The 136,252-nt window shown below is 37.3% G+C and overlaps 6 protein-coding genes and 1 long non-coding RNA gene across 8 annotated transcripts; 3 read left to right on the top strand and 4 right to left on the bottom strand.

The window, feature by feature from the left end:
* Positions 1-19,767: 19,767 nt before the first annotated feature.
* Positions 19,768-41,003, bottom strand: LOC131689809 (armadillo repeat-containing protein 2). The gene is made up of 9 exons (XM_058975120.1): positions 40,717-41,003; positions 40,332-40,655; positions 29,212-29,486; positions 29,004-29,144; positions 28,796-28,930; positions 22,058-22,160; positions 21,035-21,945; positions 20,420-20,969; positions 19,768-20,265 (listed from the first exon to the last, which is right to left on the bottom strand). The coding sequence occupies exons 1-9, from the start codon at positions 40,853-40,855 to the stop codon at positions 20,060-20,062; spliced, it is 2,784 nt and encodes a 927-aa protein (XP_058831103.1). The 5' UTR covers positions 40,856-41,003; the 3' UTR covers positions 19,768-20,059.
* Positions 25,836-58,338, top strand: LOC131689811 (uncharacterized). Its single transcript, XR_009305476.1, has 3 exons — positions 25,836-26,603; positions 58,064-58,135; positions 58,207-58,338. It is a non-coding gene; the product is annotated as an uncharacterized LOC131689811 (long non-coding RNA).
* A 72-nt stretch (positions 58,339-58,410) lies between these two features.
* On the bottom strand, positions 58,411-71,798 carry LOC131689810 (zinc finger and SCAN domain-containing protein 2). Its single transcript, XM_058975121.1, has 9 exons — positions 71,481-71,798; positions 71,208-71,429; positions 70,795-71,152; positions 70,333-70,737; positions 70,130-70,257; positions 59,343-59,432; positions 59,190-59,279; positions 58,992-59,132; positions 58,411-58,934 (listed from the first exon to the last, which is right to left on the bottom strand). The coding sequence occupies exons 1-9, from the start codon at positions 71,610-71,612 to the stop codon at positions 58,869-58,871; spliced, it is 1,632 nt and encodes a 543-aa protein (XP_058831104.1). The 5' UTR covers positions 71,613-71,798; the 3' UTR covers positions 58,411-58,868.
* Positions 71,799-81,720: 9,922 nt separating this feature from the next.
* LOC131691054 (DNA replication ATP-dependent helicase/nuclease DNA2) lies at positions 81,721-85,937 on the top strand. Of its 2 annotated transcripts, none has more exons than XM_058977211.1 (10): positions 81,721-82,175; positions 82,312-82,659; positions 82,716-82,937; positions 82,990-83,620; positions 83,673-83,846; positions 83,898-84,571; positions 84,626-84,819; positions 84,892-85,327; positions 85,386-85,562; positions 85,620-85,937. In XM_058977211.1, exons 1-10 carry the CDS (start codon positions 81,909-81,911, stop codon positions 85,917-85,919), a joined length of 3,423 nt encoding a protein of 1,140 aa, XP_058833194.1. In that variant the 5' UTR covers positions 81,721-81,908; the 3' UTR covers positions 85,920-85,937. The 2 variants fall into 2 exon arrangements, with proteins under 2 accessions (XP_058833194.1, XP_058833193.1); XM_058977210.1 differs by having other exon boundaries at positions 82,258-82,659.
* A 1-nt stretch (position 85,938) lies between these two features.
* LOC131691055 (coiled-coil domain-containing protein 86) lies at positions 85,939-86,586 on the bottom strand. The gene is made up of 2 exons (XM_058977212.1): positions 86,293-86,586; positions 85,939-86,237 (listed from the first exon to the last, which is right to left on the bottom strand). The coding sequence occupies exons 1-2, from the start codon at positions 86,535-86,537 to the stop codon at positions 85,946-85,948; spliced, it is 537 nt and encodes a 178-aa protein (XP_058833195.1). The 5' UTR covers positions 86,538-86,586; the 3' UTR covers positions 85,939-85,945.
* A 3,028-nt stretch (positions 86,587-89,614) lies between these two features.
* On the top strand, positions 89,615-110,811 carry LOC131691651 (ubiquitin-conjugating enzyme E2 L3). The gene is made up of 4 exons (XM_058978214.1): positions 89,615-89,751; positions 89,962-90,057; positions 110,222-110,408; positions 110,473-110,811. Exons 1-4 carry the CDS (start codon positions 89,656-89,658, stop codon positions 110,622-110,624), a joined length of 531 nt encoding a protein of 176 aa, XP_058834197.1. The 5' UTR covers positions 89,615-89,655; the 3' UTR covers positions 110,625-110,811.
* Positions 110,812-116,585: 5,774 nt separating this feature from the next.
* LOC131691655 (turripeptide Pal9.2-like) lies at positions 116,586-117,199 on the bottom strand. Its single transcript, XM_058978217.1, has 3 exons — positions 117,061-117,199; positions 116,804-116,989; positions 116,586-116,740 (listed from the first exon to the last, which is right to left on the bottom strand). The coding sequence occupies exons 1-3, from the start codon at positions 117,086-117,088 to the stop codon at positions 116,682-116,684; spliced, it is 273 nt and encodes a 90-aa protein (XP_058834200.1). The 5' UTR covers positions 117,089-117,199; the 3' UTR covers positions 116,586-116,681.
* Between the last annotated feature and the right edge of the window lie 19,053 nt (positions 117,200-136,252).

Below are 136,252 nucleotides of genomic sequence, written 5' to 3'. Positions count from 1 at the left end.
AGAATGGATTTTTTCAAAAAGTTTCTAGATATAAATAGGCGCATCTTTTGATATAATGAATTGAGTGATTAATCTCCCTAAAAGTGAGATAGAAGATTTATGTCCCCAAATAATTTAGCTAGAAGTTCGCGGTCTTCAGTAAAGTTCTAGAAAATATTATTGTGAAAAACTTTACTGAGGATACTGAAGCTCTATATAGTAACAGTAGCGAGATATGCAGGTTTGCTTGAGATAAACCCCGCAAAAACAATTTTTCTAATATAACTTTTACTTTCTTTTTTTTGTGAATTGACCTACGAAGGTGACTATAAGAATCATTCAATAAAAGAATGCACATATAGTGGAAAGTTTTGTTTTCGAAACATATTTCCAATGATACGAAGACATAACGGAGTGTTGACGGACATGGATAAAAGTAATTAAAAAAAAATGGCAGATTTAAAAAAAATATTTTGGCGGCTAATTCGGACCCCCTCGATTTCTCAGAAAATAGCTGCGATTTCTAACTATCGTATATATTCGTGGAACCGCTATTTTGAAACATTAATTTTGAGAGCTGAAGTTGATTCTTTGCTCTTTGTAGAAAGGAGATACAACGCGTTTCGTTGTTTTGCCATTCTCAAAACTAAAATGATTATAATGAAAAACCCATGATTAAAGCAACAAATAAAAATGAAAAAAGCAACAAATAAAAATGAATGGAAAACCCATGATTAAAGCAACAAATAAAAATGGAAAGCTTGAGGCTCCTTATTTATGGGATGATTTTCGTTTGGGTGAAAACAGAGATATTTTCGAGACGGTCACCACTTTTGAGCGATATGAGTGTACGGGGCTATTCGGACCCCCTATTCCGTCAACAACCGTTTAGCGGCTTGCGGCTGCGCTCACCATAGCACACGCCATAGAAAAGCAAATACATGGGCCGCCAAACGACAAACTATGGCATATCAGATTAAGTTTTTGTAAAGCAATTTTTTTTTGCTTTTAAAGGAGTGTCTCTTGTAATTAATTCATAGGTAAACATAATTCCATTGTAAAAAAATTAAAGAAAAATGACGGTCTGAATTGCCCCGTAGGGAGGTCCGAATTACCCCTACATTGTAAAAGGATGGAACAACGTAGAGGTTTGCAAAGCGTTGCCTAGCGCTGCCATTGTGTGGTGCAAATAATCTTTTTATGGCGCCAAAATGTAGCTGAGATTTTAAACTGACAATTAGGACTTTTGACCGGTAACTTTTTTCACATCTATCCACCTGAAAGGGCGATTTGCTTAAGTAGGTCCGAATAGCCCCGGGTTCCCCTATATTCATTCACTGTCCATATAATCAATGCACAATTCAACAATAATTCTTCAAATATCATAGCAGAATACTGAAAATTGAGCCAGTGACAGAGAATCTCTGGGGGTATCTTGTTGAAAACTTGCTTTGTAGTGTACATCATAAATCAAAATATATTCGACCAATCGTTTTCAAGGTTTGCACAGTTCTTTTACATATCCCCAGGTATTGATCTAAGCTTCTATTTTTTATTGATATTAGAATTTTTCGTAGCATTCTGCAGCTAAAAATGCAATTTTCGTTAAAAAAAATCATGAAACTTATTTTTGTGAACAAAGTTATGATCTTTAATGATGTTATGATATGAAGGAGAACTGTGTAAAATTTCAAACAATTTGATTCAGTAGATTTTGAGTCATGCTGTACATCGCATTTATTCGAGGTGTCTCCTGAAGATTCAGTGTTACACACCCAATTTTCAATATTTTGCTGTGAACATTTAGGAAAATATTGTTTAAATGTTGCATTATTGACTAAATAGACTAACACTCTCGGTATCGTAAATTTTTTTGGAGCGATATTTTTTTCAACAATAATCTTACCCCCTTAAGCAAGAACTGATTTCATCAGTAGGTGTCGACTAACGGATAAAATTTGACGAAGATCGTGGACCACGCCACCAAATATTCGATTAGTTCCTTTTATGGTCCTCGTGAATTCGTCCTATATAACAGTGTTGCATTCTTTCAGCATTTTGTTTACATCCGAATTTGGATTGATATTGTAAGTAACGTTTTCAGCAAGCGCAAGATTTAGTGGCTGTTTTAGGGCAGAGCTGTTCGTCCATAATCCAGCAATGTTGATTTAACTTCGCGATAGCAATTGCAATTTTCAACTTAATTTTCAATTTTCGATAAATTCATGCAATTAATCAGTATTATATTGTCATTCACGTAATAGATCTATATCACATAAATTCTTGCCATTCCATTTATGTGCTGGCAACAAAATTTTAGATTTTTGAAGTAGTTGATAGATATTGCACCAGAAACCCTCCCTTTCCTTCAGATTCCGAAATCAACAATCATGTCCACCTTCTTGGTGGAAGAAATACTTATGCCAGATCATATATAATATATATATATATATATATATATATATATATATATATATATATATATATATATATATATATATATATATATATATATATATATATATATATATATATATATATATATATATATATATATATATATATATATATATATATATATATATATATATATATATATATATATATATATATATATATATATATATATATATATATATATATATATAGCTAAAAAAGTTCTTCAGTACACTCCCCCCCCCCTCTCCCTTTCCTCGACTCACCCTCCCCGTCGTGCACAAAAACCACCCCATGACCATCTCCTTAGTGGAAGGAATACTTATGTCAAAATTGAACTCATCGGTAATAATCACATTGAATGAATAGATAAGGATTACTTCAGAACCCACATCCCCTCCTCCCCCCTCTCCCCCTGGTCCAATCCCATCATCCTTTGGCTCAGTAGGAGAAATACATATGTCAAATATTAATAAATATGGAGATATAAATAATTCTTTGCCTAAAAAACAACCCCCCCCCCTTAAGCTCAGTGTACCCCCCACCAAAAAAAACCATACCATGAACATCTTCTTGGGGGAAAGAATACGTAAGCCAAATTTCATCAAGATCACACTTGTAATTTAGAAGTAGTTAGCGGACATACATACAAACATACACTGCTTTTTATATATATATATATATATATATAGATACATTATGTGAGAAATCGTAACTAAATAAACTTTTCTTACTGTGTACTGCAAAAATGATTAATGTATGGTCCAGCGCGCAGTTTTCTTGATCGTTTGCTGCTGTAGTTCATGTTCTGTATGGCATCACAAAAAATTGAAATCTCAACCCTCCTTTAATAATGTGACAAATCTCAGATAGCCAAATTTCATATCATTATGACAATTTTAGATCCCCGCCCACTTCGCTTGATGTTTTTAACAGTACCAATGTTTTTCGCAGAAAAAAATATGTTGTGATTTTAAATTTAAATCCTTGCACATATTCGGAGCATGAATATAAAAGTTAAATTAAGTTCCACCACAAATACACGCAACTTGTCGTGCTTTCTTCAACAAATTTTATTATAATTTTACCCGTCGATTGAATATTACAGTTTCATAAAACGTGATACCAATGAAATTTAATGTATTTTTTATCTAACATTGCTGTAAAATAAATAACATGTAATATTACTCGAACGAAAGTGTAAATTCATATGCTTTTTGATGCTCCCATTGAGTGCATCGAATTCAATCAATTCAATAATTTTCAATCAAATCATTGATTCAAGCTTTGTATAATTACATTCCTATTGATTTACAAGTCGTTTAAATTTCATTATTTTTTGGTGTGTATGGGATAATATGAGAAAAAATATATAAAAATTTGAATTTTGAAATTATGCTGAGATATAGCGAAACACGATTATGACAAGCGCCAGTTTCTGGAGTGATCGAGTTGCGCTTACAGACAACTTTTACCTGGCAACGACGACCAGCCACAGACAATGTTTTCTGCGTTGAAATTATAACAAATTAAGAGAAATCAGCAAAACAAAAGTTTGTTTACAAATCTTATTAGCCCTATTCAAAAGTTGATATGGAATTTTGTCTGTGTTGCGCTGTCGTATGACAAAGAAAAATCAGACAACATTTCTAGTTTGTTGGCTTGTTATAAGCCAAAAAGCTTATAGCAAGTCAACAGAAGCCTCTGATGACATAATTAAAACTTTTCCTACCATAGTTTTTTTTCTGGGAATGGTTGGCTTATATTTTAAAGATTATTGAACAAATTTCCTTTTGAGATTTCCACTAGTTTTGGGAAAGTATACCGAAATGTAATGAGCAAGAAGAATAAATGTTTCGTCTAGTCGCCTGTCAACAATAAAATTGTTTGATATATATTCTCTCTAAATTGTTAATGGACCCAACTTTTGTTTGTTTTTTTTTCGAATAAAGGAGAACAATTGGGAAAACTTTGTGTTCCAATACCATCATTTTGTAACCTGATATTGCTGTTATCGCATGGAAAAGTATGATATTGGACATATTGATATATAACGTATAATTTTACGAATCAGCTATGATTCATTTTATATGAGATCTTCTGTGCACATTTGTGATACGTCATACATATTTTATCATCAATACACACTTATGGCACGTATGCGAGCGACTTTGGTTTACATTTTAAGCAAAACCTGTTAATATAGTCATCCGATCTTCGCACAAATCAAGAGATTACTTCAGAAAAGATAGAAGCATCGAAATCCTTCTCCGAAAAGCTTCTAACATTTGTAAATTTTAAGACATTCAATCTCAAACTTTAAAAATCGTTTTTCTTGAAAGGTGCTAAATGGCGCTTGTCATAAGATAGCACAACAGCGACGAAGTAGATCTGAATAATCTCAGCAGTGAATCTGCTCCTTACGATGTCCTTAGCTATCACATTTTCAGAGCAAGAATCAGTTCAACCCTGACCTCGAATAGTTCGCTTTCATTTTATCTACTGAATGGTGAAAGTGGTGGTGAAGGTTCAATTTGTTCTCCTTTCAATTTCACGTGTTTTAACTTTCGTGTCATCTGAGTTCGAGAAGACATTCAGAAAAATGGCATTCGGCTGTTTTATATATAAAAAAGTAGTAATTTCTCTAATTGTATGTTGAAGCTTTAGAAATTACATAAGCAAGTGACAAAAAATATTATAAAGTAAATTATAAATAAGCATATAAGGTGCTTACGGAATCAGGAATCAGAATATATTGGCTCAAATGGCACGTTCCCCGTACATAGTCGGGGATTTGTGCCTTGCCGTGTGTTTTCATCATTTCCTGAGCGGAAGGAAAGGACAAGGACGTGTGAGGAAGTAGAATTGGAAGGGTGGGAAAAAACAGCACAAAACAAAAATAAACAACAGGTAAGTTAAACTCACAAGTAGTTCAACTTGCATGCGAATAAGCCTAAAGCTCTTTACCACATTGGACAAGAAACTTCAGTATGTCTCTGAGTTTCAGTCGACCAAACATGGTTTCGTCTATATAAGGACGGCTGAAGACCCGAAATCGCAATTGCGCTACCGCTGGACAGTTGCATATCAGATGATATGAGGTTCCGTAGTCGGATTCACAAAGATCACATGAAAAAGACTCAGCGCGCTGAATAGTGATAATTGAGTTTGCAGTGGCCGGTTAAAGCCCTGGTCAGCATGCCGCAGTGGAGCTTCGAAAAATGTAAGAGATTTTTCGAAACCACTGGGCATGGTTGTTCTAGAAACACCTTTGTTTGGCGACACGTTAGTAGATTTCTCCAATAATTGCGGTGCTCGGACGAAGCCCAGGACCTTATTTTTTCCCGTATCCAACTTGTCGAAATTGGCAGCGCGGGCTCAGGACCAACGAAGTCAATCGCTGAACCTGCCCTGGCCAATTCGTCAGCCCATTCATTTCCAGTAATACCGCAATATCCGGGCACCCAGACAAGGTAGATAGTGTTGACAATGCTTAGTTCTTCGATTTGGGTTCGGCACGCGATCACTAGCTTGGACCGGGATTTGTCTGAGCTAAGGGCCTTGATTGCAGCCTGACTATCGGAGCAGAAGTTTATAACTCTGCCGGACAAACTCAGTTGAAGGGCCGATTGCACCCCGCACATAATCGCAAAGATTTCTGCTTGGAATACAGTACAGTATCTACCTAGTGAGTGAGATTGTTCCAATCTCATTTCACGACAGTAGACACCAGCACCAGCACGTCCCTCCATCAGAGAACCGTCAATGTAACAAACCACTTGCGTTTGTTGTTGTCTTTCCGTAAAGCCAGACAACCACTCCTCTCGAGAGGGAATCATCACATGGAATGTCCTGTAAGGAAAACTACAAGTGAGTGTAATATCGCTGGGAGCAAGAATATCTTCACCCCATGTAACCATTTGTGACCACAATCGTGTATGACTGGTAGCAAGATCAACATGATTACTGTTCCAAAGCCCAGTAACCTGCAGTCTGTATGCACATGATAGTGCTTCTTGTTTTAAGTGTATGTGTAATGGTTTGATATTTAAAAGTGCCTCAAGAGCAGCAGTCGGAGTCGTGGTGAAAGCACCAGTCAACGCCATGAGCGCCATTCTTTGCAGATGGTTTAGCTTTGACTGGACTGTCACCACCTCTCCCCTCTGCCACCACACAAGGCATCCGTATGACAGTATTGGACGTACAATTGTCGTGAAAATCCAATAGATGTATTTAGGTTTGAGACCCCAGGTCTTTCAAAAGTTCGTCTGCACTGCCCGAAAGCCATGCACGCTTTCTTGACTCTGAACTCAATGTGAGCAGACCAATTCAGTTTGGAATCCAATATGACTCCAACGTATTTGACTTGATCTGCACACAGTAGCTCAGAATCAAAGAACTGCAAGGGACGAACTCCGGTTGTTATTCGCTTCTTCGTGAAAAGAACCATTGAAGTTTTGCTTGGGTTAACTGATAGTTTAACCTGTCGACACCACTGTTCGACGGCTCTTAATGCCTGTTGCATTAAGTCAAAGATTGTTCCGATGCAAAATCCAGTAATTAGTATTTGGTAATCGTCAGCAAACCCGTAGGTTGGAAATCCAAGCTCATTGAGTTTCTTCAACAAGCCGTCAGCTACTAAGTTCCATAACAAAGGTGACAGAACGCCACCCTGAGGACAACCGCAAATACTCAACTTCCGTATCTCAGCCTGTCGCAGTGACGAGCAAAGTATGCGGTTACTAAGCATTGCGTTTATCCAACCTGAGATACATGCAGGTATCCCATGACCGCGCGTCGCTTCCAGAATAGACTGGAAGGACACATTGTCAAAAGCACCCTCAATATCTAGGAATACACCCAAGCTAGATTGCTTAAGTGAGAAGGCTTTCTCAATGTTGTAAACAACATCGTGAAGCAGAGTGATCGTGGATTTCCCACACTGATATGCATGTTGCATTTTGTGCAGTGGATATTCAACTAAACTAACGTTCCTGATGTGATGATCGATTATCCGTTCCAAAGTTTTCAGAAGAAAAGAACTTAAGCTGATAGGCCTAAAACTCTTGGCTTCTTCATAGCTTGAGCGCCCCCCTTTGGGAATAAATCTAACAGTTATTTCTCGCCATGCTTTCGGGATATACCCGGTAGCAAGACTGGAAAGCAAAATCTTTTTCAAGACATGTTTAAGAATATCAAATCCCTTTTGCAGTAGCACGGGAAGTATTCCATCTTTTCCGGGTGATTTGTATGGAGCAAAGCTGTCAACTGCCCACTTGACCGATTCAGTGGAGACCAATGTGCGTGCTAACGCCCACGAGTCCGAATCACCAGAATGAGATCTGTGAGCATTGTTCAACTCCGGATCGATACAACCTGGAAAGTGTGTGTCGAAGAGACAATTAAGAACATCTTTTTCGTCCGTCACATAAACACCATCTCTGGTTTTTAAGGAGTTCATCTGAAAATCATTCGATTTGGAGAGAATTTTATTTAATCTGCTAGCCTCGTTCAGACTAGAGACATTAGTGCATAGGCTTTGCCAGCCAGCCCGTTCTGCAGATCTAAGACATTTCTTATATGCACTACGAGCTGACCTGAAAGCCCTGGAGTCATCACGCTGACGCCGGTTCCAAGCTCTTCTCATAACTTTCTTCATTCTTTCAAGCTCAGCCCTCCACCAAGGGGTTCCCCTAGTCGATTTAACAGTACGAAGTGGACAAGCTTCTTCGTAGGATGCTAATATGAATGAGTTTGTCGTATCCACGACGTCATCTAAGTCGTCTAGTTGACTAGTTGTTGGAAAATATCCATGAAATTTAGTCGCCAAGTTTTCCAAAAAGAGGTCCCAGTTTGTAGATTTAGGATTACGATATGTCACCACATTGAAGGTGACATCAAAATGATCGAAAAATATATATTTATGATCGGATAGAGACGGTTCAGTTTCATTTGGAACCTGCCAATTTCCCAGTTCATGCAAAATTCTATCAGTGCAAAGTGTTATGTCTAACACCTCCTCCCTCCCAGACCTTGCAAAAGTTGGTCGGTTTCCCACATTCAGAATATGGAGATTTGTACTACTTATGTACTCCATCAGTTCAGAGCCTCTCAGATTGATGTCTGAGCTGCCCCAAATGATGTGATGAGCATTCGCATCACTGCCGATAATGAGCGGAAGCCCATTTCTGCTACAATATGATACAACGCTTTTGAAATCATCAGAAGGAGATGATTCGTTATGCGGTAGGTATGTTGAACAATATATATATTTTTTGTCTACGTTTCCGACAGTCAGTGTAACTGTGACAACACAGATATCGCGAGTTGTGAGCTCCGATATGAGACACGCGTCAATAGCCTTATTTGCAAGAATGCAAGCACGAGGCATTTCACGTGGGTTAGTCATGCCTGTCTTGTTGTAAGCAATGAAGGCAGTGTTAAGTAACTTTCCAAAATAGAAGTTTCCTTTATGAAAATACGGTTCTTGAACCAATGCTATGGAAGCTTTACCTTCCTGCATGAGTCGAGATAAATTCATAGTTGCTGTACGTTTATGTTGGAGATTGACTTGTGCTATTCTAACCATTGTTGATTAGAGAACTGTACATTTCATCTCCAACACAAATTGCACAACAGCTAGAGGACACCAAGCGAGTTGGGATGTTAACGCATTTAGCGAGCCATATCAGGTTTAAATGGGACATGATCACTTGATTACCACGATTTGCGAAGAAAATAATGGTCCACTGTGTCAGAGATTCGCATAACACAGTAAGGGCAAAACCCAAAATGCTCCGTGCACGACTGGCATATTTTAGACCCTCCAGTCATTAAGTCCTCGGCACGGAACTACACCTTGACTTAGGGTCTCCTATTTTCAGTCGCCTCCTGCGACATGGGAGCAGGACTCCAGTGGCTCAATTCTAGGCCGGATACCACACTGCCTCTGGGCAGGTTCATCTGTACACATCGAAATTTGATAATCGAAACTCAACAAAACTTCACCGAACTACCATCAGCCGAGAGTCTCAGCAAACCCCCAGCCAACAAAAATTCGGCAAAATTAAGTGGATCATCGGTGAAAAAAAATAGGTGTGTAGAGTGAACGTTCCGCTGCGTAATGTAGCATACTGGGGAGTTCGCCCGACTCTTCCCAGGCTCCGTTCGCCATTGAGAATGTTTTAAACCCCCTCAACAATTTTACCCATAGCACGGGTCGCATGACACTATGGAATTGGGGTTCCCTGTTTCCCACTGAAACAGGTAGTCCGTAGTGTAATTCTTAGCCGGTTGAAACAACCACTACCGACACTACACGGCTTATCTAGGCTGTTCGGTGAAAGAAGCTGACATTGAAGAACAGCTTCCATATTTCGATGGGCGAACAGCCGCAGAAGGAAGGAGGGAAGGAAGGATAACGGGATGAGAGGGATTTGGGCTAAGCGCTTATTTAAAGGCGGCGCTGGCTCGCCTTGTCAGGGCTGCTTTAGGGCATGTGGTATTTAGGCCTAGAACGTATAGGGCCCACTACCTCGTCCTACCACACCCGCAGTCAGCCCCCGCTGCTGGTTCGGGTCGCGAATCACAACTAGTTGCTATCGCGATTAAGCATTATCCACCACCTATGACCCGCCCGGTTGCTTGCAGCTCAGCTTCCCACGTAGCGTTCCTCCACCACCACGGGGCCCGGGTCATCTGAGTTCGAGAAGACATTCAGAAAAATGGCATTCGGCTGTTTTATATATAAAAAAGTAGTAATTTCTCTAATTGTATGTTGAAGCTTTAGAAATTACATAAGCAAGTGACAAAAAATATTATAAAGTAAATTATAAATAAGCATATAAGGTGCTTACGGGAGAGATACGGCACTTTTTTTTCAAAATCGATTCTTCATAAATAAACATATAAATAAATAAATAAATATATTATTAAATAGATATACCCAAGCCCAACCTAGTATGAATCACTTACTTTAATGTGAGAATTTCTTGCAAAAACGACAATTTCTCTGGTCACATATATTTTTTGGGCCTGTTTTGACTAGAAAAACTCTAGAGAGAGAACTGCGGAGAGAAAAACAGCATTTTGGCAACGTATGCCCCGGTATTGAATGGCAACACGTCCAATGTTATAAGGATAAGCAGTGTTCGATTGGATTCGTTTTTTGACAGATAAACCCGAATCCAATCGATTCAAAATGGAGTCTCCGCAGTTCTCTTTCTAGAGTTTTTCTAGTTCTGACGTGCTAATTTACTATACACTCAACAAAAAAAACTATGCGAGACAATACATAACGGGAAAATGTACTTTTGCACATAAAATATTTAAAATAATCCATAAAGAATTGTAAAACGATCCATAAAAAAGTTGTCAATGTTCCATAAAACAAAACTGAAAATCCATAAAACTGTGTGAATGATCCATAAAAAAGGGTGATTTGATCCATAGATTATGTAAAATTGAACCATAAAATGGTCTCAAAAGAGCACTAAAATAGTAATAAAAGAGCAATTAAAATCAACCAATGCCCCATAAAAATATTGGAAATGTTCCATAAAATGTTACATTTTGCGCCATAAATTAACTGACATTGATCCATAGAATATTAACAATGTACATTAAAACACGTCGATATGTTCCATAATATCGACAAAAATGTTCCACGGTATTACAAAATGGAGCAATAAAATGTCAGAAAAAGTTCCATAAATTTGATGAAAATGTTTGCTAAATAATTTTTCTTGGTCCATAGAAGATGTAAAAATGAACATTAGAAATGATTCATATATCGAACGTTAAATTATGGTTCATGAATATTTACAAAGCGATCCATAAGAAAATAAAATGTTAAACGATCCATTAATATGTGCTTATGCATTAGAAAAAATAAATTTAATGAATTCATGCGAAATTTTATGGTAAACTTAAAAAATAAGTTGTGCATAATAATTCTCATAACAGTGACAGTGTTTTAACAAGTGAGCTTATACTGGGAGCTAGTGTGATGCGGCTTGGCCGCATATCCGAGGCCAAGGATCCGAAGCGGCGCAAAGCCGCTGAGGATCCGTTGGACGAGGCATTGATTAACTCGTAGCGTGAATTGCAGGCAAACCTGTGGTCCTCTCGTTTGCCCGGTTTACTTAAACATAGGGGCTATAGCTAGTTAAAAGCCGACTGAGCGGCAGCGAAGTCGGACAGTGCACAAGAAAGCGATGTGGCGTAGCCACATTAGTCAGTGTTCGTGTATAAAGTGTCCGTTTTCGCTTCAGATAGTTATTCAGATAGTATTTGCGACTCATGCCAGCCTGTATAGGTGGTCTAATAACACTCAGCGCTCTAATATCATAAATACCCTGACGTTTAAAGAGTTGCCATAATGATTTCAGGTTAGCTAAGGTCAGTTAGCTGACTAGTTGGGTACGGAAGCTGAAGTTTAACTATAATGTATGCATTGTTTGTTGTAGTTTGACATTACAACCAAATGTAATAAACTTTATTATTAGTTCGAATAGCAAAAATTTCGCATGAATTCATTAAATTTAATTTTTCTGGTGCATAAGCACATATTAATGGATCGTTTAACATTTTATTTTCTTATGGATCGCTTTGTAAATATTCATGAACCATAATTTAACGTTCGATATATGAATCATTTCTAATGTTCATTTTTACATCTTCTATGGACCAAGAAAAATTATTTAGCAAACATTTTCATCAAATTTATGGAACTTTTTCTGACATTTTATTGCTCCATTTTGTAATACCGTGGAACATTTTTGTCGATATTATGGAACATATCGACGTGTTTTAATGTACATTGTTAATATTCTATGGATCAATGTCAGTTAATTTATGGCGCAAAATGTAACATTTTATGGAACATTTCCAATATTTTTATGGGGCATTGGTTGATTTTAATTGCTCTTTTATTACTATTTTAGTGCTCTTTTGAGACCATTTTATGGTTCAATTTTACATAATCTATGGATCAAATCACCCTTTTTATGGATCGTTCACACAGTTTTATGGATTTTCAGTTTTGTTTTATGGAACATTGACAACTTTTTTATGGATCGTTTTTCAATTTTTTATGGATCATTTTTGTTGTTTTAGCGGCGCAAACTTAGGGCTGCCCATAACGGGAAAATGTACTTTTGCACATAAACCCCCTTAATTTAAAATTTATCTCAAGAACTTAGCGTAGGGGTTAGGCATATTTAACATAGAATGTGTTTGCAAAGTTTGAAAGAAATCGGTTAAGTAGTTTTTGAATGGCAGGTAACACCGCAAATCATGTTTGTTCCAGAGACGTTCTACAAAAAGCTTCGTCACCAAGTCGTTTGTAGATATTTTTGCATAAAAAAATTACATGTTATTGATAATGCACAAAATCGCTTCACGCAAAGTTCTAAAAAAATCGCAAAAAAGTGTTTTTTTTCACGGTTGAACCCTTACCCTCCCCTTAATAACGTTTAAAAGGATTAAAAATTATCCATTTCCGTCGGTTGGTTTCGGGCACGATCTTGTTCATCTACGTAACTTGCACACATTCATACTGCCAGTACGCTCTGCTTACATAAAATGCAAGAAAGGCATGAAATGCAAAAAGATTACATCAAGCATATATTTTTGGTGGATGGAAATCTCGAATGGAAGTCGGTCGGAATTATGAATTACATCAGATCGGTGTCTGATCAATGTCGGATTAATGATGAACCAACTTGAGACCAATGTCGGACCAACGTTGGACGGAATGTAAGACAGATTTGTTACATCGTACAGTGGCCGGAGGCTGGATAGAATCTATGTTTTACATCATGATATTTTTTCATTTTTCCAAGGTTTCTTTTATATTGAATGACATATTCTCTAAATTTTGTGACCACCGAATTAGAATTAGATTTATAATAACAATTTAAACATCGCTGTGTCAGATAATTCTTATGAACTTCATTTTCGAAATCACAGTATCTTTCTTTACTTCAAAAAAACCTATTTTAATCCACCTAGCGGTGCAATTGTGCCTTTCTCAATCATGAATCATGAGAATGTGTGCGTTGTTTATATCCATTAAAAGCTTTTAAATGCATATATTACATTTTATTATTGTACATCACATGACAACTATATACAGGAAAATAAATCATTATTCGAGTTCTAAAATTTTGAAGAAGAAAAAACAGCCACGGTAATATTGAACTGAAAAAAGGTACGAAATCGGCAAAGTCCCAAAAAGTCGATTTCTACAAAAAAAAAAATTTTCGAGATAACATAAAATCTCGACGTTTCATGCATTTTAAAGATGTTTGGCATCAAAAATACGAATTCGATTTCTGAAATTTCAAATGAAAAAAAAAATTGAGTTCCGGCTTATATGGGAATTTTATATGTGACCGGACGATTTAGTCTATATTTCCGGCTCCATATAAGCGATCCGTACGAAATTTTATAAACATCTGTGGGGATATTATAGCTATCATTTGGGACTAAGTTTGTGAAAATCGGCCTAACCATTTCCGGGAAACTGATGTGAGTTCGTAAATTTTGAAAGATGGCCGCTTTTCCCGGGCACTTCCGGAACCGTCTATGGTGGTCAATGTAGTCAACGAAAGTTTGGTTGGCCGTCGGTGACCTAGAACAGCAAATTTAAGTTGTTTGGCGAAATTTTTACCTTTTTTGCTTTCATCGGAGTATCGGTTTGAATCACAATTTGCTATGTGATCGCACGCAACAACCTATAACTCCGGAACCGGAAGTCGGATCGGGATGAAATTAAATAGCCATTTACGGGGACGCAATACTTTTCATTTGAGGCCAAGTTTAGTCGAATCGGTCTAGCCATCTCCGAGAAACCGATGTGACTGTTATTCTGAATTTAGATACTTCCGCCGGGACTTCCGGAACCGATGATGGTGGCCAATGTGGCCAAATAGACTTTGAATGGATGTTAGTGACCTAATACTACAAAATCGAAGCAGTTGTGGTCATATTTTCGAAAAAATTTCACCTTTATGCATTCATTGCAGAATTTATTAAAATCGACATTTTCTGCGTGTTCGTACTCATCACCCTGTAATTCCGGAACCGGAAGTCGGATCCATTAGAAATTCAATAGCAGCCTATGGGAACGTTGCACCTTTCATTTGAGACTAAGTTTGTCGAAATCGGTTCAGCCATCTCTGAGAAAAATGAGTGACATTTTTGGTAACATACACACACACATACGCGGATACACACACATACATACACACACAGACATTTGCCGAACTCGACGAACTGAATCGAATGGTATATGTCACTCGGCCCTCCGGGCCTCCGTTAAAAAGTCAGTTTTCAGAGCAATTGCAATACCTTTCTATTGAGAAAGGCAAAAATTTCACCTTTTTACATTCATCGCAGAATTCGTTAGAATCGAGATTTGCTGCGTGATCGTACGTATCACCCTGTAATTCAGGAACCAGAACTCGGATCCACACAAAATTCAACAGCAGCTGATGGACCTTCCATTTAAAACCAAGTTTGTCAAAATCGGTTCAGAAAATTCCGAGAAACCGATGTGGACAAATCAACAAATTTTGTTTTGTAACCATACTCTTCAACTCGTAATCCGGGACAAGATGTCGGTTGAAAATCAAATTCAATAGCAACCTATGGAGATAGTATACCTTTCATTTGAATCTTAGTTTGTAAAAATCGGTTCAGCCATCTCCAAAAAACCGATGTGGACATTTTGTTAACAAATCCGCACATACACACATACATACATACATACATACATACATACATACATACATTCATACATACATACATACATACATACATACATACATACATACATACATACATACATACATACATACATTAGGGTGGGACAAAAATTAGATTCCAGCTCCGAGCAACTTTTTAGTTACCATTTGGGTCCTAGAATAACTGTGCAAATTCTTAGCTCGATTGGTGAAACTATATTTTTGCGCCCACTGTTTAAAGTTTACATGGGATTTTGTATGGGAAAATTAACTTTTACAAAATAATTCGTACAGGAGTCACCCATTACTTCCTAAAAATAAATGGTTATGTGGATTTTATAGGAAATTTTATAAAGAAACAACTGCTCGAAAACCACGAAACGATCTGACGCTTGAGAAAAAAGTTATTAAGCAGAAACCGATTGATGCTCGGACGATTGATAAAATATTAATTTTTTCTAGCACCGCTGCTGTTGGTTGTCCAATTATACGCAATTTTGTTTTGATCCTCTCCTAATATGTCTAAATCGTTTATCTATACTAATTGGCCACTTCGTAAGGTTTTAAGGGATAAATTGAGGCTTCTTTTGTACATAATAAGAGAAAGTTAAAAATTTTGTATGCAAATAGACTATCAGAAGCAGTGATGCTGTGAAAAGTGAAATTTTCATCAATCTTCAGGGCATCAATCGGTTTTTGCTTAATAACTTTTCCCACAAGGATCAGATCGTTTTGCAGTCTTCTAGACTTTGTTTCCTTGACAAATTTCCTATATAAAACAGACACCTACTTATTTTTAGGAGATAACGGGCGGCTCTTGGAAGAATTAATTTGCAAAAGACAATTTTCCCATGCGAAATCCCATGTAAACTTTAAACCGTGGGCGCAAAAATATAGTTTCACCGATCGAGCTAAAAATTTACAGAGTTGTTCTGGGAGCTAAATGGGTTACAAAAAGTTACTCGGAGCCAAATTTTATTTTTTTCATATAACCATGTCCCACTCTAACATACATACATACACACATACATACACACAGATATTTTGCGATCTCGGCGAACTGAGTCGAATGTTATATGAGACTCGGCCCTCCGGGCCTCGGTTAGAAAGTCGGTTTTTAGAGCAATTGCGTAACCTTTCTATATGAGAAAGGCAAAAGAATAGTATTTTATTAGCTTAATCAGCATGAGTTCAATGTTATCTTCATGTGATTATATTTTGAAATGTTGGTGGAATGGGTTTAAAAGTGGAGGGAATGGGGGGTTAGTAGAGTGGGAGTGGAGGATGCGTCAGAAATCCTTCATCTTATTTTGGTATACGGGGTGGATGAAGGGAATGCGGGCGTGAGGGTGGTCCTAGGGGACGGTAGTGATGAAGGAGGGAGATGTAAGGGCAAGGCGGGGGGGGGGGGGGCGGAGGGGCTCTGATGCAATACTCAGCTGCATATTTTGCCTTCCATTTGAGACTTGGTTTGAGAAAATCGGTTCAGTCATCACCGAAGAACCGATGTGACTTTATTTGTGGAATATGCCCGGAATTCCGGACTTCCGGAATCGTCGATAGTGGACAATATATTCAAAGAATGTTTGATTGGCAATCAGTGATCTAGATCTGCGATTAGAAGTAATTTGGTGACCATTTCAATAGTTTTTAGCCTCTGAGGTATTACGATTGTACCGATTTATATGGGAAATTCCAGTGTATCCTTACTAACACCCCTGTAACTCCGGAAGCAAGAGTCAGAACAGAATGAAATTCAGCAGCAGTCAATGGTATTACTGTATCTTTCATTTGAAATCAAGTTTGTAAAAATCGGTAGAGAATTCGTTGGGGAATGGGTGTGACATTAGCTTAGGAACTTGGCGAGTTCCCCGGGGGCGTCATGAACCGTCATAGGTGGCCAATGTGGTCAAAGCTGCTTTGATTGATCATTAGTGATCTGGACCCGCAAACTAGAGTAATGTTGAACCCATTTTAATATGTTTTACGTCATTTGAACATCATGGTGGTACTCGTTTATATGGGAATTTGCTGTGTGACCGCACTCTTCAACCCGTAACTCCGGAACCGGAAGTCCGATCAACTAAAAATTCAATAGCAGTTTATGGGAGCGTTATACCTTTCATATGAAACTAAGTTTGCAAAAATCGGTTCAGCCATCTCTGAGAAAATTGTGTGAGTTTAAATGACACACACACATACACACACACACACACACACACACACATACATACACACACACAGACATTTGCCGATCTCGACGAACTGAATCGAATGGTGTATGACACTCGGCCCTCCGGGCCTCCGTTAAAAAGTCGATTTTTACAGTGATTGCATAGCCTTTCTTTATATGAGAAAGGCAACATGTTGCTCTTTCAATTTAAATCGGATATGAGCACTCAAACAATCAAACTCAAACAATAAATTTGACAGCTGAATCTAATTCTTAGGTTTTTTAGAAACGTGATTCATTTTTTGCATTCCTCAAAACAAAAATCATTATAATAGCAAAACCGTTATTAAAGTAAAAAGAAAAGTAAAAAAATAACCGGTAAGTGTTTTGGAAAGCTTGAGGCTTCTATTTTATTGAATAAATTTTTGATTGGATGAGCGTAAGGGGCTTTAAGACCGCCAATTACATCAACCATTATTCCAACCATTGCCAAAGATAAACTCAAGATAGAGTGGTCAGGTATTTTTCATATTCCATTGATATACGACCCCTCGCTGAACGCTGTTCACCGTCAGAATGACAAGGCACCGACGAATTGAAGCGAAACTTTGCGCAACAACAAGCAGCGTCAAGCTACGCATCGTATCCAAGGGAATGTTTGTTGTTATAAATAAAACCAATATTTCTGCTAAAAATAGGTCATTAATATAACAAACCTGTTGGTTTTCTGGATCGGAAATAAATGCCCCTAAGCCAGAATTACTTTTAGGAAATGATATTTTCTCTCCCATATCGGATGTATTCGAAGACAAACCAGGTGCCTGAAAATTTCAGACGAATCAAGAAACGAACTTACTTTTTTACGTCGTTAATGCATGATTCCACAAATATTCTGCTCTACACTCTACCTGTATGAACAAACAACCTTCTGTAATTTATTGAGTGTATATCAGTTAAATATTGCTATTTTGAAGCGATCGAACTTACAAATGTGATGCTTTAAATATATTTATTTCAAGCGGTGAATTTTCATTATTGTTTATCACATATCCATGGCTTTTTTACGACACACTTGAATATTCAGACACGCGATCGACGCCTATCAACGAGGGGTCAGCAGAAGCATACTGTTATTGGGTTCATCGGTTCACGGTTGCTGAACCATAGTTTTTTAATCGTTTGTATGGGACCTACTAATCTTGAGTTTATCTTTGCCATTGCCACGAACAGCAAAGAAAATACATGATGCGCCAATCGACAGCTGTGACTACTCTGATTATTTTTTTAACGCAATTTATTTTTTTACTTCTTAATCAGTTTCTCCAATAAAGTTTTCATAGGTAAACATAATGCAAACGGATGGAAACGAGTGCTACCATGGGGTGCTGCAAATGAATTTGTATGGCTCCAAAATGTAGCTGAGGTTTCAATTTAACAATAAGGACCGTTAACCGATAAATTCTTCCATATTCACATACATAAAAAGCGATTTGTTTAGAAATGTCCGAATAGCCTCAGGTCCCTCTAAATAAATGAATAAAAAATATATAAACAAATAAATAAGCAAATAAATTAATAAATGAATTAATAAGGAAATAAATAAATGAATAAATAAACAAACACATTAACAAACAAAAAGAGACGGTGAGTTCTTCTAGTTAGAAAGCTTTAGCCTAGCTTAATATATTACACTTGATATTATTGCCCACATTTTAGGTTATACTCCAGGGCGGATATAGCGTAGTTGGTAAATCGATTGCATGGTACGCAACTCCCAACCGCGTACATAGGGTTAATCGAAATAAAAAAAAATAAATAAGTCATATTTAATAATGTTATGCTATTTCACTACGCAATCTAAACAGTCGAGTGCTTGGACAGCATTTATACCGACTATCCAAAGAGCTTCTGAAGAGCGAAATTATCCAGTGAACATATCAACCACGGTATATGTGATACTTTCTAGAACGATTGAACTGATCAACTAATATTTTAACGAACAGTCAAATAATAAAAATAATTAATATGTTACTATGTTTTAATTGCCGCAAGGTTCTACTGTATCGATTTTGTTGGCTATTTTCGGCAAATTTGAGACTAAGAAAAACGAAAGCAATGAAATTGAAAGACGGATAGGTATTCTAGAGTGAAACTTAGATAAATTTAGAACGGAAAACTAGGACTAGGCAGGCTCATATGAACATGATCGAAAGGAAATGTGAAGAATTCTTTGCCTTCTGCTAAGTAGGAGTTGGGCGTTGCACCCAAGTCTACCGCATGGTCTATGGTAAAACATAACTCATCATCATGTTTTACCGCCGATTAATATTATTCGTCGTAATATTGGTCCAAATCCCCTCCCCTCTATGTAACAATCCGAAATCCCCTCCCCCCTATGTAACAAATTGTCACAAATTTCTTTATCCCCTCCTGCCCTAGTACGTACAAATGCACGTGCAAAAAAAATTCTTCAGTAAAAACATGTTACGTAAAGATGTAGCTTATTTTTCCCTCCCACATCTGTCACAACATGTAACATTTTGTCGAATCCCCTTCCTCCTACTTCATAAAGTTTTATGTATGGTCCGTTACCCGCATGTTGACTCCTCGAAAGAAAAACTCATCCTGAACAAATGACAATAAAAGAAATTATGAGATGCGCGATATCTCTCCCGGAACTATTCTAAAATTATTGGGATTAGGGTCGTTTCAAGCTACATTATCATTGCTTCAACCACTGTTGGTAGTGCTCTCCCCAAGTATTTCCGGCTTGACCAATAGTCATTTCGGAATCATCATCAGAAGACAGACAAGGTGAGTTCCCGATTGACATACACGATTGCAATCTCTCCAGTAAATCAGTGGCTACCGGTGCAAACTCTTCCCACAGAACATCGGGATCTTCTTCATTGAACAACTTATCTTCATCTGAAAAAAGTGCGATTTTGATTAGCTCCCATAATATTCCAATAACAGTTGAAAACTGAAAAATCCAACCAGTGACAATCGTATTTTATCTTGTCCTAAACGATTGTCGCTGGTTGGATTTCCCAGTTCTCAACTGTTAGTAGATATCACTCACCCAAACATTCAGCTAGATCACCACAGATATAATCTACCTCAGATTCCCCTAACGCATTAATGACGTTTCCACTGTCAATAAGATAATTCCAAAGTGCTTGACAAGCTATTCCTGCCAAGATCCAATCTTGGGTCGATGTTCCACGCTGTAGAAGTTTTCGAAGAATAATTGGCCCCTTGATTTCCCGGAAAGGTGCTCTTCGCTCCCAATCACCCAAAATATTAACAAGTACACCACATGACGTGACCGTCAATTCTACGTCATCAGATTGCAAGCATCGAATCAAGATTTGTAAGCCATTCTCACTGCAAAATGTTTGACGTACCGCTGAATTTCGTGTCATATTGCCCAGCACGCGAGCCACTTCGGACCGAGCAGGATTAGTTTCAGTATTAAGGATGTTGCAAAGCACCCCGCAAATATCCTTCAAACGTTCGGCCAGGCTTCCCGGGTGATTGTATTGTAGTGGGTTGTCCGATTGTTCGTAGTAATATGATAAATTATGTAAGGCACCTAAAGTAGCAAACAAAAGCTCAACCACTTCTGAGTCCTGGAATAATTATACAATTGTTAGCACTGAAAATGGAACCATTAGCCCCAAATACCCAAAATTACCTTTGTATCCTTCACTTTTAGCAGAATATTCAAAAGTATCTCCCCAAGTGGTGGCTTGTTGCTTAATCCGTATCCCACATCTGCATTAACACAAATGTTTGCAATTACGCGAACCAGCTTGGTTAGAACGTTTACCACCGAGTCTCCCATTTGGTTTTTGATTGAAAGCCGTTTATTGGAGTAGTATTCCAAAGACTTGAGGATGACCTCCATGGATACGTCATTGGAATAGAAATGCAATCGAGCTGTATCCCATCGGGCCATGATATTTCCCAATATGTATCCGAGGCGATTCACAGCCGCCAACCCTTTCTCAACTGTTATACTAGTTTCACTAATGGACCCCAATAGTATTCCGAATCGGGCTGCACTATCAGCTAACTGCTCGCAGCATTCAGGTCGTTCAGAGAGCACACTTAAAGTTCGAATAACATTAGCCTGCACTTCTGGTTCTTCAATGCACATCTCAGCAGCACGCACCAGTAATGGTCCAGCCAACTCCAACTGAATCATTTCACTTTCCTGAGTTTCTTTTATCTGTGGATTTGTGCTATTTAATAGAGATCTTGTAGTAGAGAGACAATTACCAATTGAAGGAACACCCGCTAAAGTTCTTAAAGCTCCAGAAAGCTGAAACAAGGCATGTAATGGCGGGCCAGATAATTTCTTTGTAGAACCCATTTCATTCAACATCTTCAGATGCAGGATCATCAACTGTACCAAACCATGCCGGGCCAAACGAAATGCTAATGATTTTTGTCGGGTTGAGTGTTCCCGTGTTGCTTCAAGTTTGTTTTTCTGCGTAACAGAAGCTGCAGATCCAGCCAAAAATCGAATAGCTCCATATCCGTAGATGCACGCCTCTGGTTCATCGGCTGGCGAGGCACGTCCCAAACCGTCAACCAGCAATTCTGCGAATATTAAGTTTGAATGGAACAAGACGAACGACGATATTAGTTATTAAAAATCAATATATCCTAAACTGATGGCTAAATATATTTGTGTATGGGTTTATTCTCTCACCTGGCACATCACTGTCAGCAAATAGACTGTCATTGTTCTCGTTGCGAGCAATTTTAAATATGAGTTTGCACGCGCCCGTCAAATTACTTCCAGTCACATTTAGCTGTTGGGATGGCAAATGGGCTTTTTTTTAAATCATTCACAAATTATAATTGAAGATGGAGTAAAATTGATACCTAACAAAATGTTATCATATCATAGCACAAGAACGCTTTTAGTGGTATAATATTATGAATGATATTCATAAAACAATCGAAATATTTTGCAAAATATGCAAAAACTTAAAAAATGTAAAAAAATTCAAATTTATGAAAAATTATTTCTTTGAAATTTAGGCTAGGCAAAACGAACCATCATGGTGGTAAAATGTACTCCAACAACAGAGTAAAATTCACCACTATAACGATACAAAATGAACTCTAAAACGAACGTAATTAGGTTGCAAAGCTTAGTTATCATGGGGTGAATTATACTACCGTAGGGGTTGAATTATAAGTGGTGAAGTTTAACCTGTTACCCAAATATTTTCGTTGGATAGTCTTTCTATATTGTTCAAGTGTGTCAAAAATTAAGGTACTATCTGAGAAAGCGACCTCAAGGTCCGTGTTCCTGTTCGAACGCGAAGTTATTTTTTCAGTGTTAGGTATTTAATTGCAAAATCATAGTGTACATCCAATTGAAAATCATTTTGTCTTTTCTGACAGGGTAGTAGTAATAAATAATTTACAGAAAGGGCACATGATGGAGATCACTTTTCAGATAAAGGTATATGGAACGAAAAAGGTTGAAAACCACTGGTTTACAACATTCATAATTCTGTTTTGTTTACAACACACATCTTGCTAGTTAATGTTGCTATTTTGTGATATTGAAACGTTTAACAATTGCAAACAATCTCTTTAAGAGATTTTAAAAGTAACTGTTTTTAAAACCATTATTGCCCAACTTATTTTTCACGCGCAGCATAAATTGAGCTTTCCGGTCGTAAAAAAATAAATTATCATTCAAATAAAAATAATGAGACAGTTGAAAATCAATGACATTGGAATAATGATTAAATAGACAACACAGGTGCTTTTCAGACTATAGCGCCCAAAAGAGCGTTGATCGTTTAGTGTTTCTACGTAACATCCGCATATATTTATGGAAAACTGGGAGAAATGCACATGAGATAGCCTGTTGGATGTAAAGCAAAGAGAGTGGAGGAGATGGTGAGCTGGGTCAGACTTTACAAGTAGGTATGGTTTGCAGCTCTCAGCATCGGAAATTGATCGTGATTTAGGCGAAATATTGATTCAAAGCAGCTGAGTTCGATCCAGATAATCACAACTGCTTTTTTCATTTTGGTCTACGTAGATCATCAGAAGAAGCATTAATCACGAAGTTGGAAATTTACTCACAACATGATGAAGAAGTACACAGCAAAAAAAAACACTTGTAACTTTACGTCTTGCCAGATGCACATAAAAGGAGCATCCCAATTCACATAAATTTACATTTAATTACATGTAAAACTGTGAGTTGTTTGGCTTTTCCTAGGTCATTCAGTCTGAGTTATACATCAAAAGATAACATGTAAAATCCTATTACCAGACAGGAGAAATACGTCCCTACGTTGTTTACGTCAAATGTAATTTTCATTTTTTCTAAGAGTGTATGGTATGGCGGAAGCGAAACCGGCGAACCGAATGACCGTGGGTTCCTTGAAGTTTACGGATACAACCCAGTCTTTGGACAACATAACTCGGTGTTCGTGTTCCTGTTCGCACACGAAGTTCTTTCTTTAGCCAGCAGAAGAAAATCGAGGGTCGAACTCTCGATAATGGACGTCGAATAAGTGGCGTTTAGCGAAGCCTAGCAAGAGGGCGCCTGATTAGGGCAGCTATTTCAAAGTTTCTCGCGTATTTAATTGTTCCTCGAGTAATAATTCTTTCTTGCATAATTTCTGTGACAACACACCTCTTCAGCCGTCATATACTTTCTATTTTAGAGACGACTTAATTCAATAGTTCTCTCTTACCGATAAATAAAAAAATGAGAAGAAGAGCGCAATATGGCATGTCACGGTTGGATAAATTTCTAAGAATACATACGTGATTGTAAACTACGGGCCTGCCAATGCAATAGTAAACATATATGAAGGGATTTCTATTTTTTCGGATGGAAAACGAGCTAGTTTTTAAAAAAGTCTCCGCTGGTCGTATTCTCTGATTTTTATAAAAAATTTCAGCGCTTATTTGTGCATTGGGATGGACTTCGGTCAAATAAGGAATCGGGCATTGAAATTGGTCCAAATAAATAGGTCGCAATTTAAAACTATCTAACTGTGGTTTAATTTGAAAACTTATTCTGTTTAGTTTTTCTGAAAAGGCTTTGGAAGATATAGGTACCTTTTTGATTTGCAATCGATAGATTGAGAAGCATTCATATTTTACCTTAAAAACACAATTTTAAAAATGTTATAGATCTTTGCTGCAACATGGGATATGGATGAATTTTAGAGCAGACTTAGAATTATATAACTTTTTGAAGTGTCTTAAGATTCGCAAAATATTGCATTTTTTCATATATTTTGTGGACAAATCTAGGGCTTAGCACGATCGGAGGACTACCCTTTGAAAAACGCATCAGAGCACGCGGTCCAGAGCGACTTTATCAATACGACCTCTCGAACAAAGGGCTGCCCACTTAAAAAAAAACTGGCTCTTAATTGTCGCACCATTAAAAACCTTTTTTGAGAAAAACTATCACCATTCGCTTAAAATAAATGTTTTTATACAACACGTAGAAAAAAATAGTAAAGATAAACAAATTTTGGTTTCAAATAACAATTTTCCCGTTTGATATAATAACAAACAAGATTCAGGTTTGATTCAATGAATGCTGTTGCTTGAAATTACGAACAAATTCATTTGTTGGCTTTTCAATAGTTTCAACAAATATTTCGTTGGAATCAACAAAATCATGATAAGTTTAACCCAACAAACAAGTTCGAAGAAACAAAAACAAATCTTTTGTATTGACCAAAGGAGAGAACAACTCAAATTTAGTTGAAAACAAACAAACAAGCTGTTGGTTTTTAACAAAGGGATCAGTTAGATCCAACAAATTTTATTTTGATTCAACAATATTTCTATTCAAAATGCAAACAGAAGTTTTTGTTTAACTAAACCAAATGCATGCTTTCGAGAAACGCCCATTTTAGTTTGAAACAGTCATTCGTCACGTTTTAGATTCAACTACACGCAGAAGAATCAGGCCATTTTGAATCAACAAAACGTTTTGTTGAATCTAAAACGTGGCGAATGACTGTTTCAAACTGAAATGGGCGTTTTTCAAAAGCATGTATTTGGTTCAGTTCAACAAATACTTCTGTTTACATTTTAAATAGAAACATTGTTGAATCAAAATAAAATTTGTTAGATCTAACTGATCCCCTTGTTAAAAACCAACAGAATCTTTGTTTAATTTCAACTAAATTTGAGTTGTTCTCTCCTTTGGTTGATACAAAAGATTTGTTTTTGTTCCTTCAAACTTGTTTGTTCGGTTAAACTTAGCATGATTTTGTTGTTTCAAACGAAATATTTGTTGAAACTACTGAAAAGCCAACAAATGAATTAGTTGGTAATTTCAACCAACAGTATCGATTAAATCAAACCTGAATCTTGTTTGTCACTATATCAAACGGGAAAATTGTTATTTAAAATCAATATTTGTTTATTTTTACTAATTTTTTTCTGCGTGTAGAAAACGAGATCGAAGTAGGCTATGGACAAAAGTGGATGTAAATTTTCATGTGTCACATTTTTTACCAATGAAAAAATTCAAAACTTTAGAATCAAATTCAGGATAAAATATTGTTTGAAGCTATAGGTATTCAGCGTTCGATCGAGAATTCCAAATCCTGTGACAAACAGCATAGATAATCGAAAGTGAAGCTCTCGCAGTAATGACCGAACTAAGCAGAACCTATGGATGCTGATTACTGTGAAAAATCGATCACCATCAGTTAGAACAAAGACTCCACCGTTTAACGCTTGTAATAAAGTGGTGAAATTCAATACAACGAGCAGATCGTTTGATCCAAGATAAACTTGAAGAGGTGTTTGCCTAGCTAAAAGCAAGTCTTTCGCAGAATCCACATGCACGTGACCACCGTGACCGTTATCCGCACTTCCGGGCGCCCCGCATCGCAATGCTAAAACCTCAGGACGCAGCAAAACTGTACCAGGATCACACGGCAGCGGTAGCAATTCCGAGGTCTCTGAACGAATGGTTTGGTCTGACTGTGGAGGTCGACAATCACAATCAACTGGTGGGTGCTCGAATCGTTTCCGGTGGAATAATTGACCGGCAGGGGCTTCCGCATGCGGATGATGTTACATTGAAGGTGAACGAAGTTCTATGTCAGAAGAGCTACAGACTAAAATCCCCCGGGCGAAAGAATCCGTAACGTTGAAGATGAGGAGATGAAATCCGCCCATATCACCATGGCCGATGGACCGGTAAAGAATGAGAAAAATTTAGAGCCGGGGAAAAACTAACGGTAAGTTGAGTGTTTGTTTCTTGTTTTTGTTCTTGTGTAGATCGATCGTTAGGGAATTCTCGCGGTGGAGTGTCGTTATGTGTTCATTTTTAAACCGGAACAGTTTTGCATTGGAAAATCTGGATTACTTTTGTATATTTGGACTAATTTTCCAACTGGGATTGTTCTAGAATCCATGGGAGCAGCGGGCAATATGTCTGGTATGGTCAGGGGCGGCGAAACACTTTACGCCCGAGTGGGTAGTAAGCATAAGGTGAGGTGTCCATTAGTAAAGATTTTTCCCTTTTCGCAATGTACACGCTTTCATTACATTCACATTAAATCACGTTCGTTTATGCAAATGGAATTGTGGTACATCGATGTTTTCAAATGTGTGTAGTGCGAGATACATGCGTTGCGCATCTAAATTTTTTGAAATGGTTCAAAATTTCGAGTGGGTAATTACCCACTCGGTTATTTTCGAGTGGGTAGTACTACCCATACTACCCACGTTTTCCGCCGGCCCTGGGTATGTTACGGGAAAAAAGTGGATTAGTAAAACTTGTCTTATTGCGCATTTGTGATTTTCTCAAAATGCTAATGGAATGAGCTGAATTCTTTTAAATTACAATTTTAGATTATTGTTTGGCATATAATGAATAATTCGCCTATTGGGTCATCTGACATTGTTTCAGAAACCTTAGAAAAGGCTAAAGTTTAATATGAGGTAAATGTTACCTACTAAAATTGGTAATAATTTTTCTGGAATAACGGATCCACTAATGTAATACATATTTGGTCACATTGGAGAGAGGGGCAAAATTTACTATTAATAAAAGGTCAGCTAGCTAATCGTTACAGAAGAGGTAAACACTGTTTTATGTTTTTTAGAGAGCAAATAAAAGTGCTATAACCAAGGCTCATTAGGCAGGACAGGTCTCCCAGGAAGTTTGGACCAAAGGAGTGACATAAACCTTCTTAGCCAAGTCACTCCCAACGATTTATCAAACCCCCTATGAACTGAAACAGTCGGTACGATTGTCCACATTCCTTCTTTATTCAAGGTTTAAAATGATTCGTTGATTGAATGTTTCATTCAATAAATATTTTGATTGTCGTATAATTTTGAATCATCTTCTACATTGTACGCTGCGCAGTTGGCCTGGCCGCTTTAATGGTTGTGTTACATATGTGCCACAAACATTAATATTAACAAGAAAAATTATCGACAAACATAATTACGGCGTAAAAGCCAACTGTCAAAATTCACTTTGAATGAAAATACCGGACAAACGGACACTCGCCAATCACAAATGTTAGTAATTGCATAGTTCACACCAAACCGAACTGCACAGTTTGAAAGTGTGATGAATCAAAAGTGTGATCAGAATTGCAACTACTTTGACCTGATAGATTTTTGACATTGAAAAGTGCCAAAAACAGAATTCTTACTTGTATTATCTGATAGGTTAACATGGCTGGCAGTCTCGCGGTTTTTATAATATATTTTATCGAAAAAGTTAATTTTTTGTCGATTTCATATCATTTCATTTGGCAACCGTGAAAAAGTGTAATAGCGAAGTGCATAAAAAATCCAACTTTCATATCAATAAACAGTAAATAAAGGAGAAAAATTTTCTCTTGCATTTAGTGCTCATATGTATGTCGAGAATTGTATGCGAAAGTCTGCTATTTTCCAGGATCCCTACATGTATTGACTTTGCATGTGTAGACTAGGCTAGATGACTCGTACCTTGTAGAAAAACATTTTTTCAATTGAGTGGTGATCTGCCCATACAAGCATAAGAGTCCCATATTGAAAAATAGCAAGCCGAGAAAAACGCTGTTCAAGATTTACATTTTCATTGAGCCTTATGGATGGGACAAACATGTTTTGGAATTTTTTTCTTCGATATTTTCTAAACAAACCTGGCAATTTTATGAATTGTGATTCAGTGGTGATACAGAATACAATCCAACAGATAACTCATTTTCGACAAAAATCCATATGGGACTCTTATGCTTTTATGGGCAGTGATGCTGTTTTACAAAAGTTTTGTTTTGATTATAGTACTATAGTTCGTTCAAATAAAATCAAAGTACTTCGACCTACTATACTGTATTAGAAAACGCTCTACGCATCTATGTTATAAATATAAACGAATAAAATAAAACTCTAGAAACATCTACTTTAAAAGGGGAAATACGCTTACCGCCAGCACAACTCGTGCTACAGAAAGTAAAATAGTTGGCGAGTTTGCTTCAACCAATCCGTAAAGCGCCCCAAGTACAGCTCCGCGCCAGCTTCCTTTAGCTCCCTTAACTCGTGAGTACAATTCACCTAGAATCTTAACCAAAGAATAATAAATTCCAATTTGCTCCAAATATTTCTCATTGAGAAAAAGTTGCTGAATAACTCACCCCATTAATATGACTCACGGTTTCGTCGTTACAATCCCTAATCCCAACATGTGCCTTCAGCAGCTCTAACAACGATTCGGTCGTGGATTTGGTCAGCAAGTCGTTGCTTTTACTGAGCTTAACTTTTTCCTTCCTTTGATCCTACGGTAAAATAAAAATCATCATTTCAACAGCACAGCTCAACACTTCGTTTGCTAGGGCCCCTTACCATTTTCACACCCCCTGAATGGTTCACTAAAGCAGATTTCTCTGCCTCTGGCATGCTACACTCATCCAATGATTGAACCTGACGACGCTTCAGTGGATGATTCCTGACTATGCTATCTGGTGATGTTGGGTTGATAGAAGCTGCTGCACCAGAAACAGCCGCCTCGGAAGGGTGCTTCTCGTTCAGTGGTTTTGATTCGGCATGGAGTGTAAATTGCGGTGTTAACAGCGGTGCAGGAGGCTTAAAATCTTTACGCGGTGGCATGCATTCTGAAACTGCAGAACGAAAAGACAAAATCCTTAAATAAATGTCAAGAGAAGGAGAACATAGCTACAAGTTGTTTAGTTAATTATCGGTTTTTTTGTTGAAGTTTATTTTTGCTCGCATGCCGGGAAAGCAAACAAATAAAATTCACACGCAACAAGAGAGTTCCTACAATTAAAAGTTAAAAGAACAAAACAAGCTTCATGAAACATTTATTATTCTACTAGAGTGTAAAAGTTGACAAATACTGGAAATGAGATCCGTCGGCTCGATGAATCAAATAATACAACCATGAAGGTGGTGCAACTATACAACAAATTCAAGTGCCGATGAAACTTTTCAGTAAATACAACTATGTAATATGAATAATAACTTTCTCTCTATATAACTAATCACTAGTTTTTTTCACCAAAAGTGTTCAATGACCTGTAGCTTTGTTTTGCTTCGGGGTAGAATAATGTGATGTATGATTTAATTCGTTCGGAATTTTAAATACTCACTGAAAAGTAAATGAAAATTTTATATGGTTCATAGTGCAACAATTCCCAATCCAAGACAAATTATTAATAAATTAACAGGCACAAGAAATCCTCCGATTATTTTGAGTGTTATCCTTGTTATTTTTATACACCAAGTGTTCAAGGAATTTAAACGATCGTCAAACGGTGGGATAACATGCTCACATCTCACAAGTCTGCTATTAGCCTTCTGCCGATAGTAATTGATAGTAAACGAACAGATCTAGGCGTGAAAACACTACCAATGAATAGTTGATTGGAGATCAATTCCAAAACGACTTTAATCTACCTAGTGTTGACGATAATGCATTTATGAATTTAAATTCCGTTATTGCTAACAAACCCGTGCATCATGTTATCAACACTTTGTAGCACATTTCAATGGTCGTTATTATCGCTCGCATAGACGTATTTTACAAACAACCCAATATGAAGAATAGGAAATATTTCCCTTGATTCATAACATTTTGAGCTAACATAACTATGTGTTTATATCACGTGTCACTGGTGGTTGTTAACCCAATAAATATATCGTAGAGAAGAATAAAATAAATCAGTCTATATACTGTTGCAATATACAGCGATCCGGTCACCCCATCCCCCCAACCACCAATTTTATTAGATTAAAAAACAAAAGAATTGATGTTAATTTGTTTAGCATTATACAAACTAATTTTGGAAGTATATTGTCTGATCACTACATTGAGATTGTTTTAAGCATCATGAGGACTTTCGCAAATTTGTGGGATCTCATAACTGAACTCTGCCGAGATCCCATAGTTGTTAACAGGCCCGTAGCCAGGAGTTTATTTCGGGAGGGGCTTAAAAAATTATTGTATAAAGCTTTTTTATTTCGATTATACAGGTTTTAACCTTATGGTTATTCGCCTCTTTTTGGGTTAGAAAATTTCTTTAGAAAAATTTCTAACCCTACATGTGCGGGATTGATGAACGAACCGTGATGAGCTGCGTAAAAGGTAATCAATTTACCAACTACGCTTTACCCGCTCCTGCATAAAGCTTTTAGTTCTAATTACTTCATATTGTCACTAGAAACTAAACGAAATTTTGAAAAGTTCTTAATGAAAACAAAGCCAAATCTAAGACAATCCATGTTCTTTGTCACAAGAAAGGCTATAGTACATCAACGAATTATTGATGTTTAATTTGATTTTTATTATTTATTTTTATTTACAAGTTACAATTTACTCTCGTTGCAACAATGGATATTCTAGAGTTCTCAGTATTTATGCGCTAACCGAATATGACAATCCTTGACAGTGCTGGAAAACGCAAGGTGTTCTAAGCTACACGTTTAAAAGGTGTAGATGACGCTAAATCGAAATGAGTAGAAAAATATCCATAAAATGTTCGATCGAAGAGAATGTCGAAATTTGCACAAAATCTTCTGATTTAGCAAACGAATTGTAGATGGTTCAACTTCTATTTTCTTGATCTGGCGTCCTGTAACTATTACCAGTTCTAATGCATCATGCTAACATAATTTTTTGGCATACCCCAGTTAGGAAGGAGGATCTTTGGTGATCAATAGGATCAAAATATATGGGTCATTCCACGTCTGATTTACAATCAAAATTTGAATTCCTTCCATTTTTTTTTCTTGCATTCATTAGTTAAAGTAATTGACACGTATTTTTTATTTTGGCTAAATATGATTTTTTTTTCAAGTTATTAGTTTTTGAACTTTTGAAGTTTATAACATTGAACATTTTTCAATCACTTATAACTCGGAAACGATTCGATATATGGAAAAAAATATTAAATGAAAAAGTTGTGAGCTTACTGAAAAAATAGCAATTTCTTTTTGTTATATAACTTATGAAATTTGCAATTGTTTGAAACAAATTGAATTTTTTAAAGTTGGACCAATTTTTTACTTATTATTTTCTTTAAATATTAAAAATCATGTTAAAATAATTGTGCAAAAATTTGGGAGTGGATATCAAAATACTTTGCGAGATATTACAATTATAAACTTAAAACAAGGCAATTTTACACCAAACGCCTAGTGATAGGCCTATTGTAATTGAAATATCTCGTAAAATACTTCGAATTTCTTTCTGAAATTTGTACACAATCTTCTCGATATAATTATAAATTATTTGAAAAAGCTAAAAAGATTTTTTTGGCTCCACCCTGAAAAAAATTTGTTACTAATATTTGCATAATACATAAATTATTTAACAAAAACAAATATTACAAAAAAAAATCCGCCGAGATCTTCTGAAAACGCAGCTTTTATTATTTAATGCTTTTTTCCAGAAATCTAATAGTTTCTCAGTTATGAGGCAATGAAAAATGTCCAATTCTATTAAATTTATAAAACTTTAAAAAATCACTATATTATTAAAAGTCGATATTTGTATGTATGCGATTTATGGACTCCCAAACGGCTTAACCAATTGCCGTAAAAATTTATGCATAGTAGGAATTTGTTATGGAGCGTGTTTGTGTGCTATTGGTGGGGATTATCTGCCTACAAGAAGGCGCTTCGGAACAAATTATGGTTTCCTCCTATTTCGTTGAAAGTCGCATCAACGTGCGATGGGTATTAGCTAGTACTTTATAAAGTTCAAAAACTCATAACTTGAAAAAAAAAGTCAAATTCAGCCAAAGTAAAAAAATCGTGTCTATAATTTTCAGCTAAAGAGTGCAAAAAAATTGAAGGGAACTAAAATTATAGTTGTAAATCGTGGAATGACTCGCATTCTGCAAATTTAAGACTTTTTTGGGGGTATTCTCATGTCAAAAGCAAATATTTTCTAAAGTCCCCCGAAATCAAATTTATTTTGATTACATATCTATATTAAGAAGATTATGTGAAAAATTCAGAATGGAACTCGAAGTGTTACGAGACATTTCAGTTATAACAGGCCTTTCGCTGGGCGTTTAGTGTAAAATTGCCATGTTTTATGTTTATAATTGTAATATCTCGCAAAGAATTCCACTGCCAAATTTTTACACAATCTTTTTAACACGATTTTAATACTTAAATAAAATAATAAATAAAAAATTTGATCCAGCCTTAAAAAAATTCAATTTGTTGCAAATTTCATAAGTTATATAACAAAAAAATTGTGATTTTTTTGGTAAGCTTATTTGAAAACGCAACTTTTTTATTTAATATTTTTTTCCATATATCGAGTCGTTTCCGAGTTATCAGTGATTGAAAAATGTTCAATTTTATAGACTTCAAAAGTTCAAAAGCGAATAACTTGAAAAAAATATAATATTTAGCCAAACCAAAAAATACGTGTCAATTATTTTTAGCTAAAGAATGTAAGAAAACAGTTTGGAAGATGCTTGACGTTTATATTAAGCGCACATTGCTCTAATCTATTACAGAAATTCAATTTGCGTATGATTTAACTAACTTTCTTTATTCAGGCCAATATCTAGCATAAAATGAGTTTTGTTAGATACCATTACTAGCGATAAATGTTAATTTTGGGACAGTTTTTGTACTCAGTTTTCTATGAAACTTCTAATTTTTTATTATACAATTCGTTTACTTGAGTCGGTTCAATGCATTAGCTAAATGAAGCCTTGAGTCTTTAATATATTTCCACGATGTAAACAATGAAAATGATAAAACGCTAATGGTTGTCCAACAGATCTCGTGCGATTGACCTGTTTACTGATCGAGAAATATTTTTCATAACCAACCGCGTCTTGGTGGTCGTTCATATCAATCTTGTACACTTCCGTATTATTATCGTGGTAACTGCTATGGACATGGCAGTTCGCGAATATCTGATTTCATTTTTGTTTTGTCCCCTTACGGGCCACCAGTGTCGACTTCCTCAATGATGATGCTGACTGTTAATTTTGAGATACTAGACGCAGTTTTTGCCGTCAATATTATATGAACAGCAGCCACAAATTTGGCAATTGTTTGTTTTTCAGGTAATCGTATTGGAGACTATGGATGTGCAAAGATGTAACGTGTATGATGATATTATCGCATTGCGTTTTGTGCGTGCAGGGTCAGCTAGGACGAAATCCTAGCTGACCCTACCCGTCTAATTCCTAGATGAGTCCTTTATAATAAATTACATTTTTTCCAAATGTGACAGGAATCTTTTAATAGCCACGGTTCAAAGAAGTTAAGTTTGTTTATTGGGGCTTTAACCTCCTGGTCGTTCGCCCGCGGTTCAAGTAAGAAGTATCAGATCTTGTAGACGAACATTGATTTTCTCATCATCCATATATATGAGAATCAACCACGTATTACAAGTTGCAAAATGACTGGTTTCGCCTAGGCTAATTTGTTGAGTAACATAAGTACTGAATGCCTGACAAGGTAGAACTCGTTAAAGGCGATGTTCGTAAGCATAACCTCTATTTTCACCTTCAGCAAATATTCCCCATCATGAAATTCGGTTATGCAAAAATTCCAGAAGTCAATAGCCTCCACGTTTGGCTGGAGCACCACTTCTTGCTTCTACGATTCAATCATCCGACGGATCACCCCAGCAAGAATTAAAGTAACAGTTTCTTTTGTTCTTCCGACGAGTCACACAATATGAAAGGAAGTGTGTTATCAGACTCGGCATACTGAGTAGATATCGTGACCGATGTCTTCGGTGGCTCGAAATAGCAATCTTCCTCACCATTCTCCCATTAATTTGTTGAAACCAAACAAGATACAATTTTTTTACGAGTTACCGAAAAACATGTTGCTTCTTAAATTTATTTTTGAAAAGTTTCGGGGGGGGCTTTAGCCCCCTAGCCCCCCCTCTGGCTACGTGCCTGGTTGTTAAATTACTTCATATCAATTATGATGAGTTTTTTGAAGAGATATTCTGAAATATGGATTTGGGGAAATTGTTCAAATGGGAAGCTATGTTTGAATAGGTTGACTGTTTATAAAACATAAACTCGCCAATCGGAAAATTGCATACATTTCAATATTTGCTGAAAATATATTTTTTTGAGAAAGTGTATAGTTGAGACAAAAGTTCAGTATTATTAATAACATTTCGGGAAGTAGATGGAAAATAATGAAAAATGACGTTTTATGTTTATCTCTAGCAGTTGAACGGCTGGCATTCAAAAGAGATAACCCACATTTTGCATTTTGTACAAGAAATGAGAAAAACTTCCGCATTTCCAAATTAACTTTGTTTTTATTATTAAAATATACGATTTTATTTACAGGAACTACTTTTCAATTCACGAGCATTTGTGTAGTTCGAGGGGGTAACCCGGGGGTACCTAGCGTCCACAAGGGGTTAACCCACAATTAACATGTCTATGGTTTATCTTTAGTTTTAGAGTTATGGTAAAAGAGATTATAGCTACTAGAGGGAGCTAAGTGCTACTGTCTCCATGTATTCATGGACTGAAACATGGGCTCTCGCTCTAGCATATTGTATCCCATTACTTTGACATGTGTGCACCCGGGGCAATATGTGTCAAACTAATGGGCTTGGCATATGTAAGAGTGAGATAATAAACCATCAGTGTTAACAGCGGCATGCGACCTCTAGTAGTTATAATCTCTTTTGTTATGATGTCTTTGGCAAAGCTGTTACATGGCTTCTAGCGCTTTATTTGATCATTTCATATTAGTTCATAATTCAGTCGCTAGAGCGGCGCTGTAATCAACTTTTTAATGGAATGAGATAGAAAGATGGTGTCTTCGACAAAGTTGTATGTCAGGTAATTATAAGTATATCTTCTGAAGATACTACGCTTCAACAGTGTCTATCATTTGTTTGATTTTCACATTAGTAAAGAATCGTTTAAATTAAAAATAGGTTCAAGTTAGTGTTTAGTCTAAGTCTGTGCGATGTAACTTTTTTAATCGAAGACAATACAATACAATACAAATACTAACTTTGTAGGTCTTACAAGCTTTGAAATATGGCGCATTTTTGAAAAGATAATCTGTAAGTAAAATTTTTAACCAAAACATGCTCTACTTTGAAATGATAACAGCGCCGCCCTAGCGACTGAATTCCGAACTAGTATGTTTCAACCAAATAAAGCGCTAGATGCCATGCAACAACTTTTCCGAAGACACCATAGCTCTATAACGAACGATAATAATTGATTCCATGTTTTTGCCTTTCTCCTATAGAAAGGCTATACAATCACTCTGAAAATCGGCTTTTAACCGAAACCCGGAGGGCTGAGGTCTTATACCATTCGACTCAGTTCGTCGAATTAAGCAAATGTCTGTGTGTGTGTGCGTGTGTATGTATGTATGTGACTAAAAATATGCACATCGGTTACTCAGAGATGGCTTAACCGATTTTTTCAAACTTAGTCTCAAGTGAAAGGTAGAACGTTCTCATAGGCTGCTATTGAATTTCATTTAATTCCGACTTCCGGTTTCGGAGTTACAGGTTGAAGAGTGGGGTAACGCATGAAATTTCCATATAAATCGGAATCAGCATGGTATCTAAAAGCTTCAAAACTTCATAAAATGTGTTCGAAAGTGTTTGGATTTATAGTTCCAGCTCACTAATCCACATTGACCACATTGGACAATTTCGGCGGAACCGGAAGCTTCGGGAAAGTGGTTATGTTCCTGAGTTGAATTCACATCTGCTTCTCAGAAATGTCTGACTCGATTTCATTTTTTCATTAGTCTCAAATGAAAGCTAGAACATCCTTATTGAATGCTATTAAATTTCCTGTGTTACGGGTTAAAGTATGCGGCCACATGCGAAATACCCATATAAACCGTTAATCAATATATGTATAAATGATGCAAAAATAATTGAAATGGATTACAAATAGCTTGAAATTGTTGGCCGAAACTCTTATACCATTCGACTCACTTCGTTAAGTTCGGAAAACGTGTGTATTCGTATGAGTGTATGTCTGTATGTATGTGTGTGACCAACAATTGCGCCTCGGTTAGTCGGAGATGACCGAACCGAGTTTCTCAAAACAAGTCTCAAATGGAAGGTATAATATGCAGGTGGGTGTAATATCGCCCCCCCCCCCACTTACCCTAACACCTCCAGTTTTCATCAACCCCCCTTGGCCACCCGCATGAGGGCATTGCAAAAAACACTGATTTTTGAAATCTCAAAGGCCTCCTATTATGACAAATAGCAAAGTAAGCTCAGATGCCAATTTCATATCATTTGGACCATTTTAGACCTTCGACCACTCTGTTTGTAGTTTTTGACATTGGTTTCATGGGGAAAGACAGTGTATCCCACATTTATACGTTCACCCAAATTTTTCTGAATTTCTTTTTTCTATTCAAACAAACTGCACCAAATATTTAGCGTTTGTTTTGAAGCTTAATCAACGATGGTTCTCGAAATTTAGAAGCCCTGGTGCGTTTTGTTCGTTTGTTATGGTAGTTTAAGTAAAAAAGTGAAAGTCATATTTATAAGTTCACCTTATTTTTTGTATTTCTCGTATAGAAAGGTTATGCAATCACTCTGAACATCGTTAAGCTAATCCCGGTCAAAATTTTTTGACTTATATAGGTTTTCTGTATTTTAACAAAGGCGTAGTTAGGTGCCTGCGGTGAGGGGCTACCAACCCCATCCCCCCATCTCAGACCACCCTTCCCTAAACCGACTTTCCTTATCAAATCCACCAACCCTCCTCCCCCGGAGAAAATTTCCTAATTCCTCCAAAATAAACTTTCGTAGTGGGTCTGTAAAACCAGTCAAAAATTTGGTTTGAAATGATTTTGAGTTTGAAAATTACCTTAAAATTTGTTAACAAGATGAATTTTTTTGGCGGGGTCCGGACTCCCCGAATCCTCCTCCTGGATCCATTGATGGGTTCAAGTGTTTCAGCTTCTACACATAGCTTCTCAAGTTCGTGGTTATCGATCCATTGTACTGAATATGTAATGGACATTTCCACTATTATATTGAACATAACCAGCCATGGAATTGTACACGGAAAAAAATCCGTTCATAAATTTATGAACAAAAGGTCACGATTTCGTGAACACAATGATTTACGAAAACCATGACCAAGTTTCTGACCCCCATTTTAATTCACACGGCTTAAACAGTACGATTTAAATCACACGAATTAAATCGTATAATATTGGTCGCACGTTTTAAAATGCAATTTAAATATCTCCCGTACGATTTTAAATCGTGCGAATATAATTTAAAATTATACTTGCGAGTTGGGTACAATTCGATTCGGCCGCTATAAATCATACGATTTAAATCGTCAGTAACTAGCACCATCTGGGTGTCTAGTTAGACGATGTATCTAAACTAGTACCCAAATTAGCACTAGTTAGACACAAAAAATTCCAAACAGTTCACACGACATATGTGAACGCCTAAAGCCACATGTCCCGAGTGATGTCCCGGGAAGCAAATGTAGCTCTGGACTAACGAGATGAATTCGAAACACAAAAAAACAAAACTTAATTAAAATTAGGTCTTGTGCCCTTAACGCGCAAAACGGTTTAGTCCAATTTTTATTGCATAATACCAGGCGTTTGGTTTCTTGAACCAAAAGACAAGAGTTCGTCTTCGCTTTCTCGTCAGCAAACCAGAGCTACATTTGCTTCCCGGGACATCACTCGGGACATGTGGCTTTAGGCGTTCTCATATGTCGTGTGAACTGTTTGGAATTTTTTGTGTCTAACTAGTGCTAATTTGGGTACTATTTTAGATACATCGTCTAACTAGACACCCAGATGGTGCTAGTTACTGACGAGATGAATTTGAAACACAAAAAAAAAACAAAACTTAATTAAAATTAGGTCTTGTGCCCTTAACGCGCAAAACAGTTTAGTCCAATTTTTATTGCATAATACCAGGCGTTTGGTTTCTTGAACCAAAAGACAAGAGTTCGTCTTCGCTTTCTCGTCAGCAAACCAGAGCTACATTTGCTTCCCGGGACATCACTCGGGACATGTGGCTTTAGGCGTTCACATATGTCGTGTGAACTGTTTGGAATTTTTTGTGTCTAACTAGTGCTAATTTGGGTACTAGTTTAGATACATCGTCTAACTAGACACCCAGATGGTGCTAGTTACTGACGAGATGAATTCGAAACACAAAAAAAAACAAAACTTAATCACTATGGATTGTTTTCTTCTATAATATGTATAATATGATATAAGTCAAATAATGTGCACTTTTAAAGTGAAATAAATGTTCGAAAAGTTTGCCAACTGTCCAGATCATAATATAATCATCATAAAATAATTTCGAAACCATTATCTTTGAAGGTTTATCAACTTCGAAGAAGTTTTCCGACAAAAACACATCTTTTGACATAATAATTTAAGTGATTAATTCTTTTAGAAGTAACTATGAAGAATTAACTCATCAAAAATTGCAAGAGACTTGGTATCCTCAGCAAAGTTGTTCAAAATGTCACTTTCAGCATTGTTGAAAATATGAAAGCTACATGAATGCAGCATATTGAGATATTACCAATATTTAGGACAAGGACAAAAAGAATCGCGGTTTATTCATTCTTTTTGAAGAGTCGATTCTTTTGATCGATTCGTGATTCATTCGCCCATCTCTAGTGTCAATAGACACAAGGCTTAGGTAAAAACACGGGCGTGTTTTATTTAATGAGCCTTGTTTCTATTATCACCCTACCCATTTGAAACAAAAGCAGTGTCTGTCATCTTTGTTCAACTCATTGGCTCAAATGGTAGGGCGATAGCTTGGACACTGTTCGTTGCACTCAACCACGAGTATTACACCGTTTTCAAAACATTTTTGTTCTTATATTGGTTCTTATGACCGAAACAAAGCCGTCGATGCCAATTTATACCCGTTTCACTCATTTTAGATTGAATAAATTATTAAAATTGCAGCCACTAATCGTTTGGATTAGGCCAAAATAGGCTCTTTGCCTAACGATACAAAATTCAAATATACTAACGCAATAACTAATAACGAAAAACGTCGGCATTTTAATATAATGGCCTAATGGCGCATATCTCTAACATATGCCAGTGATTATGTTAATTGTCCATAAGTTATATTTTAGATGAATTGCTTATAATTAATGCTAATGCTAAAGACAAAGCGATTCATTTACCTTTCTCAAGTCTTATTTCGGAATGGTGCGATTCTAGATGATAACACGCAATTGTGATCCAATTTCAGGGGATTATTATTTTCTTGCGTGATGTCTTAACATCAACAAGGCAAAAATGAAAATTAATTCATATCGATAAAAAGCCATTCAGACATTGGTCAGCAAGGTACAAATACTTATTACTAGAATATAGGTGAGTGGACGAAAAACACAAACAGACCGAACTGATGAAATTAGAGTAAATCGATATTTGCTCATGAATATGTAATAGAGAACAGCATTCGATATCTATCTATATAAACTTACGATTATCCAGTGATCCCGCTTGTTTGTTTGGAACTTTGAGTAATGCGGGAAGTTTACTTCTGCTTGCATTATTATTAATATAATTGACGGCATCAATATCTTCCACTGAGATAGAATCGGCCGATTCCGAACGTATGAAACCATGTTTTTGAACTGAACTCTGATGAATGGGCTCTAGTGAAGGTAAAGCGCGTGATTCAAACTGCAAATATTTTAGGCTGAATGCACTAGGTGGACGTCCTGGAGGTGCGACACGACCATAAAGTTGTCTCCTTGGTTCTCTTGGTGTGATTGGTCTCCTGGCCGATACCAATCGAGTTCCTCCTGAAAATTAGTTGGCGATAAGTAGAAATTGGCAGAAAAATTTCACAGGAAAAGAAATCACCCCCTGCCAACATGCTTTTGGCTTCGCTCACAATTTCCGCACTAGTTTTGCGTATTAATTTTCTTTTCGCATCACTAATAGCGATGTCACGGTTGAAATTCGCTAATAGAGAATCACTGTTTAATTTGGAACTTTGCATATCACATATGTACTGATTAATTGATTCATTTAACCTTGAAGAATACCCTGGTACAATAAGTAAAGCGACTGTTCTCAGTCGACCAGCCAAATCGACACCAATCCAGACGAAAGCAATATTAAAAATGGCCTATTCATTTAACCCTTATGTAGACCGCATCAGTCAGGTACCTTCTCACAGCTAATTCATGCGCCGTTATTTGTTCGGTTGCTACGGGTGTTGTTGTCCACCAACAGACACAGGGAACCCAAACACAGAATGTTGGATACACCTAAAACAATTCAGTAAGAATCTCTTCACAAAAGAAAGACTCGGCTTCTTACGACGCCTCTTTCCCCCTTCGTAGCATTTGGTCACAAACTATAACACTATACTTATCAACAACGTAACGTAACGTAACGCTATATCCTTTTGGATAGTATTTGTCAGTTTAGGGAATCCTAAGTTTACACGATGGGAGCTGTGAATACTGGTTAGTACTGTGTTGGTATGTAACTATGAATATAAGTTGGGACTGTAGATACTATTCCCGAACTTGATTGCACTATAATCAAGTATTATAATTGGACTTCAACAGTTCCGATCTATGTAAACTGTAATAAATTTCTCGACCAATCCATGATTCGGGCTCAAAAGCCAAATGATGAAATTCACTTTGAGGAAAAAATCTGGAGTAACCGTTTATATCCAAGTACGGTGCACAGCAGTCAACGAAAGAGAAAACTTTTCTCTTTCATTTGCTATCAAGGGCTCCGCTGGACAATTTACGGTTCGTCCGGGGTTTCCCCCTGAAATGAATTTTGACAGTTGGTTTTTGAGCCCTAATCATATGTTTGTCGAGATGTTGATGAGAAATTATTTAAATCAAGTTGAACATCACTATGTGCCATAGTAATACACCGTACAGTTGTATTGCAGCATCACGTGCAGGACATTTAAACTGAAAAATTTCACGATACTATGCCTCGAATAACTGCAATAGATTGCCGCAAGCAATTAATGCAAGAGATAGATGTTTTGGGTGTACAAATAAGTCCGCGTTTCGAAAACAAACAAAATTGCCTAGTTTGAATATATAACATAATGCACATTGCGTCTCAAAATGTTTATTATTGAAATAGAATGCCTGAACAATGTGGGTATTTCACTTAGTGTAATAATGTTATCTAAGCGAAATAGATGATTTTAGAATGAGCAAGTTGTTTTGAGATTTAGAAGGTGTATCTGTACAATGGAGAAATTACTTTCCCGCTCACCAATCAGTTATTCAATGAGTTAGCCGGGAGAAGTTAGAATGGTTCGAAGTTTAAATTTATTTCTCTAATACATATAAGCTGTAAAGGGAGCATTCATACATTACAAAACACTTTCAAGATTTGACAAAATGTTACATTTTGTGACATATGGGGAAAGGGGAACGTGACACATATGAAGTTTTATATGAAGAAAATAAAACAACTAATTCGTAACGTATAAAATGTGAGAGAAGGGACGATTTGTGATATTGTGGGAAGAATCAATTTTGGTAATTTTTTACGTTACGCAATATTTGAATGACCCCTTATTTATTTTTTCAATACAACATGTTACAATTATTTTCGTAGGCGTTATTACTTTTTTCCTTTTTTATTTTGACTATGTTAGTCACATTTTATTTTTTACATTTTAAGGACATTCAATTAGCTAGAGATTACTGGGTAGGGAAAGTTATGAAAATTAGAGCCATAGTACTCAAGTGAGGGCAAGGATGTGAAGTATACAGATCGGAAAACTATAAGTGGCAGGGTCATTAGAAAAGGCTTAATATCTTACGGGATTTCTTCTGCTGATGAGGGTCGAGCTTAAGCAGCATAACTACGAATCCCCGAGTTCACCCGCATTTTCACCAGTCTTGGCATAGACAGACTTGTCCATCTTCTAGTTTTCCAAACTGTATACTTCACATCCTTGCTCTCACTTGAGTACTATGGCTCTAATTTTCATAACTTTCCCTACCCAGTAATCTCTAGCTAATTGAATGTCGTTAAAATGCAAAAAAGGAGATATTACTCTTGCTTCTGACAACGGAATAAGGGGCCGTTCATATACCACGTGGACATAACTACCTTGGTTTTTGACCCCTCCCTCCCCTCCGTAGACAAGCGTGGACAATCTCTGTACCCCTACCCCCTATCCACGGTTTTCCCATTTTTGACCGGTAATTTCATAAAAGTGTTTTGAATTCCAGCAATCATGGAATTTTCCAATGCACTGAACTACTTTGATGCTGAATGTTATCCGAAAAACATATAGGGTGTTGAGCCTATTTTTGCCATGTTTCTATTATCATCCTACCCATTTGAAGCCATTGGTAGTGCAGCGTCTGCCATCCTTGTTCAACGCATTGAGTCAAATGGTAGCGCAACAATAGGGGCACTCAATTCGAGTTTTCGTTGCGCTCAAACACGAGAATTTTACTGTTTTCCACGCATTTGTGTTATTATCTTGGTTCTTATTAAGCAAAGCTGTTGATGCCAATTTATACGCATTTCATTGATTGTAGTCCGAGTAATTAATGAATAAGTAAGGCACCCTCCTTAGTATGGTGAAAATAGGCACTGTACCCTATTTCGTTTAAGCTTTGTTCACAGGGTTGAAGATTAGTCAATAGTTGGATGACTTTTAATTTACCCCCCTGTATACATTTCGCAATATTAGCGCCAAGAGATGAAAAATAAGAGGCATATTGAAACGCTGAAACTTTAAGATGAGGTTTCTGCGAAGATTTTTCGTAATCATCATACTAAACAATTGCTTCTGCTGCATCGAACCCCGCATTTAATCTTATGCGGATGCACCAGTACAGTGGCACGTTAAAGCTGTCTACAGACGCGGCAACAGGACACACACCACAAAATTCATTAACTATGGATTTAGTTCTAGCTATTCTAACGCGGCAACAACAGCATGTGAATAGCTAGAACAAAATCCATAGTGAATATTTTTTGTGGTGAGTATCCTGTTACCTCGACTGCGCACAGCTTAAAACTTCTAAAGTTACTTTAAAATTGCAATAATAACGTTCTTTCGGTAGAATGTAGTTTATGAATAATGTGGTAAAGCATACCTGTCCCTGCGTTTAAGGTGAACCGTAAATGGGACGAGCCCGGACTAGAATACAAAAATGACTGTTACGCAGTATAGGGGAACATGGGGAAACTTGACCAGGTTTTCAGCTAAACTTGCATAAATCCTTAAAAAAGTACCGTACGGCCAATTTCTTCACTGGATGAAAACCGGTTTTCGCTGAAAACCAGTTTTCAAGTTGCTGGTGATCAATTAGTCGAAAACCGGTTTTCAACGAAAACCAGTTTTCATCCAAGTGAAGAAATTGGCCGTTAGTGATTCAAACGAACACGAAAAGTTATAAATAAATGTGCAGCGTGCCTGTTTGATTCAGTTGTTGCTCTATTGCCATACAAGTAATATCGTTCCTATAGCGTCTCGTTCGACAGATTTGAGCACCCAGCACACTACGCTTCTATTAATGACGTCATCCTCGACTATTTAAATCAGTGGTTTTCAACCTTTTTCGTTCCATATACCCCTTTCCGAATATTGATCCTTATGATGTACCCCTTTCTGAAAATTGTTTACTATCATTACTCTCTCAGAATAAAATGATTTTCAATTGAATAAAAACCATAATTTTCCAATTCCTGTTCCGCTCTCAGTAAGCATCTCAATTCTTGATACACTGAAACAATATATAAAGACAAAATTTCGACGACAATGTTAGGATAACAAGTTTAAATCTATCCCGCATAATTCACCCCTTACAATAGTCTAATTTACCCCTGGGGGTGAATTCACCGGTTGAAAACCACTGATTTAAAGAATACCATTCCTCGAGCGAGTTCATTCTCCCGTCGGGCCGTAAAGAACAACAGTAGCAATTAGGAATGTTGACAAGGGGCCATACACTAATTACGTAAGGGCATATGGGGGGGAGGGCGAGTTTCACAATATCTTACAAATTCTTATCTGAGGGGAAGGAGGGTTCCTCCCTTCTTACGTAATATCATAAAACATGCATGAAAAATGAAATCAATAAGAAAAATATTCTTTTCATAAGAAAAGAAACTATTTCTTATTTGTGCCATGCACATTTTGTATATCAAACAATATAGGCACATATTGTACATCATGGTCAAGGAAAGAAGGACCTCGAATTGAAGTGTTTTGCAGCGACAGAATATGATAGTTAAATTAGTTATGGAATTTTGTCGATTGTTGCCAACGTGAGGAGTGGCTTAATTGTCGATGGTTTTGGAGCAGTTATAGCAATTTCTTGACTCTTGGTGGTACATTGTTCTGATCAAGAACTGGAGTCACAATCTGTCTTACAAGTTAAGAAGTGTTGATACCCTTATAGTCGGAATAAATTCACACCAGAAGAGGTTATAAATTCTGTTGAGTTCTACATCACAAGGAAATAGACTCAAAGAAAGTGGAATATAGCGAAGCAAATTATGTTGACCAAATCAAAGTTGCTGAATATCAACAAAAAATTAAACTGAAATTTCTACTGGGCGAGATTAGGATGCAAATAAAATTACTGCAGATGATCATAGTTAAATTTTGTCCAGAATTTTTTTTAATAGTTCTATAAGTATCGTTTTAGCCATCGTATAATTTAATGAATTAACAATATGATTTTTTAATTACACAAATCATGATAAGATCTTATGTAGGGGGAGGGGGAGTTCACCAAAATCTTACGAACTCTTATCTGGGGGAGGGGGAGCACAGAGGAGTATTTGACCGAAAAAGCTGGCCGAAAGTCAAATTTTCAAAAACCGTTATCAATAACATTATATTATATCATAATAATCCCTAGTGATTTCTACAGTAGATGGCAACCACGTTTCGTGTATTTACTAAAGTTTGGCAACGCTGTTAACTGTCAAATGTAGGGGTTTTTAATACTCCACGCTGATTTAAAGTTGCGTGTGGAAACAAAATCTTCCAAACATTAGTTATTTGAATTGTTCCAGCTCAAATATCCTATGTTTTAATAAACCAAGGTCATGGTCATATTTTGGTGTAGATGGATCCATGTACTCTAAAAAATATCAGTCTTATTAAACTTAAATACAAAGAATAAAAAATCCACGATTTTCTTACTTTTCAAAATTGAAAAAGTTTATGTTCCCAATCCGTCCCAGTGAAAACTCTTGTGCCATGATTAAGTTTAATCCAAATACTACTAGATCGATGAAAAAAATTGCACATAATTGCTCCATTTTGAATGCGAGCTAATTGAAAAATTTGATATTTTTGACAGTTTTCCTAGTTTTATTACATTGTCCGTGCTAAGTTCAAACTTTTGCAAGGATATTTCTTTTCGAAATAATGTGTAATTTTTTGGCAAGATTTAGGTTTAGTGAGCTGGGAAACAAAATGATCATTTTATTGAACCAGAGCGCTCCAAAGTGCTTCCAATCGATTAGTTTTCGTGCAGAATTGAACTACATATGTTGCTTCAACTGTGTTCCGAAATGACTCAGTTGGTGCCGAAGCACTTTGAAGCACTCTGGTTCAATAAAACCATAATTTCGTTTCCCAGCTAACTAAAACTAAACCTTGCCAAGAATTACACATTATTTCGAAAAGAAATATCCTTGTAAAAGTTTGAACTTAGCACGGACAATGTAATAAAACTAGGAAAAATGTCAAAAATATCAAATTTTTCAAATAGCTCGCATTCAAAATAGAGCAATTATGTGCAATTTTTTTTCATCGATCTAGTAGTATTTGGATTAAACTTAATCATGGCACAAGAGTTTTCACTGGGACGGATTGGGAACATAAACTTTTTCAATTTTGAAAAGTAAGAAAATCGCGGATTTTTTATTCTTTGTATTTAAGTTTAATAAGACTGATATTTTTTAGAGTACATGGATCCATCTACACCAAAATATGACCCTGACCTTGGTTTATTAAAACATAGGATATTTGAGCTGGAACAATTCGAATAACTAATGTTTGGAAGATTTTGTTTCCACACGCAACTTTAAATCAGCGTGGAGTATTAAAAACCCCTACATTTGACAGTTAACAGCGTTGCCAAACTTTAGCAAATACACGAAACGTGGTTGCCATCTACTGCAGAAATCACTAGGGAATATTATGATATAATATAATGTTATTGATAACGGTTTTTGAAAATTTGACTTTCGGCCAGCTTTTTCGGTCAAATACTCCTCTGTGGGGAGGTTGAAAAGTTCTAAAAAAGCCTTGCGATGAGTGCTGCATTTGATCACTGCTACCGCTGGGGGTGGGGACGACAGAAGTTCTAGGCATCTAGCGGCCAAGCGCTCGTGAATCGTGATGTCTCCTTTCCATGGCTCTGATTGGCTATATTGATTTTGCCGATGACGTCATTCTCGGATATATAACTTTCAGCCAGGGTTGCCACATATACAAATTATTCTGTATTTTACAGATTTTTCAAGATAATTTACAACAAAGATTCTGTATATAGAGATTACCGATTATTCGTTAAAATACAGATTTTACAGATTTTCGGTGTAGTATAACCCAGCCAATCAGAATTTCATATAACGTTTAAAAAGCATCCTATGCAGTTCAGACCTTAAGTAACCGCTAAAGTTTAGCTAGTTTACAGTTCGGAAAACGTGTAATGGGATTTAGGTCCCTGTATATTTTAAATGCAGCTCGGGATTTCAAATTCCGTGACTATACAAAAATGACAGTTTTCATGAAGTGTTAACCCAACCGCAGGAAACATCACGGGATTTTAAAACTCTCCACACAGAGATCCGGCCGGGAGCAATTCAACACAAATTGTTTCTGACGGGGATAATTGTTTTTTTATTAGGTTTAAAATTCTGTGCTATTTTGATACTGTTGGTGTTTTTTAGAAGCAGCAGAACTTTTGTTTTGACAGTTTGGAGAGATCTCGACGGATAATTTTCCCTGATCAACTCCTGACAAAAATCCTGTGACCGATTTCCCGAACTGTAAACTAGTCATGGAACAAAAACGCCAAATTTAGAAATCATTTGTTCTCCAGATAAAAAATAAAATCAATCTTACTGTTTTATTTGTGATCGGATATCACAATTATTTTTTTATTATCAAAATATTGATTTTTAGGAAGCTTCTAGTTAATTTTTGAATACAGATTTTCGATTCAGAATTTCTCTCCCGCGATACAGATTTCCAGATAATTTCACGAAAAAATACCGTGATGGAACTCAGCACTGATCTAAACCTTAGAAACAATATAAATATTCTTGCGCCACTATAATCGACGGTCAAGTAAGCGCACAGAATTTACTTTGAAAAAAAATTTCTGCTCCGTGATGATAAAGTTTTTTGTGAGCCAATTTCGTTTCATATATTTTTAGATGCCAATGATAAATTCAGCATACCAAAATTACTTGAAATCGTCTCATTTGAACCATTAAGGGGGCGCCTGGCGTAGTAAGTAAATGAATGGACTTATTTTTTATTCGCTTAATTGTTAGTATTGGACCTCTAGAATAGTATCCCGCAATCTCGTGACTCCGCTGAACTTCTTTTGTTTTAAGCAACCATGCATTTCTCGCGCGGATTTGCTGTAACCGCTGTAATACACGCAGATTTTAATTTATCGGCAACATTAATAGCGTTTCTCTCTAAACCGTGTTTTTCAAATTGACGAACGCGATAGCTCAAAAACTAATCAACGAATTGACTTGATTTTTTACGAGAATGCACAATATGTGTAGCCAGTCGATGAGCCATAGAAAACTGAATCAAAAAAATTTCTTCCTATTATTTTGAAGAAGAGTGAGCGATTTTTACAGTAAAATGTGAAATTTTTCGGTTTTCATGAAGCCATTATCCGAAACTCTAACTGATTATCCTTTTTTTGGCTATCGAGTAACTACAAGTCTAAGCTTTACAAATTTTAATAAAAAACAGGATCCTGTCCTGTTTTTTTATTAAGAGTTATCGTTTCCATTAACCTTCCTTAGGTGTTAACTTTTTGTAACGAATAAGGTGTTAGCGGGTCATATTGACCCGGATTTCGAACTCAGTTTTAAGACGCATTGTAAGTCAAATCTATATGAACTTGTACCCAAATTGTTCGTTAGTTTTAATTTCCAGTTTCTGTTAAATATTATCGTTTTTTGGGGACATGTTTGGCATACATCGATGTATGCAGAACCGTCATCATAAATTACAGGTTTATTGACAGAATACTAATAATTAACACAAACAAAACAAAAAAAAAAAAAAATATATATATATATATATATATATATATATATATATATATATATATATATATATATATATATATATATATATATATATATATATATATATATATATATATATATATATATATATATATATATATATATATATATATATATATATATATATATATATATATATCAAATTTGTACAAGGTAAGCGGATCTTGGAAGTTCCGGATTCCGATACCGATTCCGGTGGTATAAAAGTATTTCTCATAATCCTGAACAAGCGACAATGTGGTCAATCAATATGTAATAGGCTTGAAAGCTACTATTCTAGTCTAGTCTACACATACGCAGCCAATAAATGTAGGGATCCTGAAAAATTTCAGACGTTCGCCTACAATTTTTCTTGTCAATATTAATGTTTGTGGCACATATGATATGTGACACAAACATTAAAGCGGCCAGGCCAACTGTGCAGCGTAAAAATGAAGATGATTCAAAATTATGCGGCAGTCAAATTTAATGAAGACTTTAATCAACGAATTATTTTGAACCTTGAATAAGGAAGAAACGTGGACAACTGTACCAACCGTTTCAATTTAATGGAGATTTGATAAATCTTTGGGAGTGAATTGGCTAAAAAGGTTAATGTCACTCCTTCGGTCCTTTCCTAGGATGGGACAGAGGTATTTAACCCTGTCCTGGCTAATAAACCTAGGTTATAGCGCCTTTACTCGCTGTCAAACTTACCATACTGTGATAGATAGGAATAATAACAACAACTCCTGAATTCCTAAGATTGGGAAGTCAATGTAAATACTATTATCTTTTGACTAGCAACAGGCCGCTCACGTACGCTAATTCATGACACAGTTCGTAGGAAGCCCTGGTGGGTGCAGTGTAATCGTATATAAAAGAATATACACTCAGGTTTTTTACGTGGGCGATACAGGCCGCGTAAATGAAAACCGCGTAAATTTCAAAATCCGCGTAAATGAAGACCGCGTAAATTTAAGAATCCGCGTTAATGGGAACCTCGTTAATGGATACCGCGTAAATTCGAAAATCAGCGTAAATGAAAACCACGTAAATTTCTAAAACCGAGTAAATTTCAAAATCCGCGTTGATTTCAAAATCCGCGTAAATGAAAACCGCGTAAATTTCAAAATCCGCGTAAAAATAAATCGCGCAAAAAACCGCGTAAAAACCCCCTGAGTATAATGTGTAATACATGATACACGCCAAAATGTAAAATAATCATAAATATTTAATACTTGTGGTGGGTGTAGCAATAATTGTTGTTGTTGTTGTTTATTTGTGGCTTTAACCTCTGTGGGTCATTCGCCATAGCAATAATTTAATATTTGCTGAGTGTGCTATTTACTTGGTTTGTCCTATTTTCAATTACAAAAATAATAATAAATAGTTGATATTAAGTGTTACGAAAACTAAAACGCGTGCGAGACCTTATGTGAATGTTCAAAATTAATTGTGATTGAAAAAGATTACCAGAAAATTTGATATTTTAAGTCGTTTCAAAATGGTTCAACAATTAGTTCTAAAAATTTATTACTGAATCTTTTATTTTACCACATATTGATTTCTGCTCATCCATTTTGCAATGTAATGCCAGAAGAATTTCAGGAAAAAGTATTAAATGGATATTGGGATAAAAGAAGAAATATTACCGAGATTATTCAGAATCCTATTAAGGGCTGTCATGACCAAAGCTATCTTAAACGCTGTAGCTGTAAACTATTCCTAAACTAATAATTCATTAGACTTAACCGCCATTTCAACGTACACTACACACAGATGCTTAATAAAAAAAAGTGTTCAGGTTAATCTTGAAGGGCATGTACCAGACAAGTAAAAGTCGTCTTCCTCTAGTTAACCGATGTTTGATGAATGTTTCCTTCTTGAAAAATTTGTAACGGACTGCTTATGCCGGTCACCGTCAACGGGATAATTTAATCATCTTCCTCGGTGGCTGCTTCAAGTAGTTTTGTAGGTATAAATAAGTATTCCAATGATCGTTTCACAAGCGACCCTACACGAAACAAGAATATTGTCAATAAAAATATTGTCAAGACTGCTTCAATACGTCAATCCCATTTGAATTCTACAGGATCAATATTTTCAAAATGTAATTGGTTTATTGTCAATATTTCTGCTCGTGTAGGGTCCGCTACAGGTCAAAATTACAATAAAACCGACAGACCGAAATTTTCACCTCTTATCTACCCGAGCAAATACTCATGGGTTCAAACACCACATAGCCCCTTGAAAAGACCTTAAACATGGTCCGTGCCAAAATACACAACCATCAAGACACCATAAAATGGTCTCAATAACCCATGAATACACCAACATATGGTATTTTATATGGGATCTACCGGACCATGGTGTTTTCATGGGTTGTACCCATTTCAAACACCCATGTCAAGCCCCATGAGCATGGGGGTATTATGGACTTTACGTTTGCTCGGGTAGACAAGGCCTACTTTTCCTCTTCTATTTAATATGCTTGAAAGCTTATGCAAAACCTCGTCTAAAATGAAATTGATACTTTGATTCAACTATTGACGCTGGTTTCTACGTGAAAATCATAAGGACGATCCGGAGCAGCCGTATAAATGCTCAATTCATGAATCTAGTCCTAGAACTCTGAAGTTTTTTTTTGCGGATCTTCTGGAATGTTCCTACGAAACCAATATGGTCTTTGTTCCGGTCACAAATACGATTTCTTTGCAATAATAATTCTGAATATCATATACATAACTGACATGTGCATTCAGATTTTTGTTTTGTTTGTGTTTATTATTAGTATTCTATCAATAAACCTGTGATTTAAGATTACGGTTCTGCATACATCTATGTATGCCAAACATGACCTCATTCGGCACCGATTCCCACAGGCCAACCAGGTCAATTTAAACTCTAACGAACAATTTGGTTATAAGTATGTATAGATTCGGCTGAAGATGTGTCTTAAAACTGAGCTCAAAATCCGAGTCAATATGACACGCTAACACCTTATTAGTTACTTTTTTCGGACAGCGCTTCAGGAATATCCGAAAACTCTGAACTATATTGAAAATCGTTACTCTACATGAAAAAGGCAAAAGTCAAGAAATTCCAAACTTCTGGATGCAAAACTTAAAAAGTTATCGCATTTTGAAAGTTCATTTTGGGTCATATTGACCCCAACACACAAAGAAGGTTAAAAAGTACCAATTCTTCACATTCAGTTATCGAACGTGGTGGAGAGTTTCCAAAGTTTTTGAAAATAACTATTGTATATAATGACCGACTTTTGGCTTAAGTATTTTACCATGTGGGGCAAAATGAGCATTCACGAGAGGCAAAATGATCATGTCGCTGCAGTTATATTTTATAACAAAATTTTAAGTTAATTTGTGTAATATTTTTCTAACGAAACTCATGTTATAATTTTAAAACAGTCTTTTCGGCAATATTAGATTCAAAATTCCATTTTAAACAAAATGATATTTTTTTGGGGCTGGGTTGCCCATCTACGGGACGATGTCCGAGTGATTACTAGATGACAAATACATACAATCATACTGCGTGCAGTACTAGTCGAGAATAAATTACAAAACTTTAACTGTATTTTCAGATTTGTCTGGTTGTCCTCGTTCGTAAGCGCGTGTTCGGCATTGGCTATGTACATGGATTCCCTCGCGTTCACGTGTGCAACTTTCCGTACACTTTTTACGAGTTTCGCGCTGTCCCAGTCTATTGTGTGGTTGTGGGCTATAGTATGTGCCGCTACACTGGAGTCGTTAGCTCTTTCGTGGACAACAGCATGTTTATATTCTCGAATGAGGGCTTTGAGTTTTCGGCGAGTTTGACCTATATATACTGCGGGGCTATCTTTGCAAGGGATTTGGTAGATCGCCGATTTTTGATCGGTTGGAACCTTGTCTTTTAGGTTACACAAGAGGTCTTTCAATGTGTTACCACTTTTGTATTCGACTTCATAACCATGCTGTTTTAGGACAATTTGAACGGAGTTAGTAATTTTGGGGTAAAATGGTAAGCAGATTCTTGGTTCCTGTTTTTTATCCGGCTCTTACGTTGTCGCGTTTTGTCTTTTGGTCATGCGACACCTATGATTCAGCTCATGAACTAGCAAAGTGATGCAGTTTGTTTTCTTTACTCGTGAGTCGTAGCTTCCAAACAAAAACAACATTTTATTCTCGGAAAAACCTTACAGTGCCGAAATATGAATGAAACGAGTAAGAAATTTAGTTTTATTTGCCATTATTCTGAAATTACAGCCATTTGAAACTATTTGGCTTATACATTTCTTCGAAAAGTGATCGCGGTATTAGGTGGTTATAAAAACATTCCATAAATAAAGTTTCAACTGGAAACCGAGACGACCCAATCAATACCAATGTTAAACTTCTTGATATTTTGGACTACGTACGATATTCTATTAGGACTATTAGAAAGAAAGATCAGTTGTGTGTGATGCAAAGCATCAAAGATTACGTAACAAAATCTTCTCATCCTGGTAATGTGCTGGATAGAAAGTACACGCCGCACTAACTACTTACTAAACCAGCTCCCTGTCAAGGACGACGTCTCTGTACAGCCAGCATCACTGCCATGAAAGGCAAAACATTGATTTTGAACCGAATGATTAGAAGCTGTATTTGGTTACAAAATGTCGATTTTCTGAATGATATGATATTAAATCATCCCACAAGATGCAAAACGTCGTGTGGAATGCTTGAATATCGAGCATAGTGCCGAACATAATTCTTTGTTTGGGGCTTTATAGCTATAACGCCCCATATATGCCGGTCGCTGTCAAACTCCATATGATGGTACTACCAGGAGGCTGTACTAAACGCCGCACTAAGGTTGCCAGCATTTTTTTGTGTAATTAGTACTTGTATTTGCTATTTGCAGTAGTAATAAGCCTCCCATTTTGGTTTCAACGCAAGGAAAATTTTTAAAACAGAATTTGATTGATAAGTGTAGCTCATTAAATAAATTTTATTAATTCTGTAATCTAAAAAGAATTTTTGAATTTTACTGAACGTGATTAATTTGGTATTACTTGCATCTGGTATACTCAACCTGCACAAAACGTTGCAAAACGCAGGGCTGATTCTTGGAACAACTTGTTTACTTATTCAGCCTTTCGTTATTCAAATTTGCATCATTATGACAGATTAGCAAAGGCCGCGTGGAGTTTTGGGGAAATGCGCTTATAGTGTTTGTGAATGGGTCCTTTGCTGCTCATGCAAAGCAGGATCCACTCCGCACAAACATATAGTGGCTTGCCTACTTTCACGAGCAAAGTCGAACATCAAAATTACAACAAGTAGAAATCATATTTTGATAATAGCATCAAATTGAAATCTTATTTTGCTATCAGTTTTAGATTTTTTAAATATGACATCAAATTTTGATCTCATTTTGCTATCCTTGTTTCTTAGAAGAATATTCTAGGTTTATATTTCTTTGGTGAAACATCAAAGTGAATACATATTTTATTATCAAAAAAACTTCAATATCTCAATGAGCTTTCAATTTACTCTCACTAATAGCAGAATTAGTTTTCTGTTTGATGTCATAGGACAATTTTGCTGCTCTCCGTTAAAACGACCAAAACGACAACAACCTGAATAATCATTTGCCGAACATCACAACATCAAGTTTAGTTTTCAATTTTTTGTCAGACTCTGCTCGGGTTATCTGACCCGGTAGCTACCCAAGTAACAATTGAAGTTTTATAGCACGCTGCAAGTGCCATCTAAGTTTTATGAGTGGCTATAAAACTATCATAAAACCACAATTGTAACAAGGGTATGCAATATTACTAAGAAATGCAGATTTTTTACTACGTAGGGAAATTATGGTTAAAACCGACACCTTAAGCTTAACACTTTTTCTGGGTTGCCACAAAACCAATAAAATTATAATTTCTACACAGAATTCTTCTTCAAAAAATTCTTAACAAGGCTTAATTTTGTCAGCGCTTCAAAAAATTTATTTCATTAAAAATTATTGGTTGCAAAACTTAGAAAACAAAGTGACTTTTTGTAGGCACTGCGGGTAAAACCGACACCCCATAGGGGTAAGATCGACACCCCCTTTAATTTATTTTCTCTCCACTTTATTAAAATGTTTGTATTTTTAAAAAATGTGATGTATGCCTGAGTAATAAAGTGTGAGTATGTGAGATAAAAATATGTGGTTTTCGTAGCTTCGTTATGTAGTTAGGAGAAGAGAGTTCGAAAGCGTAGTGCTATAAACTAGAGTATTTTATGCTATAGGATTAATTCTTGATAAGGGTATTTCCAAATAATCCTTACGCACATCATTGCAACCTTCAGTGTCGTTTTATTTCGTAAGAGAAGATTTGCAAGTGTTCTACATTCTGCTAGTCGGATTCATTCACTTATAAGTGACGCACACTTCTTAGTAAAACTACCTTTTCCAGCCTTGATTTATCGAATTCTGATCATCAACGATCTACCAGGTTATACAAAAGATCATTGTCTCATTGTGATAAAGTACATCTATGACAAACCAAGAACACTAGAACTTCGTTTTGAGGAGTTTTTTGCAGAAATAGCAAAAGCTTCGATAGAATCTGATAAGTAAAAATAGCAATTTTCGATTTTCAAAGAGACTTATAAGAAATAAACAAAATAAAAGTATTTCTGTGTATTTCTGCTATTACTATAGTGTGCTAATAGTGTAATTGAAGTATCACAAAGATCCCTAGCCTTTTCCAATGAACCGCATGTAAACACAACCATCTTAACAGCGTGTCGGTTTTTCCTTAACCAAAGGGTGTCGGTTTTACCCGAGCGCACATTTTTTTAAAGCGATAAAAATATTGAATTTCTCAAACTCGTCTTCAATGCACTCAGTTGATCACAGGAAAAGCCGATAATAATAGGTACTGCAAAATGTGGTGATTTGAAAAGCTTTTGTTCGGTTAAAATCTTAAAATCTACCAACAAAATTATACATCCAAACGCGTATGAAAGCTACTGTCGTATGTTTTGTTTATTTTTATGACATTCGGCGTACTAACGTAAATCAAATTTGTCTTCAAATGCTCTACATAATCATACTAATAATAAAGTGTCATTATGAAATGAATAAAAATTTGATTTCTAGGGAAAGTTGAGGGGTGTCGGTTTTCCCCACAATTCCCCTATGCGGAATGAAATTTGGACAAGCCTTCCGGCATTAAAACTAAAATGCAACCACGTCAACTCTAAACACACATATTTTTAACATCCACTGTTGATTTCAACACGCCAGGAGATACCATGTAAAAATGCCAGCGAACGCCTTATCAGGCCGAGGCACCTAGTTATTATGCCAAAAGAACTTTGGACGGAATGGAGAATTATGACTTTTGTACAAAAAACTGATAACCCTCCAAATGTACCACGACTGCGTCCAATTAAGGATTTCTGGGCTAATTGAAGTGGAGAGTATATGCCAATAATTTTTTACATAAAAATATCAAACATCATCAAAATGAAGTAAGAAATCAAAAAAAATACCAACATCAATTTTTTCGACTGCTATGCAAAAAGTTCCGACATACTGCCGTAAAGCTTCTCGAATGGGCTCAATTTTTTCTTACATTATGTTAATAAGCTGACACATCTTTTCATATAGAGAACATTAATTATATGTTTTTCTACAAAAAAAATTGCCTTTTGAATTTTGTCCAATTTATTCCGCGTACGTTATCTAATATCGTACGTAGAATATCTGTCTTGCACTGACACCAAACCAGCATAGGGAATTCCAAAAAAAGAGAAAGGTGCTCTGTGAGGCGCAGTGTCATGAATTTACACCATCTCATAAAGGTTTTGCTCGGTTAAGTAGGAACGGGAAATGTGGCGGTGGCTACGGTGTACAACAAATTATATTTCGAAACCGCGCGCGCATTTCAGTGTGTAGCTCTGCGAATAATATTAGAAATTACAATGTTTTACACCATTTTTGCAAGATGTTGTACTCACTATCTTATAAAATGATAGTTTTCCTTCGTTTTCGCGATTTGAGCGTTTTTAACGTCTAATACTGAAAACCCCAAGATACCTTTTCATGGTAAATGTAACAATGTGATATTCTATTCTTTAAAAAAAGTCCTCAGTATAAGTGTTATTTAAGAGTGTCATAGGGGAACCGAGGGCAAGTCCGACACCGTGGGTTCGACACCCCACGACTTTTCCCAGATAACAAATTTTAAATCATTCAATAATATCAGGATGTCATTAGTACGATTATTTTGAGCATTTGAAGACACATAGATGCCATATATATTCATCCAACTTCACAAAAGAAACAAAACATGCGAAAGCAAAGTTGATGCGCACTTGGAGCTTTGAAAATCACCAGTATTTTTGCCGCACATTCTAATCTACTCTCCATATCATTATTCATCTGCGTTGAGGATAAGTTTAAGTATTCCAACACTGTTTATTGGGCATTTAACAAAAATGTGCACTGTTGGGGTAAGACCGACAGTTTTAGGAGGGGTAAGATAGACACGCTGTTTAGATGGTTGAGTTCATTTTTGATTCAATGCGAACAACTGGGAGTTGTTTATAATATTCAATTACACTATTATAACATCATCTTAATATTTGAAATACATGGAAACTCTGGTATTTGCATTTATTCCTTGTCAGTATTCAGTCTCATTCTGCATTACGACGGATCGCTTTTTCGAACGAAATTGATTTACATTACCCTCTCCCCCATATAATGCTACGTTATGTATGGATGACCCCTAATATTTATTTGATTTATTTTAATCATTCATTTTATAAATTTGTTTTTTTTTGCTTTACGATTTTTTAATTTTATTCGTTTTATTGTATTGTATTTCTATAATTTGTTTAGTTTATTTGAGGTTTTATTATTGCAGGACTCGAAACTGTGCCTATTTCGCTTGAGTTCTGCAAACTAATGAATGATCCAACAGCGTGAACAGAAATGTGTAAGAAATGTCTCATATCACTGACAGGTGGATTAAGCCGGTTTTTATGTCTTAAGATTTGTTTTATTTAGCAGTTGTAGTGGTACATCATCTAATGACGATCCTCAGAAAACAAAGATTCTCTACTCGCCCCACATGGCGATACTGTCTCACTTTCCCGCACTTCTTTTTTCTGAAGCCACAGCAAGTCAACGCAAAACATTTCGTTCAGGAAAACCTAATTCTTTCGTTAGCGATGAGAAAATACAATGAAATTAGTGGTAATTTATTTTTTATTGAAGCACTTTAATGAAAAAATATGATTTATTGTAAAATAAATATTAGAAGTACAACGAGTGCCATTCACTAGACTCGCAGTTTACTCTACATTTTAGCAAGAAAAGAGTGGTTGGTTTGCATCTAAAATACACTGCATCACTTTCTCCGCTTAAACTAACTAAAGCATTGCACGGGCGATATATTACCTATAATAAAATCCGATGATTTTCGAAGCGTACATTTGTTGGAAACAAATAAAATCTATATACAAATATTTCAAAAACATGGTCATTATCATAACATCAATATTCACAATTGTTTTACCTTAGCTACAATATTCGGACTGTAAAAAATCTAAAAGGAAACTATTGCGTTACAAATATGTACTGTGAATTTGCTCCTACCACTGCTACGCGGACTCTGGTGAAACGACACGTCAGCATGTTTAGGTACAAAGAGTTTGCATACATAAGGATTAGCTAGTCGTCGCAATTTTTTTTATCTGGATCACCTTGATGCCTAAATGCTGATTAACATGTACCTGTAATATGAAATTGTATTATTATTTGTCAGAAAGTATATGCGTACTACAGGAAACCTTCAAATCAGCTGCACTGTAAAAAGATTTGTCACAATGAGGGCATTTATGGGGTTTCTGCTTTCGGTGTCGTTGTACATGAATATTTAGCTGATAATTGGAGCTAAATCGTTTGTCACACAACGTACAAGCAAAGTTTTTCTGAAATTTAATATCAAATTAGTTGCTAAGTTGAGGAATAATTAAACTGGTACCAACTTCGAAATGTGTTTGTCGGTGGCGATATAAAATTGATTTAGATTTGAACTCTTTCTGGCAAATGGAGCAGGTAGGTAATTTATCAGCTTTCTGGAATGAGCATTGTAATAATGTGACGAAATGCCGCAGGGGATTAGGGTTGATCTATCTTACCTCGTGTGTTTTCATATGCATTCGCAACATCCCAGGCCCTCGAAAACTTTTGTGGCAAATCTCACATTCAGGTTGCTTCTTACAATTTGCCTGCAAAAAAAAGTTGCATAAGTGTTAGTAAAAATTTTCGGAAACCAGAATATGATGAATAATTTAAATCTGGAAAATCCTTCATGAGGTTTGGTGGAACCCAACAATATCGAAATTTTATCCGAAATACAGGAGGTTTCGAAATATGTGATTCGAACAAACGGTGCTTGCTTTGCAAGATGTTAGCACGGTTGCTTACGTTTACCACCTTTAAGTTAGGGTGGGATGGGGCAAGATAACCACCAGGGGTAAAATGAGCACCCTTCTATTAAGCATCTATGATGTTTTACCTGAATATCATGAGTAGGGGAGAGTGGGTACGCTTGATCCCACTTTTGTTTTTTCTCATAACTTTTCAATAAAATGAAAATTTCATTTGCAAAACTCACCATCTTATAGTCAATTCGAATTGTAAGAGCTGTGAATAATGTGTAAATCCGAATACTATGTTCTGTCAGTAATATGAAGTTTTGAAAATCTTGCTGAAACGAGGTTTTTGTAAAAACGTGTAGTAACTTGGTCCCCCGCCTACTAGGGCTAAAGAAACAAAGCACACTATGACCTATAGATACGAAAGTTCAGCTAACCACCTATCCTGACAAATTAATTAATAAGACTACCTTTTTAGATGTACGAGAAACTTTAACCACAGTAGAAAGTCGAGACATGTATTTTCGGTAAATCAATGCTGTTTAACTGGCTTTTTCAACCTTCAATAACTTATACCATCATTTGTTCACGGAAAAAAACATTTTAGATTAATTAATAGTGCCAGGTACGTTATGAAAATTATGTTTTTCTATTTCTATACATTTCGAAAGTGTTTGAGAGAACTAATGATAGGGATCAAGAATACCCAGTGTTACAGGGATCAAAGATTACTGTTGTATGAGGTGAACAAAATTTAATATTTTTTGCATATTTAGAAAAACTTTTATTCTTGTTAATGTGTTTTTCTATGCAAAAGCCCTTAGAAAGTAATCGTACTTGAAAATATTCATAAATAATTAGTTCGACGATCTCATACAAGTGTTCAAAAAATTTGAGAAAAGATCTTCGAGATAGATTTAAACACATATTTTATAAAATATTACACAACTTTTCCAAACCAAATGTAATACATCAGATTTGTTTTTAAACATCATAAACAACCAAAAACTTCATTTTCTTTTTATATTGTGATAACTTTATGTGTATATATTAGGAGATATGACCAGGGTATCAATTATCCCCAAGGATCAAGTGTCCTCACTCTCCCATAAAGAAAGATAAATTTGAACAAAGAAATGATAATACAAGCTTTCCAAAATAATTACATTACAAGTTACAATTCAACTGTCTATAAAATTTGCAAAGATGCAACTTGTTTATTGCATTCTAATATTCGTAGTTCAATTCTTAAACTAAACAGCAACGCTTGAATATTTACATCATTATCACATTGGTATATAAAATTCATACAGGCAACAAGTAATTTGAAAATTATTGCTGAAATCTTTGAATGAAAGTCTCCGTCAGCCCTGGCAGATTAACATACTCTGTAGTTGCAGGATCATAGTTGCAGGGTGGTCCATGCTACAGACACTCAAGGACACATACTGAACTTGTACACTCTAGGCAGTGTGACTTTACGCCTGTATCCAAGCGAGTTTTTTCACTCACTTATTCTGCCATTCTACGCCCAATTGTCCCATGTTGTAAAACTGGCAACTGAGAAAAACGCGATTGAAGATAAAAAATGTATTAGCAATCTGGAGGGAAACGGTGCAACAAATAAAGCTTTACTGTCTAGAATTACGTTCATAGCAATCGTTTCCAATATAATCAGTTCATTTTTTTTAATTATAGATATCCAACGTTAGTTTTTACGAAAAATGTTAAATGGGACTGTTATGCCGAGAAATCGCACAGAAACCGGAAAATTCTACGCATATCAGTCCCACCACAATATATGCAAACGATGTTACCAATTTTATCAATGGGACAAACAGACTTGGTATTCTTTCGCGGATTCTTCGAACAAACTGTATGATTTGGATGGGTTTTCTAAAAATATACTTCAAATAGGACTGTTCAAGAAAAAAAGTGGAAATGATCAAATAGTAACATGGGACAATTATGCGTAGAACGGCAATGCCCTTTATTCTGAGCTGAACTTAAACTCGGCTTTCTGTGCACAAACTCATGCACGGGTGCAGAGTTCAGATTTGCTGAGTTTATGCAAACTGCGATGTTTGCACAGGATTTTGCTATGAGTTTGGTTTGCTCTGCATGCATGAGATCGTTCACCCGCTCTGAATTGAGGGATACCAATATGTTTGATTTATCTGGCACAGTTTTTTGTAATTTCCAGACAAAATACAAGCCTCTCATTCTGTCAGATTTTTGAATCACAGAAGTTTTTTTATTATTTTCCGTCGACCTCTGTCCGCACTGAGTTCCAATCACCGACGTCAGAGAGGTGACTACACCGTCTGGGCCCTAATGTCGGCCCATCAACACATGCACTGGGCCAACTTCCCATCCGAAGGAAGACGAGAGATTGAACCCAGATCCACTGGGGTGAATAGCGGTCACGCTAACCACTCAACCACCGCCGCCGTCAGAATTACAGAAGCTGTTGCACACAAATTTTGGAAATCTGGGTCTCATTTTTCCAATTTTAACAAAAATTAAGACTTAAATGTACGTCAAATTTCGATGACTTTGAGGTCGATGTCAAGAAAAGGGCGAACACGAAATTATTGCGACACATTCAATAGGGCATAACTTTTTTACCATTGGGTAAAAATCAACCAAATTTTGCACACTTTCTCATTGATGTGTATTGTTTACATGCTGTCAAACTCGGAGTCGTGTTTTTCGATTCAACGAAAATGGAGGTGAACCAAGGCGAGTCGAGAGAACAAATTCTTTCCAAACACCTGGAATTTCCTGACCTGTCGCACCGGCATTTGGGAAAAATGTTGAACATTCACCATTCAACCGTCTCCAGAGTGTTGAAGCGGTTCCAGGAGCGGTTGACGTTGGCAAAGGAGTTGGAAGAAAACCGGGACCGGAGAACAAAAAGACGAAGGGAAAGGTGAAGCGGATGATTAAAGCAAATCCCAACGTCTCAAGCTAAAAAGATCGGCATGTCGCAGAGCTACGTCCAGAATGCAAAGAAGAGAGCTGGACTACATACATACAAGGTACAGAACTTCCCAAACCGCGATGAGCGGCAACAATCGACGGCTAAAACTCGGGCACGGAAGCTCTACGAGAAAATGCTGATAAAATATGGCTGCTGTGTGATGGACGACGAAACGTATATAAAAGCCGATTTTAAGCAAATTCCGGGGTTGGAGTTTTTCACCGGCAAGAGCAAATTCTTTGTGGACGACAAATTTAAGAAGAAGAAAATGTCGAAGTTCGCCTCCAAATATCTCATTTGGCAGGCCATCTGCTCTTGCGGACTGAGGAGTAAGCCTTTCGTGACAAAGGGCACAGTAAATGGCGAGATCTACATATCTGAGCGCCTCGAGAAGCGCCTTTTGTCGTTCTTGCAGCAGCACGACGAAGCTCCGCTATTTTGGCCAGATTTGGCATCATGCCACTATTCTAAAATTGTCCTGGAGTGGTATGAGGCCAATTCTGTCCATTTTGTTCCAAAGAACATTAATCCGCCAAACTGTCCGGAGCTGCGCCCAGTGGAGCAGTATTGGGCAATGATGAAGCGGGAACTTCGGAAGAGCAAGAAGACAGTCAAAAACGAGAAGGACATGTTAAGAAAATGAAAAAAAAACTGAGAAACTGGTACCGGATGACACTGTAAAGACTTTAATGGAGGGCATCAAGCGAAAATGCGTTCAATTTTACACTCAAGGCTCGTTCGATTAACTTTTCTTTTGATTTTTGAAGTAAATATATGTATAAAACTACCCTAAAATTTTGGTTTGATTTTAAACATGATAAGAAAATTGGCATGACATTTTCGGTGACGCAATAATTTCGTGTTCGCCCTTTAACAGATTTCGCCAGACATTTTTAGATAATCTACCAGATTTTCTTTGAAAATTAGTAGCAACCCTGATTTATTTTTACATCCTGCGATGGGTTTGGTTTGTGGCTCGATGCTAACACTAGCAGTGTACATAGGTATAAAAGAGTTGTGTTCAGTTCGTTTAGCGTGAAAGAGAAAAATAGCTGCTGTTCGGCTATTTGGCGTTTTTCACCCTGGAAGATAGCGAAATGATCAAAATTTGAAGTAGAAAATCATAAATGTTCTACAAGTTGAAGTCCCGGGTTGTTTTAATTTTAATAAAGGGAGATGTTTATTATTGTTTATTGTTTATTTGTTGTACCTTGAGCAACAGACCCCTTGACCCCAATGGTGGTTACTTAAACTAATTACATTTCAGAATAAATAATATTTTTGCTTCAGTCGAATTCCGCGTTCGGTTGAAGTCAAAGGCCACCACCACACTGTTAAAAATACGCTGGAGTCCGGTAAGAGCGCCCTGGTATTACGGTATTACGTAGAGCTCGAACGCGGGCTTGAAGATCCAGCCGTTCGAGGACTATAGGGCAATCCACCCTGGCAGACAGTAAGTCTGAGACGAACAGACAACGGTTTTCGTAATTCGTCGAAATCTGTTTTGCCAAAGAAGAAGTCGGCGTGCAGAGCGTAGGAAACGGCGTTGAACGGCCTTGATTCTGCCAACGCCGTTCTGGTTGTACAGATTCCAAACAGCAGAACAATACTGTAGTGTTGAGCGAATCAGCGATAAAGTGATTTTAAACAGTATACATCCCTAAAGATTTCGCTATTCGAAAAATGAACCCAAGCTGCCTTAATGCCTTATTCACGAAGTATGAAGTATGTGGTTTGAACGTAAGTACTGAATCCGCAATGACTGATAAAAATAAATAACTCTTCAATTCACTCTGAAGAAACTCGGCATCGGTTTTATCCCGTAATTGTCGAAAAAATTTCATGCCGTCGACCAAAGAAAGGTGGGGTCCTTGTAATTGGATATTGACGTATTTAAAGTAGAGGAGAAATATTACTGAGCCTAGATGACTTCCTTGTGGGATGCCGGATGTAGCGAAGAATGGTGCCGATAGACTGTCCTTAATGCTGATTTGGTGTTGCATTCCATTGATGTAGGAACGAAACAAGTGCGGGAATTGTCCATGAATATCGAGTTTTTCCAGCTTTGCTATTGCTATATCACGGTTGATTTTGTCGAAGGCCGCAGATAGATCCATGTAAATCCGTCAGCGAATTCATCGAGTACATACGTTGTGAACGAGATCAGGTTGGTCTTTACCGATCGTTTAAGCTTTAAACCGTGTTGGTTGTCTGCAATGTAGTATTTGCAGTGAAAGAAAATAATACGAATAGTTTTTATACGGCACTTAAACAAATTTCCCGATAATTATCAATGCTCGATTTGTTTCCATTTTTGTGATCGGAAACATGTGCACTGCTAGCCAGCAGGAAGGAAATGTTCCAGTAGGGAGTGATATCACGAAGACTCGCCGAAGTGGTTCAAGAAACACTCTTATGCACTTTTTAACAAAAATATGGGGAACGGCATCAGCGCCTGGGGAATCAGATTCTTTCATCTTGGAATTTTCAGCAAGAATAGCAGCATTATCGACGCAAATTCGATTGATGGTTCGTCCTAGAGAAGAAGTTTTAATGATTTCATGCACTTTCTTTTGCGGATAGTTTCGCAAAACGCATATTGTAGAAAAATACTTCCAAAACTTGTCTGTTTGATGGTAATTTGGTCCAACAATTTGATGTTTACATAACCAATCAAACTAATTTGTCTTTGTTTTTCTTCGGCCTTACGTGTTTTCGCCGTTGAATCTATTGGTTTCGCCATTTTTAAAATAAACAAATTAAGTTTCGCATAACTTCTTTGTTACACACGACGACCACTACTCAAATGGTACAGAATTATACATATTTATGTATGACATCTACATTTCGAATGTGATACTTCGATTTCTGTACACTATTGTCACCAACTTCACGCGATTAGGTTAGGAACGGGTGTACCCCATATGGCATAATGGACGTTTGGCATAACGGGTTTAGCATAAAGGCGTTTGGCATAATCGACATTTGGCATAATGCTCATTATGAGAGGTAGGGACATTTGGCATAATGGACGTTTGGCATAATGGACATTTGGCATAATACCTATTGGGGGTTAAGGGACATTTGGCATAACGGACGTTTGGCATAATGGACATTTGGCATAATACCTATTGGGGGGTAGAGGGACTTTTGGCATAATGGACATTTGGCATAATACTTATTGGGGAGTGAATCCAAAATTATCATAATCAACTTTCGTCATATATATGATGTTTTTTAGTTACTTATTTTGTTATGAACAGAAAAAAAATATTTTTCATATTATATGAATCACGCAATTTGTAAGCAGTTAGATGGATCGCAAAGAAAAAATGATTAGAGATAGGCACATTTGAACATATTTTTAATAGGTTAAAAGGGTCCTTTGGATTACGTGATGTAAATTTAGCAAGTGAGATTTCCGTAATTCGATAACTTGAATAATGAGTAACATGTAAACTGTACATTGTACAGTACTACAGTAGAATACAGAAGTATAATTGCGTTCTTTGTAAAAAAGAGCGAATCACTATACTTTTCATATACTAATTTATTAACCCTTTCATGCCCAACTTTTGTCTAGTGCATGTATGATTTCAAAACTGTTTTTCCTTGAAAACAGTGGGATCAATAAACACGAAAAGCTTTTTTTCATAAAGATAGGTGCTTCCCTTGCAGTGCTAGAAGCTGCTCAATTTTTACCTTCTAATGCTCAATGCAATCCTTCTAGAATATTTACAATAGTCCAACTATGTGGAAAAGGTACCCAATGACAGTCTAAAATGACAAATTTTATTAGTTTTCGAAAATATTGCAACATAACAAAGATATATGAAAAATTCATTTTCTGTCGTCAACATAAACTGTTCCTGGCAGCACTGCTACATCGGAATCCAATCAGACTAATTGCAATAACTTCAGTTCTAGAGCTGATCCTTGCAACTGTTAGTACTCAAATGAAGGTCAATAGTCACATTTATTAGCCTTACTTATTTTTGTGAAGAAATCTTGCCTCAAACAAAAGTTATAGCTGTTTAAAAACGTTGTTGTCCACAAACAACATGGGCATGAATGGGTTAATATGCACAGAATAGTATACATATTACCCGCACGAAAGGTTCTTCCACGCGCTTCGCACGCACTGGCGTGTAGAAACTCTTACAGCCAAACCGGTGTGTGAGCGAAGAGTGTGGCGGTATGCTTCGCGCGCAGGGTTCGATTGAAAAATTCATAACACCGAAAATACTCAAATGTTCATTCCAAAATGTTAATGGCGTTAAGAAAAATGTTTTGAGAGAAAAGTCATATCCAACTTTTCAATGTTTTACATTAAATAAGCAGCATGATTATTTTAAATAAACTTCATTTGAAAACTGAGAAAAGTACACATTTCATGTTTTCAACAATTTTTAATATCTTCTTCAGTTATTACAGTATTGGCGATTGAATTGAAGTATTTAAAAAAAATAAAGTACTACTATTTGAAAGAAAAAAATACGTGTCAAGTATTTTAGACAGCCAAATAAAAAAAATGGTAAAAAAAATTTGGTGTAGTAAATTTTATGTGGAATGCCCCATATATAATGTAAAGTAGGGTGCATTACAATTCTGTGCATAATAGTAATTAAATATTATATGAAAAGCATAGCAATACAGCCTTCTTTACAAATAACACAATTATACATCTGTATTCTGCTGTAGTACTGTACATTAGACTGGTTCAATTTTTGACTTTTAGCTCCACCAGGCTTTACTGATTCCTTTTATGGCCCTTAGTAATTGTGCAAATTTTGGTATCGATCGGTTGCGTCTACGGACCCTCCAAAAATTTCAAAGTTTATATAGAAATTAGTATGGAAAATCGGTTAAAATTGAAAATAAATTCATAAAAAATCACCTCATCAATCTATTCATGAGAGCATTATATATTTCTAAAGGTATTCTTCTTCGAAACACATTCGTGGAATATTGTAAGGTTGCGAAAATTCACTGAGAAAAGTTATTAACTAAAGAAGCAGCATGACTTCAAAACAAGTGGATTTTTTTTAATCATAGCAACCCTGTTTGAATAGCTTTATCTGCCATACGGGAGCGGTGGGTGGTAAGCCTAGTTTACATTTTGTATAACGATGGAGCTATGCTGCTTCTTTAGTTAATAACTTTTCTCAGCGAATTTTCACAAACTTACAATGTTCCACGAATGTGTTCAGTAGAAGAATACCTTTAGAAATATATAGTGTTCTCATAAATTGATTGATGAGATGATTTTTTATGAATTTATTTTCAATTTTAACCAATTTTCCATACTAATTTCCATACAAACTTTGAAATTTTTGGAGGGTCCGTAGACGCAACCGATCGGTACCAAAATTTGCACAATTACTAAGGGCCATAAAAGGAATCAGTAGAGCCCGGTGGAGCTAAAAATCAAAAATTGAACCATTCTACTGTACATGTTACTCTTTATTAAAGTTATCGGATAACGGAAGTCTTACTTGCTGAATTTACACCACGTAATTCAAAGGACCCTTTTAACCCATTAAGAATAATGTGTGTAAATGTGCCTATATTTAGTCGTTTTTTTGCGATGATCCATCTAAATACTTATAGATTGCGTAATTCATACAAAATGAAAAATATTTTTTGAGTTGATTCCAAATTACGAAATAGAACATCGTATGTATGACAAAAGTTGATTATGATAATTTTGGATTCACTTCCCAATAAGTATTATGCCATTATGCCAAATGTCCGTTATGAAAAATATCCATTATGCCAAATGTCCCTTTACCCCCCAGCAGGTATTATGCCAAATATCCATTATGCCAAACGTCCGTTATGCCAAATGTCCCTTAACCCCCAATAGGTATTATGCCAAATGTCCATTATGCCAAACGTCCATTATGCCAAACGTCTTTATGCCAAACCCGTTATGCCAAACGTCCGTCCGTACTGTATGGGGTACACCCTTTCAATGACATTGCCTTTGGTTCGCTTCAGTTCAATTTCGGGTCCATTAGTTTTTCTTGGTTTGGTTTCAAATTCTACAGGTGTTTTTGTTAGGTTAAAAGGAAACATTTTCAACCAGACGCTTGCTGATATGGCTATCTTAATTTTTTTTCTAACATATCGCGACCAGGCTAATATACATATGTCTACACAAACATACTTACATCATTCTATTCGACGCAGTTTTTATCCGGGAACAGAGGCTTCCGGAAGTACCTGCATCGATTTGGACATGGTTCATCACCCCTTTGGCCGAAGTGCAGTGATCTATGTAGATCGGGATAAAGCTGGGAGCTAAATGACTCAAGGAAGCGGGTATTGGAGTCAGGAGAAATTCCTCCGTCGGGGAAATCTCAGTCGGATGAGTTCACCGGCGGGAACTATCCGCGAAGATCGTGATAACGCTTAGAGTTGAATGAACTGGAGGGCCGGTAGCGGCCGTTCGGCGAAGATAATGGCGAAGAAGAAGGAAGCGTTGAAAAAGCTGTTCGACAACAAGGACGAAACGAGTTTGCGTGACCTTGATTCATCGAACCCTCAAGATGGAGGACATCATCTGTCGGAAGAACAGTACACGGACGAGCAGATAGCGAACGTGAAATCGCAGTGCCGTAGGATGATAAAGAATTACCGTGGACGGCGTTCGCGCTGGACGACAAAAATTGCTTTCCGCTCTCGAAGACCCATATTCCAGGAAATGGCAGCTACTATTCCAGCGACAAGTCGGCCACACCCCTCGAAGTAAAATATAAGTTTAAGCGTAAATTAAAAAAAAAAAAAGTTATGCTGTACATCGCCATATCGGCCGAGCGGTCTGGTCATCAATCAACAAGTGTATCAGGAGGAATTTCTTGAGAAAATTCTCCTGCCGTTCTTAAAGGAGCATCGTGCGGATGGGAACTACGTCTTCTGGCGGGACAAGCCGTCTTCCCATTACGCCAGGTAGACGCTGGAGTATCTTGAGAAAAGAAAAACTTGCCCCAGTGCCGTCCCATTGAGGATATTTCTGGCTCCCTCAGTGCCCTAGTGTGCAAAAATAATTAGCAGGCCAAAGATACGAAGCTGTTGACCACCAGGTCCGGAAGATGCCGCCGTCCAGCGCTCTTGTGAGAGCATGGCGACTAAGTTGCGTCGTACGGCTGACCAGGGCCCCTTCTCCAATATTCACTGACGCTTTTTTTTTTGAAGAATAAACATTATTTTTTAATGAGAAATACTGAATTCGTCGATTTTTTTTTTGTTTTAACTTCATGACTGAAAACAATTCTCATTTTTTATTGAACACCCGTTACATACACACAAAGACACACAGGCATTGTCCCAAACCATCGAGTTGAGTCGATTGATATGTAAGACTCGGTCCTCTGGGCCTCAGCAAAACTCTTGAAAGTTTGAGAGAATTCTACACATTGTAAAACAATAACCTGACACTCAAACGCGACACGCCTGAATCCAAACAGATATGCGAGAAAACTAACATTATTAGCAATACATTATTCACTACCCTGCAAATGTGATCCCCTATTCACCTCATTTGGTTAATGCCTTAACTTACCTTTAACCAATTCGAATGTGAAGACATATGCGTTTGCAGCCACTTAGGCTGGCTAAACTCTTTGCGGCATAAATTGCATACATATCGACCGGGACTAGGACAGGAAGTTTGATATGTCATAAACTCAGCTAGAATTTAAGCGAGATAAAATTCATATCAATATTTAACCAATTACAATGTAACTTTGCACGTCAATTTCTCACCTAATTGTTTCTCGTCGTCATCAGACTCGCAATCAGAAATATATAATTCTTCTTCCAAGTGCTCCAAATCCGCTTCCATATCCATTTCTGCATCCAATTCCGCTTCCTCTTCCTCATGCAATTCTTCCTCTATCATTTCATCATTGTCAATCTGATCATCATCCTGCTCACCAAAATCAGATTCTGGACCGTCCTTTATAAGAGATTCTTCCACTTCATCTTCCTGCAATTCCTGTTCATGGAGTTGTTGTTGTTGGTGCTGCTGTTGCTGTTGTTGATTATGATGTTGATGGTGATTCTGCTGATGTTGGTGAAGTGCATGCTGCGCTAAATGATGGTGTTGTTGAATTGTGGCAGCAGGCGCAACCATCATAGGGACGGATTGAACTTGGTTCACGGAAATTACTAAACTTCCTTTCGTTAGTAATAATACGAATAGTATAATAAATTATCATTACTCACCATTACCATTACTTTCGTCATAATACTGCTGTTCCTGCATATCCGGTTGTACAATTATTTCGCACCGATCATCTGCCGTTCGCTGTATTTGCAGTATTTGCGGATGTGTTGCTCCATGGGTAATCATCTGTATAGTATTGTTTGGACCCTGAATAAACTGCCCAATTTGTGCAGCGTGATACTGAGGCGCCTGAATGATCTGTTGACCAGAGGCAGTTGTTATCAAATGACCGGCATTAATGATTTGAGGTCCAGTATTCAGCAACTGCGCATTGGTTAGTATCATTGTCGGAGCAGGCGCTTCGGCAATCGTTGGAATATCTGTCCTCTGAATGTGAATCTCTTGAATCTGTTGAGCCTGACAAAAAATTAATTAAACCTAAAGATTTTTGAAGGTAACTAAGTCATCTTACAGGTTGAATTTGTTGAATTTTTTGTGGTGTAATTTGCTGCCTCTGAACATCGAGTGTTAGTTCCTTGGGTATGTGTTCTTCCACGACTACAGTTATTCCCTTAATGTACTGCCGCAATGTGCTGTCCGATTTTTCAACGCGAGTTTTGAAAGCATGACATCGACTAACCTGGTGGATGCATTGGATACAGATTTTGTCCGGCCAGCCGTCCATTTGCTCTATCTGTAGGAAAATTAAATCTCATTTGCATGATCTTCCGAAAACAAACTATACCTGTATTTTAGCAACTTCCATAAGCATCTCTGCTACCATTTCACCGAAAAGCGGTCGCATTTCTTTTTTCACGGCAAGACAGATTCGACAAATTTTATCCAGCTCCAGGTTTTTCATTAAATTTAACTCCATTATGAAACCCCGTAATTGAATCTATTAGTAAAACAAATAATGTTTATTCAAACCACCTCGACGCACTTTTGAACTTGTTATTCTAAACAGTACTATTTTCTAGTTAAATGAACTTTTCTATACAATTTTGCGATTTTTCTATATGTAAACAACTTTAATGCACAACAATCAACACTAATATGGCGTCTTGCGACAATACAGAAAAGTATTGCGAGGATTGTACCATATACGTGACATTCGCACTGTGCCGCAATCACGCCTTTCAGTAGCATTCCGAGATAATAAAATATAATTGGAGCTGACAGCATTTCTACATTGTCCAGTTTTCATTTACTTTTTATAAACATTTATTAAAGCACAGCATTGGGTTTATTTAATTAATATATTTAAAAGTTTGTTTGATTTGCCGCAATTTCAAGGCAACACGCAAAACCAGAGTAACTAGAAGAGTTACGCAAAGAGAAAATACCCAGTTAAACTAATTCCGGAACCGGTTCGGATTTCTAAACGGAGTCATTATGGATTCCAAATCAAATGCAACAACCGATTCCGACTCCAGCGGACCCTACGCGAGCAGAAATCAATATCAATTCTTCAATAGGGCTAATGAGATTTTTGTAAACAAACTTATTTCGCTCATTATTCCGCTGTCGAGTTGAATTTCATGAAAGATACATATGAATCAACATCTTTACCCTTGGTAGAATCAATTTCTTCTGCGTTGAAATTATAACAAATTGAGAGAAATCAGCAAAACAAAAGTTTGTTTACAAATCTTATTAGCCTTATTCAAATTTTGATATGTAAATATTAACAATAAATCATTTATTGATCAATATATTGATGGTGTAAGGTCATCTTAAAAATATTGATTCTGTAAAATTTAAATGGGATTGATGGATTGAAGCAGACAATATTTCTGTCTTGTGCAGTGTCCGCTTCAGAATCGGTTGTTGCATTTGATTTGGAATCCACACTGACTCCATTCAGGATTCCGAATCAAATTCCGAATGGTTTTACCGGGTATCAGCACTTTACCTCAGTCCCAGTTAAACTCATTCCGGAACCGGTTCGGATTTCTGAATGGAATCATTATGGATTCCAAATCAAATGCAGCAACCGATTCCGACTTAGAATCGGTTGTTGCATGTGATTTGGAATCCACACTGACTCCATTCAGGATTCCGAATCAAATTCCGAATGGTTTGACCGGGGTTAAGCTCAGCCAGAAATGAACTGGAATTCTGGCTGGCTCCAGTTCGTATTCCGGCTCCAGTGACACAACCGATTCTAGTTAGAATCGGTTGTGTCACTGGAGCCCGTGTACGAGCTGGAACCAGCCAGAATTCCAGTTCATTTCCGGCTGAGCTTAACTGGGAGTTAATCCAGATCTGCGATATCACCCAGTTAAACTCATTCCGAAACCGGTTGGTATTTCTGAGTGGACCCCCTGAGACATCCAAAAAAATGCCCATTTTCGGAATTTATTCGAGCTGTCAAAAAATGAGTATTTTGTTGTTTCTAAAGCTACCAGCACAGAGACTCTGTTAGGTAATGTCAACGGGTATGTTGATCTTAACAATGAGTGAATGAAGAAGAATAATAAACTGTAAACTAAGGATCGTGGCGGAACCTGAAAATTATCGACCTGCATCGGAGTCCATGGCGGAAACGGAACATTTCAGCAATGCTCCGAAAACAACGGCTGTTTAGACTACTGAGGATGTTGCAAATATGCACCAGTTCGGCATTTTTAGAGCAGCCAAAAGATCCAGCCAACGACACGACTAGACATTTAATGTAAAATGCCGAAGAAAAAGTGTTCCAGTGATCTCCCGCCAGTTACCAGTATATTGAGTTACCACTCGAGGTGCACAAGAAAATATTTTTTACAGCAACACTTCTTTATTTAACTAATTTTCGGTTGCTATGTAGCAACCAATGTTGCTACGAAGCAGCCGAAAACGTAAACAATGCGATCAAATTTTCGATCTCATCGCCGACGGAATCGACGCTAACAGCAGACGCTTCTGTGGGCTATCATTCCAATTTTATGTGATTCCAGAGGAACTAGCTACCTTAACAAATGTAAGTACCTAATAAATAGAAGGCGTTAATTTCCTTTTCAATATTTGATCGCATTAATTCTAGTGCCCGCACTGCAAATTCGAAACGGAAATATTTCCGTGAGTAATGCCGGAAAAACGGGCTCGAGGCAAAAGATCCAACCGAATCACCCCCAAAAGATTCAAATAAAGGACAAACAACAGGTTTTGGATTAATTTGGAAATTGCAAATATAGTGAAACCCGGAACCAGAGACTAATTGAGACGGCGGACTCACGAGTTTTCCGTGGCTCAAGAGGCACTAACTCAGGTAGTACTAGACGGTCCCTCGAAATGTCAAACAGAAAACGCGTTGATCATCGAGGATGCTTTGCTTTTCTTTGCTACGTGTTTTTATTTTTCCTGCTAGGTTATCTGTTGTTTACGAACTTTCCCAGAACCATCCCTAATGTGGTTTTCGTTTGAGGCGAAACTGAGTCAGTTCCAAACCCCAACTGCTGTCAAAATGTATGAACTGACAGCGGTTGGGGTTAGAACCTGACTCAGTTTCAGGTTCAAGCGAAATCGCCATAAGTAAAGGTTGATGAATTCTGAACAATTTTTTTTCCAAAATATTTAAAACAATATGCAAAACACGCAAAGTTTCATAGTTTTCAAACAACAGTGGCTTGACATTACACCCGGGAGAGAAAACAACACAGTAGCTGAAACATTACAAGAAATAAGATCCAAAAACGAAGTTGTGGGAAATCTTACGAATCTAATCTGTCTTGGCATTTATGGTGCATCTTTCGTGCATTTCGATGCCTCGGACGCTATGGTTACACATTCTTTTTCGAACTTTATGTTGTTAAAAACTTCTTGGGCACAACCGCACTTATAGTTTCAGCAATTTAAATGCATACAAACTGCGATTAGTCATGAAATCCCCGAACGGCCTGTGGTTGAAAGGCTAGAAAGTGTCGTTGCGTAGATGAAAAACGGAGGCATTTTTGCATGTAAACAACAGATGCATGCAGCGACGATCCTAGCAACGGTCAATAAATAATACCTGCTACCAACTTTACAAGCCCGATGCAAAGGGGATCACTAGATTGGTTTGTTAAGGTTGGCAAAACTGAAGGGACCGTGATAGTTCTACTACTTCTTAAGATCTAGTACAAAGTGTACCACGGAATTTCGACTGTTTCTTCGTCAGTTGGTAGTCTCTATTAGTCTCTGCCGAAACCCTATTCTCATAGTCATGTTACCTAGTGACTAGAAGGAAATTTCCTTCTAGTCACTAAGTGACGTGACTGTGAAAATAAGGCCCCCGATCTTTCAACGTCGGTAATCCAAGGGCCTTAGTACAGCAGCAGCAACTGCCCGAGGATGCGGTACGAAAATCAAAGCTGCAAAATAGCAATGAGATGCTCAACTTTACAGACAAACCATCGACATACAAGCAGCTCTGAGACATATGAACAACTCGGGGCATAACTAATGTATTTCGAGTTTGGCCATGGCCACACAGTGTTTTACGATTTTCTCGTTGCTTCTAGGAATTTTATAGAACGTATACTGGAAGGTTACGGACTGAAATGCCACCGTGCACCAAAACCGTCAGCTAAGGGAACTTCGCACTAAAGGCGTAGGATCGACGAATGTGTAGCACGTCGTGAAAACCTTCATCGAGTAGCCTAAACAGAATAATCATCAGCAAATAGCTGAATTAAAAGGAATGCCTGCCTGCGAACTACAACCGAAAAATTGTAATTGTCCCTAAGTTGTAGCTAGGTCATTCGTTTCAAGTTGATATTAAAACCGGTAGATCGCCAACGCCATAAACTGTTGCTGAAATGTCTTACTACTACGTGTTTGATAAAATTTGATTTATTATGCTAAAAATAATAAACTCTTGACGTAACGTATGCAATTTCATTATTTTCACAGGCAATAACTTGAACAACTAAGAGCATGCTAAGCAACGTAATATTTTATACAGTAGTTTCAAAGTAGAACTCGAACTTAAACCATTACATCCCCAGGAGAGCGCTTTGATTTATAATTTTGAACATTTTTGTTTTAAAATTTTGAAACTTATACGTCGCCGTTCTAGTTATTACTTATTTTATACCACTCTAAAACTTCTCTAAATGGTAAGGGCATGTTCGGGAGTGTTTCAGTTCTAGATTCATAATTTTGACAAATTCAACAATATAAAACTGAATATTTTAAAGTTACTTGCTGTCCCCAGCAGCAGTTTTAGCGGGTGTTAGTTTAAAATTGTTTTAAATTATAAAACAAAACGCATTACTGTTGATGTGATTGTTTTAGTTCCAGTTATACTATGAAACTCCTTATATAAAATAAAACGCTGATGAATTTACTCTAAACTTAGTTTGACAGTTAAATTAAAGCCAAAATCTTTCGCTTGAAATAGGGGCGCTCATCCATTCTGGTCGTTACGGTAAGTGTGCCGAGTGTGTATCTGGAAAACAATCTGCAATCGCTAATATTGATTTAACCCAAAAATCCACGCGGCCTTTCCCAATTGAAAGGAACGGCTGCGCTCCATGAAACGCCGCGCTTAACCGATCTGTCATAATATCACGAATTTTCATTACAAAGGACTGAATGAGAACACATATTGCCACAAAAATCAGCCCTGCGTTATGCAACGTTTTGTGCAGGTGGATTATACCAGGTGTAAGTGATGCCGAATTCACCACGCTCAGTATAATTCAAAAATTGTTTTTAGATTACAGAGTTGATAAAATTGTTTAAATGGGTTAAGGGATTCAATCAAATTCTGTTTTAAGAATTAGTCTTACGTTTAAACAAAAAATGGGAGGCTTATTACTACTGATACATTGCTTAATTGTAAGCGAAAATAGCAAGTAGAAGTACTAGTTACACAAAAAAACTGACCAGCAACCTTACAGCGGCGTTTAGGGAGCAGTTGATGCGGTGTATACGTTTTTGTGAATGTCTCAATAGTAGATAACAAAAACAAGTAAACTGAAAACTTCACCAACTATGTAATATCAAAAACAAATGCAACAGTGTGTGAAGGACCTTTTGAAATTATGATGTTAATCTTTTCACGGTCCTGGTACTGCGCAACGGACGCGATCTGGACCAAAGGCCACTCAGGATAGCAGTCCGTTGGTAGGGTCACGGAGAACAGACGTCCATCTTCACCATTCAACTTGTGTAAAATCTCTAACGGTTTCGAAGGTAGTTTGGATATCTAAACCAGGTGCGCTACTGTCGTCATGTTTTTTTGTGGCTGAGTGCGACAGAATTGACAGCGGTTATTCCTCTACCCAGTCAAACTAGTCCGGAACCAATTCAGACTTCCAGCATGAATTCCAGCTCAAATGCGTCAACCGATAGAGTCGGAATCGGTTGTTTTCTTTGAGCTAGATTCCATGCAGAATCCATCCAGGATTTCGAACCGGTTCCGGAATCGATTTGACGGATAGTTGGGATAGGTTGGTATGGCGGCGCTAGTGTTTTTAGTATATTAATTCAAATGTTTACACACGTTTTTTAAATATTTTTGTTCGATCATGGATGTCTGTTCTGTGGTAGGGTTAACTATCACACTGGCATACATGACTACACCCGCACCAGGCTGCAAGGCACTACTGTACTCAATCCGTAGATAAACACATAATCCAGTTGATTGATTCGGATGCGATTTTGCACCAACATCCACATTCGGAAAGTACAAATCCCTATCCACACTTAATATACGTTATCTCGGGTGGTCCAGCTTTGTCTTTCAATGGCTAAACTTCAGCGTAATTCGACTTCTTCTAAGTTTGTCGGTCCTCGGGAGAGTGAAAAACAAATCGATAGAGCTGTACTGGTGGAATGCTTCAACTGAAGTGATATCATCGGAAGTGGATTTGCATTGAAAGTGTACGACCTCTACGACCGTGACATTTTCTACGATTTAGCTGGCGAATATGACCTGTTCACCATATAAGAGAAGGCAGTCTGCTTTTCTTGATTGTTCACTAGTTATAGGTATTCCGATTACTGATAATAGTACAAATATTAGCTCATTAATCATCGAGAATATCCAGGAATATTTGCTTCAATCCTATCGTAAAATATTTATCAAATTGCTTTTCCTTGCGTAACCAGGGGTTGCAACGAGTTGTTTGAAAAAATAACAACAGACTATTAATAAGTGTTGCTAGTTTCGTGCATTTTCTAATCAAATATCATATTTGACAGAACCAGTTACCTGAGTCACTGAGGGGTAGTCATATTTGCGATACAGTTTTGAATTGCCAGTGTCTAGTCGTGTCGTTGATCCAGCCATCAAAAATACCAGTTGGCGGTTTTATTTTGTTGAGGAGTTTTGGAATAGGATCTCTATCTAGATTCCTATACTTTCATAAGGAGACAATAATGTGAAATGAATGTTATTTTATGTTTTTTTTTTTTTAAATTATGAAATAATTCTATTCACAGTATTTTTCATTATGGAGCGATTTCCATGAATGGGTATTGTTTATGCATTTTGTTCTAACAGTTCTGCGAGAAATAATGGGTATAACATACCCAGGTTGACGTAAAAGGTCTGTACTCATTTATGGGTCCAAACTATTTACCCATTTATTGGGTTATTCCACTTTTATTGAAAATGCGTAGTTTTCTACGCATTAATGGGTACTTTATTACGATTATCAGTGAAAATCGTTCAACACGGGTCTGACGATGGACGTTTGTTGAACGGTTATTTGGACGTCGTGCAGATTGGTCCAACGGACGTCCTTCATTGGACGATTTTGAAACCAACCGTTCTTAGAGGGGAGTCAGTATGGTTTCCAACTTCCAAATGCAACAACCGATTCTGACTCAATCGCTTTCAGAATCGGTTGTTGCATTTGAGCTGGAATCCATACTGGTTCCTTTCAGGATTCCGAATGGTTTGACCGGGCGCCCATTGAGACGTCCAAAAAATTGTTTCAAAATCGTTCAACACGGGTCCAACGATGGACGTTCGTTGAACGGTTATTTGGACGCTGTCCAAATTGGTCCAACGAAAGTCCTTCATTGGACGATTTTGAAACCAACCGTTCTTAGAGGGCAGGTACACCCAGTGAGCAAATTTTCTGGCAGAGACCGCTCTGCTAGATTTCTGTAAGTCTTGTTTTGGCAGCCCTGTCAGATTTCTGCGCGTATCCTGTCGGGTTAGTTGAGCTAGGGCGAACTCGGTTTCGCTCGCGTTTTCTGGCAAATTTTGACAGGAACCGAGCAAAACCCTGGCATAACTCGGACATAAACTGTGCAAAGATCCTGGCAATTCCTACCTGGTAGAATTTAGCACGAATCGAGCAAAACATCTGACAAAGATGTGACAGGAAGCGTGCAGAGATCTTGGCAGTACATTTCTGGCTGGATTCTGGATAAAAGTGAGCTGCATCGGTTGGTTTAACCGCTTCTGTCAGAAACGGTTGTTGCATTTTAGCGAATTCGTTGCCAGAATTCTCGCACAAATCGCGCAAAATGCTCGCAGAAACTCTGCAAGCATCAATTTCGCTTTGCTCAACCTTTGCTAACTTTCTGCTTGCCACGCTGACCGGGCACTTTTCAAATCACTCAATTCAATCAAATTGGTTTTTGAAAAGGGCCAAAAGCAAACTGTCAATATTCACTTTGAAGAGAAATTCCGGACAAACCATTAATCGTAGATTATAAGTCATAGCAGTAGGCGAAAGAGAAAACTCTTTCATAAAATGTTAACATCCATTCTCGGCGAGTTACGGTTTGTCCGGAATTTTCTCTCAAAGTGAATTTTGAGAGCATGCTTATTGGCCGTTTACAAAAAACACGCGAGAAATGTTCATTTCATAAAAAATGTCTTCATTTGCCTTAAACGGCCAGGATTCTGAATCGGTTATTGATTTTGAACCAGAATTCTGCCAGACATCAGTCAGACTCCGAAAAAATTATCAGAAATGTCGAGTCATCCAGTGATCCTGCGTTTTTATGTTAATCTATTAAATAAATAGTGTGTAGGGTAATCAACCAATTTTGGACCCCTAGAGGAGGTGAAATTACGTTAACATCAATAATATTTGCTTGCCTATGTTTTTAATGCAATACATGCACGAGTCTGCTCTAGGGGCAGATCACTCTAGGAATGTATAACAAATTTACATAAAATTAGAGAAAATGCATTTAATTTCCATTTTTGAATCAACTTTGCATTCCCTCGCAGAAGTTTGTTCAACAAACGTCCTACGCTGATCCACTTTGTTCCACGTTTTGTTAAATGTAGGGAAAGGTTTTTCGTACACGCAGAATTTTATCTATGCATCGATTGTATACTTGTCTATCTGCCTCTCGTTTCTTCTGCCGTAAATTTAATGCATTGGACATATTCGGTCTATCCACTCTTTGAATGCTTACTAGAAGTATATGCATGGAAATGCATCAAAATCACAGCAGAAGAAAAGACGGGAATAGAAAGTATGCTAACTATGCATACCCACTGAGACGTCCAAAAATTTGTTTCAAAATCGTTCAACACGGGTCCAACGATGGAGGTTCGTTGAACGGTTATTTGGACGTTTTCCAAATTGGTCCAACGAACGTCCGTCATTGGACGATTTTGAAACCAACCGTTCTTAGAGGGTATCCAGCTGCGTTGGTATTGTACCGTTTTGACGTTTGAATTAGGAGGAAAACAAATCGATTGCACGGCGAATAGACTTTTCTACGGCTCATGTACGTACACGCCACATGACACAAATACTACATTACAAGCTGGTAGAAAATAATAAACAAAGACGGCAAAAGTAAATGGGATTGTTTTCAACCAGGAAACTTCATTAGTGTTCGTGAGACCGGTAGCAAAGAACTCAATTGGGAGGAAAACAATCAGTGTGAGTATTTTAAACGTCAGAATCTGACTCTTTTGGCGGGCTGGATGTTGTTGGCTCGAATCAAAACTTGTCGAAAGTAAACAAAGTTCATTTCATATCGTCAACCTGGCGCCCAGGTGGTGAAATCAACGGGGTGCTGGAGCGTTGCCAAAAAAAAATTATTTCCAGATTAAATTTTACTAAACTTCCCAGTTTAACTCAGCCGAAATGCTGGCTGGATCTAATTCGTATTCCGGCTCCTGTGACACAACCGATTCAAGTTAGAATGTTTAAGGGGTACCATTTCGATGCGGCTTAGCCGCATAACCGAGGCCCGGGCGAGGTGGCCAAGCGAACCTGTGATCCACTCGTTTGCCCGGCTTACTCAAACATAGGGGCTATCCCTAGTTTAGCACGCGCAAAAGCGATGTGGCGTAGCCACATTGGGTGCTGGACACAAAATAAAATTGGCAACGCTAGCAAAAGGGGCTGGATGTTGTTGGCTCGAATCAAAACTTGTCGAAAGTAAACAAAGTTCATTTCATATCGTCAACCTGGCGCCCAGGTGGTGAAATCAATGGGGTGCTGGAGCGTTGCCAAAAAAATTTTATTTCCAGATTAAATTTTACTAAACTTCCCAGTTTAACTCAGCCGGAATGCTGGCTGGTTCTAATTCGTATTCCGGCTCCGGTGACACAACCGATTCAAGTTAGAATGTTTAAGGGGTACCATTTCGATGCGGCTTAGCCGCATAACCGAGGCCGGGCGAGGTGGCCACCGACCCGCCGTCGGAAGCAGGCGAACCTGTGATCCACTCGTTTGCCCGGCTTACTCAAACATAGGGGCTATCCCTAGTTTAAGTCCGACTGAGCGGTAGCGAAGTCGGACAGCACGCGCAAAAGCGATGTGGCGTAGCCACATTAGGTGCTGGACACAAAATAAAATTGGCAACGCTAGCAAAATGTAAACACAAATGAACACTCTGGATGAACCTATCGTCAATTGACATTTCGACGAGTTTTGATTCGAGCCAATAATATGGGCCCAGCAAAAGGTAAACACAAATGAACACTCCGGATGAACCTATCGTCAATTGACATTTCGACGAGTTTTGATTCGAGCCAATAATATGGGCCCCTTTTGGCGAGCGGGAAAACTTCTGTAGCCCTAAAAGTGGAGCTGATACACTATTGTGAAGTGTTGCGTGATTGCATGCCATGTAACATGCGCATATTTACGTTGCACGAGAATTTGGCGCCGGCATTAACACAACATAATTCCGCCTAATTTGTACAAGGACAATATAAATTCTTATAGTTGAATGCTCATTAGAACATTTTTGTTGGTATTTCACGAGTAAGATGGATAAAGAAAACGTGTACAAAAGAAATAACGCTCAATTTTCAAAATCCGATGAAGAGAACGACTGCGATGTAGTACACACTTCACAGCCAACAGCGAAAAAACTTAAACATGCAATGGAACCAATCAATGTCAATCCCGGTCAAACAGAATCGTACAAGGATCATCAAAAACAAATCAACGATTTTGTTGATAATTTAGACGATTTCTTTGGTGATGACGAGGAGGACGAATTAGGGCTACACTTGGAAAGTCCGAAAGATGAGGTTTGTATGAATTGCAATTACTAGTTTTCTTACCATTAAGCTCAAATTATCACATTTATTATCAGTAAAACAAATTTTCTAGAATGCTGATAGAATTGTTGCAATTTTATTTAAAATTGCATGTACTTTTTTGCAGCTGTATATGCTTGATTTAAGTAACTGGAAGAGATGCAAAATCACGTCCGTACTAAACGAAACCCAGTCTATTACCATAGTGGTGGAAGAACAAAATAGTGGTTCGAAAGCGAAATGCATCGTACAGGCACCATGGACTTCATTGCGATTTTTGGAAGGAGATTTCGTATCGCTGAATGGAAGTTACGATCGTGCCACTAATTCATATCATATAAACAGTCAGGATGGGATGATTGTTACCCATCCGGATAATCTGGTATCCGGAACAACTGTCGTGGGAGCACTATATTGTCAGCGTCGAGGTGTACTACAGGAGCGCTTCCGTGGCATTGACACAGATAGCAAAATAGTAATCGAAAATGTGGATAAAACTTGAAATGGGGTACCAAGAATTTTTTTTTTCAGATGACCATTGGAACAATAATCCACGCATTACTACAAAAGACATTGAGGAACAAGATAACTGATATTATGGACATAATTCAGTTGGGCGAAGAATACATCAATTCAAAGGAAATGGCGTCAACACTTTTTGCATGCCAAATGAGCAGAGCAGAGGCCGCGAAAGAAGTTGAACAGTTTTATCCCAAGATTCATGATTTCTTGAAAAAACATTTCCATAACCAGGTAAGTTATTGTGTATACATTAATTTATACATAAGTCAATATAATTCTTTAGCCGTCTAGTTACAAATCAGATCTACAGATTCACTCAATAAAGGACATTGAAGAGAACATTTGGTGTCATCAGCTTGGATTGAAAGGAAGGATTGACGTAACTGTTGAAGCCAAATGTGACGAACGAGACCGAATCCAAACAATGCCTTTGGAGTTAAAAACAGGTCGAGCAAGCTTTTCTGCCGAACACAAAGGACAGATCGCATTATACGAAATGATGATGAACCTTGTTGGTCATCACGTAGAGAAAGGGATTCTACTGTATCTTCGCGAGGGCAAATGTGCTCCAGTCTCGAGCAATCGTAACATTAGGCGTGATTTGATCATGCTACGTAATGAGGTAGCCTATTACTTATCAAGAGGGCTTTCAAACACTAGCAGCGAAACGTTTGATATATCTAAAGATGTACTACCATTACCAGCTCCGCTAAACAATCAACATGTTTGTTCGCGCTGTCCTTACAGTGTGATTTGCACTGCCTTTTTGAAGACTGAAAAAATAGAGCTTCCTGAAGGGCATTCTATCAAATTAATTGCAGCGGAATCTTTGCGTCATTTAACTGACGCACACATTGATTATTTCATTCGATGGGTTGGTCTTATTTTTTTGGAAGATGAACAAGCAAAACGAAGTAAGTTACAGTTATTATAAAATTCGGTGATAAAATGAGATATCTGTCCCAGGTTCCCAAATAAAACATCTATGGACCAAAAGCCCTGCCGACCGTCACAAAACTGGGCGTGCTGCTATCAATTTAAAACTAGTCGGAAGAGTTTTTAGAGCAGGTGACGAATGCTTTCACACGTTTGCACTGGAGTCAAATCAGAATGACACAAATAACGACTATCAGATACAAGGTAAACTCTTACGTTTTTGTAATTAAAATAAATTATCTGTTTTGGTTTCAGCACCTTACTATCTTTCACAGTATTTCGAAGTGAACGAATATCTTATATGTAGTACCAATACAAGAATCGCTGTCGCAGCTGGTCGTGTAGTTGGAGTAGGGAAAGGAGAAGTCACTATGTCTCTAGAGCGAGACCTGAGTCAACATTATTCACATGAACTTTTCCATTTGGACAAGTATGAATCTCATTCTTCGACGACATTCAATTTGACAAACATCGGAGTACTTTTGGATAACACTGAACGGTCTGAAACTCTAAGGCGAATCATAATAGATTGCGAAAAACCAACCTTCACTCGAACTGTTCCTGTGGAAGTGGCATCGCCGGCAAAACAGATCTTACAAGATCTTAACAAACAACAAAAAATTGCAGTTCTGACAGCCATTGGTACAAAAAGTTTTTGTCTGTTCAAAGGACTTCCAGGGACGGGAAAAACAAAAACAGTTATCGCGCTCATACGTCTGTTAGTGGCTATGGGTAAAACCGTGCTCATTACTAGTAACACCCACTCTGCCGTTGATAATGTGCTCAAACGTTTGATTCCTCACAATATCAAATTTTTACGGCTAGGTGTCTCTTCCAGGATAGATCCAAACCTGAAAGATTTTTCAGAAGATACAGTGACACAACATTGTTCAACGCCAGAACAAATTACTGCTGTATACGATTCGTTTGTAGGTATTACATACTCACGCAATGAATTAGTGCGTTCTAATGTATTTTTTTAGAAAGTGGTCGGAGTTACTTGTTTGGGCTCCGGTCATTCGATGTTGGTTCAAAGGCGTTTCGATTTCTGCATTGTAGACGAGGCAACGCAAGTTTTTCAATGCGCTGTACTAAGACCGTTGTTGTTTTCCGATAGATTCGTTTTAATCGGTGACCCCGATCAGTTACCTCCAGTAATAATATCACGCAAAGCCAAGTAAGTAAATCGATTTATTTTTAAGAAGTTCTGGAGTTTTCAAGGCAAATAAAATAAATAAAATCCTTACAGAGAACTTGGAGCTGAAGAAAGCCTTTTCTTTCGACTGGACACCGATCAGTCGTGCTGCGTTCTGCCAACTCAATATCGCATGAATAAAACCATCACTAGACTGGCCAATGACTTCTCCTACAAGGGGAAACTATTGTGTGCCAATGAAGCAGTGGCAAATGCTACACTAAAGCTTCCACGCGTACAAATCATGCAACAAAAGCACAAACTAGAAAAGTGGCTTTTGAGAGCCACCGCTTCCCAGTTGGAGTTGTCGGTTGTGCTGATAAACACATTAAACACTTTTAAAAGTAGTAAGGCGTTTGACACCGGCCGCAAAAGAAAGTATACCTATAATCCGAAAGATGAGCACGAGGAAGAAACGGCATCGAAGGCGATTTATGAAAACTATTGTGAAGCTGCCATTGTGTTTTATACTATCATGGCCCTAATCGAGGTACATTTGTACAGATCGTGTAGAAAGTAGTGCTTTTTTCATATTTTAACTATTACAGTGTGGCCTTGAAGGTAGTTCAATTGGTGTGATTGCCCCTTTTAGAGCACAAGTTGAATTGCTGCGGTACTATCTTCAATTGCTTAAGAAACTCTATGAAAATGAAAACGAAAATACACCTAGAGATTTGGACATTGAAGTAAACACTGTCGACCAGTACCAAGGAAAAGATAAAGATGTAAACTAAAACTAAATATACATGTACTACAACTCATAGCTCTGAACTTCCCAACAGGTTATACTGTATTCTTGTACAAGATCGATCAATCCTGATTTACCATCCCAAAATGAAGCTACTGCCAGCGAATACGAGATCCTACAAGATAATAGGCGATTGACAGTGGCAATAACACGCGCTAAGAAAAAACTGATTATCGTAGGCGACACGCAAAGCCTTGAAGTGTATACTCCATTCAGTAATCTCTTCCGGAGTATTTCCGCTGCGGGCAAAATCACACTGCAGGACCGATCTTTCGGGTTTGATTGGACTGGTGTGTTCAACACCCTTGATGCACTTCATGACTGTGAAAAATAAATTACTAGTTTGAAAGATACATAACACTAAACGATCTTTATTTTGTCGAAATCCCGTTTCTCGATTTGTCTAAGCTGCTTTTTACGCAGTCTTTTCAGTTTAGCAGGATTTTTTATTATTTGCACGATTTCCGACTTTCTTTCGTTTTCCAGACGTCTACGTTTGTTCTCTTCCTGACGTTGCCTTTTTTCCTGGTTATGTTGCTTACGCTCCTCTTTGATTGAACGAGATAGCTCTTTGATCTGTTTGATTTCTTCACGATAGGCTAGATGTTTAGCCGTCGCTTTCCCTCGAATAGATTTTTTTACGGTGGAAAACCTAAAAATGACCAAAGACGTTGATGCATTCGTGAGCTTTTAGATATTTTACTCACTTTTCTTTTTGTGTTTTCCATATTCGGCCGGATTTCGGCCTTCCTCTAGGAATATAATGTTCCGGCTTTATCTGTTTTATTTTTATGTTGGAAGCAATTTTTCCTACCAACATATTAGAATTACTATTCTCCTGTTTAATACTATTACTTTTTACAACAGTTGAACTTAATATTTTCGACAATACACTAGAAATATCTGGTTCTTCTTTATTTTCCATCGTAAAGCAATTCCAAGAACTACACATATGTTGATATTATCAACATGTGCGATTTAAGGACGATTTAGACGATACATCAGCTTCCGTCAACGTCAACGGAACGTCACTGTATCCGTCAGGATTAGAGTTACTATATTAAGAGTTAGGGTGCTTACAGAGTGGCGGCGAGAAGCTGAGCTGGGGCTGGTACTGACATTAGAGTGCGAGATGCGAGAAACCTGCTTGCAGCATATTGAATAGAGCCTGTCAGAGTGAAAGCGGGCAGTCGGCGCCGATCCGCTCGGCTTTCACTCTGACATCACCCATTTGGTTTGCAGCAAGCAGGTTTCTCGCATCTCGCATTCTAATGTCAGTTCCAGCGCCAGCTCAGCTTCTCGCCGCCACTCTGTAAGCACCCTTAGGCGGACACAAAAGCCGGAAAACTGGCAGTTATCAAAGAGAATAGGGAAAGAGACGAATAGTGTGAAGCCAAAAATACCTTATTGAGCAGACCAATCGTGCAATGTAAATAAACATTACTTATGCCTGAGTTAGAGGAGATAAGTATTGTACATCTATCAAAAAAGAAATTTGAGTTTTCGTCAGAATTTAGTTCAATCGTGATTGTAAGGTGCATTCTAGAGTATATGTATGAGTATAAAAAAAGCTTTAGAATTATTTCATCTTTTTGTTTCGAAATGCACATCTTTTGATAAACAAATCCAACGATCGACGTACGGTTTGTTTTCAAAATATAATAGGAGTCATTTAAAGTGCTGCCTGTGGAAGCGGTTGCCAAAATTCTAGTGTTAAAATCATCATAAAGGGAGTGTTGCCGTTTGGACTGATTTTCACTCTCCTCTTTCCCTATTCTCTTTGGCAGTTATTATTTCAGGAAAAAAAACACTGGCATCCCATGCAAATGTTCAAGCTTTAGCTTAATAATTTCATTGCCGCGTGATTAAGAACTTTACATGTACGAATAGAAAACCAATTCAAAGATATGATGATATGGTTTCATACTTGTGCGTATATCTCTTGGTGTTACAGAAATTTGTTTTGTTCTTTTCGTTTCTCTATACTCGATAACGCAAGGAAAGAGTGACATAATTATAACCATAATCACAATACCTTTTCCATATACATGCAAAAAGAACATGTTATGTGACGTCATGCACGATTGACTCCGCCATTTGACATGTTCAATTGGCTCCGCTCAGTGTCTCCGCCTAACAATTGGGGTTTTCGACTGACGCCATTCTTGACAGGGGCTGCATCTAACTTATCCTTATGGGATTTTCGATTGATTGACACCGGTGTAGTGGAGTGCACTGAAACTGCACCGTTTTTGCACTTTCTAGCAGAAGTGCAGAAAACTGGGTATGTTCCATTGACACTTCTGCTAGAAAGTGCAAAACCAGTGCAATCCACTACACCGGTGTCAATCAATCGAAAATCCCATAAGGATAAGTTAGATGCAGCCCCTGTCAAGAATGGCGTCTATCTGTACAGCCACCCAGTCATCAAATTTTCTGGCAGAGGCTGCTCTGCTAGGAGAATGCGTTATATATAGTTGTGACAGAGCACACGGTTTGCTAGAGCACTCTAGTTAGAGTGTGGCCAAGAGGCCATGACGTATCCAAACGAACATGGAATTTGACGTATACACAATAGAAATACGTCAAATTTCACGTTCGTTTGGCCTCTTGGCCACACTCTAACTAGAGTGCTCTACGGTTTGCTAGTGTTGGCCAAAGAGAATAGGGAAAGAGACGAAGAGTGAAAATCAGTCAAAACGGCAACACGCCCTTTATGATAATTTCAACACTAGAATTTTGGCAACCGCTTCTATAGGCAGCACTTTAAATGACTCCTATTATATTTTGAAAACAAACCGTATGTCGATTGATGGATTTGTTTATCAAACGATGTGCATTTCGAAACAAAGAGATGAAATAATTCTAAAGCTTATTTTTACTCATACATATACTCTAGAATGCACCTTACAATCACGAATGAACTAAATTCTGATGAAAATTCAAATTTTTTTTTTGATAGAAGTACAATACTTATCTCCTCCAACTCAGGCATGAGTAATGTTTATTTACATTGCACGATTGGTCTGCTCAATAAGGTATTTTTGGCTTCACACTATTCGTCTCTTTCCCTATTCTCTTTGATGTTGGCAACTAAAAATATGTAAACAATCCAGAAGCACAACGGCTCGACGTCATATCGGTCACACGATTCAAAGGGAGCAGAACAACCGCTATGACGAAAGCAAGTCGATTTATACTGTGATCACTCACACCACTCATGTATGATTCATCTTACGAATACCAAAGTGCCATCTTCGCCAGACCTGTATATACAACATTGCTGCTAGATTTCTGTAAGTCTTGGTTTGGCAGCCCTGTCAGATTTCTGCGCGTATCCTGTCGGGTCCCTCTAAGAACGGTTGGTTTCAAAATCGTCCAATGAAGGACGTTCGTTGGACCAATTTGGACAACGTCCAAATAACCGTTCAACGAACGTCCATCGTTGGACCCGTGTTGAACGATTTTGAAACAATTTTTTGGACGTCTCAGTGGGGTTAGTTGAGCTAGAGCGAATTCGGTTTCGCTCGCGTTTTCTGGCAAATTTTGACAAGAACCGAGCAAAACCCTGGCATAACTCGAACTTAAACTGTGCAAAGATCCTGGCAATTCCTACCTGGTAGAATTTAGCACGAATCGAGCAAAACATCTGGCAAAGATGTGGCAGGAAGCGTGCAGAGATCTTGGCCGTACATTTCTGGCTGGATTCTGGATAAAAGTGAGCAGTATCGGTTGGTTTAACCGCTTCTGTCAGAAACGGTTGTTGCATTTGATCGAATTCGTTGCCAGAATTCTCGCACAAATCGCGCAAAATGCTCGCAGAAACTGTCAGCATCAATTTCGCTTTGCTCAAATTTTGCTAACTTTCTGCTTGCCACGCTGACCGGGAACCGGTTTTCATCCAAGTGAAGAAATTGGCCGTTAGTTCTGTTTAAAAGCTACTCGAGAACTGTCATTTCGACGAGTTTTGATTCGAATATTAGGAGGTCGTTGATTCTTCGATGGATTTGGTACCTGAGTTATTTCGATGACTTTACACCATACCGGTGTCGGTAAAACGGAGTGTACCAATGAAGTATGAGAGATTGAAGACTGAAACGTCAAACGTAAGAATATTTTTTATTCGAGTTACGTCCAAAATGGCAGCTACACGAAGACTTCAAAAGGTAATTTTCCTTGAAAATTAGCGTTTTTCTGTGACTTTTAACAGATTTTTAATTGCAAAATGAAGCAAAAGATATTGGTTTCCTTTCATAGCTGAAAGTAAATGTATTTTTCCTGAATTTCTCCCCAAACATTCGAAAAAGATTGTTTCAATTATTTTGATTCGCTGAGCCTGTTTCTTGAGGATAATGTATCTACGAAATTTATTTCAGGAATTGGCGGATATTCGTGCGTCCGGGTTGAGATCGTTTAGAGATATCGTCGTAGATGAAGGAAACCTTCTGTTATGGTCGGGATTGATCGTACCGGTAAGTATCAGAATAGTTTGATTCTGTCATTTTAGTGAAGCAATACAAAGTGGGTATAATATGAGAGAATGGCAAAGACGATAGAAAAAGACTGACTTGGATTCTATTGTGAGTTATGAAACGCACGCAAATGACTCATTTTCGATAGGTTGATTGCGGAAATGATAATTTTAATCCCATTACTTGAGTTGAACAGTTCTTGCACTTCACTGCCGGCAACACCACAGATGGCTTAGAGTTGAAGGTTAAGCTATTTTAGTATGTCAATGTCAGGTGTGTGCAAGATTAGCTATTTGTGTGGCTACGTTACTGAGCGTTTTATACTTTAACATTTGTTTCTTTACGATAGAAACTAAATGTAGAGTAATTTTCACCAATCAAGACTTGAGTAATTGACTTAGTCAATATATCTTAAATAACGCTCCTAATGTTCTGACTAGCGGCGTCGTAAAGAAGAAGGTAAACACGATCAACGTTTTTTCAGTTTCTGCAGGTAGATGAGGTTTACAATATTTGTCGTGTGTTTTTGTAAATCCTACTTGACTCTAGTATGAATATTATTTTTCATGCAAATATTTGCTTTGATCTGAAATTTCTTTGCAAAATATTTACCAAAACACAGATTACTCATCACCTGATTTGGAGAGTTGGATAGCAATAAGAAAGTTTTCTTGCATCAAATAAACTATCGATACCCGGAGCCAACCGGTCATCTTATCATGCAAGACATAATAGAAGAGTTAATATTGCAATTTTTTAAACAATACGTTTGTTTATTTCTATTAGGTCATATTTCAATATCCATTCGTTATAGATCAGCCTGGTGCTACGGTAGTAGCAAAATAATATAATGCAAGCGAGGATAGTAGCGACGACTATAGTCACACCGTATGTAAGAATTGCTGGTGTCAGTTTCTCCGTTCTCCAGAAAGAATGTGGAAAAGCAACGGTCATATAAAGTAATGATACCACGAATTTAAATCCGTGACGCATACGATGGGAACTGTCATTTTGACGAAATGACCGCATAGAGAACGCTATTGATATCGGTTAAGGAGCCCGACAATTTTTAAGACCGATGCGACAACGGTTCATGTTACATTAACTGCGTATCTGAGAAATGCTATGTTGGATGCATCTCCATCGTCATCCATTATGTTGCCCAGGAATAGTAAAGGCCAGTAAAGCAGTAAAAGCCAGAATTTTGAAAGAAAGTTTAGTTTGGAGTAGACAAACTTCAAGAGTGACTACTAAAACACTCCATAGATGAATGGAACAAATCCGAGAAAATAATTGGTTCTATTTTGAGAAAATGAGAGATGCTCTATAGATAGAAGCAGGTACCTACTATGATTAACTGAAGAAACGCTACATAAAGAGAGCATCGCAGAGATCCTGTTGAGCACATGTGAAGTCGACGACAAATTCGCGGCTCCTCTATTCAGGGTTTCGGAGATCGGTAAACAATAAAGCCGCTAGCAATATCTCACTGTTAGATGAGGATATTAAGCACCGATGATATACATTGGAAGGGTTTAACAACTTATTCATTCCTTAACCCTTTCATGCCCAACTTTTTTCTAGTGCATGTAGGGCTTCAAAACTTTTTTCCTCGAAAACGGAGGAATCAAGAAACACGAAAAACCTTTTTCTTTCGTAAAGATAGGTACTTCTCTCGCAGTGCGAGGAGCTTCTTAATTTTTACCTTCTAATGCTCAATACAATTTTCCTAGAACACACAATAGTCCAATTGCGTGGAAAATGTAGCTAAAGACAGTCTAAATTGATAAGCTTTGTCAGTTTTCAATAATATTGCAACATAACGAAGATATATGAAAAAATCATTTTCCGTCGTCAACGTAAACTGTTCCTGGCAGCACTGCTCCACCGGAATCCAATCAGACTAATTCCAATAACTTCAGTTCTAGAGCTGATCCTTGTAACTGTTAATACTCAAATGAAAGACAATAGTCACATTTATTAATCTTTCTTGCTTTGTGAGCAAATCTTACCTCAATCAAAAGTTATAGCTGGTTTGACGGTGTTGCAAACACCATCAAGCAGCACCTGACAGACAACTGCTTTAAGATGGTTATTGCATTACGCCTCGATAGTGGTGCAATTAGGAGACCGGATGGCTTATGGGCCTTTTTTATGTTTTGTGTTTTTTTCGTACTCCGCACCAGCCCGAACCTACAGTCAGCTATCAGCCTGTGCACATTGGCGGGGTAGGCTGGTGGATTGGCCTTTTCTGTGGGTTGTGTTTGCAAATATTGTTCAACAGCTTAATGGTAGTGTTTGTGGGCTCATAGTGGGGGTCATTGCGTGTCGATTTATTGGTCAGTTTCGTCATCGTGCACAGGTCAATAAAATAAATAAAGAAATGTAGATGTAGAAACCTATTAGTTAGTTTTAGTACTAGTGTACAATGGTTATGTGCTAGTCGTTTGTCTATCTGTGTGTGTTCGTCTGAGAATATGTGACAGCTGGATCAGAGAATTGATGTAGAACTGGCGCATACGATAGAATAGAGGGTAATTCCAGTGTTCATTATGTACACTCGATTCTATTTATTCGGGAAGATTGGATGGGTAAATTAAGGTACAATTAGTTTACCGACGCACGTGAATCATCCATTCCCGGTCAGCAAAGCATGATGAAATCCAGTTTTTATTGTAGTTCTATTAGTTTACTTTTCCACTACTCTGCCCATAATCGCAAGTCAGTCCCATGTAGATAGGGAATCCCAAAGAACATGGGACTGACTTGCGATTATGGGCAGTACTGATGCATACAAAAATAATATCGGTCAATTTATACACTTCTAGTTAATCTCTTTGCATCTTATTTCTTTATTCGGAATGTTATGAACCCTTTTATTACTATATCCTAAATTAGACTCATACTAACACTCACTAACACAAACAAGGGACCGTCCATAAATGACGTAGCAATTTTTGAGCAATTTTTAACACCCCCTCCCCCATCGTAGCATTTCGTCACAAACCTCTAAGTACCCCCTGGTAATTACGTAGCTTGACGGTATCTCTCCCCCCCTTGTCACCGTAAAATTAAAAAAAAAAACGATGTTAGTTTTTCCCCTTTAAAAAAGCTACGTAGCATGCACATGACCCTTCACCCCCCTGTCATCACACATCATCACAAAATACAAAACTCCTCCTCCCCCATATAATGCTGCATCATTCATGGATGATCCCTAATTGCATATTCTCTCATATACACTCACAATCTCTCCCATTCCAAACGTACAAACGCTCGTTTCCTTCGTGATAACACAAACCTATTTTAAAGCGAACCTACCGCTCGCGCGATTATGAACCGGAAGTCTATCCTCGGTTATAGAAGCCTAGACTCATACCTTCAGTTGGACCAATCAAACAATGACGCTCATACTCACTAGACAAAACGTTCCACGGCGACATGACCGGGAACTCTAGTGATAAACTGACTCTTCTAACATCTATCACCGAAAATTAAGCATTAGACTCACGTTCCGCGCGCAATCATTCATGAATACATGCGAATGTGCGAATGGCCACATGGTTATAACATCGATTTTATGCACGCGAAGTTACGCACACGCTAGCGCAAGCAACAAATACGTTAACATACAAACGCTCGATCCCTTCGGGATCACACTATCCAGGCCAACAGACAGATATGCACCCCTGGACTCGAACGCTAAAACTCACACCTTCCACGCACACACCACCACAGGACTCATAATTAGACTTTACATGTCACACGCAATAATTACAGGTTTTCGTCCGGCAACCGGGGGAAGTGCATCTCAAACGCAGAACTTATCATTTCAATGATAGCCTTGGATCTACGTTGCCTGTGTTCAAGGCACCATAGTTTCGTCCGTCAGCCACAACCCTCGACTCTAGTTGCCAATAAACGGATAAAAAAACATTTATTGTCCTGATTGTTACAAACTAGTTCCATATAGCATAAAACTTATAATTATCTATATTCTTAGCGTTTGCTGGAACAGTTGTCATGTACAATAACATTAAGGAGAATTCTTTGAAAATATGCTGCGAGTATGTCTAGATTGATTTTGGAAAACCGGGCATATCCAGTCCTCCTGATGACGTAAAAGCCGTCGACCTAGTAGATACAGAACACTAGATTAGGATTGTCGCTGGCATCAGTGGTTGGAATATCATTGTTTTGATTCCGGGATATACCTGTCAAATGGGCCAAATGTACAAATTGTCTAAATCTGTACTGAATTTTAATGAATTTTCATTTTCTTGTGCGGTATATACAAAATCTTCCATTTCATAACAATAACAGTCGAAAATGTTCACCGAGAAAATTCGTTATATTGAATATATTGATTTCACACATATTTTTTGCAACTTGTAGTAGCACATAAAAATTACCTGTCACGCATAGATATCATGTGAAAACTAATGAAATTATAATAGTATGCCACATAGAAATTTGTTTCATAGCAGATATATGATGATCGAAGGTGTCTGGACACAAGGCAAGTTTCGGCTTCACTGTGTCTTATCGGCATAAACAGAACTTCTGCTCGGAAGGTACATCACGTTTGATCAGTCGTTCGATTGAAACACAAAGTGTGGTCGCTGAGAACTGGCATACAAGTAAAGTTTTCTCTCTTGTGTAAGAAATAAAATTGCAACAAGAACATTTTTAATGGGCCGATAAACAAAACGTAAACAATTCCGGTCAATACTTACTTCAAATGGACACTAACATAGCTTTATACATACCTTAAATAAGCCGATTCTGAAGCCTGGCTGTTGGCGAAATAATAGATTATTGAAAATACACATAAGCAAAATAACTTGTTTTGCTTATGTTCCCTTTCAATTCCCATCAAAAATTAACGGTTTATATACACCAAACAACAAAACGGAAAAAAATTGTTTATGGGCCCTTTTCTTAATGAAAAAGACTATAGTTGAAAAGGGAACAAAACATCCCAACACCAAGAAAGGGATAAAAAAAGGCACATAATCATTTGCTGTAAACAAAAGGGCTCACCCGCACGCACTATAAGCTAACGTCTCGCCGAAAAGGGATTATGGGAGAGGGCACAAAACCAGTGCGATGTTTCAAAAGGGACCAAAACATTTATCTGCAAAAATCGTTCAAAATACATTTTTTTTTTAATAAATTGGTATATTATTCGGAAAACATGGTTAAACGGCATTGAGTTGTTTGGCCCTTAAATCAAGCTCCTGTTCATAAATGGGAATATAAAATACGAGGTAATTTTTCAATATGAGCATATTGTATATAATGCTTTATGAAATGTTGACGTCGAACTGTCGCTTTGAAATGACAACAGCAAATAGCAACTTGCAGCTGGCTGGAGCTTCGATCGGCCATAATCGTTATACGGGACTTGTGTGCAAACTTGGACACAATGGTGACTCGCGCATGCAAACCTGTATGCGATGGGGATTTTCAACGTATTTTCATTTAAATGTTTACACAGGTTTTACGGGAAAGTTGGTTCTAGCTATATGTCTGGCGTGGTTTAGTTTTAGAGATTTAGCGTCAAGCCAGCGCTAATCAGTTTTTCTTATTTCCGCGTTGATGGGTATTGGAACATTAACGACGGCAGGAGCAAAATTAATGCGTCTTAAATATTTTTTTTTATTGTTCTCTAGGGTAACCAACCAATTTTGGACCCCTAGAGGAAGTGAAATTACGTGAACGTCAAAAAATATTTGCTTGCCTATGTTTTTTAACGCAATACATGCACGAGTCTGCTCCAAAATTACTGTTCTTGAAAGAAAACTATCAATGGATGTTTTATACATTGACATAAACTCGAAAATGACTTTTCTTCACAGCATGAATTTTGAACATTTCGGACCCTTCCACACTAATTTGGACAGTGTTCCAAGCATATTTTGGACACACTGAATGTGACTGACTATATTTTAGAAACAGTGAAGTTTTTTCTACTAAACAGACCTACTGACTCGTTCTCTTTGCAGTATATTTAATGCATGAAAAAAGAACATAAGCAAATCAGTGACTGCCAATCAAAAATGGTACATTAATCTTTTTATGGAAGGCTGACTGCATGAAGTATTTTTAAGTTCTATCATTTTGAGAAATAGAAAATTTTTCGGTACAATTATGTTACTGCAGACTTAAAGCAGCATTATATGTTATGCAATAGAGTTAACAATAATATATTTCGTGTAACAATTCATCTGTAGCAGTATTATGGAGTAACATCCTCAAGCGGATGATAAATCAAGGTTCAAAGTTCGTCAGGAATCTTCTTGTACTAACTATTAATTTTTAATTCTTTTGTTTACGAGGTGGTTTCTTGTTACTCTTTCTAAACTCAGTTTTTCTTTGTTTCTCTTCCTTTACTTTCATTTTTTATTCAGTTTTCGCCTTGTGGTATTCAACTGTTCGGCGCAATGTTAAAACAGCAGGACTACGTCGCTTGAATCGTGATGTTCCTGTTCGTGTGAGTGTTTCAGGAGATTCTAGGAATTCAGCAAGCACACTCTTATTATCATTATTTAGCTGTGATATGTCTCTTAGATTTGTCAACATATAGCTCGTCGAATTCAACAAATTCGAACTACAAATGTTCTTCAACATGGATTTCAGAAGTCTCCTCTTTGGTCACATTATAGTCTTCAATAAAATGTTCCTCAATTGTTTGATTTTCGACATCCATTGGTTTGAACATTTTTAAATAATTTGACCAAAAAGAGCAAATTTTTCACTTTTTGATTATTCTAACTCGATAAACAAATAGCTGTCAAGAAAGAAAATTGAGGGATGTCCAAAATAAGTTGATATCAATTTTTCAAGACATATTGTGGACACCATTTATTTAAGATTTTTTAGATAAAACATTACGAAGAAACCTTTTCAAACACGTAACATGCCTACTAACAAATCAGACAAACTAATTAAATCGATAAAAAATATTATAATTGTACATTTAAATCCAATTTGAAAATGTATCATTTCCACCGGTTCATCTTGGCTATCGTTGAAACATGAAACGTTTTCGGTGATACTTTTGAAAACTGTGGATTCTGTTGAATTTTAAACAACTAGAGATGAACTAATGATATTGAAACTTAATAGACAACCCAAGGAATGTAATTGCTGCATCAAACCAAACAAATGCAGAGAAACGTGGCAGTGTAGGAGGCAACTACATTAACAGGGTCCAAAATATGTAGGGGTCCAAATTAGGTTGGTTACCCTATTTCAACTTGGAATATGTTTGAAAGAATCATCTTTATCTAACTCGCTGAATGGACAACAAATTTACAGGCAATAAATGCAATGAAATACAAACTTTTAGGAGCATGCTTCTTTACCGATCAGTTTCGTATATTTCGCGGTTTTTCGGTGAAAGTTACCGGACGATTTGTACAATTTTACAGCTGATTGCGTTTTCCTATTTACGGATTGTTTTTGTAAATTTTACCGAGCTTCGGTATTAAGTGGTGAGTAGTCAGTAATTTTTGGCAGTTGAATGTTCACTACAAAGTTTACCAAGCGTTCAACAAAAAAAACAACCGAACTGGTTACTGATTGAGCTGTTTGAAAGTCAGTAAAAATACTAACAACTGTAACATAATTTTGGTGTGATATGTGGTGTCATATTCAATGTGCCGATCTTTAAGGCGTTAATTTTCAGTGTGTTGAGTATTGCTCCCGAAACAGCTGTGAAATCAGTAAGAATATTTCTAATTACAAGCAGTTGAGATTCGCTATCGACGAACATGTCACCGCATATGCGTTCAGTACAGCACGAGGAAAATGTCTCCGCAGGTTACCTAGCAAATGTTGTAGGTAAATAACAATTAAGAGCGGTAAGCGTGACCGCCACTCATTCCAATTTGACTGGGTTCAATTCCAGCCGAGGTCGTTGAGATTTTTCTGAGGTGAAAAAATCTGTGGTCACGTCTTTCTTCGGAAGGGAAGTAAAGCCGTTATTTCCCGATCTATGAGTTTGGTGGATCGATATCTAGTCCAGATAGTGAGTGAAGTCACCTCTCTGGCGTCGGTAAAGAAGAAGCGATCCAACTTCTATACTCTTACTAACAAAAATATCCTCAGAGACTAATCGAGACTACCAACTCACGAACAAACACTCAAAATTCTATGGCACGTTGTGTACTAGATCTTTTGAAGTAGCAGAGGGAGCACGGTCCCTTCAGTTCTGCCAATATTGACAAAATAATCAAGTTACCTGATTTTTTTTCGGTAAAGTTGGTAGCAGTACTTGTTTATTTATTGATCGTTGCTACACCCATTCTGTTTGCTTAGTAACTAGTTTGGAATGTTGTTTACCTAATGCAATAGATTAGATCGAAACAAAAATGGGGAAAATTTGCGCGGTGAAAAATTGTTCCGGCTGGGAGAATGGAAGTAAAATCTCACTTCATAAGTTCCCAGAGGATCAACAAATGTAAGCATTAATTTAATTTGAGTAGTTCTGGCGAAATAATCAACTTTAAGAGCGTATTTATTTCTAATTTAGTTGTTCTAGATGGGTGGAATACTGCGAATCCCTGGAGCTTGAAATCACAGCTTTGCGAGGTCAGCTAGGACATCGACGAATATGCTCGATTCATTTCGAGGAGTCCTGTTTTCGGAACGCTTTTGATCCTTCAAGAGGGTAATTTTGTATAGTTTTGTGATATTCTGAAAATATATTAACATAAATACAGGTTGAAGAAAAATGCTTTCCCTTCTATAATGAAACCGAAAAATTGTCCAAAGAACCGAAGGTAAATTTGATTTTTGAATGATTAATACAAATACAAAATTGACTTATAGATTATATGAAACAAATGATAACAGCGTTGATCAGTTAAATGAAACGTTGGAGGAAGAATGGCTTATATTGGATGATGATCAATATGTTGATGAGGAAAGTAAGAATATTGAGATGAGGAAATGCCATGGAACAGTTTCTCCGATTGGGGGGTTGCCTGAAAACTCTCAGCCACGAATAATTGAAAATATTGAGTTGACCCGAAACCAAAATTCAGGTGAAAATTATTGTATTAATTTTAATGTCCTATACTAGCCAGTTCATGTACAACGACTATGTGTCTCAAGAATCCTTATTCTAACACAATGGCATCTTTTAAATGTGATTTGCGATTTATTTCTTTAAATTTTAAACACACAATTTGCAAATCATCCAATTCCAATCTTTTTTTACTTTTGACAGCAAAAGCTATTGGTTCCCCTAATTTAATAATGAATGTTGATTCAACAAGCGAGTCTTCACTAACGTTTCGAGCAATGTACGAATCTGAAAAAACTAAGGTTGAAATTCTGGAGAAAATGTTGAGAAGCGAGCGGAAAGTGCGCCGTAGTTTGAAACGACTCTGTAACAGACGAAAACAATCATTGAACACAAAAATCAACGAAAATCGATTGCTTAAAGTAAAATTGAAGGAAAAAAATGAACTAATTATCGAAGACAAGAAATTGCTGGATTCTATTAAGCAAAACCCTGTTCTTGTAGAGTCAATCGCAAATTTCTCTAAAAACAAACACGCAAGACGCTATGTACACACAAGACATTTAGCCATCCGACAAAGACTGTCTTCAGGATCGGCATATAGAAATCTTCGCGCAAAAACCGCTTTGTGTATGCCACATCCGAAGACCGTGACTGGATGGCATCGTTCCGTTGATCTGTTACCTGGATTCAATCAAGAGATTTTGCGACGTATGGCTACTGCAGGCATGTCCATGTCCGAAAAGGACAAAGTTGTTGCCATCTTGATTGATGGAATGGCCATCCGAGCAAAACTAGATTACCATGCGAAAACTGACCGTTTTCACGGATTTGTAGACGATGGCGTTTCGAGAGAATGTGAAAATAATAATGCCGATAATCTAGCCAATGAGGCTATCACGGTGATGATCAGAAGCCTTAACACAAAATATAAGCAGGTGAGACCCCAAGAACAAAAATTAAAAAGGCATGTTGAGAATTTAGACAAATGATATTTTTGAAATTCTCCAGGCGATCGGATATTTTCTTGCAAATGGTGTGCTGTATTATCAACGTCAGGCGGAGATTATATGTGAAGCAGTTCGTCGGGTTATGGAAGCTAAATTTTGTCCGGTTGCTCTAATAATGGATCAACATCCTACGAATATAAAAACTGCAAAAGAGTTAGGGGTAACCACAGAGAGCCCTGTTTTCACAGTAAATACTCATCGTGTGGTTGTATTCTACGATAATCCCCACCTTTTCAAGTCCGTGAGAAACAACTTATTTGCGAAAAATTTATTATTTGATGGACAGATTGTTTCATTTCGATACATTCGAGATTTGTTCACTATTGATATTAAAAATGTACCACGATTAGTGCCCAAGTTGAAAAGGAAAGCTATTGACTTACCAGCCTTCTCAAAAATGAATGTAAAGCTTGCAACTACTATTCTTAGCAGAACAACAGCTAAGGCCATCGAAGCATATGTTAAGCTAAACATTTTATCCGAGAAGGCAATGGCAACATCCTTGTTCATTGAGCAGATTGATACTCTTTTCGACGTGTTCAACTCACGTTTCGAAACAGATTCTATCAAGGTATCGTTCGGTACAACAATTTAATATTATTCTATATTATATTCATTTATATCCAGCCAACCCGTGCAGCAATATTTGAAGGCAGTGTTCATTGGAAGTTTCTTGATCGAATGAACACTTTTTTAGAAAATCTTACATTTGTGCCGAAGACATGTTTCGATGTAGCAACAGTAACAAATTTAAAATATATGTTTAAATATTTTTTTTGCAATTGCAACACATATTTTGTAGGCAACGAAAGAAGCGAGAGATCAACTGACGGCGACACAGCGGTATCCTCCGTGTTTAACTGGTTTTAGAAACAACATAAATGGGCTACGTATATTGTGGGGAATTCTTCATGAAGAGCGAAATTTTTCTCATTTGTGTACGAACTATATTTGCCAAGATCCACTAGAAAATGAGTTTTCAATCATTAGGTGAACATGTGGAGCGAACGATGCTCCTACAGCACATCAGTTTGCGGCTGCATTGAAATACAGTAGCATATCGAAGACCCTGGACATAATATCCAATTCCAACTGTGAAGCTAGTGCCATAAAAAACATTGTCGATGAACATACAAAAACATCTAATTACGATCAAGATGATCCTCTGGCATTTGATGCCAGCGAAAGTTTGCGTATTCGCACCTTTGAACCATTGGATCTTGCGACAGCTAACACACCTGATGCACCTGAGATGAACGCCTTGACCTACGTGGTAGGGTTCGCAGTATCTAAAATGATCCACAGAAAATGTCGTGATTTATTGAGTTTAGCTCACGATAGTGAACATAGGAGTCATACAAACTACTTATTTTGTCAACTAAAACATTACTCCAACACGGATGGATTCGTGTATCCAAATCAACTGGCTTTGGAAATTGGTCTGATTTTGCATGCTGCATTCAAAGAAAAATTCTTTCAATTTCTTTGCGAAAGCCGTTTGGGTGTGAAGTCAAGATTACGTGAATACGTTGATTTTGACAACTATTTGTCGATTACAACGGTTTGTTATCCATGCTTGAATAAATTCGTCGACTGTCTGCTCAATACAATCATAAATGGTCAAGTGATTAAAATGCAAGCAAAAATAAACAAAAACCTTCGAGCTGGTGGCAAAAGGAATGGAAAGGCTAGAAGAATGGGGATTCCTTGCAAAGAGGTGAAAATAGTTCAAATAATTGACAAGATATTGTAATTTATAATCAATAAAAAATCTTTTCTTAGCGGATTCAAGAAAAACAAAGTTAAAAACTGAATTGATTAACTGAAGAGATTTTTAATGTAATATGTCGCGATATGTACTGTACTACCGTAATTTCTAAAAAACCGAATTAAAAATGAATTGATGGGAAGCAAAACAAATGCCATTTATTTAGAAAATTATAAGAAATGTAAAAAACTGATCCACGCATTCACTTCATTAAAAATATTGTAGTCCAACCTCATTAAATATTGAAAGTCTATAATGTGGCACGTAGAATTTTACGTTGGTCTCGCTGAAGTTTGCCGGAAGGTTGCCTTATGGTTCCCTGCAGGGTTCAGTTGCAAGTTTCGTCTTTCGCTTGTCGTTTACTATGCGGTCTAGAGTGGTTTTAGGTGACATGTATATCAGTTTGTAAAGAGAGCTCAACAATAAGTTTTGCTATCATATGGCATAGTCGTCTTATAGAGAACCATGCCCATCGAACTTGTCTAAGGAAACCTACTTGTATTATATGCGTGTCGATTTTATCATCTGCTCGCAACATTGAAATATAAGTAATAGTTAGTTGATAATGCCAGTATTGTCTCTATCACAAATAGTTGTCTAGCTTGCACTGCACTATTTTTCGCCCACTAAAAGACTTGATTTTCACAAAAAAAAATCCAATTAGTAACTGCGACAGGAAAGCGAAGGATCATTTTTTCTCACACCTTTAGTTGAATGTAGGGCCCACCCATGTGTGTGTTTAGATCACCTTTCGTTAAAACTAGATTAAGGTTCAGTATCTGAATAAAATGAATGTGTCACTCATGGTGATTTGAACACAAGCAGTCGAATCCCTTTTGTGAACACTATTTGGGGTCATAGATGGAATGAAATTCTTGGAAATAGTCCTTATCGGTAGCAAGATATATTTAGATTAAGTCCTTGTTAAGATTCCAAGATCGAAAGCAGGAAATAACACACTCCTCAGCTCTAGATCAGTGATATAATAATTGGATTTTCTTTTTGGAAAAATCGTTAGCAACAAATAAACACGCAATAAGTAAAACAGTCGGATAAGCAAAGCATGCTTGATTATCGAGGCATTTTCTACTTGACATTTCGAGGGACCTCTAGTACTACATGAGTTAGTACCTCTTGAGCCATGGAAAACTCGTGAGTCCGCCGTCTCAATTAGTCTCTGATATCCTCCTCCTGTGATACTTGTGGAGTGCGCAGTAGTATATACGGCCTCTAGTAAAAGCAAGTATCGGACTAACCATTCCTTCCCTTTCTTTTCCGATTTCCCTTCCTTTTCCGCGATCGACGTTCGGGCCTGGTCGGCGCCGGTATTGATCAATACTTTAGGATTGCCAGGAGTTGCACATTGTAAGATGTTTCGCTACTCCCAAGCATAATTATCTAATTATTCTCTGTGCAACTTCAGCTAGTCCAGATCGATAACGGAGTAGCAGCCAGGGGTGGTCGCACAAGCTCAAGCTACAACATTAAGAGATTTACCAGTTCCGGATTAAAGTTCAGGGACCGTTCATAAACCACGTAGACCGAAATTTACGAATTTTTAACCCCCTCCCCCCTAATAGATCTTAGTAGACTTTTACTAACCCCCCCCCCCCCCCTCCCCCTCCACGCCAAAAGTCTACATAGACGTTTAATTCTTTTTTATTCGCGGGAAATGTGAATTTAGCAAGAAGCACATTATAATGTTCAATTCAAAATTAGCGTTCAGATTTATTTCCAGCTTTTTAAATATTAAAGAAAGATTTTTCACGGTTTTTTGTCTATGATTGATCAAATCAATTAATACCAATCCAAGGTGCTTTCCAACGTTTGTGTAGCGGAATACCTCTTTTCAAGGTTAGTCATTCAAGTATATGTAAAAAGACATATTGCTATAACTAGTTCAAATTTTGGCCGAAGTGCGACCAACACCAACAATGCAGAATTGTTAAATTATAAGAAACAATTACAAAATAATACTGTCGATGTGTACTATGATCTAGACTAAAATAACAAACCAAACATGCACACAAATTTCACTTTTCGTGAACAAATTTCAATATTTCTAAGATAATAAGATAATCTCAATTGCCTTATTTGATTAAGGGAACGAAAATATTTAAATCGTCCCAAAAATATTTTATTTTTCTTATGTAATTAAAAGTCGTATCACCTGAGAGTATTATTGCAAAGTATCAAAGTTTAACTCCGAATATTTTCGAAGATAAATATAGTAGAACAGGTTTGCAAGGAGTTGCGTAGGGTCAAGACGTGGTTGTTTTAGACCCTCTTTTCTTCCACTGCAAACAGTACATTGCAGACGACCAACACGGTTTTATGCCTAAACGATCGACAATGACCAACCTGCTCTCGTTCACAACATATGTACTCGATGGATTCGCTGACGAATTACAAACCGATGCTATTTACATGGATTTATCTGCGGCCTTCGACAAAATCAATCATAATATCGCAATAGCGAAGCTGGATAAACTCGGTATTCATGGACAACTACTGCGCTGGTTTCGTTCCTACCTCGATGGAAGGCAACTCCAAATCAGCATCTATCAGCTACATCCGGCATCCCACAAGGAAGCCATCTCGGTCCAGTGATATTCCTTCTCTACTTTAATGACGTCAACATCAAATTATAAGGACCCCGCCTTTCTTTTGCCGACGACATGAAAATGTTTCAACAAATACGTGATAAATTAGGGTGACCATATCAGACGAGTAAAAAACCAGGACAGTCGAAAGGGTACTGATTCCCCCCGTTACCTTCAATCGACATTGCCTTTTCCGCATGTTTTCGTCAGTTAAAAAGTTCTGGGGTCTGGCAGGCAGAGCTTGGACAGTAAAAAAGTTATGGGAGTCTGGGAGGAAGAGCTCTGCCAGAAAGTTTCATCGGAATTCCACAGTGACAGTTCTTGCTACACCACCATAAGCAAACGTTTAATGCTGAGATGGTCTGTGCAGTACCGGCGAGGAGTTTTCAGTACTAAAAACACGACATGGACGTAAATCAGAAACATCAGTGATCCCAAGTAGCTTCCCTGCGCTATGCCTGGCAATCTCCGTTGACAACCATTATCTCTCGACTTGAGAGCTGCAAAACCTACCGTTGTTACCAAAAATTTCTCCGTTTAATCGATTGTTATATGAAAACTGGCGGATAGCTTGGTGTAAATAATATCAGTTTGAGCCCGAGCTTGAAAAAATTGACATCCCTGCGTGAACTTGAAAGAAAACAAAATTCAATTCATGCACGTCGCGATGAAAGAAATGTTTGGTTCGTTTCGCTCTTCATTCGTTCTCCCGACACAGCGCGTTCAGGTTCCATTCTACCTATGAGAGGGATTATTGAGCAAAAGTGCACCAGATATAGATTATGCAGTTCACGTACGCTCGAATATGTAGAAGATGAGAGCTTCTGCCTTCAAACTTTCCACATAAAAACAAATAAATGCTTTAGTTGGTGAAGTAATTTATATTTCCTCTGCACTCAAGCGTTCCATTCTGCATGAAGTTTCAGTCAATTGGGAAGTTAATGAATGAGGGAGGCGGTGATTCTGAATTTTGGTTTCGTTAAATACAAGCAGAAATAAGAAACTGATTTTGAAATTTCGCAGCACGTATTTGAGCGCGACATTACATACTCCCTGCTATGTTGTTCATCAGCATTTTTTTTGACTGAGGTAGGATGCTACACTCGGCGATTCGTCGCTGTTCAGCGTCCAGGCATGAAGGCATGTTAATCGTCCATTAGATATTTCACACGCATTTTATTCGACACTCCTCAATGCATTACCTGCGCCGTAGAACTTTTAATATTATCAATGTGTAAATAAAAATAAATAAATCGAATTTTATTGTATATCCATTGGATCTTGCATACGCGATTTGTTACTTTGCCTAAAGATCTTATTTCTTGTTGAAAATCTATTTATTTCATAGCCTCTTGTTGCTTGTGGATCACTTAGTCTGCTTTCTCTAGGTTTATCGTTCATGCTATTCTCGCTGCTAATGTTGTATGAGCTTTCACGATTACCTGGTTTGAGTTGCTTGTGGGGCCTACGGATCACGATCGCGTATCCATGTTCTTTGTTATTTACTTTATTATCGGTGGTGCTGGCAGTTGTTTGGGAAGTAGTAGGCACATCACAATGATCGTTCACGCTGTGCGTTCGTTCGTACGTTCTGTTGTTCCACTATTCGTTGGTGCCTGAGCTGCAACTTTGGTGATTTGTGATTTAGTTGATGTTGATGAAGGGCTGTGTCATGGGTATGCTTGCAGTTGATATTGCTTCGTTAGAGGTTTGTGTACATGGTTTCTCGTAGTGTGTCTTCTTGTGTAACAACGTAGGGCACGCAGGGGTCTGTCCTTCATACGTGCACAGCGTGATTTGAGATTTGGTCACGCGTTTTGCTTTAAATTGAAAGTTCAGATATGAAGGAATAGGTCACTCGCATTCTCACGAAACAAAAACCGTTGGAAATACCTAAATTTTCTCCGGGTTTTAAATTTCAAGGATTCCACCGTTACGTATTCCGACATGACGGTTGTAATAAATTTATTAATAATACCCAAGTGTAGATTGTGCAGACGCATATCAATATTATCTTTGTCAATATAAACGGGTATCTTGGTCCTAACATTATCATGCTCAACGACGTATTGCATGTTGTCTTACATTGCGTAGCTTTCCGTTATAGCCAAAGTTTTAAATGTTATCAGTAACGAGTGTGGTGAGCTTGTATAACGACGACTTCCGTTAGTCTAAACTGCATTTGCAAATTTGCTGTTGAGTTTCAAACATCTTGAAATGAATTATCGATATCGCATCGATGAAAGTAACGGTGCTTTATTGTTCACACTGGCTTTGGACGAAATTTATTATTCAATTGCTTTGCTTGTTTGTAGTACTGGCACGGTACATATAGACAGCAGACTTTAGGTAGAAACGTTCGTTTGATTCACTGCACTGTTGACAAGCAGAGCGACTGATTAGGTGCTATTTTTCTTTTTATGGAATCGATTTCCAGTAAGACGAAAAAAGCCACTACCAAGAGAACTCAAGCAGAAGCAGAAGCACCAAAATACCGATGTGTCTTTTCAGAGGTACCAAAGGGAATTGAATGACGATTTAAGCCGAGAAGAAGCGCTGGTACCCATTGGGAGATTAAAAAAACATCGGAAGGTACAATTGGGAGATTCGACTATATTAAGTTTTGTTTGTCGCATTCCGATTGAGGATGAGTATACGTTGCAGTTATGGTTGCGGTCGGTCGTTACTGTGATCTAGAGCATAGTGAAAATCGAAGACTGAATAGATAGAAATATATTAGGCTTACAGGAGAAAAACCAGGACAAATTAAGCATTTTCCTCGACTTCCCAGGACAGTCAATGCAAAACCAGGACATGTCCTGGGAAACCAGGACGTATGGTCACTCTTGATAAATCAGATGCCAAGTATCTTCATAGTGAATTGCAGAGCTTTAGTACGTGGTGTGATCTAAACAGAATGGTTTTAAACCCGAGTAAATGCTCAATCGTTACGTTCACGCGGAAACGCCATCCGAATCAGTTAACCTACCATCTCTTCGACTCGAGTATTCCAAGACACTCTAACTTCAAGGATCTCGGAGTCACCATGGATTCGGCACTAACGTTCAAACGACATACATCATCCATTGTTGATAAGGCATCAAGACAGCTTGGGTTCATCTTCCGAATAACGAAAAACTTCAAGGACGTATACTGTTTAAAATCTCTCTATTGCGCGGTGGTTCGCTCAACACTGGAATATTGTTCTGCTGTTTGGAACCCTTACTACCAGAACGGCGTCGACAGAATCGGGCCGTCCAACGCCGGTTCATACGCTTTGCACTCCGACATCTTCCTTGGCAAAACAGATTTCAACTGCCGAGCTACGAAAACCGTTGTCAGTTAATACAGCTCGATACTCTAAGCATCCGGAGGGACTGCTCTCGAGCCCTGTTCGTCTCGGACTTACTGTCTGCCAGGGTGGATTGCCCTACAATTCTCGGACGCCTCGCACTTCAAGCTCGCGTTCGAGCTCTGCGCAATAACTCTCTTCTGCTAGTCCCGTTCAGGAGAACAAACTATGGGCGCCAGAGCGCTGTTACCGGACTCCAGCGTGTGTTTAACAGTGTGGCGACGGCTTTTGACTTCAACCTGACAAGGAATTCGATAAAATCTAAAATAATGACTATTCTAAAATGTAATTAGTTTAAGTAACCACCATTGGGGCCAAGGGGTCTGTTGGTGACGGTACAACAAATAAACAAGATAACCATCTAGGAAAACAATATAAATATCATACTAGTTTGGTTAACACTTATCTAAGATTTCTCGTCCCAAAAATATTAATTGTGTCCTATATCAGGTGGAAACTGGAATTATAATTTTCAGCTAAAAGATGATATATTCCAAGCTCTCAAATTCTGCTGAATGCACTGTTTAACTAAACAACTATTTGGCGAATAAAAAGTGCGTGTGAATTGACTTACAAACCACTCCTGTGAAACTAACTTAGACTTAGACTTCGTTAAAATATTAAACCACTTTTCCGGATAATTTCAAATCGGTTTTTAGTTGTTAGCAAAGTTATAGACAATTAAATTATCTATCAGATTCTCACTTTTAGTTCGCAAGATTTTGGTGAACCCCCATGCATAAGATCTTATCCTGATTTACGTAATTGAAAAATCATTTTGTTAATTTATTTAATAATAAGAATACAAAAACGATACTTATTGAACCATTACTAAACTTACCTATAATCATCTGCAGTAATTTTATTTGCATTCTAATCTCGCCCAGTAGAAATTTCAGAATAACCTTTGGGAGATATTCAGAAACTCCGATTTGGTCCACATAATCTGCTTCACTATATTCCACTTCCTTTGAATCTACTTTCTTGTGATGTGAAACTCAAAAGAATTTATAACCTCTTGTGGCGTGGAGTTATTCTAAGTTCCAACTATAACGCTTATCGTACGCATAGCTCCAAAATGCCCATCTTCAAATTTTCTTGAAGTAAAATACAGTTCACACTCTGGAAAAATTCGGCCTGCAAAATCTCTGACAATTACATTACAGCAAATTTTCTGGATACCTTACGGGTTTGAAGCAAAAGTTTGACAAGAATGTTGGCTTAACAACATGAAGGGTATCAGCACTTCCTAACTTGTAAGGCAGATTGTGACCCCAGTTTCCGATATGAGCAATGTACCACCAAGAATCAAGAAACTGCTGTAACTACATTCAAAACCATCGACAAGCCGCTCCCAATGTTGGCAACAATCAACAACATTCCATAACTAATTTAACTATCATATTCGGCCGCAGCAAGCACTCTCCAATTCGAGGTCCGCCTTTTCTTGACCATTATGTACAATACGTAATGCTCATTTTGTATGATATTCAAAATGTTTATAGCACAATATAGAAATAGTTTCTTTTCTTATGAAAACAATATTTTTCTTATTGATTTAATTTTTCATACTTCTTTCATGGTATTACGTAACAAAGGACACATCCTCCCTCCCCCTCAGATAAGAATTTGTAAGACATTTTGAACCCCCCCCCCCTCCCTCCGCCCATATGCCCTTACGTAATTAGTGTATGGCCCCTAACGACCTCAATAGTGTTCTGAGCTTTGAAGTGTCTGCCCCTAGTTACCTCAATAGTGTACTGAGCTTTGAAGTGTCTGCCTAAAAACACATAGCTGAATAGACCAATATTTTGAATACAACTCTCTTTAAATCTCAGTGATTATTACTAATACGAGAATAACAAAAAATAAAAGTCTTCGTAGACTTTTTCAAAGACCCCCCCTCCCCCTTCGTAGACAAACGTAAACTTTTGCCAGACACCCCCCCCTCCTCCTCCCGTCCCCCCATTGAGTCTACGTGGTTTATGAACGGCACCAAGGTTAAAACCTCTGTAATCAAACATAAAAAAAAAGTTTACGTGGCACATTTCCAATTGGTCGACCTTGACGTCGATATGGTACAATTTTGTATGATCACGAAGTTCAATCTGTGCAAACTCCATCACCGGATCATTGTTCCAAAACTACGAAAGCTTGGCAGCAACACTTACTGTAGCCGCCGTTACTTGAGGCATAAAATGAATAGCTATTTATATTTTCTTGTTTTTACATAAACTGATGCCTAGGACTGGTACATGTCTGTTTTACATACGTTTACTCTTCCGGCAGAACATTCCACAACATGTTATAACTACCATTTACGAAAAAAATTCCTGTATCTATCGATAGTCTTTAGCTAAATAATTTGTTTTTCTTGATAATTTTCACCATCACTAGGAGAATGCCCCTTATAACAAAGGTGCTTTTAGGATCGAGATTACGTTCCCGGCCGAATACCCCTTCAAACCACCCAAAATTTCGTTTAAAACCAAAATTTACCACCCCAACATAGACGAAAAGGGTCAGGTGTGCCTACCAATAATCAGTGCAGAAAACTGGAAACCTGCAACTAAGACGGACCAAGGTTAGACTCTATTGAAATATTACATTACTTTGTTATTTCTCAAATATTCTACCTATTATTACAGTTATTCAAGCTCTCATAGCATTGGTAAATGACCCAGAACCTGAACACCCACTAAGAGCGGATCTGGCTGAGGAGTATCTAAAAGATCGTAAAAAGTTCACTAAAAATGCCGAAGAGTATACCAGGAAGCACAGCGAGAAGCGACCGGAATAAGTTAAAATGTTACATACATCCTCAACACATCAGCAAGCAAATCCAAATCACACAACACACACCTACAAATGTGTATACTTAAATTCATCTAGTTTTTTTCTTTTTTAATTACCTAATATAAACCCAAGGCAAAAAGCTGTCTAGTTGGAAAGCCAAAAACAAATGATAATAAACTCGAACAGATGAATCCTTTCTTTTATTTGGCTAGCTTAGATGGAAATGTTTTTCATTAATATTTCATCATTTTCAAATCATTTTAGAGTCGTTCCTTAGCTTTGCCTCGTTAAACAAGTTATTGTTGAACTTTAAGAAGCTTTGCCCTTTATCAAACGCGATCCCATAACATATTATGCAACATGCTTTAACAAACGAAGTGAATAAACTAAAAAGCAACTAGCATACATTGTAAGAACCAATGTAAAAATATAAAATTCGTATTGAAATGAAGAGAAAGAAAGTGTGTAATGCATTTAATTTAGAGCTAAACAATATGTACTATGTAACACGTCTGTGACAGCAAAACTGCGTTCTAACTATAATTAGACAAAGAAAAATATGTTCAATAAAACAAATTAACAAATGTTGAAAAAAGACTATTAACAGAAAACCATGTAGAGTAGTAACTGACTGCAACATGCGATTGGGAGATTTGTACAAACAATTACTTCTTCCTTTTTACTTCTCGAAATAAATAAATCTATTTATTAATTTCTTCGAGCATTTATAGACTACATAGAAAGGTATTACAATATTTACTTATTTATACATTATTTCTACAGTTATGCTGCAATTTTATTTTGTTCTGGGCATAGAGAGGTCAATTGTTTCACAAATTTCATTAGGGACCGTTCATAAATTACGCTGCACTTTTAGAGCGTGGATGTACGACAAAATGTGATATATGAGAGAGGGGGAGTAAGGTAGATGTAATATGTTTTCACCAAAGTAAAAATTAAAAGTGTTTTGATACGCACTAGGGGAGGGGCGGCTAAAGAAATTTCTGACAATTTGGTACATGGAGGAAGGGAGAGTCAATTTTGGCCAATTTTTGCGTTATGTAATTTATGAATAGTCCCTGATAGTGATGCATCATTCTATTGACGGGGATGTTTTAGCATAACTTTTCTAAAAATATTGTTCTTGGAATAACTTACGAGTTCTTAGATGACGGCTTGGTACATAAAATTTTAGTTCCGAGAGGCATGCTGCGGATTGTACACGTTGAAAAATAATGTTGCGTTGCAAAGCACGGTGGTGCTATTCATAGATTGCAAACTAACGATTATCATGTTGCCTATAGGTAGTTCAACTCATCTTGCTTGTGAGATAAATGATCGGGAATGGACTTTATCTCTTATGAGTTCAGTAAACCAATAGCATGAGAATCGTTATTACCGCACGACCATCTTCACCGATACTTAGTATAGGGTAGGAAATGTTGATGTAATACCTACTTAAGGAAGGCCCCCGACTCAGTAACGCTTCCATAGGTATTACAGAGTTGGAGTGAAGGACAGGTACAGGTCTAGGATTCGCCACAAGCAGGCAATGCGACCACAAAATGAATGTTTTATGCGGTGGGATAGCTAATCTCCGAGTAAACGTATACTCAGAGCAAAACGATATTTACACACAAAATTTATATTGCCGAACATCAGCAAAATTTTGCTGAATTTTGCCTTGCTGAAATACCAGCAATAATTCCAGCAAAAAATATTACACTAAAATTACAGCAATTCAAAACTGTCAAAATTCGCTGAGCTTTCAGTTTGATTTGCTGGAACTCAGCAAAATTGCCATTCTTTCACTGATTGTTTCAGCAATCAAATTTTATAGATTTGCTGGTTTTCGTCAAAATAATGGGCTTTACTACAAATCAGCGAAACAAAAATTGCAAAGCTGAACTCTTAGCAAATCCAGTTTTGCTGAATAGTTTCAGCAAAATATTTTGTGAAACAAAACACAAAAATTTGGTGTGCACTGTTCGACAGCTCTTAATGCTTGTTGCATTAAATCAAATATTGTTTCGCTACAAAGTCCAGTAATTAGTATTTGATAATCGTCAGCAAACCCGTAGATTCGAAATCCAAGCTCATTGAGATTCCTCAACAAGCCGTCGGCAACCAGGCTCCATAACTCCACCAAAATACTCAACTGCCTTATCTCTCTCTGTCTCAGTGACGAGCAAAAAATGCGATTACTAAGCATTACGTTTGTCCGACTCAAGATACATGCAGATACTCTATGACCGCGCGTGGCCTCCAGAATAAACTGGAAGGACACATTGTCAAAAGCACCATCAATATCTAGGAATCCACCCAAGCTAGATTGCTTAAGCGAGAAGGCCTTTTCAATACTGTAAACAACATTGTGAAGTAGAGTGATCGTGGATTTTCTACACTGATATGCACGTTGCATTTTGTGCAGTGGATATTCAACTAAGCTAACGTTCCAGTTGTGATGATTGATTATTCGTTCCAAGGCTGTTAGAAAAAAAAGAACTTATGCTGATAGGCCTTGCACACCAAGTTTTTGTGTTTTGTTTCAGCAAAATATTTTGCTAAAACTTTTCAGCAAAACTGGATTTGCTAAGAGTTCAGCTTTGCAATTTTTGTTTCGCTGATTTGTAGTAAAGCCCATTATTTTGACGAAAACCAGCAAATCTATAAAATTTGATTGCTGAAACAATCAGTGAAAGAATGGCAATTTTGCTGAGTTCCAGCAAATCAAACTGAAAGCTCAGCGAATTTTGACAGTTTTGAATTGCTGTAATTTTAGTGTAATATTTTTTGCTGGAATTATTGCTGGTATTTCAGCAAGGCAAAATTCAGCAAAATTTTGCTGATATTCGGCAATCAAAATTTAGTGTGTGGTGTCAATAGGTTAAATTATGAGTTAATCCAAGCAAAACTTCAATGTTTCTTTTAACACAAAAGCGAATAACAACCGTGATTCGTCCTTTGTAGTTCTTTAATTAGGAACTACTGTGTGCTGATCAAGTCAAATACGTCCAATATAACTGGATTTCAAACTGAACTGGTCTGTTCACATTGAGTTTAAAGTCAAGAAATCGCGCATGGCCTTCTGTCAGTGCAGACGAACTTTTGGAAAGACCGGGAGCTCAACCCCAAATACCCAAATCTATTGGATTTATACGACAATTGTACGTCCATCACTGTCATACAGATGCCTTGTGTGGTGGCAGAGAGGAGAGGTGATGATGATCCAGTCAAGGCTACACCATCTGCACAGAATGGCACTCATGGCGTTAACTGATGGTTTCACCACAACTCTGACTGCTATCCTGAGACCCTTCTATATATCAAACAAGAAGTACTATCATGTGCATACAGACTGTAGGCCTTCGGAACAGTAACCATGTTGATCTTTCTATACCACTGTGATCACAAATGGCCATGGGATGGTGATATTCTTTCTCCCAGCGATATTACACCCAGTATGAAAGGAAAGTATGGAATCTCTCATACTTTAAAGATTTTTTCGGAAGCATGGAGGTTCAAGCCTTGTATACCAATCGACTAAACGCAACAAACGATATTCCGATTTTCTCAGACTTCGGGTTTTCCCTTCTCAACCCTAGAACGTTGGACTGGGGTAAAATATACCCCACGCCATCTTTGGAGCCATGTGAAGACGAGAATTCGGCATTTATTGACCTGGGACCCTAACCATAATTCAATTTAGAATTAAGTAATCCTAGTAAGAGTAGGAAAAGGTGGTATAGCCAGTTTGCTTATAGACTTCGTGGAAGCAGGTGTCAAAGTTGATGTGGGGTACATTTGTACCCCAGTGTACGGTTGCCGTTAGTTTCATCAGGTTTTCTGCTGTCAGTGGAAATGTGATTCGTGACAATACCAGTTTAAATACTAGTTGTTTTACTACGTAAGTAACAATTAGTATTATATATTCGTTTTTAATAATTTATTCAATTAATTTAATTTAATTTTGAAGTAGAAACAAAATCGTTCTCATTTTCGCTGATTTTTTTGGTTTTATTGTTTATTTGTAATAGTTTTTTAAAATAATGACTTGCAAGTATAATTTGCGCACAGTATCTGCTGGAACAGTAACGTTGCGTGTTGCAATACAAACTGATCAGAAATATTTTTTTCATTTCGATTTCCACCCCATTTAGTAGCATTTTCCAAAACCGGATTTATAAACTTTCACTTTTTCAAAAAATCGAAATTCCATTTTTTACCGTTTCTAGACCATTCTTTAAGCTTTTAAAATCATATGATTTTTTCAAATCGGTTGAAAATTCGCAAAGTTATAGTAATTTTTGAGAAAAAAGGCTAAAATTCAATTTTTTTTGTTCAATCCGATTAATGTATCATTGATTCAATAAATTCCGTACTTTCACTCACACATCTGTTTTCGCAATTAAAAACGAAGAAAATTATGTATTATACATTTCTTTTGTTTGCATTTCTACCTGCGAAAATTGCGATCAAACGCGTGGGGTACATTTGTACCCCAGTGCAACGTTCTAGGGTGGAAAACGCAAGTGCAACGTTCTAGGGTTAACTGACCGAACTTTTCACACAACTGTTAACAATATCGAAACTTGTCAAAACGTGAACCGATCCACAGAAGCTTGACTTACATCCCTTTCCAGTCACCCTCACCCCAAGGTTTCTTCCTAGCCTAAGTAATCACTAAGCACTAAAGCAAGCATTATATTCCCCTTATAACAGCTTTTCGATGCTCATAGGTTATATACAAGCTTTGCAAATGTCTATAAGCTTTATACAAGCTTTGCTAATGCTTATAAGTACTACGAATTTTAAGCATTAAAACAGGTCGTATATGGGTATATGAGGCTCTATTGTAAAGCTTATAAACCTTATAGCTATAAGCCAGATATGGTAGTCACCTATTCCATTTTAATGTCTGTTATAGTTGACATTTCCATTACTCTAAATAATAAATTCCAAATCAAAACAAATATATGAGACACATTTTAAGCATAGGAAACCTCATCAGCTTCCGAGGTTTGGGCATGTCGTCGCAAACAAATTAAAGGGCACAAAACCTTCGACCCATAAAATGATATGGTACATTGCGATGATTTGTTTCTATTTAGTATACATCTAATGATAGTTTAAAAAATATGATCAAAAGCTTGCACCCAATTATAAGTATAATCACAGCAGAAATCTCTCAATTTAAGAACGCCAAATATCAGTTAGATTAGCCAATTCCCAAATGGATTAAACGTCAAGCGCGCTGGAGCAAAGTAACTTCCAAATCTTCTAAAGGCAGAAGTTCGAGCCTGGAACGCACGCTATACTTAAAAAAAAATCAAACGGCGCATGCGACAGAAAGCCCTTGAAGAAAGAACGAGAAAAACACTTTATTCCCTGTTTTTGTTTCGTTTTTTTTCCAACCAGTGGGTTCTACCCACCACAAATTGTTTTGACATATCTCCATTGACTTATTTGACGTCTAGGACACCAACACAGTTGCAATGTGTATAGACAACATACATATAACGCTATGTTTTCAATTCGCCATTTGATTTAACCTCATTTGGCAAAGAAACTACCCGATTTAACCTCAATCTTGCACTAACACAACTCCACATAGATTAGTCAATAGGCGCGGTGGAAAAGTAGGAGTAGGCAGTATATCAGCCGAATATTTCGCCAAAAGTGGCCTTTAAGCAGCACTAAAGTACGATATTGAACCTATAAGCTCTGCTACCATTGATCTATAAGCGACTATAGAACCGAATTGATGCCACTTTCACGGCTTAGTGGTTACTTGGGTAATAGTTCATGCATGTTTGCGAAAGGTTTCTCAGTCTAACAAAAGTTGCGCAAATATCTGAAAAAAGTACATCTTTAGTAGATTTCTTGAGAGTATCCCCCGCATACATCCAGAAAACGTTTGGTCACTTCAGTCTACTCTCATTGGTAGAATAAATAAATAATTAACTGTCGGTGCATTACAAATCTTTATTCCTTTAAAAATGACTCGTAGATCAAAAGGTTATCCATAGTATAGACGAGCAGTTCCAGTTCGTGATAAATTTTATTGCAATCTCACACCACCACCTCCGGGACATTCACCTTGCGATAGTACGACTAAACCTAATAAATATAAAAATGTTGATGAAACTGTACCGCGAAGCTCTCTTGATTTTCTCAACTCACTCTTTTGATTTTCGCAATTGTAATTGTCAAGCACGCATGTATTACCAAATGATAGAGGTTTGTCCTTGCTGTTCTTCACACCACCACAAACTGGCGTGTAGTCGAACGTACATGCCTTCTGGCATGTATTCTTGGCCGGCTTATCCTTGGCTGGAAGCGCTTGCACGACAGCCACTGCCAGCAGTACTATATTAATGAATTTGTCCGTTAATCAACAGTTGAACTATGTCGAAAGTTCTGTATTATGCAGCACATACCTGCTGTCACTATCACTAAATGACGCATCTTTCGAACTGATGCTTGCTGTAACAAAATGACTAACGTCCAATTCAAGTGAAGATCAACGCTGAACTGAGATTTAGATGAAAAAGTTGGACATCGCCAACCACAGACCGTATGCTAATTATACATAGGGTAAAAGCTCCCTAACTCAGCTCCTCTATTAGTCATTCCAATTCGAACCTATCAGTCAAGGCAAACGTCTGCTCAGTTTAACGGATTGGTAAAAACAAAATTTAATTTTTTTTAATGATATTTAATTAGCTAGATTAATGAGTAGGGAAAGTTATGAAAATTTAGAGCCATAGTACTCAAGTGAGAGCAGGTTCTCGCGGTAAAGAGGGCAAGTCTGTCTTTGTCGGGAGACATCTTGGTAGACTTGGGCGATTCGTAGTCATGCTGCCTAAGCTCGACTCTTGCTAGCAGAAGACAAAATATTAGTCCGACACTTAGTAACACTTCTAGTTTTCTGATCTGTATATTTCACATCCTTGCTCTCACTTGAGTACTATGGCTCTAAATTTTCACAACTTTCCCCACTTAGTAATCTTTAGTTAATTGAATGTCGTTAAAAAGTAAAAAAGAAAATGTGACTTTATATTAGTCGAAATAAAAAAAGAAACAACAAAATTTAATGGTAGGATGAAAAGGGGGTCGTTTGATTCAAATTTTCATTTCACTAAATCGCAAATTTTGTTGCGCTATTTTCACGTCAGATTTTCTTAGAGTACTGTTTATGAGAACCGAATCATGATGTCATGGAGACATGACGATTATTTTTCGTCGCAGCAAGGTTTGGAGCAGCGCTATTTGTCACAATGCTTTTCTTATGGGACGCTCCCAAAAAATGTAGTGCAATTTTGTGTAGAAACCCGATTTTGAACAAATCGTAAGTCACCAGTAGGTTAAAACTCAGATAAAACAACAAAAAAACAACAAAAAAGCAACAAACAAAACATACGAAAACTTGAAACTTTAGACGCATTATTGTTATACTATGATCACACTACAGAGTTAAAACACGTTATAATAATTAGCAACGAGAAAAATGTCATCGAGATAGCGTTAAAACACGTTTTAACTCGCAGTGTGAACGTAATATTAGTCAGTTAATTTGACAAATACAATTAACGTAATCAATTAGCACACATTAAACTTGTGTAATACATATTTTTCGACCTTTCTTAGCATTTATTGCCATACGCCAATTCAATTGGTCACATCATAAGGATTGAAAGGCGTTTTTCCAATAAAACCTACAATATTAATACCGATTAAGCGCATTTGTATTCCGACTAATCAGTGAGTGTGGCCTTCTTACTAATAAGATAAATACAGGATAACCCACCCTATATAGATTTTACAGTAATCACCTCATAACTGTGGTAGAGATATAATTGAAAATCAAATTGAAATTTGGACGTTTGAAGATACAAATGTTACTACCTACTAATTATTAGAGGCATAGGAATAAAGAACAAAGAACATACGCATTGCAAATAATTATATATTACCTGGGCTTGGTTCCGCTACCATGAAGGAATGACTGTATATGATGTGACGATTGTTGAGTAGGTAATTTATTATCATTGAGGTTCTTCCCGTTCAACACTGGTTCGAAACACGAAAAACGTGATCATTATAAATCTCCTAAATCGTTAGCTATATTACAGTGATATGTATCACAGTACCACCTCCATAAAAAATTTATACTAAGACTTATGCGTATCATGGTAGTATAGTGATATCTAGATCTACAGTTACTCAAATTCGAATTCGTACACTGCTATGCAGAATGTTTATATGTATTTTACTAGTAAAGTTACTAGGCTGCAAAATTCTGCATTAGGGAATTATCATCTAAGACACCACTAGTTAGACCATTAAATGTATGAATAATAAAAATTCAAAAATGGTCAGAATTAAGCATTAAACCACCATGTCAACAAAAAAATCTCGATTTTTAAAAATAAGTAGATAATAAGTATATTTTAGTACACGTTAAAACTGCAAAATGACAGTGACCACTTAATTTTTTACCTTATGTGCGGAGACCACCACGATAAATCAAGACCGTCGTATCTATAATGGAAAAACCAACGTTTCTTCTTTAGTAGACGCCTAAACGCCCTTCGTAAATAAAAGAATTGATAAAATTTTGTTCTGTTACAAAATGGTGATAATTTTTCAGAAATTGTTGATTTTTAATGACCTAATGAATTTGTTTTCTTGCCATTTGGTAAGAAATGATAGGGTGAATGTTTCAAATCGAACGGTTTAGTTGTTACCGAGAAATCATATGGGATTTTCGATTGATGTGCACCGGTATAGTCGAGTGCACTGGTTTTGCACTTTCTAGCAGAAGTGTCAATGGAACATTCCTAGTTTTCTGCACTTCTGCTAGAAAGTGCAAAAATAGTGCAGTTCCAGTGCACTCCACTACACCGGTGTCAATTAGTCGAAAATCCCAATAGTCACCACTAAGCCGTTTTTAAAAAACAAGATTTTAGGATAAATGCGTTTAAAGTTTTACGTAAATATTGCGCGCTATTAAAATAAGCAATACTTACACTGCCGTTCTACACATGAGTGGCCCATGTATATAGGGAATCCCATAGAATATGAGACAGTTAAGCTTATAACGGCAGTACATATCGTAATTTATTCCGGGCTATACTATGTTCTGAGGCCGCAATAGTATCAAGCATGTCATTTTGTTGTTGACGACGCACCATTCTTCCCTCTTCAGTAGTTTCCTTCGCAGCAAACTTATGGGCATTGAGAAAACAAGATACCCCCAGTAGGGGAACATGGGGAGACTTGACCAAGCGCAAAATTCTATTTTTGGCTATGGCGTCTTCTATTCGATTCTTAAATTTTTTTCAAAAATTTTTTTATATATGTTTCGATCCCTTAAGGTAATTTTAAAAGTTTGGAATGAAAAATCCTTTCCTTACAGAAAATATTACGTAATTAATAAATTTGCATTAAATGATGTATTTTTTTACTCAACTACTAATTACTATTAATGGACTAATATACCATCTTAATCCTTGTGAAGCAGTGAAATGATTTTACATGAATTGGAACATTGGAATAGTTATTACTAGAATTTGCATGACATTTAACGCAATAACTAATGTTGGGGAGCCTTGACCAAGATTGTATGGGGAGACTTGACCAAGTGACAATTAGCTGAAGAACGATACAAAATTCCTGATGTTTATTATTCTTTGGTATCTACTGTCAGTGGCGGATCCAGGAGGAGGGTCCTTTTAAATTTAAATAAATAAGGTTATTACACGTATTGTACAATGAACATTTCAAAATTAAACTTTCGGACTCCATCTGAAATTTTTTTCTGGATCCCCCACTGTTAATGTTAATCACGTCATAAAAAACCCACTTCAAGCCTAGGTTTTATATTATAGTATTAGTAAACAAAGTTAGCAATGGTAGGACTGATTTCGTGACGTGTGAACATGCAATGCAAGCAGTACAGTTAATCCTTAAAAAGAAATGCATTAAAAAAATCGAAATTTATCAAATGCAACTCTTTTATATTTTTTACTGCTACCTAAGGATCTCGACAATATGAAAAAAAAATAAAAACAGTATTTTTATGTCATGATTTTTCAAAATTCTCTTGGTCAAGTCTCCCCACGCCTTGGTCAAGTCTCCCCGCAGTGGGGAGACTTGACCAAAAAAAAAAATGATCACAGAAAATCTTTTGTAACTTTTCAAAAATTAAATTAAAAATTCTGCAAAAAATCATGAAGACGCACAATAACTTTGCACATTATATCTCAATGACTTTTGAAGGATTGAAGGTTTTTTTAGAGATTTATGCAGTTTTAGCTGAAATCCTGGTCAAGTCTCCCCATGTTCCCCTACTGGAACAAAATAAATCAAAGCTGCAATATTCCCTTCGTTGAAAATGCAAGCGAAGCTGAAAGATGCGATTACTACTAGTAAAGCAACTCCACGAAGAATTTTTCGACTAATTTACAAGTTGCGTTGATTACAACTCGTTATTGTTTTGCGTAAATCAGCCAACACATTTTTCAAATAACTGCGAAAGATCATGAATACACTAACACTAATGTACATTCTGACGAATGTTACTACCAGAATTAAACCTTTTGTGTACTAAACTATATTGTTAGTTTTAAGATAACCGTAAAATATTTCGTAAAATACTATTACTCCCCCTCTTGTATATCAAAGTGAAACCCATGTTTTAAATTTTTTCATAAAAAAATCTTTTGGCCCTCTCTTGTATATTGAATCTTATTTCTAGTCTTAAGATAGCTGTAAACTTTCTTTTCCTTTGTAAAAAAAAATATTTCAACATTGTAACCTCCTAGTTTTAAGATATCCAAAATGTAAAAACAAAAGCATTTGGCACCGCCAAGCTAACGCATTTGTGCCTATCAAATAAACGAAATGAATAAAAAAAACTACCAGAATTAACGAGTATTCGGTAAACATTACAAATATATGTGCATTTTGTCTTTTGGTGAAAACCCTGGGCGCAAAATGGACAGTCGCTCAGGTCGCAGGACACCTTCGGTTATTTAGTGCTGTAACTTCAGTTCTACGACACACTCAAGTAGATTTAACCCCTAAACTTAACAATAAGCGTGTTTTCTAATAGGGTAAATACCTCAGCAATGATCATGTTTATAATATCGTGGGTAAGCTGCTCATACACATGAAAAGCTCCCGATCTAAAATCTACATGAATATACACAAATAAAAATATTTTGTAATTTTAAGTTTATATTCATGCACATATTTGGAGCATAAATATAAATGTAAAATTAAGTTCCACTACAAATACACACGACTTGTCGTGCTTTCTTCAACGAATTTAATTATAATTTTACACGTGGATTGAAAATTACAGTTGCTTTAAACGGAAAACCAATGCATTTCAGTGTATTTTTACTCGAATACTGTTGTATAATGTAATGTAATACTACACGAATGAAAGTGTAAAATTGAAAGCTGTTCGATGCTCCAATTGATTTTAACGTAATTTTCAATCTAATTTTGGATTCAATCGTTGTATGTTTACATTCGTATTGATTTACATGTCGTTTAAATTTCATTATTTTTTGGTGCGTACCTTAGTGTATATCTTTATTTCTATATCCATCGAGACACAGCCTAAATAGTCAACAATATCAACAAGGTGATTCACATTTACCCTAATTTGCACAAACCATTTGAAACTTCGTCATGCATTGCTAGATTCGTTCCGGGTGTTTGATTATCGCATGGGTGTTTCCGCTTATTATTTATGAGTACTTTGCTTCATGGGCTATTTACATATTTAAAGTCACAGCATTATTCCTATAGCTGTTCTCTCGGAATAAAGCAAGTTTGGAATAATAAAACGAAGTGTATGATGAATAGATTATTATATCTTCAAGGTGGACAAATATTTTACGAGTACTATGCTAATTACACAAATCATGTAGTTTTCAACAATCAATTTGTCTGAAAACTGTAGCAATAAATAGTGATTCGGCCCATTATGCAGATAAGATTAGCTTTTCTAGGCAATACTCCCACGGTCGGCTGTGTGGAGTTCAAATTGCTTTTGTTTAGGAAACAGGATTACTCTCCGTAGCCGGCTCCCCAGAGTTTAAAATGAACCAAAAACTAAACTAGATCTTTTCTTTTTCGAGTGATCGTGTACTCGAAAACTAACTAAACAATTACCTAATAAATTATGCTTTACATGTCGCATCGCTTGCTTGGAGCGAATCCTAGACCTTATACACTTCCAAACGCAACGCAACTGTGCTAATTACGCAGATCATGCATCAGAATATTCGGGTTTGAACAATTTTGGTTTACCAGGTAAACAGAAGAATTCAACTCTGAATTAAATTAATTACGGAATTTGCGTTTCGACTTCGTCTCATCTAAATGCGACACTAACTTAAGGGGTCTTCTACTCTCATGGTTTCAAAAAATCGATTTTTTTTCTTTGTTTAATGTCAATCTAGATGTATCTGAGGATACGCCACAGAAAAGATAGGCACGTAAAACTGCGCTGATGGTAGAAAATTTGTCCATGAAGTCGTGTTGCTTGATAGTGCAGCACAAAATGAGCGGTAAACTCCCTCTAAAGCTAAATATTACCACGAAACCGATAGCGAAATGGAAGTACTGTGATGGAAAGTTGAAAATCACTCTAAATGGAAAGTCAAAAAGTACGTGAACCTGCCTAGGACTCAAGCCCGTTGAATCCGAAGCGGAGATATTCACCTGTGGCCTGCACACGTGACACTTATGCTCAGTACTGTGCAATCTCACGATGGTCTTTGAATTGTGACGGTAAATAGGAAGTGACCGTATCACCACAAAAATGACCGTTATTTCATTCCCATTTTCCTCGGATACTGTTTCAGTTAACTATCTCTCACAGAAGCCGTACGAGAGAGAACGCATTGAAATGATAGACAGATTGAGTACCATTTATTTTGTATTGGTATGATAAACTAAATATTATCAGTGTATTGTATTCAGGCAGCATGCGGTGCTTTGTTGATTTTTTCTCCACCTTTCAGTTTCTTTCATGCATAGCTATTTGTGTAAAACCGCCTGTTTGTTAATTCTAGCTCGTTGTTTGTAATAAGATGACCGTCATAACCGTATTTATATTGTTAATAAAAAGACGGTCAATTTTCTCTTCCTCTCAATAATGATTCAAATGAGTGAGAGATTCAGAAGAGAACCGTTTGACTGCTGTCAATTCATTGGCATGAGAACCGTAACTCAAGAAGCATCGCTTACTGCTTTAACTGCTAACCGTTTCATTCTCTTTTGTCTAGCAGGTTTGCCATCAGTACCGTGATGGAGCTCAGCACTGCTTATGCTCCAGGTTTCTAGAGGACATTGCGATCCAATACTAAAAGTGTTGTGTGGCAACACACAAAACCGCCCGACAGTGGCCCCCTGGTGCCGGTTGCTTGTCCCACCGTAGCGGCGTTCAGTTCTGAAGGCCTGTCGCAAGCTGATGGATTTAACAGTGGACACATACACTCCCAGCAGCGATGCCACATGTTTTTGTGAAATGTCTGTAGAAGAATAATTAAAATATCTGTAAAAGTCTGTAGATTATTGTGTAAATTATATTTACACTAGGTTATTACTTTAAAAGAAGCTTGAAATTAGCAAAATTATTGTGAAAGAATCACTCGTATTTGGATTAAATTATTTCAGGGAAATTTTGTTAAAACTGTTACTCTTTCAAAAGTCTGTAGATTTCTGATTACGTCTGTAGCAGACCATCAAAAGTCTGTAAAATACAGACATGTCTCTAAATCTGGCATCGCTGACTCCCAGTATGGACGTCTTTGGCGGATCGTCGATCGGCAATGATAAAATCGAGGTACCTTCGGGACCCGTCTTAAAACACGGACCAAGAAGTCTATCGTGCGCGCAAGTCAATGGTCAGAATCAATTCCTGATTCCGGTCGCTGTACGTAAAACCAAAGGCGGAAAAACATAACTCTCTCGTTGTGCGGGATTACGAGCGAGACTCTCTGCTCGTCCCTCCATCCCCGGATGTTATAGCTAGTTATTCGCTTGCGTATCCCCAACCATCGTGCCATAACATACCGTAAGTGTGCAGGTTGTGACCCGAAAGATGGTGAACTATGCCTGATCAGCTTGAAGTCAGGGGAAACACTGATGGAGGACCGAAGCCACTCTGACGTGCAAATCGAGTATCAGAATTGGGCATAGGGGCGAATTATCTAGTAGCTGGTTTCCTCTGAACTTTCCCTCAGGATAGCTGAAGCACGTAACAATTCGGATCTTATTCTTATCTGGTAAAGCGAATGATTAGAGGCCTTAGGTTCGAAATGATGTTAACCTATTCTCAAACTATAAATGGGTACGTACCATAACATTCTTAGTCAACGAAAAATGAGAATGCTGAGTATTCAGATCGTTGGATTTTTAACTTTGCGAGAAAGGTATGTCTCGATTCGGTCCCCGCACAAGAATTCTTTTGAGACACTTCAAGTGATCCTGCGTTCTCGTTCTCGATGGCCGATTTCTTGAAAGGTCTACTAATAATGATGCTCCGGGTCGAATAAGATTAAGCTGACCTTGTTTAAAATCTTGTCTGCTTCAGCAAGGAAACGTCTGTTGACTGTATTCAACTGTTTCCTAGAACAAACAATTGTTCTGAACGAATGGAAGCAAGTTAAAGTCGCCATCTAGGAGCCTGGTAAACCAGCTTCATGATTCATATCGACCAATTTGTATTATTCTATGCATACGAAAATTGTTAGAGAAAATGATTCTTCATCGTTTTGATAGTTGGGTTGAGAAGAAAACCAGCTGCTCTCGGAAACGTTCGAGTTTTAGAGAGGCAAAAGAACAAGTGACTGTTTAGCGTTACTCATGATGCAGATGGATATCTCTCGTCAACAAATGATCTAGGTTTTTCTGTACATTAAAGGAGTTAACTTTACGCACGGCTCTTGGTTAACGCTGAGATTTAGCTACTCGGGTCTCCCCTTAGGCTCATATCTTAACCCACTTTTGTATAATATTTATGTTAGCAATATTGATGATTTCTTGATAAGTAATTGTACATTGAGGCAGCTTGCAGACGATGGCGTTGTGTCGATATTAGGCATACACGGCAGAGATATGCAATAGCATCTGCAAGAAGACACCCTAGAGCCTAGACAATTTATCTGTCTGTTATTTTCTCAACAAAAAACGCGATCGCACTAAATTTTAGCTTCTACTAGGTGGAAAACCAATTACCCATTCGATATTTTTCAAATTCCTGGCGATCTTTTTCGATTCCAGTAGCATATGGGGTAAACATATTGATTACTAGAAGCAAAAAAGCCAACGGCGAGTAAATTTTCTTCGCTCGATTATTGGAACTTGGTGGGGTACTGATCTATTCGATTTGATCAGATATTACATAACAACTATGTTATCGGTGATTGAGTATGGAAGCTTATGTTTCAGATCCGCTGCCGTAACACATTCTTCAATTATAAAGAATTCAGTATAGACTATCCTTGGTTGCATGTATTCTACTCATGATGGGCCTTTCTGAACGGATATATGAGCTTTCAGTCCGATTTCTGATACATAGTGAAATTATGAATCCACTCATAATCAACAATTTCGAAGTAATGCACACCCAACAAACAACGAAATCTGAACAAGCCTTCAATATGAAAGGGGAAGCTCAACAAGAACTGATCTAACCATTATTCAGCTAAATTGTTTGCTGGGCAGCTTAGAAGTCCATACAAAGTGCATGTCTCTATATTATGTTTACTTAACGTTACCTAGTTCATCAATACTAAGTCCTGCTAAAAATACCCAGATTACTTTTGATCCAATAATGAAACTTCTCACACAAGGTATCCCTGATCATCTGCGATCGCTAGCAATTTTTTCGGTTAACTATAATCAAATCAGTTCTTCACAGAAGGATCGAGTATCGATGGATCAAAAAGTTTCAGAGTATTCAACGTGAATCATAGCATTTTTCGGATATTAGAAGAGTCAGGTAGAGTGTATGTTGCTGAGTTGGCAGCAATACATTGTGATCTTGGTTTAGTTGAAGCTATGCCTTCTGAAAAATACTTTATTTTTTCGGGACAGCCTCAGCTCTATTGACGCTCTCCAATTAGTGAAACCGACCAAGTACTCTTCGCATTTGCTGTTGGAAATACGAAAGTCTCTTCGTACCCTGGTCGACCAGTCATTCCACGTGACATTTGTGTGGGTTCCGGGCTATTGCTCAATTCACGTCAAAGAAAAAGCGGACGTACTCGCCAAATGTGCCACCGAAGAAAATGTCCTCCTAAGGCCTGTTACGAATAGCGAATACCTCAATGTTCCTCGGCAAAAGGCCCTTGCCTGCTAATCAAAATGGACAATGTGCGATAAAAGTCGGTGGTTGTACTCTATTATCCTAAAGATTTCAACTAAACCTTCGTTTAAAAGTTTTGATTTGCCAAGAGACTTTATTTGTTTCGCGTAAAGACTAATGTCAACAATAATGCTCACCACTCACGAACAGGGCTTGGCGAGAGCGGCCTTTGTCATTGTGGCAAAGTTAATCAAAATATTGACCACATCGTTTGGTCGTGCTCAGAGCCTGACTCTGACCATCAGGAAGCCAGAGCAAAACTTAATCACGTTTTACAAGCACACGGAACACCATCCGATGTACCGATCCGGTACGCCCCCCCATATACATCTTCCTCAAGTCGATTAATGCGAACCTATGTTTATTCTTATACTAATTTCTACTTAGCAAAGTAATACACATCATTAACAGATATCTACACCAGTACCAGTAGACATTGTGACTGTAACAAGAACTGGGATTTTCTCGATGCAGATACACCATCTGTTACGAGACTAACGTCGCACAGTGATCACCTTCCATACAAAAGTCGGACAAAACCTCAAAAGTGGCCCGAATTTGATGAAAACTTTACATTAAGGTAATTTTGTGACGCTGAATTCATATTTGATGTTTATTTTTTGTTTTTTTTATTGCCTCAAAATTTTGGCACTTAGGGTGGTTCGAAAATTCAATATTTACGAATATAAAGTGCACTACATTCGTAAATTCATTTTCAAAAGATTAGGCGCGGTGAATTTTTTAACAGAAAACACATTTTTTTCAATTGTTAATAATGATAAGACACATCTATAAATTATATTACGAACCCTGGGTAATCAAAGGCTACCATGCGTCTCCTTCAGACATATCATGAAAAATCACCTTTTTTCATACCTCGGGGCAGAAAGGGGCAAAACAAGATATTTATTTTCGGAAAGTACACTAATTTTCAAGTATCATGAACAACAAGCGATCTTTCCGAACTGTTTAAAAAAAAAGTACAGCCACTTTGAATATTATAACTTTAATTTATTGCGCGATTTATTATTTGTTCCTCATGTCTGAGCGAGAAGAAAGGCTTGTATCGACTAAATCGAATGGCAACTATAACACAGACTAACAGACATAACACTATGAAGGAATTCCCTCAAAAATCATCGATCCGACAATTTTCCCAGAACGCTAGCTCCACCTTTTATTCACAGTCCCAAACACTCATTTACTGGTGGGTTACCCCGAACAATTTTTCACTAGTGGTCTATCCCCCATATGCTTGTTCATATGTCAGTGGCGCCATAATTTCAAATGTGGCCACAGTCCCAACTACAAATATATTTAAAATGACCGTTAAAGCGGGCGAAGCTTTGTTTTTGAGTGTTATGTCTGTTAGTCTGTGACTATAAGTCCAGCGAATAACCTTTAAAATGAAACCAGTTCAATCCTAATCGGAGTCTTAACTAAAAAGATATATTTGAATAACTTAGGTTTGAAAACAGTGTTTCTCAGAATTGATCATCTATTTCATCTTTGAAGTTCTGTAAAAAATCTAACTATCAGCCTCAGGACTTTTTGACGTAGGACTTACGTCTTTCTTTACTATACTGGGTGTCATTTCAAAATTTTCAAAACGGATGCGTTACGTACACTTTGAACTCTAATAACTTTTCTCCTACTAAAGGAATTACTAATTTTGTTTCATAAATCGAAAGGAAAACGTTCAACGCTTGCTATTGATACCTTGTTTGCTATGTAAAACTTGTTTAAAAAGTTCAAAAACTACTTTTAATGCGAATCAACATTAATGCTAAAATCTATAAATATGGGTGTCACAGTTTTTCTTAAAGCCAGACGTGTGTAAGCCACAGAGCAGAACACACGTACGTGTGCTGCTCAACGAGAAGCTGCATTTTGACCACCAACCAAATCATAGCTACTGCCTTATCGACCCAAGAACAGTCGTCGCCCTGCGTGAAATTCATTGCTCTCAGAAGTGGACAGAGTTACTAATTCGCAAGCTGCTCTTCCAGTGCCTGGTCCGTGAGATTGCACAGAATTTCAAAACCTACTCTTCCGGAGCTCAGCCGTAATGGCCCTTTAAACAGCCAGCGAGGCCTGCCTGGTTAGTTTGTTGGAAAATACCAATCTGTGCGCTATTCATGCCAAGCGAATAATCATCATGCCGAGCGGGAAACGGCGAAATAATATTCACAACAAACGGTCCTTATTAGGACCACAAAATCGTTCTCAGAAGAATTACAATTGAAATTTCCATTTCGTGCTTTGGAAAATAATTTCCCTCTTATCGGGTTAGTTATTTTCTATAATAATATCCGAAAAATGTGCGATAAAACCAATAAACTGACCAATTGGACGGAAGCAATAAAATACCTACAACAATTTGAGTCAGAAAAGTGATATTAACGGAAAAATGCTTCGATCGTTTCTAAGTGTTTGGCAGCTGAAGTTGCCGATTTGTTTCCAACGTCAATTATTTGCGCTGTGCTGTACGGAACAGATTTTTGCGCGATTTGTTGGGAAATAATTAAAACAATTGTGTAGTAGATTCCGTAGATTTTACCGTAAATTTTGATAGAAATGATTTTGTAAAAGCATTAATTAGCCGTGCTTTGAATGGTGGTTTTTGCAAATCTTTCTAGAACATTAGTGAATGTGGAAACCCTGCTACTAAGCGAATGACACGCCAAAAAGAATGATGAAAATATTTTCATTTGTCGCACAAAGGGATGGACTACCATCTGCACTAAGAAGTTTATAAAAGAGATCGCATTCCGACATACAATGCTCATTAGATGTGAGCTGCGAAAGGGGAATGTTCGTGTATGTACGCAGCAGAAGCGAATTCGGGCAAGGTTCGAATCGTTAGCAAGGATTCTCGTCTGGTATCACCAAACATAGTTATCTACAAACCGTTCTTTTTAGGATGAAAACATAATGGAGAAAGAATTGAATTAGAAAGTTCCATTTAATAACTTGAATTGAATTTGCGCCTGTCAATTCTTGTATACATTTACCAGTGATTCATATAAGCAAATGTTTATCAAATTAATCTACAAACCCGAAGGTTTTTGCAAGTCCTAGAAAATCAGTGAATGTGGCAATCTCATTCGACATGAAATTTCCAGTAAACATTCATTCAAAAAGTGCATTGGCTCAAATTATCCATGAATGTCATATGATATGCCGAAGTTTAGTCCTACGTCAACACCGCGGTTACGTCCCGGACATTACCCACTCCTAGTTTTTTTGAGAAGACTTTATTCAACCTGTTAAGAAACAGGGAAAAATGTTAAATCATGAAAAATCGCATGAGGGAATTTCGTTTAATCACCCAACGAGCGATGTTCTATAAAGACCACCAACAAGCGTCATGTACCTTCAGTTACTGCCACACCTGATAAGAAGAAAGGAAACGACGATCCGACAAGCGGACACTCCATCTGGATCCACGATATGCTCCACAAACCACCAGCTGTATTATTTCTGTTACTTATATTAGGGGAATCCGCGGCTATTCCGACCTACCTAAGCAAATCGCTCTTTTAGATGGATAGATGTGAAAGAATTTATCAAATTGGTCAAAGGTCCTAATTGTTAGTTTGGAGCCTCAGCAATATTTTGGTGCTATAAAAGTTTATTTGCACCACTCCATGGCAGCGCTAGGCGACGATATGTAAAACTCCACGTTTTTCCATCCTTTTACAATGTAGTGCTAATTCGGACCTCCCTCCGGGGCGATTCAAACCGTCAGTTTTCAACATTTTTTTACAATGGAATTGTGTTTACCTATGAAATATTTATTGGAGTAACTACCTACATAAGAAATAAAAAAATAAATTGCGTTACAAAAACTTAATCTGGTTAGCAGTATTTTTGCTGTAGTATGTGCAATCGTGCGTGTAGCCGCAAGCCGCTGAACGGTGGTTGATGGAATAAGGGGTCCGAATAGACCCGTCTCTAATTTCGCACAAAAGTGGTGAGCGTCTTGAAAAGATGTGTTTTCACCCAAACAAAACTCATTCCATAAAATAGGAGACTCAAGCTTTCCAAAACACTCACCTGTTATTTTTTCACTTTTATTTGTTGCTTTAATTACGGTTTTATCATTATACTGATTTCTGTTTTGAGGAAGGTAAAAAATGGAACACAGTGTATTTCTTTTCTTAAAACAAACTACAGAATGAGATTCACCTGTCAACATTAATGTTTCAGAATAGCGCTTCCATGAATATGCACGGCAGTCAGTAAGTCATACGATTTTCTGAGAAATCGAGGGGGTCAGAATTACCCCCACGGTCTTAATAGCCCTGGGTTCCCCCATATTATACTGATACTACGGCTCATGGACACTGAAAGGCTCCTTGTCAGCCGATTCTTATCCAGAAACGCTAACGATGTGACCATCAAGAATATGTCAGATAACCTTAATTGACCTTCTTCGATACCAGTTTCGCCTTATCAAACCATAACGCGTGTGGCGGCATGAAAACTGTGGAACAGAAGTTGAGAACAGCTAGAAGTAGCATCTGAGATTGCTGCAAATGTACATGATCAAAGATTGACTCGGATAGTCCATCGAGTCTAATTTGCATATATAACTAGGCTTTGTTTTCTATGCACCCACATCAAACATAACGTGCTGATTATAGTTTCCTTATAATACATTTTTGGTGTAGAACCGGTCTGATCGGCATTTCCGCTCTAGGCCAAAATTGCGTGCACACCCCCACCCCCTTCCCCAACCCAAATTTTAACTAGGACGAATTAGCGCATGGGCTCCATTTAAACACCTTTTTTAATATGAAAATAATTATTTGGTATCATTTAGTATCATTTTTATTATTATTATTGGTTGTAATGCATTCTTACCTTTGCGTTTCCATAATTTACCTTGAGGCTGGCATTTACCGCCTATTACTATTTCATATTCCTTTGCCATTGTAAATCAGGCTATCTCCTCTTTAGATTTCAGATTTTAATTTTTTTCCTCTTTGTTAGTCTTTTTTCCGTTCTGTTAGTAAGCTCCTTCTGTGTCCACGATTTCATTAATTATTCCGCTCGTACATGAAAGAGAGATTAGTAGATACGAAGATTTCTTTAATGAATATTTCTTTTATGGGACTGTAGATGTGAACTCTTCTAGAATGTTAAAGTTGATTTGTACCAAGTTGTTAATATGGCATCTGGTTGATAGTATGAATTCATATATGCATACAAATTTACACATTTTTTCGAGAGTTGTCCTATGATTGTGATATTCATTGTACGGTTCAGGTATGTGCGGGCGTAGGGACTTCGCGATCGCGTGTGCGTTTGTATGTTGCGTGTGCTAACGTGTATGCAACTTCGCGTTTATAAATTCTATTTTATAACCGTGTGCCATTCGCATATTCGCGTGTGTTCTAGAATGATCGCGCGTGAATCTGATACTTATTTTTTCGTGTACGGTTCAGATTCTAGAAGAAAATGGGTTCTTCCATATAACTAGAGTTGCCAGTCATGTTGCAGTAGAACGTGTGGTCTAGTGGATATGAGCTTTATTTTTTGATTGGTCCTACTGAATGTATGGACCTAAGTTTTTAGGACATTAGTTATTGTTTTCCTGACGTGATCGCGCGATAACGGACGTTTGTATCACCGGGATGTTATCATGTTTACGAGATCGCTAGTGTAGGTGCCGTGGATGGCCACGAAGGGCTCAAGCATTTGTATATTAACGTGTTTGTCACGTGTATGTGTCTTCGCGTGTGAAATTTCGATTTTATAATCATGTAGCGTGTATTCTTGAACGATCGCGCGCGGACCGTGAACGTGATGCTTAATTTTTAGTGTATGGTACATATAGTATAAGAGAGTCCGTTTCCCCATATCACTAGAATTCCAGATAATGTGTGTTGTTTGGTGAATATGAGCGTTACTTTTTTGATTGGTTCAACTGAAGGCATTAGTCCAGACTGTTAGGACCGTGGTAAGACATCCGGACGTGACCGTTTCGTTGGTGGGTTAAAGTTTGAGACCGCGTTTGAGAGTGGTGCTACGTTTACTTAACTATCGGGGTGTTTTCATGTTGGCGAAATCGCGGCCGAACACACAAAAAAAGTTTCGGTTGAAATTACTATTTTGGAGGGTTAAAATAATTACATTGTACCCACAATTTTCAGCTGATACTATTATGATTTCGCTGCAACCACGTAAACAATCATTTCTACCATATTGGGGGGAAGGGGAGGAATTGCTTCTCTAATCTTCCGGTCATCACATCGCATGCTTTGGTATTGTTAGTATGAATAACAAACATGAAGATGTGACACAAGGCGCCAACAGCGCACTAAAATCCTGTCAATCCTATTTTTCATTGGATTGTCTGCTCTAAATATATCACCAGGGGACCATTCATAAATGATGTTGGATATTGACAATAGGGGAAGAGCGTCACGTAACGAGATAAAAACTAAAAATGAATTTTAGACGTATCAGCGGATCAGGGATAAAAAAACGAACAACATTGCTTATGAATGGCCCCCACACAAAGAATATTCCATAACGAATATCACGTAACATCGGTGACAGAGCATTGGGATCAAGGCCAAGTCCCCCCTGGGTCGTGCAAAACTGAGAAGCAACATCAATTTAGGCACAGCAGACGTCCATTTATTTTCATTTTGTTTTGTTTTGTCTTTTCATTTGTTTCTCCTGCTATGATGTCTAAATCGATCGAGCGTGACGGCCAAGGAAAGCCAGTGGCCCAAACAGACCAGGAACAGGAGGGAGGACTACGAACAAGGGAACGGACAACAGAGGAGAAATCGTTTACCTATTTATTATAACTACGATACTAATCACAATTATTTTGCTTTTCTTGTTTCGTTTCAGCAAACCAAAATCTATACGGACTAGCACATACGAACAGTTAGGCTTTGTAGGTTCTCATCTTGACATAGTCTAGATGGGCGGATGAACGTCTGCCAGGGGGTGGGCTGAGAAATGACAATGACACTGTACGAGAGGGCGCTGGGCCTGTGGCCTTCGACTGGCATGGTCCATTCTCATTGATTCGGAAGTCTTCTTGGCTGGTTGGTAGATATGTGCTTCTACTTGCAAGTTGATCAATTCGCTTGGGTGGGGGACATGTGGATCCTACTAGTTGTCGACTCTTTTGATCGTGAGTATGAGGCTAGTTCAGGAAAGGAGTGCAGGACTGGCACCTAAGAGATAGTTAATTATTCAAACTTGTTCTTATGATTCTTAAACTCGATCAAGCACACCGGCTCTCAGAAATGATAAGCAACCCTTTCGGGTCGGTGTGGTCTGTTCGAATCGAACCAGGCGGACATTCGTTTCGAGCAAAGTTTATGTGGATAAATATTGCTTACGCCTTTATTGGCAGAGATTCTTTTTAACGAAATCCTAAAATACCTTCACTGGTATAGCTACTCAGGATAATAATAATAGAAAAAGTAAGGGTTTGCCTGGTCCATAATGTAATGAATATGTATATTGACTAGAACAGGGATAATCGAGTTATGTTATAAGATATAGAAGAAACAGCACAGTTGTAGGAAAAGTATTCGCGAGTAAGGACTAATAATACTGATAGTATGTTTACCGTTTCAATTAATAGTCGATTGATCCGCTTCGGACCTAGGAGACAAAAAGGAGATTAGGAAGAGACAGAAGCGGATTCAATGCGAAATTTGCCAATATGACGTTGACCTCAAGGCGATGGTAGGATGATTTTCCATAGGATGACAGATGATACGACGTTACACGCTCTAAACTTGCGCCAAATAGTTTGTATGTATGAATGAATGTAAGCCCGTATGTATGCCTGTATGCATGGATGTGTATAGGACCAATGTATCCCTGAGCAACATGGAAGGACACCTCTGAGCCGCCAAAACGCTCATGGGAAGCCGGGTGCGCGGTCGTAGGTGTGACCATAAAGCACTGCACACACTGTCAAGTGCAACGGATAGACGATAGGTGTACAGTTAATGCACATAGGTTGCAGAAATAGGTCGTTGAGATAGCCCGATTGCACACTGATAAATAACAATAACAAATAACCACGTAAACAATCATTTCTACCATATTAATTTATCTTTGGTTTCTGTAGTTTTCACTATGTTTGTAGTATATTCATCTCATCGTATGGTATTCGTTTTTACTATGAAAGTAGTCAAGTTAGTACTTACGGATGACTATGATGAAGTTTGAGCCCAAATTTCAGACAGAATTCAACTAGTCTGGCTTATGGTCAATGACCAATGGTCATCCTAAAAGAATCAATTATATCGACAGTTTGTCATACCACTATTAAAATTTTATTTTAAACTTACCACTAGACTTTCCAGCAATGTTTTCCGGACATGTGATTGTGAATGTTAAATTATTTTTATTTTGTAAAAAATTTGTTCTCACAATAAAATAAGCAATACAAATAAACTTGTTGCGACGAAAAACAAAAACAAGTTAATTGGATCGAAATGGCGCACGTCAACATTCCCTTGACACTTAGACAATACAATGTTTCTAGCACATTTAAACGGAAATCATAGTCAGCTGAAATTTGTCGGTATATTACATTTAATTTTACCATAATCATGGTAAAATTTGACCTTATAATAAGAAAATGACGGGACGATAACAACACGCATAATAAATACTACCGGAAATGAAGTGAATTTTAACACAAAAGTATAGTTGGTTTATATAATTAATATACTGCCGTGATCCGCATAACAGTCCCATTTGCTATGGGTTTCCTATGCAGGTGGGACTGTTATGCGTATCACGGCAGTATAGTCAGCAACACCATAAAATTTCAATTGATGCATAGTCCTTTTTCCTATTAACCGGTTGTGTTGACTCAATTTTCTATTATTTTTACCATTTTGATCCATAGTAAATTTAAACACAGATTTATTGTAATGTTTACATGAATATTATTTTCTGTGTAAGTATGCTGGATTATTGCAATTGCATGGTGGCATTTTTATGTTATGTTGCCGAATAAAGAAAAAAAGATGCAAAGAGCTTGATAAGAGGTGTATACATTGACCGATACTATTTTGGTATACATCAGTAATGGAAAAGCAAACTAATAGATGTCCAAAAGAAACAGACTAATGAAGTAGAATAGAAAAACACATATAACATGCAATCAAACTCGTCTAAAAGCAGCAAATGTTGTATATTTACCATTAACGAGAATTGCATACTGTTAGACTTTCATC

Source organism: Topomyia yanbarensis, chromosome 3, assembly GCF_030247195.1.
Source record: "Topomyia yanbarensis strain Yona2022 chromosome 3, ASM3024719v1, whole genome shotgun sequence".
Taxonomy (NCBI): domain Eukaryota; kingdom Metazoa; phylum Arthropoda; class Insecta; order Diptera; family Culicidae; genus Topomyia; species Topomyia yanbarensis.
The sequence above is the reverse complement of the archived record's forward strand: the minus strand, read 5'-3'. Positions and strand labels throughout refer to the sequence as shown.

Excerpts from the sequence above, each read along its gene's own strand:
- LOC131689809 (XM_058975120.1), bottom strand. The coding sequence starts at position 40,855 with ATGCAAAGTTCCAAATTAAACAGTGATTCTCTATTAGCGAATTTCAAC. Across the intron at positions 40,656-40,716 it reads CAAAAGCATGTTGGCAGGGG|GAGGAACTCGATTGGTATCG; the intron begins GTGATTTCTTTT and ends ACTAATTTTCAG. Across the intron at positions 28,931-29,003 it reads CCGTGAGTCATATTAATGGG|ATTCTAGGTGAATTGTACTC; the intron begins GTGAGTTATTCA and ends TCTTTGGTTAAG.
- LOC131689810 (XM_058975121.1), bottom strand. The coding sequence starts at position 71,612 with ATGGAGTTAAATTTAATGAAAAACCTGGAGCTGGATAAAATTTGTCGA. Across the intron at positions 70,258-70,332 it reads TGACGACGAGAAACAATTAG|CTGAGTTTATGACATATCAA; the intron begins GTGAGAAATTGA and ends CTTAAATTCTAG. Across the intron at positions 59,280-59,342 it reads TGCATATGAAAACACACGAG|AAAGCTGATAAATTACCTAC; the intron begins GTAAGATAGATC and ends TGCTCATTCCAG.
- LOC131691054 (XM_058977210.1), top strand. The coding sequence starts at position 81,909 with ATGGATAAAGAAAACGTGTACAAAAGAAATAACGCTCAATTTTCAAAA. Across the intron at positions 82,176-82,257 it reads TGGAAAGTCCGAAAGATGAG|AATGCTGATAGAATTGTTGC; the intron begins GTTTGTATGAAT and ends CAAATTTTCTAG. Across the intron at positions 83,847-83,897 it reads TAACGACTATCAGATACAAG|CACCTTACTATCTTTCACAG; the intron begins GTAAACTCTTAC and ends TTTTGGTTTCAG.
- LOC131691055 (XM_058977212.1), bottom strand. The coding sequence starts at position 86,537 with ATGTGTAGTTCTTGGAATTGCTTTACGATGGAAAATAAAGAAGAACCA. Across the intron at positions 86,238-86,292 it reads TGGAAAACACAAAAAGAAAA|GTTTTCCACCGTAAAAAAAT; the intron begins GTGAGTAAAATA and ends GGTCATTTTTAG.
- LOC131691651 (XM_058978214.1), top strand. The coding sequence starts at position 89,656 with ATGAAGTATGAGAGATTGAAGACTGAAACGTCAAACGTAAGAATATTT. Across the intron at positions 89,752-89,961 it reads CTACACGAAGACTTCAAAAG|GAATTGGCGGATATTCGTGC; the intron begins GTAATTTTCCTT and ends AATTTATTTCAG. Across the intron at positions 110,409-110,472 it reads TGCAACTAAGACGGACCAAG|TTATTCAAGCTCTCATAGCA; the intron begins GTTAGACTCTAT and ends CTATTATTACAG.
- LOC131691655 (XM_058978217.1), bottom strand. The coding sequence starts at position 117,088 with ATGCGTCATTTAGTGATAGTGACAGCAG. Across the intron at positions 116,990-117,060 it reads TTTAGTGATAGTGACAGCAG|TACTGCTGGCAGTGGCTGTC; the intron begins GTATGTGCTGCA and ends TCATTAATATAG. Across the intron at positions 116,741-116,803 it reads CAATTGCGAAAATCAAAAGA|GTTTAGTCGTACTATCGCAA; the intron begins GTGAGTTGAGAA and ends TATATTTATTAG.